Consider the following 111,277-nt stretch of genomic DNA (forward strand, 5'->3'; position numbering starts at 1 on the left):
AAAAAAAAAAGTCAAACTCAGAAGTGTGCTGCCAGCAAGATGGCAGAATAAGAAGTCATCCACTTGTATCCCCCCAAAACAACAAGAATTCTGTTCCCATCAACAGAGAAAAAGCCTCTTTATAGGGGCTGGGGACTGAGGTTGAAGTTTATGAAACCCCAGTGGAGCCCAAGACTTTGAAAAGTCATTTTAAGAGTGCAGGCCCACACCCAGATGGCAGGCCTGCCAATCATGCTCCCGCATTGGAAGTTTGAAAGAGCCTCATTTCCCAAAGGGCTTAGCTACAGCCTTGTATGGCCTTGACCCTGGAACCAAAACTATCTGCCAAAGCCTCCAGGAGGAATCATGATAGTATCTTGGCAAAAGGGCTTGACTGCCCACCAACATTGGTCTCAGCAGTGGACTGGAAAGTTACCCTATAAAAGCTACAGTTCCCTTCAACTGTGGTCACAGCTTGACACTGCTTGCACAAGGCCTAAGAAAGAGCTCTCATGTGTGACACTAGGACAGGCTTGAAAGCCTCTGTCCCACAGAAGGGTCTAAATGGGCTCTATATTTCAGCCCAGGCATTATCTTGCCCAAGCAGAGAATGGCTGGGAGTCACCCATCTGAGCCTCCATAACAGGCTTACTAGGTACCATCTCATTGCAGAGCCTGAAGGAGCCAATCTCAGCTCGAGCCCATTGGTGCCACAGCCGGGGAATTATCTGACCTGTACAAGGAACAGCTGGGAGACATGCCCATCTGAACAACTGGGACAGGCTTGCCAGCATCTCTTCCATAGCAGGTCCTCAAGGGGCCCAGTCTTAGACTCAGCCCCTCTTGCTGCAATGAGGGAATTATCCCAAAGGCACAGGGATCTGCTGGGAAACTCACCCCATCCGAGCCTCTCTGACAGACTTATTAGACTCTGTCTCACAGAAATTCTTGAAGGGGCACAGTCTCAGCTTCAGCTTCTTACTGCCATAGCCAGAAAACTATCACACCTATGCAGGGAACTGCTGGGAAATGCACCTCTTTGAAGTAACAGGACAGGGTTTCTAGCTTCCATCCCATAGCAGATCCTAAAAGGATCAAATGTCAGCTCCAGCCCTTGTCACTGCAGTCAGGTAACTATCCTACCTGTGCAGGGAACTGCTTAGAAATGTGCCCATCTGAGCCACCAGAAGACGCTTGCCATCCTCTTTCCCACAGAAGATTTTTAAAAGGCCCAGTCTCAGCTCCAGCCCTTTTCTGCAACAGCCTGGAAACTATCCTACCTGTGCAGTGAACTGCTGGGAGATGCTCTCATCCAAGACACCAGCACAGGCTTGCCATCCTCTGTCCCACAGTAGGACATGAAGAGGCCTTAGTGCTGCACTAGATCAAGCACTTATGAATCTAGCGACCATGACAAACAGCATTCTCAGAGTTGCTGGATAGACCTCATGTACAAGAACTGTCACAGAGAAATCCAGACTGTGAACACTAAAACAAATACCTATTTCTTCAATGAATAGACATTGATGCACAACCACAAGGATCAAAAACAATCAAAGAAAAATGATGTCATCAAACAAACAAAACAACATACCAGTAATTGGCACTAAAGGGATGGAGACATAAAATCCACCTAACAAGAAAATCAAGAGAACTGTTTTAAGGCCACTAATCAACCAAACAAAAAAATCATAGAGAAGACCCAAACAAACAAAATCAGAATTGAAAAAGGAGACAACAACTGAGACCACAGACATACAAAGAATCATTAGTGACTTTTATGATCAACTATATGACAACAATTTGGAAACCTAAAAGTAATGGATAAATTACCAGACATATAAACCTACCAAGATTGAACCAAGAAAAAAACATAAAACCTCAACAAATTAATAATGAGTAACAAGAGTAAGGTCATAATAAAATTCTCCCTTCAAAGAAAATCCCAGGACCAGATAGATTCACTGATGAATTCTACCAAACATCAAAAGAACAACAAATATGAATTGATTCTACTCAAATCCTTCAAAAAAATTAAACAGCAAGGAATTCTTCCAAACTCCTTCTATCATGCCAGCATTACCCTGACACCAAAACCAGACAAGGACACATGAAAAAAGAAAACTAAAGGCCAGTATTATTGATTAACATATATGCACAATACTCAACAAAATACTAGCAAACCAAATTCATCAACACATTAAAAGATCATTCACCATGATCAAGTGGGATTCCTCCCAGGAATACAAGGATAGTTCAACACATGCAAATCAATAAACATGATACATCACATTAACAGAACCAAGAATTAAATAGACTTAAATAAATGATGAAAAAAATTGATAAAATTCAACAACCTCTTATGATAAATATCCTCAATAAACTGAGTATAGAAGGAACATACCTCAAAATAATAAAGGCCATATGTCGCAAACCCACAGCTAACATTATACTGAACAGGGAAAAATAGAAAGCCTTTCTTCTAAGATCTTGAATGAAACAAGGATGCCCACTTTTACCACTTTTATTCAACGTAATATCCAAAGTCCCAGCCAGAGCAATTAGGCAAGAGAAACAAATAAAGGGCATCCAAATTGGAAAGGAAGAAGTCAAATTCTCTTGTTTGCAGAAGATAACTTTTTTCATAGGAGTTTAATCTTTTCACTGACAAGTAAGCTTTATTATATGTCAAATCAACATTTTAGAGTTCTTTTTTTATTGACACATAATATTTTACATGTTTATTGGGTACGTGTGTTTGTTACATGCATGGAATGAGTAATAATCAAGCCAGGGTAATTTGGGATATCTATCACCATGCATGTATGCATGTTTATCATTTTTAGGTGTTTTATCATTTCTAGTCTTCTAGTTACTTTGCAATATACATAATAGTATTGCTACATATGGTCACCCTAGTCTGCTATCAAACATTAGGATGATTTCTTCAATCTAACTGCATATTTGTATCCATAAACAACCTCTCTTCATCTCCCTTTCCCAGTTCCTGATATCTGTCCTATTCTTGATGTCCATGAGATCAAGTTTTTAGCTCCCACATATGAGTGAGAACATGTGGTATTTATCTTTTTGTGCATCCCTTATGTCACTTATCGTAATGACACCCAGTTCCATCCACGTTGCTGGAAAAGGATTCCACTCTTTTTAAAGGCTGAATAGTGTATGTGTGTATATATGTGTATGGGTATGTGTGCGGATGTGGGTACGTATGGGTGTGGGTGTGGGTGTGTATCCAGACAACAAATAGTGCATATAAACACATACATATGCATGCATGCGTGTGTGTGCACACACACACACACAGCATTTTTCTTGTCCAATCAGCCATTGATGAACACTTAGGTTGATTCCATATCTGTGCTATTGGGAATAGCATTGTGATAAACTTGTGAGTCAAAGGTATCCCTTTGAAGAAATAATTTCTTTTCTTTTGGATAGATACCCTATAGTGGGATTGCTGAATCATGTGGTAGTTCTAGATTTAGTTTTTCTGATAAATATCTATCCTGTTTTCCATAATGGTTGCACTAATTTACATTCCCACCATGTCTAAGAGTACCCTTTCCTCTGCACTCTCACCAGCATCTGGGTGTGCATGTGTGTGTCTGTGCCAGTGTGTGTGTCTGTCTGTCTTTTTAATAATAAACATTCTGTGGTGAGATAATATCTCATTGTGGTTTTGATTTACAATCCCTGATCATTAGTGTTGAGCATTTTTCATATACTGTTGGTCATTTGTATGTCTGCTTTTGAAAAATATTGTCCATTTTTAGTGGGATTGTTTGGTTTTCTACAGTTGAATTGTTATTCTTATATAGAATACATATTAGTCCCCTTCAGATGAGCACTTTGCAAATGTTTTCTCCCATTCAAGTGATTTGCACTTCCCTTATAATAGGTGATGCTGAGCAGATTTTCATATACCTATTAGCCATTTGTATATCTTTTTTTAGGTAAGATTTTATTTATTATGATGGGTGTGCTTGCCTGTTCATAAGTTCATTCCGGTATGGAACACAGGAATATAATGCTACCTGCATAGCTGCTGCACCATTCAGCCCATTTCTTGCCTTTGTTTTTAACTGGGTTAAGATAGAAACCCCTAGTTCACACAAACTAGTTGTTGTGAATGGTAGTAATAACAGGACACTCTTTCTACTTAACAATGGAAAGTCTTCCTTTACCTTAATCCAAAATGCTGATAAACTTAAGGTCTCATAATCATTCTTTAATGTATATGAAGAACTAAGCTGCAATAATTTATTCTCTTCTTCAGGCACCAAGGTTAGCCCAATTATTGATTCAGGGTTTCAAAAAGCAAATGGATATTTTACCCAACTGTTTTCCCTTAATGTTTCAAATTTTTCTTCTGGAAAGAAGTGGTTAAAAGTTTGAGATAGGTCACTTTCAAGATGGCCGAATAGGAACAGCTCCAGTCTACAGCTCCCAGCGAGATCGAAGCAGAAGATGGGTGATTTCTGCATTTCCAACTGAGGTACTTGGTTCATCTCATTGGGACTGGCTGGACAGTGGGTGCAGCCCATGGAGGGTGAGCCAAAGCAGGGCAGGGCATTGCCTCACCTGGGAAGTGCAATGGGTTGGGGGATTTCCCTTTCCTAGCCAAGGGAAGCAAGGAGTGAGTGTACCTGGAGGAATGGTACACTCCTGCCCAAATACTGCACTTTTCCAAGGGTCATCACAACTAGCAGACCAGGAGATTCCCTTCCGAGCCTGACTAGGCAGGTCCCATGCCCACGGAGCCTTGCTCCTTGCTAGCGCAGCAGTCTGAGATCAACCTGGGATGCTGGAGCTTGGCGGGGGGAGGGGCATCCACCACTGCTGAGGCTTGAGTAGGCAGTTCTATGCTCACAGTGTAAACAAAGCAGCAAGGAAGTTCAAACTGGACACAGCCCACTGCAACTCAGCAAGGCCTACTGCCTCTCTAGATTCCACCTCTGGGGGCAGGGCATATCTGAACAAAAGGCAGGAGACAGCTTCCGCAGACTTAAACCTCCCTGCCTAACAGCTCTGAAAAGAGCAGTGGTTCTCACAGCACAGAGTTCGAGCTCCGATAATGGACAGACTGCCTCCTCAAGCGGGTCCCTGACCCCATGATTCTTGATGGGGAGACACCTCCCAGTAGGGGCCGACAGGCACCTCATACAGGCAGGTGCCCCTCTGGGACAAAGCTTCCAGAGAAAGGATCAGGCAGCAATATTTGCTGTTCTGCAGCCTCCGCTGGTAATACCCAGGCAAACAGGGTCTGGAGTGGACCTCCAGCAAACTCCAAAAAAGGATATCCACACCAAAACCCCATCCATAGGTCACCAACCTCAAAGACCAAAGGTAGATAAAAAACACAAAAATGGGGAGAAACCAGAGCAGAAAGGCTGAAAATTCCAAAAACCAAAACACCTCTTCTCCTCCAAAGGCACACAACTCCTCACCAGCAAGGGAACAAAACTGGATGGAGAATGAGTTTGACAAGTTGACAGAAGTAGTCATCAGAAGGTCAGTAATAACAAACTTCTCTGAGCTAAAGGAGCATGTTCTAACCCATTTCAAGGAAACTAAACCTTGAAAAAAGGTTAGACGAATGGCAAACTAGAATAACCAGTGTAGAGAAGAGCTTAAATGGCCTGATGAAGCTGAAAACCACAGTATGAGACCTTTGTGAAGCATACGCAAGCTTCAATAGCTGATTAGATCAAGCAGAAGTAAGGATATCAGTGATTGAAGATCAAATTAATGAAATAAAGTGAGAAGACAAGATTAGAGAAAAAAGGGTGAAAAGAAACAAACAAAGCCTCCAATAAACATGAGACTATATGAAGACCAAATCTATGTTTGATTGGTGTATATGAAAGTGATGGGGAGAATGGGACCAAGTTAGAAAACACTCTTCAGGACATTATCCAGGAGAACTTCCCCAACATAGCAAGGCAGGCCAACATTCAACTTCAGGAAATACAGAGAACACCACAAAGATACTCCTGGAGAAGAGCAACCCCAAGAAATATAATTGTCAGATTCACCAAGGTTGAAATGAAGGAAAAAATGTTAAGGGTAGCCAGAGAGAAAGGTCAGGTTACCCACAAAGGGAAGCCCATCAGACTAACAGCAGATCTCTCAACAGAAACCCTACAAGCCAGAAGAGAGTGGGGGCCAATATTCAACATTCTTAAAGAAAAAAATCTTTAACCCAGAATTTCATATCCATCCAACTAAGCTTCATAAGTGAAGGAGAAATAAAATTCTTTACAGACAAGCAAATGCTGAGAGATTTGATCACCACCAGGCCTGCCTTAAAGAGCTCCTGAAGGAAGCACTAAACATGGAAAGAAACAACCGGTACCAGCCACTGCAAAAACATGCCAAAGTGTAAAGATCATTGATGCTATGAAGGAACTGCATCAACTAATGGGAAAAATAACTAGCTATCGCCGGGTGCGGTGGCTCACGCTTGTAATCCCAGCACTTTGGGAGGCCGAGGCGGGCGGATCACGAGGTCAGGAGATCGAGACCACGGTGAAACCCCGTCTCTACTAAAAATGCAAAAAATTAGCCGGGCGTGGTGGCGGGCGCCTGTGGTCCCAGCTACTCGGAGAGGCTGAGGCAGGAGAATGGCGTGAACCCGGGAGGCGGAGCCTGCAGTGAGCCGAGATTGCGCCACTGCACTCCAGCCTGGGTGACAGAGCGAGACTCCGTCTCAAAAAAAAAAAAAAATAAAAAAAAAAATAACTAGCTATCATCATAATGACAGGATCAAATTTACACATAACAATATTAACCTTAAATGTAAGTGGGCTAAATGCCCCAATAAAAAGACAAAGACTGGCAAATTGGATAAAGAGCCAAGACCCATCAGTGTGCTGTATTCAGAAGACTCATCTCAAGTGCAAAGACACACATAGGCTCAAAATAAAGGGATGGAGAAAGATCTACCAAGCAAATGGAAAGAAAAAAAAAGCAGAGGTTGCAATCCTGGTCTCTGGTAAAACAGACTTTAAACCAACAAAGATCAAAAAAGACAAAGAAGGCCATTTCATAATGGTAAAGGGATAAATTCAACAAGAAGAGCTAACTATCCTAAATATATATGAACCCAACACAGGAGCACCCAGATTCATAAAGCAAGTTCTTAGAGACCTACAAAGAGACTTAGACACCCACACAATAATAATGGGAGATTTTAACACCCCACTGTCAATATTAGACAGATCAATGAAACAGAAAATTAACAAGGATATTCAGGACTTGAACTCAGCTCTGGACCAAGCAGACCTAATAGACATCTACAGAACTCTCCACCCCAAATCAACAGAATATACATTCTTCTCAGCACCACATTGCACTTACTCTAAAATTGACCACATAATTGGAAGTAAAACACTCCTCAGCAAATGTAAAAGAAAAGAAATTATAACAGTCTCTCAGACCACAGTGCAATCAAATTAGAAGTCAGGATTAAGAAACTCACTCAAAACCACACAACTACATGGAAACTGAACAACCAGCTCCTGAGTGATTACTGGATAAATAATGAAATTAAGGCAAAAATAAAGATGTTCTTTGAAACCAATGAGAACAAAGACACAATGTAAAAGAATCTCTGGGACACATTTAAAGCCGTGTGTAGAGGGAAATTTATAGCACTAAATGCCCACAGGAGAAAGCAGGAAACATCTAAAATAGACACCCTAACGTCAAATTTAAAACAACTAGAGAAGCAAGAGCAAACACATTCAAAACCTAGCAGAAGACAAGAAATACCTAAGATCAGAGCAGAACTGAAGGAGATAGAGACACAAAAAACCCTTCAAAAAATCAATGAACCCAGGAGCTGGCTTTTTGAAGAGATCAACAAAATTGATAGACTGCTAGCAAGATTAATAAAGAAGAAAAGAGAGAAGAATCAAATAGATGCAATAAAAAATGATTAAGGGGATATCCTATCGATACCACAGAAATACAACCTACCATCAGAGAATACTATAAACACCTCTATGCAAATAAACTAGAAAATCTAGAAGAAATAGATAAACTCCTGGACACATACACCCTCCCAAGACTAAGCCAGGAAGAAGTGGAATCCCTGAATAGAACAATAACAAGTTCTGAAATTGAGGCAATAATTAATAGCCTACCAACCAAAAAAGTCCAGGACCAGATGGATTCATAGCTGAATTCTATCAGAGGTACAAAGAGGAGCTGATACCATTCCTTCTGAAACTATTCCAATCAATAGAAAGAGAGGGAATCCTCCCTAACTCATTTTATGAGGCCAACATCATCCTGATACCAAAGCCTGGCAGAGACACACACACAAAAAAGAGAATTTTAAGCCAATATCCCTGATGAACATTGATGCAAAAATCCTCAATAAAATAATGGCAAACCGAATCCAGCAGCACATCAAAAAGCTTATCCACCACGATCGAGTTGGCTTCATCCCTGGGATGCAAGGCTGGTTAAAGATATGCAAATCAATAAACATAATCGGTCACATAAACAGAACCAATGACAAAAACCACATGATTATCTCAGTAGATGCAGAAAAGGCCTTCAATAAAATTCAACAGGCTTTCATGCTAAAAACTCTCAATAAACTAAGTATTGATGGAACATATCTCAAAATAATAAGAGCTACTTATGACAAACCCACAGCCAATATCATACTGAATGGGCAAAAGCTGGAAGCATTCCCTTTGAAAACCAGCACAAGACAAGGATGCCCCTCTCTCACCACTCCTATTCAACATAGCATTGGAAGTTCTGGCCAGGGCAATCAGGCAAGAGAAATAAATGAATGGTATTCAAATGGGAAGAGATGAAGTCAGATTTTCTCTGTTTGCAGATGACATGATTGTATATTTAGAAAACCCCATCCTCTCAGCCCAAAATCTCCTTAAGCTGATAAGCAACTTCAGCAAAGTCTCAGGAGACAAAATCAATGTGCAAAAATCACGAGGATTCCTATACACCAATGATAGACAAAGAAAGAGCAAAATCCCCAGTCAAGAGTTTATAGATAAATCTCCCATCTCCCTGGGACAGAGCACCTGGGGGAAGGGGCAGCTGTGGATGCAACTTCAGGAGACTTAAATGTTCCTGCCTGCTGGCTCTGAAGAGAGCAGCAGACCTCCCAGCACAGCACTCACACTCTGCTAATGGACAGACTGCCTCCTTAAATGGGTCCCTGACCCCTGTGATTCCTGATGGGGAGAAACCTCCCAGCAGGGGTCAACAGATACTTCATACAGGAGAGCTCCGGCTGGCATCTGGCAGGTGACCCTCTGAGACAAAGCTTATAGAGGAAGGAGCAGGCAGCAATCTTTGCTGTTCTGCAGCCTCCACTGATGATACTCAGGCAAACAGGGCCTGGAATGGACCCCCAGCAGACCTGCTGAAGAGGGGCCTGACTGTTAGAAGGAAAACTAACAAACAAAAAGCAACAACATCAACATCAACAAAAAGGGTGACCATGCAAAAACTCCAACCAAAGGTCACCAATGGCAAAGACCAAAGGTACATAAATCCATGAAGATGAGGAAAAGCCAGCACAAAAAGGCTGAAAACACCAAAAACCAGAATACCTCTTCTCCTCCAAGGATCACGACTCCTCTCCAGCAAGGGAACAAAACTGGATGGAGAATGAGTTTGATGAATTGACAGAAGGAGGCTTCAGAGGGTGGGTAATAACAAACTCCTCTAAGCTAAATGAGCATGTTCTAACCCAATGCAAGGAAGCTAAGAACCTTGATTAAAAAAAAAATAGGTGCTAACCAAGGGGCAGCTCACAACCGTAATAGACTGCCATTCCTGGGTCTCTTCTGGCCATGGGCCCCGGAGCCGCGAGCGTCAGGCAGGCGCGGTACAGAGCACCAACGACAGTAGCGCCCTCAGCAAGCGTTCCCTGGCCGCGCGCGGCTCCCTCAATGTGACAGAGGAGGAAAGACTAAGAATCACTGAATGACTTACAGATCATCAAACATCTAGCCTACTCAAAAACCACCAAACCACAAAGCAAACAAGAGAGGAAGAAAGGATCAAAGAATATACAAAACAACCAGAAAACAATGATCAAAATGCCAAAAGAATCCATCCCGTTGTCAGCTGCCACTTCTTCTGCACGAAGAAGGAGTCCATGACTTCGGAATATCAGATGGGATAAGGAGATGAGAACAGATTTCAGATCCAGAAAGACCTGGGGTCAAACTGACATAGCCTTTACCTGCCACAGATGACATAATTTTTATGAGACTTGGTATTCTCTTATGCAAGATGGGGAAATAATTATGTGCATCTCACAGATTGCTGTGGGGACTGAGGGAGGCCACACACGCTCTTTGTTCAAATCTTGTCAGCTGTATGCCTTTGCATTGGTTTCTGTAAAATGGAGCTAATGATAGTATCTATTTCACAGAGTTATTTGGATTGTTAAATGAGTTATTTTCTATAAAGTACTTAGAAGAACACTGGGTACATAATAGACCCCCATAAATATTATTCTTATTATGAGTGGTAGCAGCATATCTGAAGTCTCTAACACAGGGTCTGCCACATGTGGGTTGTCAACATATATTACTGTCACCCTACTTCTCCTTTATTTTGGGTAAGGGCTTTTATTTGGGGAAGGTTTTCTTGTTTCTAAAATTACATAGTGCTTAGCACATTGCAGACCTTTTGCTATTTTGCTATGTCTCTACAAAGTGACCTGACTGATTTGGAAAGATGAGTGAGCTCCGATTTTGTTTATGGCACCTGCACCTCATTGAACTCAGTTCATCTGAGTCAGAATCTTCATTAACCCTCAAAGTATTCAAGCATCCCATTTTGCTTTGACTCAGTAACTAACTGTGGTTTTTGCTCTTTGTGGGCTGTTGACAGCAGCCTGGACTTTCACACGAACTATCGAGACGATCTATACCTCTATCAGTGGGGCCACAGGTACTGAATATCTAAAGTTACCTCCCTAAGCTCTGTCAAAATCGCCAAAATGCTCCTCATTAGAGACACAGCATTGGGTTAACATGAAAATGTTGTAGCTGAAGTAGGATAGACAGTGAGGGCTCATGAACACGGCAATTTTTGGCCAAGGTCCTTTCTTAGAGAGAATGACTGTCTCTTGGCCCCTAAATAATGGAACACAGGACAACTCAACTTTGATAGGAAGGAGAGATCCATGTATCCATCAGGAAGGGTGGACTTAGGTGGAACTGAATCACTAGAGGGGGCCATAGGAGCATGAAGGGCCCATTGGCAAAACCAAAGACAGCCAGGGAGGCATCACCAAAGCCAACTTCTGTAGCCCCTCTGCGCCTCAGTTTGGCCCTGTCAGCCATATGAATCACAGGCAGCATTTATTCAATTGGGCTTGGCTGACATGTAGTCATGCATCCCAGTCTCAGCAGAAAATTTGGTTGGTCTTGATCAACTCAAATCCTCTCTCCTCCTGGTTTTGCCCTCTGTGCTACTCTGCTGGCTCCTCAACAGTTTTTATAAATCCTAGGGTTGGATATCTTGGAAAGAGGCCAGAAAAAGCAAAATCAAGAAGGAAAATGAGGCTCCCTGAGTAGGCCCAGATTTGCTGAGTTTCACCATTTCCTTCCATCCCTTCTGACTTTGTGAGTCTGAATGTTAGAAAGTCTACTTGGGCCAGATTTCAGGGTAGGCAGCTGTCTAATATTCAACTCCTTTTCTTTCTTTCTTTCTTTCTTTCTTTCTTAATAAATTTATCTGAAAAGTGCATTAATTAACTTTACAATGATTGGAGATAGGAGTCAGATCATAACTAGCTACCAAAGAGCATAAAATGCCAGAATCAATATTACAGTAAAGATTTAAACTTCGTAACATTTTCATACATAATGCCTTGTACGTACAGTAATTTCTTAGCTAGCTCGGTAGGGAAATATTCTAGTTTGGCCAAGTGAATCTGCTTGTTACATACTAATTCACCAACATTTCAAAGATCAGGCTAAGTCTTCATTGAAAAATGGGACCTCAGCTTTGACTCAATTTTTACCTATATGCAACTATGAATCAAACTTTATCCATCTGGGATTTTCAGTTTGGGATAAAATGGAATAAACTATAAAACCTGAACAGAATGCATAGAGCATCTCTTTGAGGACTCTAAAAAGTAAATAGTGACAGATAGATTGGAAAAAACCAGAATTCAAAATACCACTAAATTGGTGGTGACTTTCATTTTTTAAAAGTTTCTCCAGCCTGGACTCAAGTTAACCTGAAAGATGGAAGCAGCCATCAGCATGGACATAAGGAACACCAGGAGAAGCCCTGTCATCTAGGCTTGAGAACTGAGAAAATGGTTTGTTGGAAGCTGTGGGGGTCCATCCCACAGACCCTGACCCAACAACAGATGAATAACCTACAGTGACACAGATATTATGTTTGTCAGTCTGGCTGAGAATCTGCTCATCTGACAAAGGGCTAATATCCAGAATCTACAATGAACTCAAACAAATTTACAAGAAAAAAACAACCCCATCAAAAAGTGGGCAAAGGACGTGAACAGACACTTCTCAAAAGAAGACATTAATGCAGCCAAAAAACACATGAAGAAATGCTTATCATCACTGTCCATCAGAGAAATGCAAATCAAAACCACAATGAGATACCATCTCACACCAGTTAGAATGGCCATCATTAAAAAGTCAGGAAACAACAGGTGCTGGAGAGGATGTGGAGAAATAGGAACACTCTTACACTGTTGGTGGGACTGTAAACTAGTTCAACCATTGTGGTAGTCAGTGTGGCGATTCCTCAGGGATCTAGAACTAGAAATACCATTTGACCCAGCCATCCCATTACTGGGTATATACCCAAAGGACTATAAATCATGCTACTATAAAGACACATGCTCACGTATGTTTATTGTGGCCCTATTCACAATCATAAAGACTTGGAACCAACCCAAATGTCCAACAACGATAGACTGGGTTAAGAAAATGTGGCACATATACACCATGGAATACTATGCAGCCATAAAAAATGATGAGTTCATGTCTTTTGTAGGGACATGGATGAAACTGGAAATCATCATTCTCAGTAAACTATCGCAAGGACAAAAAACCAAACACCGCATGTTCTCATTCATAGGTGGGAACTGAACAATGAGAACACATGGACACAGGAAGGGGAACATCACACACTGGGGCCTGTTGTGGGGTGGCGGCGGGGGAGGGATAGCATTAGGAGATATACCTAATGCTAAATGACGAGTTAATGGGTGCAGCATACCAACATGGCACATGTATACATATGTAACAAACCTGCACACTGTGCACATGTACCCTAAAACTTAAAGCATAATAATAATAAAATTTAAAAGAAAAAAAATACAAGGGTAATTAACATAGGAATGTAGAGGACTCTATCTAAATCACTTGTTTACTCTTGTGGTCCTAAGACTAACCTTTGTCCATCTGTGGTGCATGATTGCTCTCTACTCCTGGGGGTCCAGCAACAGTAATCACCTTCTAATGGTGTTTACTTGAGACTTTTGTCATTTAATGTGTGCCGAATACATGCCAGGAGGGCCAGGGAGTTGCAACTCATTACAGCACTCTCCTGGGAGTCTGTAAGTGGTCTGGATAATATTCAACTTCTATGTTCTGCTTACATTGATTGAGCTTTGCCCATGGCAGGTACTGGGTGATGGGCTTTCTGAAACCTCACTTTGTTTCATCCCCACAACAGGCCCGAGGATGGCAGGAAGTAAACTGACTTCCCTAAGGTTTCATTGATAGTGTAAGTGGAGGTCCCAGATCTGCCTGACCAAAAGGTCTTGATCGGTCTTTTAAAGTTGCAGATGAGGTTGTTTCCTGGATGTGGGGAGTGAATCTTGGTGAGAAACTGAGGGTTTGAAGAACGTGAAAAAAATTGGAAAAATTGTTGTGGGAGTTGTAATATACTAAAATGAGACACTCAACAATGAAGGCTTGGTTAGAGATGGGGGCAGAGTTTCTGCTCAATAGGAGTGGAGAAATTAGTTGGGCTGAGACTAAAGATTGAGGATTTGTACAGAAACAAGATGTATGGTCTGAATGGCATCCCCCAAAATTTATATGTTGAAGCCCTAACCCTCAACGTGACTATTCAGAGATAGGATCTATAAGAAGGTAATTAAGGTTAAACGAGGTCATAAGGATGCTGCCCTAACACAACAGGACTGGTGTCCAGAAGAAGAAGAGACACGGCCTGGCATGGTGGCTCATGCCTGTAATCCCAGCACTTTGGGAGGTCGAGGCGGGCAGATCACGAGGTCAGGAGTTTGAGACCAGCCTGGCCAGCATGGTGAAACTCTGTCTCTACTAAAGATACAAAAAGTTAGCTGGGTGTGGTGGCATGCACCTGCAATCCCAGCTACTTGGGAGGCTGGGGCAGGAGAATTGCTTGAACCTGGGAAGCAGAGGTTGCAGTGAGCCAAGATCACCCCATGGCACTCCAGCTTGGACAACAAGACCAAAACTCTGTCTCTAAAAAAAAAAAAAAAGAAAAGAGGAGACACTGGAGTTCTTGCTGCACCACGTGACGACACAGGGAGAAGGCAGCAATCTGCAAGCCAGCAAGGGAGTGCTTGCTGGAAATGGAATCAGCTGGCACCTTGATCTTGGACTTGCCAGTTACCCTAAATGTGAGAAATTAATTTCTGCTGTTTAAACCATCCAGTCTGTGCTATTTTGTTATAGAAACCCAAGCAAACTAAGACACATAAAGTCAAGGTGGGTTTTGTAAGCAAAGCAGTCAGGTAATTTTCAAGGAATTGGATGTTCTTTAACTATGCGAGAATGAACAAGACAGAAGTTAACAAAGTAGTGGTTAGAGAGGTCTAGAGAATTTTGAGTGGCTCATGGATTCCAGGTGTGGCTTTACCAGTGAGTAGCTTCAGTGGCACAGTAAGTGGAGTTGAGGAGGACGACGAACTGGGAATTGAGAATGTCAGCTGAATTGGCAACATAGATATACTGAGGTTGCTGAGAATAATGAGAGAAGAGGAAAGTAAGTCAGAAACTAAAGACGTCCCCTCATATTTCTATCATATATTTCGCTAGCTCTAAGAAATGCATCATACATTATTTTCTTCTAGAAAGGGTCTTGTGGAGGAAGCATATAGTGACTTCTTTAATTTTGGGATTCTACACTGCCCATTATTTAGACAACCACAACCAAATGTATTCCTATCCTATAAGATTGCTGTCATTTTCCATATGTCTGAGGGGAACAAAAGGTGGCATTGTTTCAATGACCACTTTGGTGAGTGTACCTAAAGTCTTAGTTAACTACTGATGTTATAAACTAAAAATGTATTGCTTACTCATCTATTATAAGTGAAAGCTGCTCACTAATATCTTGTATTTTTGAGGTTTAGAGTTAATGAATAGGGTATTTTCTTTTTCTTTTTTCCCTCTTACCAGGAACCAAGTGGCCCTTGTCCCCCTTATTATAATTCAACTACGGATTTGTAGTCACTCACTTAAACAGCATGCAGATTTATATTTGTAGTATATTCATAATTATTTTTAAAAATCTATGCATAAATACTAGAAGGAGTTACATAAAAATATTAATAGGGTGGGTGGGGATGGTGAACTATTATGCTTTAGTCTTCTTTAATACTTTTCAGTTTTTGTTTTACCTTTTTTGTAATGGAAATGTGTTATTTTTATGAAAAAGCAAACCAACAACATTATACATAATATATACTGACTATGCAAATAAATAATTTTTTATCCATCCAAAAAAAAAATAGAGGAATTGCTAACTAGAAAAACCAATTTAGAGAAGAACATATGAGCTGATGGAGCTGAAAAACACAGCAAGAAAACTTCAAGAACCATACACAAGTATCAAAAGCCAAATCGATCAAGCAGAAGAAAGGATATAGAGATTGAAGATCAACTTAGTGAAATAAAGTGTGAAGACAGGATTAGAGAAAAAAGAATGAAAAGGAATGAACAAAGCCTCCAAGAAATATGGGACTATGTGAAAAGACCAAATTTACATTTGATTGATGTACCTGAAAGTGATGGAGAGAATGAAACCAAGTTTGAAAACACACTTCAGGATATTATCCAGGAGAACTTCCCCAACCCAGCAAGACAGGCCAACATTCAAATTCAGGAAGTACAGAGAACATCACAAAGACACTCCTCTAGAAGAGCAACCCCAAGACACATAATCATCATATTCACCATGGTTGAAATGAAGGAAAAGATGTTAAGGGCAGCCAGAGAGAAAGGTCAGGTTACCCACAAAGGGAAGCCCATCAGACTAAGAGTGGATCTCTCTGCAGAAGCTCTACAAGCCAGAAGAAGAGAGTGGGGGCCAGTATTCAACATTCCTAAAGAAAAGAGTTTTCAGTCCAGAATTTCATATCCAGCCAAACTAAGCTTCATAAGTGAAGGAGAAATAAAATTCTTTACAGACAAGCAAATGCTGAGGGATTTTGTCACCATCAAGTGTGCCTTAAAGAGCTCCTGAAGGAAGCACTAAATATGGAAAGGAAAAACTGGTACCAGCCACTGCAAAAACAAACCAAAATATAAAGACCATCGACACTATGAAGAAACTGCATCAACTAATGGGGAAAATAACCAGCTAGCATCATAATGACAGGATCAAATTCACACATAACAATATTAACGTTTAGTGGGCTAAATGCCCCAATTAATAGGCACAGACGGGCAAATTGGATGAAGAGTCAAGACTCATCAGTGTGCTGTATTCAGGACACCCATCTCACATGCAAAGACACACATGGGCTCAAAATAAAGTGATGCAGGAATATTTACCAAGCAAATGGAAAGAAAAAAAACAGGGTTTACAAACCTAGTCTCTGACAAAACAGACTTTAAACCAACAAAGATCAAAAAATACAAAGAAGACCATTTCATAATGGTAAAGGGATAATAAATTCAACAAGAAGAGCTAACTATCCTAAATATATATGCACCCAATACAGGAGCACCCAGAGTCATAAAGCAAGTCCTTAGAGACCTACAAAGACACTTAGACTCCCACACAATAATACTGGGAGACTTTAACATCCCACCGTCAATATTAGACAGACCAATGAGACAGAAAATTAACAAGGATATTCAGGACTTGAACTCAGTTCTGGACCAGGCAGGCCTAATAAACAGCTACAGAACTCTCCACCTCAAATCAACAGAATATACATTCTTCTCAGCACCACATAGCACTTATTTTTTAATTGATAAATTAGCAGTTCCAAGATGGCCGAATAGGAACAGCTCCAGTCTACAGCTCCCAGCATGAGCAATGCAGAAGATGGGTGATTTCTGCATTTCCAACTGAGGTACCGGGTTCATCTCACTGGAGCATGTCAGACACTGGGTGCAGGACAGTGGGTGCAGCCCACCGAGTGAGAGCAAAAGCAGGGCGAGGCATCACCTCACCCAGAAAGTGCAAGGGGTAAGGGAATTCCCTTTCCTAGCCAAGGGAAGCTGTGACAGACAACACCTGGAAAATCGGGTCACTCCCACCCTAATACTGCACTTTTCCAATGATCTTAGCAAATGGCACACCAGGAGAGTATATCCTGTGCCTGGCTCAGAGGGTCCCATGCCCACAGAGCCTCACTCATTGCTAGCACAGCAGTCTGAGATCTAACTGCAAGACGGCAGTGAGGCTGGGGGGAGGGGTGCCCACCATTGCTGAGGCTTGAGTAGGTAAACAAAGCAGCCGGGAAGCTCGAACTGTGTGGAGCCCACCGCAGCTCAAGGAGGCCTGCCTGCCTCTGTAGACTCCACCTCTGGGGGCAGGGCATAGCCAAACAAAAGGCAGCAGAAACCTCTGCAGATTTAAATGTCCCTGTCTGACAGCTTTTAAGAGAGTAGTGGTTCTCCCAGCATGGAGTTTGAGATCTGAGAATGGACAGACTGCCTCCTCAAGTGGGTCCTTGAATCCTGAGTAGCCTAACTGGGAGGCACTCCCCAGTAGGGGCAGACTGACACCTCACACAGCCGGGTACCCCTCTGAGATGAAGTTCCAGAGGAATAATCAGGCAGCAACATTTGCTGTTCAGCAATATTCACGGTTCCGCAGCCCCCAATGCTGATACCCAGGCAAACAGAGTCTGGATGGGCCTCTAGCAAACTCCAACAGACTTGCAGCTGAGGGTCCTGACTGTTAGAAGGAACACTAACAAACAGAAAGGACATCCACATGGAAACCCCATCTGTACGTCACCATCACCAAAGACCAAAGGTAGATTAAAACCACAAAGATGGGGAAAAAGCAGAGCAGAAAAGCTGAAAAATCTAAAAATCAGAGCACCTCTCCCCCTCCAAAGGAACACAGCTCCTCACCAGCAACAGAACAAAGCTGGGCAGAAAATGACTTTGATGAGTTGAGAGAAGAAGGCTTCAGATGATCAAACTTCTCCAAGCTAAAGGAGGAAGTTTGATCCCATTGCAAAGAAGCTAAAAACCTTGAAAAAAGATTAGACAAATGGCTAACTAGAGTAAACAGTGTAGAGAAGTCCCTAAATGATGGAGTCCCTGATGGAGCTGAAAACCATGGCACAAGAACTATGTGAGGAATGCACAAGTTCCAGTAACCGATTTGATCAACTGGAATAAAGGGTATCAGTGATTGAAGATCAAATGAATGAAATGAAGTGAGAAGAGAAGTTTAGAGAAAAAAGAGTAAAAGGAAATGAACAAAGCCTCCAAGAAATGTGGGACTATGTGAAAAGACCAAATCTACGTCTGATTGGTGTACCTGAAAGTAATGGGGAGAAAGGAACCAAGCTGGAAAACACTATGCAGGATATTATCCAGGAAAACTTCCCCAACCTAGCAAAGCAGGCCAACATCCAGATTCAGGAAAGACAGAGAATGCCACAAAGATACTCCTCAAGAAGAGCAACTCCAAGACACATAATTGTCAGATTCACCAAAGTTGAAATGAAGGAAAAAATGTTAAAGGCAGCCAGAGAGAAAGGTCGGGTCACCCACAAAGGGAAGCCCATCAGACTAACAGCTGATCTCTCAGCAGAAACTCTACAAGCCAGAAGAGAGTGGGGGCCAATATTCAACATTCTTAAAGAAAAGAATTTTCAACCCAGAATTTCCTATCCAGCCAAACTAAGCTTCATAATTGAAGGAGAAATAAAATCCTTTACAGACAAGCAAATGCTGAGAGATTTTGTCACCATCAGGCCTACCCTACAAGAGTTCCTAAAGGAAGCACAAAATATGGAAAGGAACAACCAGTACCAGCCACTGCAAAAACATGCCAAATTGTAAAGACCATTGATGCTAGGAAGAAACTGCATCAACTAATGAGCAAAATAACCAGCTAATATCATAATGACAGGATCAAATTCACACATAACAATATTAACCTTAAATGTAAATGGGCTAAATGTTCCAACTAAAAGACATAGACTGGCAAATTGGATAGTCAATACCCATCAGTGTGCTGTATTCAGGAGACCCATCTCACGTGCAGAGACACACATAGACTCAAAATAAGGGGATAAAGGAAGATCTACCAAGCAAATGGAAAACAAAAAAGGCAGGGATTGCAATCCTAGTCTCTGATAAAACAGAGTTTAAACCAACAAAGATCAAAAGAGACAAAAAAGGCCATTACATAATGGTAAAGGGATCAATTCAACAAGAAGAGTTAACTATCCTAAATATATATGCACCCAATACAAGAGCACCCAGATTCATAAAGCAAGTCCTTAGAGACTTACAAAGAAACTTAGACTCCCACACAATAATAATGGGAGACTTTAACACCCCACTCTCAACATTAGACAGATCAACGAGACAGAAAGTTAACAAGGATATCCAGGAATTGAACTCAGCTCTGCACCAAGTGGACCTAATAGACATCTACAGAACTCTCCACCTCAAATCAACAGAATATACATTCTTCTCAGCACACATCACACTTATTCCAAAATTGACCACATAGTTGAAACTAAAACACTCTTCAGCAAATGTAAAAGAAGAGAAATTATAACAAACTGTCTCTCAGACCACAGTTCAATCAAACTAGAACTCAGGATTAAGAAACTCACTCAAAACCACTCAACTACATAGAAACTGAACAACCTACTCCTGAGTGACTACTGGGTACATAACAAAATAAAGGCAGAAATAAAAATGTTCTTTGAAATCAATGAGAACAAAGACACAACATACCAGAATCTGGGACACATTTAAAGCAGTGTGTAGAGGGAAATTTATAGCACTAAATGCCCACAGGAGAAAGCAGGAAAGATCTAAAATTGACACCCTAACATCACAATTAAAAGAACTAGAGAAGCAAGGGCAAACACATTCAAAAGTTAGCAGAAGGCAAGAAATAACTAAGATCAGGGCAGAACTGAAGGAGATAGAGACAGAAAAACCCTTCAAAAAATCAATGAATCCAGGAGCTGGTTTTTTTAAAAGATCAACAAAATTGATACACCGCTAGCAAGACCAACAAAGAAGAAAAGAGAGAAGAATCAAATAGACGCAATAAAAAATGATAAAGGGGATATCACCACCAATCCCACAGAAATACAAACTACCATCAGAGAATACTATAAACACCTCTACCCAAATAAACTAGAAAATCTAGAAGAAATGGATAAATTCCTCGACACATACACCCTCCCAAGACTAAACCAGGAAGAAGTTGAATCCCTGAATACACCAATAACAGTCTCTGAAATTGAGGCAATAATTAATAGCCTACCAACCAAAAAAAGTCCAGGACCAGATGAATTCACAGCCGAATTCTACCAGAGGTACAAGGAGGAGCTGATACCACTCCTTCTGAAACTATTCCAATCAAAAGAAAAAGAGGGAATCCTCCCTAATTCATTTTATGAGGCCAACATCATCCTGATACCAAAGCCTGGCAGAGACACACACACACACAAATTTCAGGCCAATATTCTTGATGAACATCCATGTGAAAATCCTCAAAAAAATACTGGCAAACAGAATCCAGCAGCACATTAAAAAGTTTATCCACCACGATCAAGTTGGCTTCATACCTGGGGTGCAAGGCTGCTTCAACATACACAAATCAGTAAATGTAATCCATCACATAAACAAAACTAATGACAAAAACCACATGATTATCTCAATAGATGAAGGCCTCAATAGAAAAGGCCTTCAATAAAATTCAACACCCCTTCATGCTAAAAACACTCAATAAACTTGGTATTGATTAAACACATCTCAAAATAATAAGAGCTATTTGTAACAAACCCACAGCCAATATCATACTGAATGGGCAAAAGCAGGAAGCATTCCCTTTGAAAGCTGACACAAGACAAGGATGCCCTCTCTCACCACTCCTATTATTCAAAATAGTATTGGAAGTTCTGGCCAAGGCAATCAGGCAAGAGAAATAAATAAATGGTACTCAAATAGGAAAAGAGGAAGTCAGATTGTCTGTTTGCAGATGACATGATTGTATATTTAGAAAACCCCATTGTCTCAGCGCAAAAAACTCCTTAAGCTGAAAAACAACTTCAGCAAAGTCTCAGGATACAAAATCAATGTGCAAAAATCACAAGCATTCCTATACACAAATAATAGACAAGCAGAGAGCCAAATCATGGGTGAACTCCCATTCACAATTGCTACAAAGAAAATAAAATACCTAGGAATACAACTTACAAGGGATAAGAAGGACCTCTTCAAGGAGAACTACAAACCATTGCTCAAGGAAATAAGAGAGGACACAACAAATGAAAAAACATTCCATGCTCATGGATGGGAAGAATCAATGTTGTGAAAATGGTCATACTGCCCAAAGTAATTTATAAATTCAATGCTATCTCCATCAAGCTACCATTGACTTCTTTCACAGAATTAGAAAAAACTACTTTAAAGTTCATATGGTACCAAAAAAGAGTCCGTATAACCAAGACAATCCTAAACAAAAAGAATGAAGCTGGAGGCATCACCCTACCTGACTTCAAACTATACTACAAGGCTAAAGTAACCAAAACAACATGGTACTGGTACTGAAACAGATATATAGACCAATGGAACAGAACAGAGGCCTCAGAAATACCACCACACATCTACAACAATCTGATCTTTGACAAACCTGACAGAAACAAGCAATGGGGAAAGGATTCCCTGTTCAATAAATGGTGCTGGGAAAACTGGCTAGCCATATGCAGAAAACAGAAACTGGACCCCTTTACACCTTATACAAAAATGAGCTCAAGATAGATTAAAGATTTAAATGTAAGAACTAAAACCGTAAAAAATCCTAAAAGAAAACCTAGGCAATACCCTTCAGGACATAGGCATGGGCAAAGACTTCATGACTAAAACACCAAAAGCAATTGCAACAAGAGCAAAAATTGACAGTGGGATCTAATTAAACTAAAGAGCTTCTGCACAGCAAAAGAAAGGATCATCAAAGTGAATGGGCAATCTACAGAATGGGAGAAAATTTTTGCAATCTATCCATCTGACAAAGGGCTAATATCCAGAATCTACAAGGAACTTAAACAAATTTACAAGAAAAAAAAAACCTCATCAAAAAGTGGGCAAAAGATATGAACAGGCACTTCACTAAAGAAGACATTTATGTGGCCAACAAACATATGAAAAAAAGCTCATCATCACTGGTCATTAGAGAAATATGAATCAAAACCACAATGAGATACCATCTCATGCCAGTTAGAATGGTGATCATTAAAATGTCAGGAAACAACAGATGCCAGAGAGGATTTGGAGAAATAGGAACACTCTTACACTGTTGGTGGGAGTGTAAATTAGTTCAAACATTGTGGAAGACAGCATGGCAATTCCTCAAGGATCTAGAACCAGAAATACCATTTGACCCAGCTATCCCATTACTGGGTATATACCCAAAGGAATATAAATCATTCTACTATAAAGACACATGTACATGTATGTTTATTGCAGCAATATTCACAATAGCAAAGACTTGGAACCAACTCAAATACCCATCAGTGTTAGACTAGATGAAGAAAATGTGGCATATATACACCATGGAATACTATGCAGTGACAAAAAGAATGAGTTCATGTCCTTTGCAGGGACATGGATGAAGCTGGAAACCGTCATTCTCAGCAAACTAACACGGGGACAGAAAACCAAACACTGCATGTTTTCACTCATAAGTAGGAGTTGAACAATGAGAACATATGGGCATAGGGAAGGGAAAAATCACACACCAGGGCCTGTCAAGGGGTGGGGTACAAAGGGAGGGATAGCATTAGGAGAAATATCTAATGTAGACAACGGGTTGATTGGTGCAGCAAACCACCATGGCACATGTATGCCTATGTAACAAACCTGCACGTTCTGTACATGTATCCCAGAACTTAAAGTATAATAAAAAATAAGTACGTAAATAAATAACAAGTAAATAAATAAGAGTAAAGTATCAATTTGGTGGTGAAGTATAATGATCATAAGTAGAAAAATTCGATTGTGGGAAGGAAGGTGGCCTGTTTTTCTTTCAGTTGCTTGTGGGCGGTAGAGGCGTCCTTCAGCACCTAATTAATACTTTCATTCTGGTTATCATTCTGTATTAGGATGGTCAGTGAGTTTTTTTTTCATTTACTGGCGCATTATAATATTTTTTCAAGTTAAATTTTATCAAAGAAAAAGAAACCAGTCTAAGAACTGATGATTATATTTATGTCAGAAGGGAAATATTTGAAATTATAGAAAATCATATCTCCCAATTGTATTAGAGCTCCTTCAGGACAGGCACACTCATAGCCCCTTGAAAGGAAGCTCTTTCAATAATCTTCCTCTAAGCAACATAGCTATCAATAATTTTGGACAGTCATCTTATATAAAACAAGACCTAATTAATTCATTGAATTAAGTTCCCTGGACCAGGTTCCTAGACCAAGGTAGTGCCTGAAACAAGGATAGATTATTTATCTGTGATCAGGTGATTTACAGGACAAATTGGCATAAAAATCACTATGGAAAGAGGTATCCAACTGTACTCCTTCAGCTGCTCTTGTGAAAATCCAGGCTCATTCCCAAGCAGCAGGCCTCTAAACATGTGAACTAGTCTAGCTCCTATAACTTCCTGTTATATACATTCTGCCTAGTGTTACCCCTTCATCTATCACTTCCATTTATGAATCTTGTAATCTGAGTTGGGAACTAAAACATATGAAAGAGGTTCTAGATTCCTACTTTTACCACTATCAACTCAAGGATCTAATATAATATAAGTCACGTGTTTGACAGCAGCAGTTGTAGAAACTAGTCGCCAACCCAAATTATGTCATTTGAAGGCACCAGGGGCCTTCAATAGGCACATTCAGAGAGCCCCTGAATGGACTTGTACTTTTCATATTATAATCTGTAAAGGGAAATCAGTGGATGCCTTTTCAACAAGAGATTCACATTTCTTTTGTTTGTTCCTCTCCAGTTTTTACAGTCCTCCAATTACTGATGCTATTCCTCTCAAATTTGTTATCTGACATTTGTCCTTGGATGTGGCACTGGTATTTCATTAACAGATACTAGATCCAGGTGAAGATGAGACTGCTCACATGCACTTCCTTAAACACGGCTCTCAAGTACAGTTTCTCTCCATCTGTAAACCTGTGAACTAAACAGATAAGCTTTCCGTCCCCTACACATTACTCAGACAGTGGAGTGATGAGCGTAGTATAACCAACACAGACATTTCTATTCAAAGAGATGTAATGCAAAGTACAGAGAAGTCATTGATCCAGAACAGTTCTGAAACCCAGCTGGGCAAATGTTGCAGGTTCCATGACTAAGACCCATCCATATCTTCCCCAAGAGTTGTTCTATATGACTCCTGGCTACATCCTCCCGGCTCTTTGTTCTGCCTTCTAAGTCATCCTTTCATTTTCATTAAAATTGACATATAGTTGAAGACATGTAGTTTTCTCAGCCTGATTCTTATCAGTAATGTTTGAGGGTCCAATGGTCTATTTTCATTATGTACTGTCTCTGTCCATTTCTGTCCAAACTGGTAGCGTTTCTCCTGATATAATTCTATTAAAAATTTCCTGGGTCTCTTTGAATCTTATTGGAGGGTCTGCTCATTAAATAAAAGACATCTAGAAATCTCCCCAAGTAAGCCCATCTCTTTATTATGCTTCTATCAAGAAACAATGCCCTTAAGCTTCTTAAAAGTGATGTTTTTATTGAAAGAATCTGTGAGTCATAACATCAAAATATTTAGAGAACATTTTGAACTGAGTAATAATCTGGGGCATCATGTAAGATAGCTTTGATGTTTTAACAAAGGTTTTTTTTAATTTATGTGGGTACATAGTAGGTGTATATATTTATGGAGTTCATAAGATGTTTTGATACAGGCATGAAATGTGTTATAATTACATCATGGAGAATGAGGTATTCATCCCCTTAAGCATTTATCCTTTGTGTTACAAGCAATTCAATTGTACTCTTTTAGTTATTTTATGATGTACAATTAACTTATTATTGACTATAGTCTCTCTGTGGGCTATCAAATACTAGGTCTTATTCACTCATCCCATCTTTTGTACTCATTAACTATCCCTACCTCCCCGCAACCCCCATCCTCCCACTACATTTCCCAGCCTCTGGTAACCATCCTTCTGCTCTCTATCTCCATAAGTTCAATTGTTTTGATTTTTAGATCTCACAAATAAGTGGGAACATGTGACGCTTACCTTGCTGCGGCTTATTTCACTTAGCATAATGAACACCAGTTCCATTTAACAATGGATTTTTTTTAACATTCAACTCCCAACTTATTCATGTTTGACATTTCCTTCTTTTCTCTCTTTGCTTGCATTTTACTCTAAGCAGCAATATGAAACCAGGCTGTATTTTTAGCACTCTACCCAGAAATCTCCTTATCAACAACTCCCAGTTCATTAGGCATGTTTTCTGCTTTCCACATACCATATGGAAGAATATTGCTAAACATCTGCCATTCATAACAAGAAGTCCTTTCCTCCAGTTTCCATGTTTTTCACATTGCTTTAAGTCTCACAACTGCCTAAAAATCACATAATGCTTCTAAAAATATTTTCAAGGCTGTTCAAGCTTTATATAACTTTCTCATCAAAATCTTTCTAGTTGCAGACCACTGCCCACTTCCAAAGCCACTTTCATGTGTACAGATATTATTAGGGTAGCACTCTGCTCCTAGTATTAAAAGATGTATGAATTACTTATCACTGCAAAACAAATCATCCCGATACCTAGCCCGTTATACAACAAACATTTACCTTGCACAGTTTCTGAGGGTCTAGCATCCTAAAGCAACTTAACCAGATACCTCTGGTTCAAGGTCTTTTATGATGTTGCAGTCAAGATGTCATCAGGGGTTGAATTTGTCTAAAGGACTGGCCGGTGCTGGAGGATCTGCCTCAAGATGGCTCACTGTCTAGCTGCTGTTGGAAGCAGGCTTCAGTTCCTTGCCACAAAGACCTGTCCTCAGGGAATGTCCTCATGGTATGGCATCTTGCTTTCCTAGGAGTAAATAACCCAAGAGGCAGAGACAACCTGCCTTCTTATGACTGTCTGCAAAGCCACACACCATCACTTCTGTTTTGTTCAGTTACTCAGAAGTGAGTCACCACATCCAGCCCACACTAAGGAGAAGAGAATTAAGCTCTAATTTTTAAAGACAGGATTATTAAACTATAAGTGCATATATTTCTTTTCAAAACCACAAACTGCATCACTGTTCAACTTCTACCTTTGCCCAGTCCTGTGTTCCTTATATGCTTACAAATGTTGGTTCTAAGAGCACCCGAAAAAAAACCTTCCTGCATGTACATTTCTGCCTCAGACTGTCTTTCTCAGGGAACCAACCCAAAGAAACCTATGGCAATGGCTAACAAAACACAGCAATGCTTTGGGCAAAATAGATGGGCTACCAACAAGAGTATTACTATTATATACAATCAAAAGAAGTCAGGAAGGATAATCAACAATTCGAGGGAAGATTGCCCGATAAAAAATTATGGTTTCTTTTTTAATTTCCACATCAGAGCCAGGTCTCAGAACCCAAAACCACTGGATGAAGGAGAAGTTGTGTCCCTAGAAGGAAGACCTCTGAAACTCCAGAGGAATTGCATATTTAAATGATTCCCCCAGAACTTCCCAAAGAAATCTATGCCATTTACTTGCATGAACATGCACTGGAAACATTTTGAGGACTGCTGGGCACAGAGTTCACAGTGACATAAATATTCAGGGACTCAAAGAGTCATCATGCTGCCATTTTAAAGCAGGAGTTTTGGGAGTGATGTAATAGAGTATCACAACCAAAGCCTCAAAGGAGTTATTCCCCTATTCCTTCCTGAATAATGGGATTCACCATACTTGATGACTTGCAGAACACCCACAGGTCCTTGACCTGTGGAATAAGAACTACCAAGGTGGAAAATGTCAAGTGGACACAAGAAAACTGTACCTCACTCCCCCCAAAATAGCAAATCAAAAATAACAGTGTGTTCCTAGTGAATAACAACTTTTCTACCCTTAAAAGCTTAAAGTACACAGGGGTTGTAGTCTCCAGTATGTCTCCATCTAATTGTTTGCAGGGCCAGACTTAAGTCCATTTGAGTCTGGCCCTGAAAATAATTGACTGATTGTCTTAGTCTGTTTAGTGTTGCTATAATAGAATATGTGAGGCTAAGTAATTTATAAAGAGAAGAGGTTTATTTAGCACCCAGTTATGTGGGTTAGGAAGTTCAAGGGTCTTACCATGGCTTCTGGCAAGGGCTTTCATGCAGAGAAGGACAAAGAGGAAATGCACATGTTTGAAGAAACAAAACCCAAGGGGCACACTGACTTTGTAACAACCATCTCAGCTCCAGAGCTCCCCAGAGCTTGGCCTTTGCTGTAACTGCATCACAGTTCAGCTTCTCCCTCTGCCCAATCCTGTTCCTCCACCTTCCCCAGTAAATTTCATGCTCACAAACCTCAGACTCAGAGTCTGTTTCACAGGGAGCCTGGCCAGTAGATTCTGTATAATGTTGGACTGAAATGAAACTATAAAAACTGAAAACCCCAAAACACATATTTCCTATAGAGAAGGGGAAGATCTGTTAACAGGTTCTACCCATGTGTCTCACTATGAAACTCCTTTAAGGAATTCCAGCCATGAATCTAGACAGAAGGACCAGCTGTTGTGCATTAGAGCATATTCTGGGTCCTGTTGGAAGAAAAGGAGCAAGAAACTAAGATTGTGAGGTGTACCATGGTCCTGTGCTGTTTCCATCCACCTGACGCCTTCACTTCCTTCACCACAATGATCACGTGGCTCTGGAGAACTGACCAATCACGTTATTTTGAAGCTTATGTCATGAAGCCCTAAATCCAGCTGTACTGTTTTCTACTCCAGGATTTGATACTCACTTAAACCCGGAAGTTCCTCACTTTGCTTAAGGTATTTTGTTTGCTGTCCCTTGCAACTAAGAGAGTCCTAACACAGGTCTACTTATTAGCCCTGGGAATATCTAGAGAGATTAGACTAATGAAGCCTCTAACAGGTTCACTTCTCATATTTGGAAATAGATCACTAAAGCCACACACACCCTTTTCTTTCTATACTTTTCTTAATATCATACATCTGCCAGGCTCCTTGTGTCAAGAGTCTGGGTGTGTGTTCTTGATGGACAAGTCCTGATGAGCCTTGCCCACACCCGTTCCCAAGCCCAGCCTTGTAGAGCAGTAGTCCTAAGTGTGAGCCCCCAAAACCCTGTTTAATCAATGATCTATAGGCAGTTATCAGAGTGCTGTTCTCCTGTTGCTCTGTGAAGTGACAGGGCTTTGGGGAAGGTGCTCAGGGCTGCAGTGGACCCCTCTCCACAGGGTACAGAGGTATGAAAGAACAGAGTCCTCGGCATCTGCATTTGAGCAAGACACAGAAATTTCTTGTTATATTTCCCTCAGCTGAGATGGTGGTAAAGTTTGCTGCCACTACAGTTGTGTCAGACTGGGCTCCCTGAGACATTAAAGCTGCCCTCTTGATAGGTTTCACTATCCAGGCAAGTTCTGCCACAGCCACAAGGTTGGCACTCTCTGTGCTACATCAACACCAAAAGACTGATTAGCACTGAGGAGTTTCTGAGGTTCCACAGCTTTCTACTTCCTCCCTGGACTGAATTCTCACCCCAGCCCTCATAAAGAAGACACGCCTTCTTGCTTCCACTCTTGCAAGAAGATGTTGAATGTGGGTAATCAAAACTCAGTGTCTATACCCTGCAAAGAACTACCATCCCAAGGGTGCCAACAATCAGTTTTGTAAGTTTATCCTACTCGCTGATATATGCTACTACTCACTTGATAGTGGGATTATATGCAATTGACCCTGCCCCTGCTAGAGAGCCCTGTGGGTGGCATAGCACTTTGCCATGGCCCAAATTGTCTCTATTGTGATGCATCATTTGTCCTTAACTACCCATTTCCTCTGTTTTTCTCTTGGTCTATTGTACATCAGCATTTGATTTTAATTTTCTTATTCTATAAATTTTCACTCAGTTAAAGCACCGCCAAAGCTGGTTGAAGGGGGAGTCTGTTGAAGAGGGCCACAAAGTCTGCAATAGTAGAAATAATGGAGATGAACACATAGCAATGGAGTGAGTGAATGTCCTCATCGAGTTGTTTCTAAAATGTGCAAAACAGTGCCTGGCACAGTGGGAACAATTGAATGTCACCATGGTTGTCCTTATTTTATTCCTATTGACTCTTTGTTGGCAAAGCATGTCAATGAAGGCTTCCAATCTAACAGGTGTCTCTTCAGCTTTCTGCAGAAAGCTATGGACCCTGTTTCAGTCAGAGCTGCTGCATTTATTTTATCCCTTTTTCACATTGGACAGCTCAGTGATACACTCCAGAAGACTGGGTTCTGCTGCAAAAGAAAAGTGTAGCTCTGGAAAATCAGTGGAAGCTACAGTTCCTCATCTTTCCAACACAGAACCTACAGCCAACCCTGACCACAGCTCACGGGTTCAGGCAAAGCTGGGGGCAGCCACCTTTCATCAGGACAAAAAGACAAGAAATCTGTGGCCTCCACTTATTTGTTTTCAAAAGCCATTCTTTTTGAAGCAAAGCTTCTTTTTGAAGTATCAAAAATTAATCATTTACAAAGCATCCCCCATATTTTTATAAACTCAGAAATGTTTTAACGTTGAAGTTGAAATTTAATATTTTTTAAACAAATGTAAAAATTGATCTTTTTATATTTCACCTAGAAAACTGAATAATCTGAATTATCAGGAATATTTTTTCACTTTTATTTTTATTTTAAGTAAAAACTTTGCAATGGAAAACAAAATAGTACATAGAAATATTTTGTAAACTATAAGATAATTTGAAAACACTAATTACATGTTTTTGTTTTTTACTTCAAGTTCTGGGATACATGTGCTGAACATGCAGGTTTGTTACATAGTTATACATGTGCCATGGTGGTTTGCTGCACCTATCAACCCATCATCTAGGTTTTAAGCCCTGCATGAATTAGGTATTTGTCCTAATGCTCCCCCTCCCCTTTCTGCCCACCCCCTGACAGACCCTGGTGTGTGATGTTCCCCTCCCTGTGTCCATGTGTTCTATTGTTCATCTCCCACTTATGAGAACATGTGGTGTTTGGTTTTCTCTTCCTGTGTTAGTTTGCTGAGAATGATGGTTTCCAGCCTCATCTATGTCCCTGCAAAGGACATGAACTCCTTCTTTTTTATGGCTGCATAGGCTTCCATGGTGTATATTTGCCACATTTTCTTTATCCAGTCTAACACTAATGGGCATTTGGGTTGGTTCCAAGTCTTTGCTACTGTGAATAGTGCTGCAATAAACATACATATGCATGTGTCTTTATAATAGAATGATTTATAACCTTTTGGGTAAATACTCAGTAATGGGATTACTGGGTCAAATGGTATTTCTGGTTCTAGATCTTTGAGGAATTGCCACACTGTCTTCCACAGTGGTTGAACTAATTTACACTCCCACCAACAGTGTAAAAGCATTCCTATTTCTCCACATCCTCACCAGCATCTGTTGTTCCCAGACTTTTTAATGACTACCATCCTAACTGGCGTGAGATGGTATCTCACTGTGGTTTTGATTTGTATTTCTCTAATGACCAGTGATGATGAGCTTTTTTTCATATGTTTGTTGGCCACATGAATGTCTTCTTTTGTGAAGTGTCTGTTCATACCCTTCACCCACTTTTTGATGGAGTTTTTTCTTGTAAATGTGTTTAAGTTCCTTGTAGATTCAGGATATTAGCCCTTTGTCAGATGGATAGATGGCAAAAATTTTCTCCCATTCTGTAGGTTGCCTGTTCACTCTGATGACAGTTTCCTTTGCTGTGCAGAAGGTCTTTAATTAGATCCTATTTGTCAATTTCAGAATTTTAGTTTTTTTTGCAATTGCTTTTTGTGTTGTAGTCATTAAGTCTTTGCCCATGCCTATGTCCTGAATGGTATTGCCTAGGTTTTCCTCTAGGGTTTTTATGGTTTTAGGTTTTAAGTCTTTAATCTATCTTGAGTTAATTTTTGTATAAAGTGTAAGGAAGGGGTCCAGCTTCAGTTTTTTGCATATGGCTAGCCAGTTTTCCCAGCACCAATTATTAAATAAGAAGTCCTTTCCCCATTGCTTGTTTTTGCCAGGTTTGCTGAAGATCAGATAGTTGTAGATGTGTGATGTTATTTCTGAGGCCTCTGTTCTGTTCCATTGGTCTATATATCTGTTTTGATACGAGTACCATGCTATTTTGGTTACTGTAGCCTTGTATTATAGCTTGAAGTCAGGTAGTGTGATGCCTTCAGCTTTGTTCTTTTTGCTTAGGATTGTCTTGGCCATGCAGCCTCTTTTTTGGTTCCATATGAAATTTAAAGTAGTTCTTTCTAATTCTGTGAAGAAAGTCAATGGTAGTGTGATGGGAATATCATTGAATCTATAAATTACTTTGGGCAGTATGGCTATTTTCATGATATTGATTCTTCCTATCCATGAGCAGGGAATGTTTTTCCATTTGTTTGTGTCCTCTCTTATTGAGCAGTGGTTTGTAGTTCTCCTTGAAGAGGTCCTTCACATCCTTTTTAAGTTGTATTCCTAGGTATTTTATTTTCTTTGTAGCAATTGTGAATGGGAGTTCACTGATGATTTGCCTCTCTGTTTGTCTATTATTGGTGTATAAGAATGCTTGTGATTTTTGCACATTGATTTTATATCCTGAGACTTTGCTGAAGTTGTTTATCAGCTTAAGAAATTTTGGGACTGAGACAATGGGGTTTTCTAAATATACGATCATGTCATCTGCAAACAGAGACAATTTGACTTCCTCTCTTCCTGTTTAAATACCCTTTATTTCTTTCTCTTGCTTCATTTCCCTGGCCAGAAGTTCCAATACTATATTGAATAGGAGTGGTGAGAAGGGGTGTGTTTGTCTTGTGTCAGTTTTCAAAGGGAATGCTTCCAGCTTTTGCCCATTCAGTACGATATTGGCTGTGGGTTTGTCATAAATAGCTCTTATTATTTTGAGATATGTTCCATCAGTACCTAGTTTATTGAGAGTTTTTAGCGTGAAGGGATGTTGAATTTTATCAAAGGCCTTTTCTGCATCTATTGAGTGTTTGTCATTGATTCTGTTTATGTGATGGATTACATTTATTAATTTGTGTATTTGAACCAGCCTTGCATCCCAGGGATGAAGCCAACTTGATCATGGTAAATAAGCTTTTTGACATACTGCTGGATTTGGTTTGCCAGTATTTTATTGAGGATTTTCGCATCAATGTTCATCAGGGATATTGGCCTGAAATGTTCTTTTTTTGTTGTGTCTCTGCCTGGTTTTGGAATCAGGATGATGCTGGCCTCATAAAATGAGTTAGGGAGGAATCCCTCTTTTTCTATTGTTTAGAATAGTTTCAGAAGGAATGGTACCAGCTCTTCTTTGTACCTCTGGTAGAATTCGGCTGTGGATCCATCTGGTCCTGGGCTTTTTTTGGTTGATAGGCTATTAATTACTGCCCCAATTTCAGAACTTGTTATCAGTCTATTCAGGGATTCAACTTCTTCCTGGTTTAGTCTTTGGAGGGTGTATGTGTCCAGGAATTTATCCATTTTTTCTAGATTTTCTAGTTTATTTGCATAGAGGTGTTTCTAGTATTCTCTGATGGTAGTTTGTATTTCTGTGGGACCAGTGGTGATACCCTGTATGTCAGGCCTCTGAGCCTAGGCTAAGCCATCATATCCCCTGTGACCTGCACGTATACATCCAGATGGCCTGAAGTAACTGAAGAATCACAAAAGAAGTGATATTTAAATGGCCTGTTCCTGCCTTAACTGATGACATTCCACCGCAAAAGAAGTGAAAATGGCCAGTCCTTGCCTTAACTGATGACATTAGCTTGTGAAATTCCTTCTCCTGGCTCAAAAAGCTCCCCCACTGAGCACCTTGTGACCCCCATTCCTGCCCACCAGAGAACCCCCCTTTGACTTTAATTTTCCTTTACCTACCCAAATCTTATAAAACAGCGCCACCCTTATCTCCGTTCGCTGACTCTCTTTTCGGACTCAGCCTGCCTGCACCCAGGTGAAATAAACAGCCTTGTTGTTCACACAAAGCCTGTTTGGTGGTTGCTTCACACGGACGCGCATGAAATTTGGTGTCGTGACTCAGATCAGGGGACCTCCCTTGTGAGATCAATCCCCTGTCCTCCTACTCTTTGCTCTATGAGAAAGATCCACCTACGACCTCAGGTCCTCAGACCAACCAGCCCAAGGAACATCACACCAATTTTAAATCAGGTAAGCGACCTCTTTCTACTCTCTTCTCCAACCTCTCTCACTATCCCTCAACCCCTTTCTCCTTTCAATCTTGGCACCACACTTCACTCTCTCCCTTCTCTTAATTTCAGTTCCTTTCCTTTTCTTGTAGAGACAGGAGACGCATTTTATCCATGGACCCAAAACTCCAGCGCCGGTCACAGACTCAGGAAGACAGCCTTCCCTTGGTGTTTAATCACACCTGGATGCCTGCCTGATTGTTCACCCACATTTCAGAGGTGTCTGACCACACAAGGATGCCTGCCTTGGTCCTTTACTCTTAGTGGCAAATACCGCTTTTCTGGGGGGCAAGAACCCCCTGACCCCTTCTGTGTCTCTACCCCCTCTCCACTTTTCTGGGGGGCAATAACCCCCCAATCCCTTCTCTCCATGTCTCTACCCCTTCTCCACTTTCCTGGGGGGCAAGCACCCCCCACCCCTTCTCTCCATGTCTCTACTCTCTCTTTTCTCTGGGCTTGCCTCCTTCACTATGGCAGGCTTCTACCCTCCATTCCTCCTTCTTCTCCCTTAGCCTGTATTCTCAAGAACTTAAAACTGTCAGGCCTCTGAGCCCAAGCTAAGCCATCATATCCCCTGTGACATGCAAGTACACATCCAGATGGCCAGTTCCTGCCTTAACTTATGATATTCCACCACAAAAGAAGTTAAAATGGCCTGTTCCTGCCTTAACTGATGACATTACCTTGTGAAATTCCTTCTCCTGGCTCATCCTGGCTCAAAAGCTCCCCTGCTGAGCACCTTGTGACCCCCACCCCTGCCAGCCAGAGAATGACCCCCCCACTTTGACTGTAATTTTCCTTTACCTACCCAAATCTTATAAAACTGCCCACTGCTATCTCCCTTCACTGACTCTATTTCAGACTCAGCCCGCCTGCACCCAGGTGAAATAAACAGCCTTGTTGTTCACACAAAGCCTGTTTGGTGGTCTCTTCACATGGACACAAGTGAAAAAACCTCTTCAACTCACACATGACCTAAAACCTAAATGCCTTATTTTGTCCTGCAACACCCCTTGACCCCAACACAAACTCGACAGTGGTTCCAAATAGCCAGAAAATGGCACTTTCAATTTTTGCATCCTACAAAATCTAGATAATTCTTGTCATAAAATGGGCAAACGGTCTGAGGTGCCTGACGTCCAGGCATTCTTTTACACATCGGTCCCTCCCTAGTCTCTGTTCCTAGTGCAACTTGTCCCAAATCTTGCTTCTTTCCCTCCCGCCTGTCCCATCAGTCCCAACCCCAAGCATCACTCAGTCTTTCCAATCTTCCTTTTCTACAGACCCATCTGACCTCTCCCCTCCTCCCCAGGCTGCTCCTCGCCAGGCTGAGCTAGGTCCCAATTCTTCCTCAGCCTCATCTCCCCTGCCCTATAATCCTTTTATCACCTCCCCTCCTCACACCCAGTCTAGCTTACAATTTCATTCTGCGACTAGCCCTCCCTCACCTGCCCAGCAATTTCCTCTTAAAAACGTGGCTGGAGCTAAAGGCATAGTCAAGGTTAATGCTCCTTTTTCTTTATCCCAAATCAGATAGCATTTAGACTGTTTTTCATCAAATATAAAAACCCAGCCCATTTCATGGCTTGTTTGGCAGCAACCCTGAAATGCTTTACAGCCCTAGACCCTAAAAGGTCAAAAGGCCATCTTATTCTCAATATATATCTTATTACCCAATCCACTCCTGACTTTAAATAAAACTACAAAAATTAAATTCTGGCCCTCAAGCCCCACAACAGGACTTAATTAACCTCACCTTCAAGGTGTACAATAATAAAGTAGAGGCAGCTAAGTAGCAATGTATTTCTAAGTTGCAATTCCTTGCCTCCACTGTGGGACAAACCCCAGCCATATCTCCAGCACACAAGAACTCCAAACGCCTGAACCGCAGCTGCCAGGGGTTCCTCCAGAACCTCCTCCCCCAGGAGCTTGGTACAAGTGCCAGACATGTGGCCACTGGGCCAAGGAATGCCCACAGCCTGGGATTCCTCCCAAGCTGTATCCCATCTGTGCAGGATCCCACTGAAAATTGGACTGTTCAACTCACCTGGCAGCCACTTCCAGAGCCCCTGGAACTCTGGCCCAAGGTTCTCTGACTGACTCCTTCCCAGATCTTCTTGGCTTAGCAGCTGAAGACTGACACTATATGATCATCTCAGAAGCCTACATGACCATCACAGACACTCTAGGTAACTCTCACAGTGGAGGGTAAGTCCATCCCCTTCTTAATCAATATGGAGGCTACCCACTCCACATTACCTTCTTTTCAAGGGCCTGTTTCCCTTGCCTCCATAACTGTTGTAGGTATTGACAGCCAGGCTTCTAAACCTCTTAAAGCTCCCCAACTCTGCTGCCAACTTAGACAATACTCTTTTAAGCACTCGTTTTTAATTATCCCCACCTGCCCAGTTCCCTTACTAGGCTGAGATATTTTAACTAAATTATCTGCTTCCCTGACTATTCCTGGGCTACAGCCACACCTCATTGCTGCCTTTTCCCCCAGTTCAAACCTCCTTCACATCCTCCCCTTGTATCTCCCTACCTTAGCCCACAAGTATAGGATACCTCTACTCCCTCCCTGGCAATGGATCATGCACCCCTTACCATCCCATTAAAACCTAATCACCCTTACCCCCTCAACATCAATATCCCATCCCGCAGCACACTTTAAAAGGATTAAAGCCTGTTATCACTCACCTGCTACAGCATGGCCTTTTAAAGCCTATAAACTCTCCTTACAATTCCCCCATTTTACCTGTCCTGAAACCAGACAAGCCTTACAGGTTAGGTCAGGATCTGCACCTTATCAACCAAATTGTTTTGCCTATCCACCCCATGGTGCCAAACCCATATACTCTCCTGTCCTCAAGTCCTCCCTCTACAATCCATTATTGTGTTCTGGATCTCAAACATGCTTTCTTTACCATTCCTTTTCACCCTTCTTCCCAGCCTCTCTTCGCTTTCACTTGGACTGACCCTGACACACATCAGGCTCAGCAAATTACCTGGGCTGTACTGCCACAAGGCTTCACAGACAGCCCCCATTACTTCAGTCAAGCCCAAATTTCTTCCTCATCTGTTACCTATCTTGGCATAATTATCATGAAAACACACATGCTCTCCCTGCCGATCATGTCCGACTAATCTCCCAAACCCCAATCCCTTCTACAAAACAACAACTCCTTTCCTTCCTAGGCATGGTTAGTGCAGTCAGAATTCTTACACAAGAGCCAGGACCACGCCCTGTAGCCTTTCTGTCCAAACAAGTTGACCTTACTGTTTTAGCCTAGCCCTCATGTCTGTGTGCAGCGGCTGCCTCTGCCTTAGTACTTTTAGAGGTCCTCAAAATCACAAACTATGCTCAACTCACTCTCTACAGTTCTCATAACTTCCAAAATCTATTTTCTTCCTCATACCTGATGCATATACTTTCTGCTCCCCAGCTCCTTCAGCTATACTCTTTGTGGAGTCTCCCACAATTACCATTGTTCCTGGCCCAGACTTCAATCTGGCCTCTCACATTATTCCAGATACCACACCTGACCCTCATGACTGTATCTCTCTGATCCACCTGACATTCAACCCATTTCCCCATATTTCCTTCTTCCCTGTTCCTCACCCTGATCACATTTGGTTTATTGATGGTAGTTCCACCAGGCCTAATTGCCACACACCAGCAAAGGCAGGCTATGCTATAGTACAAGCCACCAGCCCACCTCTTAGAATCTCTCATTTCCTTTCCATCGTGGAAATCTATCCTCAAGGAAATAACTTCTCAGTGTTCCATCTGCTATTCTGCTACTCCTCAGGGATTATTCAAGCCCCCTCTCTTCCCTACACATCAAGCTCGGGGATTTGCCACCTCCCAGGACTGGCAACTCTTTACTCCCTCTTAGAGTGGATAGATGATCTTTGCTGGCAGGGGACCCTTCAATACTTTCACCCTGATGAAGTTCTATTCTTTACTTTTATACTCACTCTTATCCTCATTCCCATTCTTATGCCACCCTCTACCTCTCCTCAGCTATCTCCACCACACTATCAACCTTACTCATTCTCTCCTAGCCATTTCTAATCCCTCCCTAGTGAACAACCGCAGGCTTTGCATTTCCCTTTCTTCCAGCGCCTACACCAGCTGTCCTCGCCTTACATGCAGACTAGGCAACATCTCCTGTCTCCCTACACTCTGAACTTCCTTTAACAGCCCTCACCTTTACCCTCCTGAAGAACTCATTTACTTTCTAAACAGGTCCAGCAAGACCTCCCAGACATTTGACATCAGCAACCTGCCCCCCTCCTCCGCACTTACTTAAAAAACCTTTCTCCTTATATCAACTCTACTCCCCCCATATTTAGACCTCTCAAAACACAAACTATTCCTGTGGCCACTCCTTTATGTATCTCTCGGCAAAGACCCACTGGAATTCTCCTAGGTAACCTTTCACCTTCTCAGTGTTCCTTTACTCTTCATCTCCAAAGCCCAACTACGCACATCACTGAAACAACTGGAGACTTCCAGCTCTGTATTACAGACAAGCCCTCTATCAATACTGGCAAACGTAAAAACATTAGCAGTAATTATTGCTTAGGAAGACACTTACCCTGTATTTCACTCCATCCTTGGCTACCTTCCCCTTGCTTGTCAGACTCTCCTCCCAGGCCCTCTTCTTGTTTGCTTATATGCAACCCCGTAAATAACAGTGAAAGGTTGCTTGTAGACACTCAATATTTTCTCATACACCATGAAAATCGAACCTTCCCCTCTACACAGTTACCCCATCAGTCCCCATTACAACCTCTGATGGCTGCCGTCCTAGCTCCATCCCTAGGAGTCTAGGTAAAAGACACCCCTTTCGGCACTCCTTCTCATCTTTTTACTTTGCATCTCCAGTTTTGCCTCGCACAAGGTCTCTTCTTCCTCTGTGGATCCTCTATCTACATGTGCCCACCTGCTAATTGGACAGGCAATGCACACTAGTTTTCCTTACTCCCAAAATTCAATTTGCAAAAGGACTGAATAGTTCCCTGTTCTCCTCATGACACGGACACAACAAAAAAGAGTTATTCCATTAATTCCCTTGTTTGTCGGTTTAAGACTTTCTGCTTCCACTATTGCTCTCAGTACTGGAATAACCTAGGATATCTAATTAAAGAGTGCCTAAGGGGGTTCAGCATAATTACTTGCTTGGTTGGCAAGTTTTTGGGCTCTATCCTTGAGTTTATGTTGTCATACACCAGGCCAGATTGATTTAGGTAAAAACAACACTCTTCACTTAAGAATATACAGTCTTCGTTTTTCAGCAGTGAGTAAGTCAAGGCCTCTGCGGTTTTGGAGGACAACTGAAGCTAAAGAGTCAACTTAGGCCTGGAGGACCGATAAAGTTTGTGATATGTCTATGATAGTAGCAGAGAAGTCATTAGAGAGGCTATGGAAGGTCGTGACAGAGGTTCACTGATTATTTGAAAAGTTTGTGTCTCTGTCTCCTTCAGTTCCACACTGATGTTAGTTTTTTCTTGTCTTCTGCTAGCTCGATCATCCCAGGTCAACATCCCAGGTCAATTCCTGCTGTGCTGGCAGCAGGAATTTGAAGCCAGTGATTCATAGCTTGCTGGGCTCCGTGGGAGTGGGACCTGCTGAGCGAGACTACTTGGCTCCCTGGCTTCAGCCTCCTTTCCAGGTAAGTGAACGGTTCTGACTCGCTGGGGCTCCAGGCACCACCAGGGAATGAAAAAAAAAATTCCTGAAGCTGGCTTGGTGTCTGCCCGAATAGCCGCCCAGTTTTGTGCTTGAAACCCAGGGCCCTGGTGGTGTAGGCTCACCATGGAATCTCCTGGTCTGCAGATTGTGAAAGCTATGGGAAAAGTGTAGTATCTGGGTGGGATAGCACAGTCCCTCATGGCTTCCCTTGGCTTGGAAAGGGAGGCCCCCTGCTCCTTGCACTTCCCGGGTAAGGTGATGCCCCACCTTGCTTATGCTCGCCCTCTATGGGCTGCACCCACTGCCTAACCAGTCGCAATAAGATGAACAGGGTATCTCAATTGGAAATGCAGAAATCACCCACCTTCTGCATAGGTCTCACTGGGAGCTGCAGACTGGAGCTGTTCCTATTCGACCATCTTGCCAGAACCCCCAACAAGAATATTTTTAAAACAAAGTAAATACCAACATACTCCTGGAAAAAAAAAATACACCTTCGCTGTCTGCCAAGAAGCAGCAGCATGGGGTTCACAAATAGTTGGATTCCTAGTAAAGATTCTGCCCAGTTGAAAGTTGGCTTTGAAAATAATGCGACCAGAAACTTTGGGAGAACAGAACTTTAAGTGGCTCAGATAGCCTTCTTAGACTTTGGATTACCATTGATTGTTCTCCTAAAGTGATAAGAAGCTTCTAGAGGAACAGTGTGGAGATCAAAATGGCCTATGATCACCAGAATGCTATGTATCCAGCCCCTATGCCCCTTGTGCTGTGCTTGCCTATGTGGGTTATAAGGACCCAAGTCCTACAGAGTCAGGAATCACGCTTCCCTTTAAAATCTTCCTTCTTTGACAAAGCCCCCCTCCTGCATGACTGCAGGAAATCCAGTTCTTTCCCAAAGTATTCCAGAGGATACCAAAGGTAGCTTACATTTTCAACCAACATGGTGCCTCTCTGGTCTGCTTGTTTCCTATGGACCACCTCTGGTCCTAAGCCTCTTGTCTCCATAGCTACAAACTTTTTGAGTACCACAAACCATACTCCTCCTTTTATTCCCCAAGAACAGCTAATAACAAAGCTTGAAGATAACAAAAGGGGAGTATAAGACAACAACTTAAAGCTGGGAACTTAGACAGCAGCTTCTTTCTGCTCCTGGTGTCACCCAAGGCTCCCTTCTGGCTTTTCCCCTGCCACCTCTGCCCTGCTGCCCCTATGGTGGAGTCCATTCCCTTTTTTTCAGTTGGCATCTCTGGCTGACATGTTCTCCACCCCTAGGCAGCAAAACCAGATTCCTTTATGGCTCTAAAATCTCTACAGAGGTGTTTGTTTCCTGAAGTCATCCTTTCTATCATTAAGCAAAATAACTGGATTGTGCACAGCCCCTGCTGGCTCATGTGTCACTAGTACTGGGCCTCCCTACCATTAAGGAACACAGCACTTTCAAGTTCTCTGATTCTCCATGTGACATGCCCAAGTGAACCAATACCACCACTGCCCCAATCACCCACCCATTCTCAAAAAGTGAAAAATAAGCACACAAACAAGTGACTAATGTTTAACTAATCTCAGAAACATTTGCATTCAGAGTACTTTCCCTTAGAATCTTCTCCTCTCCACTCCATCAGGAGTGGGCATGTGCTTTATTATATCAACAAGACTAAGAAGCCGCACCCAAGTGGTCCCACTCAAAGAAGAGGTTTCTGTTGCTACCTTAAAATGCAGAAACCACTACAGATTAAAAGAGAAACACACACACTTTAAGAAACTCTCCGCTCCTCATCTTCAAAGTGTGGGGTATGCATTCCAGATCTCTCAGCCTGATGGAAAGCTTGGAAGTGGAAGGGACCAATGTCCAGCAAGTGGCCTTTGCCCCATGTCCATTGTGCCTTGTGTCTTCCCAGTCGACTCAGAACTCCTCACACACCGCCCCCAGACTACTGCTTATGGGCTCAGGCAAAGGTGGGAGTAGCCAGGGTTTGGCACTTGGGAGACACTCAAAAATACTTTTTGGACAAACAAGTGAATATTGTCAGGCCTCTGGGCCAAGCTAAGCCATCATATCCCCTGTGACCTGCACGGACACATCCAGATCACAGGTTCCTGCCTTAACTGATGACATTCCACCACAAAAGAAGTGAAAATGGCCTGTTCCTGCCTTAACTGATGACATTGTCTTGTGAAATTCTGGCTCATCCTGGCTCAAAAGCTCCCCCACTGAGTAACTTGTGACCCCCACTCTGCCCAGCAGAGAACAACCCCCCTTTGACTGTAATTTTCCTTTACCTACCCAAATCCTATAAAACGGCCCCACCCCTATCTCCCTTTGCTGACTCTTTTCGGACTCAGCCCGCCTGCACCCAGGTGATTAAAAGCTTGATTGCTCACACAAAGCCTGTTTGGTGGTCTCTTCACACAGACGCGCATGAAATTTGGTGTGGTGACTCAGATCGGGGGGAGGGGACCTCCCTTGGGAGATCAATCCCCTGTCCTCCTGTTCTTTGCTCCATGAGAAAGATCCACCTACGACCTCAGGTCCTCAGACCGACCAGCCCAAGGAACATCTCACCAATTTTAAATCGGGTAAGCGGCCTCTTCTTACTCTCTTCTCCAACCTCTCTCACTGTCCCTCAACCACTTTCTCCTTTCCACTCTTCAATCTCTCCCTTCTCTTAATTTCAATTCCTTTCATTTTCTGGTAGAGACAAAGGAGACATGTTTTATCCGTGGACCCAAAACTCCGGTGCCAGTCACGGACTAGGGAAGGCAGCCTTCCCTTGGTGTTTAATCATTGCAGGGACACCTCTCTGATTATTCACCCAGGTTTCAGAGGTGTCAGACCATGCAGGGACGCCTGCCTTGGTCATTCACCCTTAGCGGCAAGTCCCGCTTTTCTGGGGAAGGGGCAAGTACTCCAACCCCTTCTCTCCATGTCTCTACCCCTTCTCCACCTTTCTGGGGAGGAAGAAATCCCCAACCCCTTCTCCTTCACCCTGAGCGGCAAGTTCCGCTTTTCTAGAGGAGGTGCAATTACGCCAACCTTGTATCTCTGCACCCCAATCTCTTATTTCTGCACCCCAACCTCTTATATCTCTGTGCCCCAATCCTGTATTTCCGCACCCTGACCTCTTATCTCTGCGCATCCCTTATTTCCATGCCCCGACCTCTTATCTCTGCGCCCCAACCCCTTATTTCCATGCCCCAACCCCTTTCCTGCTTTCCTGGAAGGACCCCTGAACCCCTTCCCTCTGTGTCTCTACTCTCTCTTTTCTCTAGGCTTGCTTCCTTCACTATTGGCAACATTCCACCCTCCATTCGTCTTTCTCCCTTAGCCTGTGTCCTCAAAAACTTAAAACCTCTTCAACTCTCAGGTCTCTTAGACCTAAAATCTAAGCGTCTTATTTTCTTCTGCAATGCCACTTGACCCCAATACAAACTCAACAGTAGTTCCAAATAGCCAGAAAATGGCACTTTCAATTTTTCCATCCTAAAAGATCGAAATAATTGTCGTCGTAAAATGGGCAAATGGTCCGAGGTGCCTGACATCCAGGCATTCTTTTACACATAGGTCCCTCTTTAGTCTCTGTTCCCAATGCGATTCATCCCAAATCTTCCTTCTTTCCCTCCCACCATCCCCTCAGTCCCAACTCCAAGCGTCGCTGAGTCTTTCTAATCTTCCTTTTCTACAGACTCATCTGACCTCTCCCCTCCTCTGCAGGCTGCCCCTCGCCAGGCCGAGCTAGGTCCCAATTCTTCCTCAGCCTCCACTCCTCCACCCTATAATCCTTTTATCATCTCCCCTCCTCACACCTGGTCCGGCTTACAGTTTCGTTCCGTGACTAGCCCTCCCCCACCTGCCCAGCAATTTCCTCTTAAAAAGGTGGCTGGAGCTAAAGGCATAGTCAAGGTTAATGCTCCTTTTTCTTTATCCCAAATCAGACAGCATTTAGACTGTTTTTCATCAAATATAAAAATCCAGCCCAGTTCATGACTCCTTTGGCAGCAACCCTGAGACACTTTACAGCCCTAGACCCTAAAAGGTCAAAAGGCCGTCTTATTCTCAAAATACATTTTATTACCCAATCTGCTCCCGACATTAAATAAAACTCCAAAAATTAAATTCTGGCCTTCAAACCCCACAACAGGATTGAATTAACCTTGCCTTCAAGGTGTACAATAATAGAAAAAAGTTGCAATTCCTTGCCTCCACTGTGAGACAAACCCCAGCCACATCTCCAGCACAAAAGAACTTCCAAATGCCTGAACCGCAGTGACCAGGCGTTCCTCCAGAACCTCCTCCCCCAGGAGCTTGCTACAAGTGCCAGAAATCTGGCCACCAGGCCAAGGAATGCCTGCAGCCCAGGATTCCTAAGCCACGTCCCATCTATGCAGGACCCCACTAGAAATTGGACTGTCCAACTCACCTGGCAGCCACTCCCAGAGCCCCTGGAACTGTAGCCCAAGGCTGACTGCTTCCCAGATCTTCTTGGCTTAGCGGCTGAAGACTGACGCTGCCCGATCACCTCGGAAGCCCCGTAGACCATCACGGACGCCGAGCTTCACGTAACTCTCACAGTGGAAAGTAAGTCCGTCCCCTTCTTAATCAATACGGAGGCTACCCACTCCACATTACCTTATTTTCAAGGGCCTGTTTCCCTTGCCTCCATAACTGTTGTAGGTATTGACAGCCAGGCTTCTAAACCTCTTAAAACTCCCCAACTCTAGTGGCAACTTAGACAATACCCTTTTAAGCACTCCTTTTAGTTATCCCCACCTGCCCAGTTCCTTTATTATGCCGAGACACTTTAAATTATCTGCTTCCCTGACTATTCCAGGATTACGGCTATATCTCATTGCTGCCCTTCTTCCCAATCCAAAGCCTCCTTTGTGTCCTCCTCTTGTATTCCCCCACCTTAATCCACAAGTATAAGATACCTCTACTCCCTCCTTGGTGACCGATCATGCATCCCTTACCATCTCATTAAAACCTAATCACCCTTACCCCAATCAATGCCAATATCCCATCCTGCAGTGTGCTTTGAAAGGGTTAAAGCCTGTTATCACTTGCCTGCTACAGCATGGCCTTTTAAAGCCTATAAACTCTCCTTACAATTCCCCCATTTTACCGGTCCTAAAACCAGGCAAGCCTTACAAGTTAGTTCAGGATCTATGCCTTAACCAAATTGTTTTGCCTATCCACCCCGTGGTGCCAAACCCATAGACTCACTCTCCTGTCCTCAATACCTCCCTCCACAATCCATTATTCTGTTCTGGATCTCAAACATGCTTTCTTTACTATTCCTTTGCACCCATCATCTCAGCCTCTCTTCGCTTTCACTTGGACTAACCCTGACACCCATTAGGCTCAGCAAATCACCTGGGCTGTACTGCCGCAAGGCTTCACAGACAGCCCCCATTACTTCAGTCAAGCCCAAATTTCATCCTCATCTGTTACCTATCTCGGCATAATTCTCATAAAAACACATGCTTTCCCTGCTGATCGTGTCCGATTAATCTCCCAAACCTCAATCCCTTACAAAACAACTCCTTTCCTTCCTAGGCATGGTTAGTGCAGTCAGAATTCTTACACAAGAGCCAGGACCATACCCTGTAGCCTTTCTGTGCAAACAACTTGACCTGTTTTAGCCTAGCCATCATGTCTCCGTGCAGCGGCTGCTGCCACCCTAATACTTTTAGAGGCCCTCAAAATCACAAACTATGCTCAATTTACTCTCTACATTTCTCATAACTTCCTCATACCTGATGCATATACTTTCTGCTCCCCAGCTCCTTCAGCTGTACTCACTCTTTGTTAAGTCCCACAGTTACCATTGTTCCTGGCCCGGACTTCAATCCGGCCTCCCACATTATTCCTGATACCACACCTGACCCCCATGACTGTATCTCTCTGATCCACCTGACATTCACCCCATTTCCCCATATTTCCTTCTTTCCTGTTCCTCACCCTGATCACGCTTGATTTATTGATGGCAGTTCCACCAGGCCTAATTGCCACACACCAGCAAAGGCAGCGTATGCTAGCCTGCCTCTTAGAACCTCTCACTTCCTTTCCATCGTGGAAATCTATCCTCAAGGAAATAACTTCTCGGTGTTCCATCTGCTATTCTACTACTCCTCAGGGATTATTCAGGCCCCCTCCCTTCCCTACACATCAAGCTCGAGGATTTGCCCCCACCCAGGACTGGCAGATTAGCTTTACTCAACATGCCCCGAGTCAGATAACTAAAATACCTCTTAGTCTAAGAAGACACTTTCACTGGATAGGTACAGGCCTTTCCTACAGGGTCTGAGAAGGCCACTGCAGTCATTTCTTCCCTTCTGTCAGACATAATTCCTCAGTTTAGCCTTCCCACCTCTATACAGTCTGATAACAGACCAGCCTTTATTACTCAAATCAGCCAAGCAGTTTTTCAGGTTCTTAGTATTCAGTGAAACCTTTATATCCCTTACGGTCCTCCATCTTCAGGAAAAGTAGAACGGACTAAAGATCTTTTAAAAACACACTTCACCAAACTCAGCCACCAACTTTAAAAGGACTGGACAATACTTTTACCACTTTCCCTTCTCAGAAGTCAGACCTGCCCTCAGAATGCTACAAGGTACAGCCCATTTGAGCTGCTGTATAGACGCTCCTTTTTAATAGGCCCCAGTCTCATTCCAGACACCAGACCAACTTAGACTACGCCCCAAAAAAACTTGTCATCCCTACTATCTTCTGTCTAGTCATACTCCTATTCACCGTTCTCAACTACTCATACATGCCCTGCTCTTGTTTACACTGCCGGTTTACACTGTTTCTCCAAGCCATCACAGCTGATATCTCCTGGTGCTATCCCCAAACTGCCACTCTTAACTCTTGAAGTAAATAAATAGTCTTTGCTGGCAGGACTATGCTGAATCTCCTTAGGCACTCTCTAATCAGATGTCCTGAGTCGTCCCAATTCTTAGACTTTTTATACCTGTTTTTCTCCTCTTATTCCATTTAGTTTTTCAATTCATACAAAACTGTATCCAGGCCATCACCAATAATTCTAAATGACAAATGTTCCTTCTAACAACCCCACAATATCACCCCTTACCACAAAATCTTCCTTCAGCTTAATCTCTCCCACTCTAGGTTCCCACGCCGCCCCTAGTCCTGCTCGAAGCAGCCCTGAGAAACATCACCCATTATCTCTCCATACCACCCCCTAAAATTTTCTCTGTCCCAACACTTTACCACTATTTCATTTTATTTTTCTTATTAATATAAGAAGACAGGAATGTCAGGCCTCTGAGCCCAAGCTAAGCCATCATATCCCCTGTGACCTACACGTACACATCCAGATCACAGGTTCCTGCCTTAACTGATGACATTCCACCACAAAAGAAGTGAAAATGGCCTGTTCCTGCCTTAACTGATGACATTGTCTTGTGAAATTCTGGCTCATCCTGGCTCAAAAGCTCCCCCACTGAGTACCTTGTGACCCCCACTCTGCCCAGCAGAGAACAACCCCCCTTTGACTGTAATTTTCCTTTACCTACCCAAATCCTATAAAACGGCCCCACCCCTATCTCCCTTCGCTGACTCTCTTTTCGGACTCAGCCCGCCTGCACCCAGGTGATTAAAAGCTTTATTGCTCACACAAAGCCTGTTTGGTGGTCTCTTCACACGGACGTGCATGAAAAACATGAGCCCTGAAACTTTCTAGAGAGTCTCTGTCCCATTGGGTTCAAGCCAGTAAAAAGCTAGAGAAGTGTCTTTCTGTCCCAAACATAAGCAAGAGATGGATGAGTCCTTTGTGCAGAAGTTACTAAACACTCCTTGGTGTGGAGGAGTTTTTTGTTAATCAAACAACATCCAGTTTGTTTGATGAAAGATGAATATGGTCGATGAGTTCAAAGTCATCTTCAGATTAAAGCATTCACAAAAACATGGCGGGTTAGTTTGCAGCTAAAAGGAATAAATACACTTTATAAAATATGAGTTCCTGGTACTCAGGTTCTGCTTCAAAGGAAGACTCAACCTAGACCATATAATGAACAGAGACTGAAGGAAGAGGTCTTGGGAACTCAACTGATTCTCAGGCAGGGGAGTGTGAGAGGAAATGGGGAAGAGGAACTAGGGATATCAGCTTCATCCTGGTCATGATTCACAGAAATGAGTGCAGAGGGAAGACAAAGTCAGATGCCCAGACTGCAGTAATGGGGAACAGGAGGCCATTGAGTTTAGATTGCTAAGAAAAGGATGGAGGGTAAAAAAATTGAAGAGTTTTGATGAGAGTCTATTTTCTCCAAATAGGAGAAAAGCTTGTGGAGATCCCAACGGACCTTATCTGAAACAGAAACACTTTGAGGGTTCCATCTTGCTCTTTTCCACATTCTTCATATTTTCTAGGTATTTCTGGAGGCATAAGAGCATACTTCTCTAGCTTGTTTGGGTGGCTTCAGCTCCCAGCTGTCACTACAATCCCCAGCCATAATTTCAGAACTTCCATCCTGTCAACTTTCTTCAAAACAGAAAAATAACTCCTTTCTCTCCCTCACTCACACAGTAGAGTTCAATTGATGAAACTTATCAAATTATTTTAAATATTCACCTGAAAACAGTGAGACTAGAAACTTCACATTTTAGGGTAATTATGAGGTAGAAAAGCAAGATAAATTGTCTTATCGATGATACTTTTGATAGAAGATTTTTAAACAATAAGGAATAAAGTTGATGTACAATTTTTAAGAGAAAATATTTCTTGGGATATGTGTTTCTAGATTAAGGTACAGTGGGCCCTGAATAACGAATCTCAGTTTTTCTTAAGGTCCTTGTCCCCTGAGCTACACTGTGGGTCGAAAAGGGCAGGATTATCATAAATAGAAAGAAGCTAGAGGCATTTTAGTTCAATAAAAAGAACATCTGGAAAAAGACATCTTCGTTACTGGAAATATTCAAGCAGAGGTTTCTGGGATGTTTCTGACGGCACTCAAGCATCAGAGACCAAGGTCAGCCTAAGAAACAAGCAAGGTCCCATCCTATAAAGAGTGAAATTAGATCCGTATATGAAATGCCTAGCACAGTGCCTGGCGCATAAGAGATACACACTAGATACCAGATCCTTCCCATCCTGAGAGTCTGTGGGTCTATGCTCGTATATATTGGATGTATTTCTGGAAGGGTAATTGGATACATTGTAGATTCTTCCAGAAGTTCACAATTTTCTTAATCAGAGCCATTGAGAGAAGGCAAGGGAAGGAAGCATGTTCTTTTTGCTTGTGTCAGTAGCTCTTCCTCCAGCTGGAGTTTTCATCACCTTCAGACAGTTATTGGTTTGGGCTTTATGCTATCCACTACAGCTGAAATAACTGCTCCAGCAGCCTTCGCTCCTTCCATCAGGGCGTGCTCTACCTGCAAAGCACATCAGTTCACAGGAAAATCAGTACCAATCCTAGGCTCGCACCCTCCCCTACCTCCACCCCGCCATACCCATTCAGCAACCAGCCTGCCTGGAGTCTATTCCCAAGAGAAGAAGCAGTCTGTGCTATCTTATATTTTCAAAACTCCTAGAGCGACAAGAGACCACGAAAAGCCAAGATTGTTGGAGACAGACAACCCCTTCCTCCCTCTGTGCCATTTGGCCCAGGGTCTGCTCCCAGTGTGGGGCTCAGAGGCAAAGGATCTCATAGCGCCACAGCCACTGAGGCCCTCATTCTGCAAACAGGGGATCCAAGAGCCAGGGAGTGGAACTCACTTGGACAGAGCCATACAGTGAATTCGTGTCCAAACTTAGCTCTTGGGTTCTTGGGCCTCATGACTCCTGGGCCCAAGCTTCTTCAGAGGACTTCTTGTAATGCCCTCAGTCCTTGGGGTCCTCATGTACAAATTCTCATGGGACGGGAGGTTTCTCACACCAGGGCCCACCAAGCCCCTGACACTAGAGCAAAGCCTCACAAGAATGGAGTGCAGGCTGGAGAGGATGCAGAGCAGAGAGGAGGAAGGTGCAGAAAGTAAAGGGCACAGCAGGGAGGCTGCCAATGCTCACTGAGGATGGGCTGGCAACAGCAGAGACCAACATGGGAATGTGAGCCCAATCTGCTTAGACAACAGAAGAAACATAGAAAAAAAAATAGAACAATTATGTTCTTTTAATCCTTAATTTTTTTCATCTCTTTAAAGGGGGATAATAGGCCAGGTGTGGTGGCTCATGCCTGTAATCCCAGACTTTCAGAGGCTGAGGCGGGTGGATCATGAGGTCAAGAAATTGGGACCATCCTGGCCAACATGGTGAAACCCCATCTCTACTAAAAATACAAAAATTAGCTGGGCATGGTGGTGTGCGCCTGTAGTCCCAGCTACTCAGGAGGCTGAGGCAGGAGAACCACTTGAACCTGGGAAGCAGAGAGGTTGCAGTGAGCCGAGATCACGCCATCGCACTCCAGTCTGGGTGACAGAGCGAGACTCTGCCTCAAAAAAAAAGGGGGGGATGGTGATAATAAATACTTTCTCTGCTCATCTCATGGAGTTTTAGTAAGGATTACCTATTAACATGAACAGCCCAAGTGTTTACATATATTTAGGATTCAAAGTTCTTTCACATGCACTGAACTACATGAATTTATTTCTTCTCTATATGGGAGGAAGTGACAGAGCCAAATGCAGTATAGGCCAGGGAGGTAATGTGAGTGAGGCAGGTGTGTGACATACCTACCCCTTATCCCCTGCAAGGCCACAGCATGTCCCTACAGAGTGTCAGCAAGTAGAAATGCCAGCCCAGTGGCCCAATCAATTGTCTGTTTAAAAAAAAAAAAAAAAGCTGAGGGCCAGGCTCAGTGGCTCACGCCTATAATCTAGCACTTTGGGAGGCCGAGGCGGGTGGATCACCTGAGGTCAGGCATTCGAGACCAGCCTGGCCAACATGGCAAAACCCCGTTTCCACTAAAAATACAAAAATTAGCCAGACGTGGTGGTGCACACCTAGTAATCCCAGCTACTTGGGAGACTGAGGCAGAAGAATCGCTTGAACCCAGGAGGCAGGGTTTGCAGTGAGCCGAGATTGCGCTACTGTACTCCAGCTTGGGTGACAGAGCAAAACTCTGTCTCAAAAAAGAGAGAGAGAGAAAGAGAGAGAAGCTGAGAACATCTTTTTATATAAAATTTTATATAAAATTTCTATATTTTTAAACATTGGCAAGTAATTCAAACAAAAATTATGTGTGTGTGTGTGTGTGTGTATCCAAGATGTGGCCCACAAGGTACTAGTTTGCAATTTTAGCAATAGAGTATCTGCTTCTGCTTATCCCTGCTTTGTTAAGGAAGAAATGGTCTTTGGCCAGGCACGGTGGCTCACACCTGTAATCCCAGCACTTTGGGAGGCCGAAGTGGAGGATCACTTGAGCCCAGGAGTTCAAGACCAGCCTGGGCAACATAGCAAAACCACCTCTCTACAAAAAAAATTAAAATTAGCTGGGTGTGGTGATGCACACCTGAAGTCCCAGCTATTCAGGAGGCTAAGGCAGGAGGACTGTCTGAGCCCAGGAGGTTGTGGCGGCAGTGAGCCATGATTACATCATTACACTCCAGCCTAGGTGACAGAGTGAGATCCTGTCTCCAAAGAAAGAGGGGAAAAAAAGAAAAGAAAGAAAAGCTTTCAGAAATATAGTAATTTGACCAAGGATATCCCTTTAGTTAATAGTTGAGCTGGGGCTCCAACTGCTGGTCTTACTATTAGCCCAGTTCCTTTTCTACTCCTCCCTGGGTTAATAAAGGTGAAAATACCTCCTGAACCATAAAGTCCTGCAGAAATAGAAGGCCCTACTAGTATAACGAATAACACAATGAAAGCACTGATTACCATTCTGATCACTAATGAAATGACAAACCCCAAGAAAGCTCTGGAAGAAGCCATCATCAGAGCAAATGGAGTCACACCTGCTGGCTCCGGGGTACGCCGTATCTGAGGCCATTGACAAAGTGCTCACAGTTCCCTTCAATCAGGCTGTACTGCACGATCTTGTTGACCATCTTTTTTGTACGCTGGATGATCTTGTCCACCGGCAGGGGCAGGTACGTCCCATCTAGCTTGTTATTGACCTTCCAGGAGCAGCCATGCAGCACATCCTCCAGACGACTGTATTTCACCACGGCCCGATTGCTAAAGATGGAAGTAATGCTGCCCACCTCAAACTCGTCACCTGGAGACCAAACACAAACAAAGGCTGGGAAATGCAAGGAGTAGCAGAGCAGAGCACAGTCTAAGGCTCTGAGTAAGCTGCTTCCCCTGGAGTCTCATCGGCACCATCAGTAAAAGGGTGGCAGAAGAGGGGGAGTTGGAGTCAAAGAACCGCAGAGAATCAACTTTCCTGAGAAGCCCCTTGCCCTGCGCCTCACTCCCTGCTCTCAACCCACACGTGAGTCTCTTTCTCATTAAACTCTTGGAGCACCTTCCCATGTGGTCCCAGACTGTGTTGCACTGACCTGCCCAAGTCCTAGGATTTGAGTCTCATTTCCTGAGAAGACTTCAGTAATCTTCACAAACATGTAAAGAGCACTCTCTATGTAAGTGTCAGCTCCTGGGTAAAGGGCTATCACATACATGATTATGGTGGTTCCATGTCACGCCTCCCTCTGGGGCTGCCACAGGGGCATAGGGGAAGCCAGCCAAGCAGGGCTCTGAATGGCACCTGCTCCTGCCAGCTTCCACCTACAGCCACTTGACTGTTACCTCTACTCAAATACAGGGATTCTCATTAAGGGTATGTTTGAAAACAGAGTTCCACAACTTTGAAAAAAGAAATGTTTGGAAGCTGCTACATTACCATATTCAGCCCTGAGACGAGGCAGAGACTCAAAGAGGGTCAGGAACCTGCCCAAAGCCGGGTGGGTAGTCATTTAAAGTAGCACTGCTACAACCATGTTGATATGCAAATGTGTATACCCTTCCCTTTATAAGTTGTCCAAGGGCAAGAAATGCTCCATGATCTTTTCTTACAAATTTGAAGAAAATCTGCTGATTTTATAAAAGCTGGCAATAGATAATTCAGCATTTAGGAGCAGAAATGGCAGAATTCATTTTCAGAGAGCAAGATAGGGGTGGGGGAAGACATAACTGATAAGTATGTCTGTGGCTGTACAAGAGGGAAACTCCTGGACTTAGTCTGGAAAGAAGAAATGAATTTCTACATTCTCTGAGTAGGTTCGGAGACAAGAAGTGGGAAGGGTATGAGTGGATGGGGCAGAGAAGAGAGGCAATGAGAAGGGGCTCTGCTCCATGGGAACATCCCAGCATGGTGAGAGACTGGGCCAGAGGAAGAGGACAGGACACAGGGATGACAGCTGAGAACAAGTTAGGACAAAAGGCCTTTGGTATAGTGCCCTTCTGTAATTCAACTTTGAACTGGCAATACCTGCACAGGAGACAGCATTCAAAGTGCATTCAAGGGTATGCAACAGGGTCCGCCCACCCCTTCCTCTCCCAAACCCCAACCCTTATCAGGCCTCATCTCCTGAGATAACCATTGTGACCAGCAGTTCTAGATCCCCAGTTTTAAGTTGTTTCCCATTTTGCTGTAATCTTCCTCTACTATCATCACCTCCTCCCCCATCAAATCTCCACTAAGATTTAATTAACACAAATTGAATCTCAGCCATATGTTAAGCAGCTGTGAGAAATGAAAGGAGGGCTGTATCTACATTTAGGGTGAAACAGCATGGAGCATGTTGGAACAGCAGGGAGACAAGGTGAGGACGAAGGTGCCAAAGGTGATCAAGAAGCCAGATGCAGTGTTTGAGGACTATAGAAAACAAATGACGATCAGAACATGTGAGCATCTGCACCCTCCTTGGGGAATCCTCAGAAAGATGAGGATAGATGCTCAACTGTTGTCAATACAAAATGGAGCTCAAGTTCTAAAATGTGTATATTTAAACAAAGGGGCCTCTAGGAGGTCAGGGAACTTGGGCCACGCTCTTTACACTTGTATCACTCTTAGACCTAGACACTCAGTGGTTTTCGGTGAACAGAGACCAAGCTCTGTCACACAGGAAACAAAGGTCCAGTCATGCTTCAAGGGGTCCCATTGCTAAGGAATGGCAGTAACTGAGGAACACAGTAATTAACTGTGCTTCTATTTACTTTGCTAACTTCAATATCAGTATTCCAATAGACTATTCACTCTTACTCGGGGGAGCCAGATGGACCACGCAATCATCTTCCACGTAGATGGCCCAGTGCTCATAGCCAATTCGAAAAATCTCAATCAGGTCTCCAGGTCTGGGTCTTGGTTTTCCCTATAATGGAAAAATAAAAGATAAATGGCACATGCCCAAGGAACTCCAGAGACCTTGTTTTAGGATCAGGTATAGCTCAGCCTAAAGATGCCCTCAGTGTGGTTCATCACTTCACAGAAACCCAAGCTAAAGAAATTTCTCTTCACACTGAGGACCAAAGAAGTCCCTTCCTCTCCTACCACCACTCACATTACTAAAGCCATCAAGGATACCTGTGCCAGTTATCAATGTATTGCCTCTCAGCTGTGAATGTACCCTCCAATATATACCCTGTGATAGATGACTAAACTTCTTTAAGCATTTCTTCCTTAAAGCAAGTAAGATGTTAAACCTTCTCAGTAGAGGGTGCTGGAGGGACACTGCAAGAGAAAGGGGCTCTCCTGCAGTTTCTGGCTGGGGTGGGCGGGATGATGGTCAGTAGTGTGGGTGTGTGGGCATGTAGTAGAGTTCTACCTCAGACCCAGGATCCTCAAGGCCTCCTGCCCCTGCTGGCACGTTGATTCCCTCTACAGGGCCCCCACATGACCCATCTGAAGCCCAGAGGGTGCCCCCATCCTCACACCCACACCACCAGTTGCTAATAGCCACTTCAGTCCTGCTTGCCCAGCAATTGCAAACTCCTCTCTTATCGTGTGTGTGTGTGTGTGTGTATGTGTGTGTGTGTGTGTGTGTGTGAGAGAGAGAGAGAGAGAGATAGGTAGAGAGAGAATGAGAATATACATGAATAGGTAGGCATTGAGTTGTAAATATGATGAGCATCCGTCTTTTTAAAAAATATTTGACCAGAGCTCCAGGTCTCACCTTCACTGCTGTGTTATCATCTCCTAGAGGCCCAGCTTCTGTGGCCCTGTGACCTGCAGGTCTTTGGAAATCCATAGCTAAGATGTTAGGACCCCCTGGAAGCCTAGAAATGGTATTGCTGTCTCTAAGCCAGACCTGATCACCTACCTGGAGCAAAGAAAAGAGCCCTGGAATATGGAGAGACACAAGATGGTAGCGAAACACCCAGTTATGTGTTCTCATTTCACCCAAGACCTTTGGCCAGAACAGGGTATAAAAGATTCATTCCCAAAAGTGATACTAAAAAGATATGGAAAATGTGAATATGAGAATTTACAATTAAGGAAAGGCTATAAAAGTGTGGGTGAGTGCAAAGTGCACAAAGGAGGTCATAATGGACTTTGTCATTAATGTCATTAATTTGTCAACTACTCAGAGCAAAATATTTTAATATAATACATATGTGAAAGTCTCTAGCAAATTTTCAAATTCAAATAGACATAAGATATGACATACTGGAGAGAAACCTTTCAAATGTAAAGAATATGGCAAATTGGCCAGGTGCGGTGGCTCACACCTGTAATACTAGCACTTTGGGAGGCCAAGGTGGGTCGATCACCTGAGGTCAGGAGTTCAAGACCAGCCTGACCAGCATGGTGAAACCCCATCTCCACTAAAAATACAAAAAAATTAGCCAGGCTTGGTGGAACCTACAGTTCCAGCTATTCAGGAGGCTGAGGCAGGAGAATAGCTTGAACCCGGGAGGTGGAAGTTGCAGTGCGCTGAGATCACGCCATTGCACTTCAGCCTGGGTGACAGAGCAAGACTCCCATCTCAGAAAAAAAGAATGTGGCAAATTATTTCACATGCTTTCACACCTATGATTGAATACGGCAAAGCATTTTAAAGGTCCTCAAACATAAGATAATTCATACCAGAGAGAAACTCTACAAATCTGAAAAATGTGGAAAAGCTTTTAACCACACCTCATACTTTTCTAAACAAAAAATAAAGTATACTGGTGAGAAATTACTAAGAGATACTTTTGCAGATGCAGTAAATGTGAAAAAAATATTTAATCAAACATTAAGTCCATATAAACATCAGAGGATTCACAGTAGAAAGAACTAAGGTACTGACACTTCATACATTACACCAAATCAGAGTGCTGAGTACAGAAAATAATTCAAAGCTAAAACTGTCAGATTTTTTTGCAGATAACTTTAAAAGAAACAGAAGACTTTTTTGAAGAGTTATAATTACAAAGTATTTGTTTTCCCTTGAAAAAATTATAGTTTATTGAAAGCAAATGTAATTAAATTCTCAAATTACTTCATGCTGTTCCTTCATTCCTATTGTTTATGTGAAAACATGTGATCCACTATTGTTACATCAGATCCATGAGAGATTCTTTTTCATTAGGTGGGCATTATTTATGACCTTTTCCATGGAAGAGTAAGGACATTTCAATGTAAGGTGCACGATGAAAATCTCAGTAGAGAGGCTCTTTGTGGTTGACTTATAACATTGTTTGAGTGAAGCAAGAGGTAGGTGTTCAGAGTAATATTCTTCTACATGATAGTGAGACGAAAACATTTTGAATTTTAGTAGTAAATCATTTTACCAATTGTACTTTTATGTAATAAAATGCAGTACATTTTGAAATTCTGATTTAAGATTACAGGTGAACTTAATTTTTTAAACAAAACTGTTTTTTAAAAATATTAATAGGCTGGATAAAGAAAATGTGGAATACTACGCAGCCATAAAAAGGATGAGATCACGTCCTTTGCAGGTACATGGTTGGAGCTGGAAGCCATTATCCTAAGCAAACTAACACAGGAACAGAAAACCAAACACCGCATGTTCTCACTTATAAATGGGAGCGGAATGATGAGAACACATGGACACACAGGAAGGGGAATAACACACATTGGGGCCTGTCGGGGTGGGGGTTGGAGGAGGGAGAGCATCAGGAACAATAGTGAATGGATGCTGGACTTAATACTAAAGTGATGGGTTGATCTGTGTACAAACCACCATAGCACAATTTTACCTATGTAACAAATCTGCACATCCTGCACATGTACCCCAGAACTTAAAAGTTGAAGAAAAAAAAAGGAAAGAAAAAAACAGCCCAAACAGCCATCGATAAGGACCAGTTAAGTAAATAATCCTACATCCACACACACAGAGGCATTAGAGAGAGCAAGTTGAATTTACATGAGCAGCGTAATGCTGCTGAGATTCATGCTTGCTGCAGCATGTGTCAGTTACTCCATTATATGGAGGCACCACATTTTGCTTAACCAACATTGTTCTTTTTCAGTATCACTTTGGCTATCCCAGGTCCTTTGTCCTTCCATGTAAATTTTAGGATCACTTCATCAATGGATATCAAAAAAAATATTTTGACAGGGATTGTGTTTAATCTGTAGACCGATTTGGTGAAGACTGCCACCTTAAGATTGCAGATATTTTGCAATCCACAAACATGGAATTTTTTGTGTGTACTTAAATCTTCAATCTCCCTTACCAATGTTTTGTAGCCTAACATTTTTTTTAAAGTTATTCCTAAGTATTTTTATGCTATGATGAATGGAATTATTTTCTTAATTTCATTTTCAGGTAGTTCACTTGTAATATATAGAAATTCCATTGATTTTTGCACATTAGCCTTATATTCTGCAACTTTGTTGAACATATTTATTAACTCTAATGGTTTTGTGGCCCAGGCATGGTGGCTCATGCCTGTAATCCCAGCACTTTGGGAGGCCAAGGTGGGTGGATCACTTGAGGCAAGGAATTCAAGACCAGCCTGGGCAACATGGTGAAACCCCGTCTCTACTAAAAATAAAAAATAAAAAAAAATTAGCCAGGAGTGGTGGTGCACACCTGTAGTCCCAATTACTTGGGAGACTGAGGCATGAGAATCGCTTGAATCTGGGAGGCAGAGGTGGAAGTGAGCTGAGATCGTGCCACTGCACCACGCACTCCAGCATAGGTGACAGAGCAAGACTCTGTCTCAAAAAAAGAAAAAAATTGTAATAGTTTTGTAAGTACAGGCATGTCTCATTTTATTGTCCTTTGCTTTATTGTGCTTCACAGATACTTCATTTTTTACAGATTAAAGGTTTGTGATAACCGTACGTCAGCTAAGTCAATTGGCACCTTTTTTCAAACAGCATGTGCTCACTTTGTTAGCATTTTTTAGCAATAAAGTATTTTTAATTAAAGAATGTACTTTTTTTTACATGTAATGCTATTGCAAACTTAATAGGCTGCAGAATAATGTAAACATGACTTTTATATGCACTGGGAAACCAACAAATGTGTGCGACTCACTTTCTTGCAATATTCGTTTTATTGTGACGGTCTAGAACCAAACCGACGATATGTCTGAAGTATACCTGTATGTGACTGATTCCTTAGGATTTTCTACATACATTGAGTTTTTCATAGGTGCCCTTTTTCAGGTTGAGGAAACTCCCTTTAATTGAGTTCAAGAGAATTTTTTTTATCATGAATGGCAGATTTTATCAAATGCTTTTTCCAGAGGTATTGAGATGATCATATGATTTTTGTCCTTTACTCTGTTAGCATGTTTCTTTTTGTTTTTTGTTTGTTTGTTTGTTTTGTTTTTCGTGGGGTTTTTTTTGTTGTTTTTTTTTTGTTTTTTTGAGAGGAAGTCTCACTCTGTTGCCCAGGCTGGAGTGCAGTGGCGCGATCTCAGCTCACTGCAACCTCTACCTCCTGGGTTCAAGTGATTCTCATGCCTCAGCCTCCCAAGTAGCTGGGATTGCAGGCATGCGTCACCACTCCTAGGTAAGTTTTTTGGTTTGTTTCATCTTGTTAACCAGGCTGGTCTCAAACTCCTGACTTCAAGTAGTCCGCCTGCCTCTACCTCCCAAAGGGCTAGGATTACAGGCATGCCCCACAGCGCCCAGCCCTGTTATATTACATTAATTGATTTGGAGGTGTTACACCAAACTTGCATTTCTGGGATAAATCTTAGTCACTGTGTATAATCATTTTTATATACATGCTGGATTCCATTTGCTAGCATTTTTCTGAGGGTTTTTACATGTATATTCATAAGAGATATTAGTCTTGTAGTTTTCTTTTTTTGAGATATCTTGGCCTTGGTATCAAGATAATACTGGCCTTACAGAATGAGTTGGGAAGCATTTCTTCCTCTATTTTCAGAAAGAGCTTATGAAAGATTGGTAGTTTTTCTTATTTAAATCCATGGTAGAATTCTTGAGCAAAGCCATCTGGGTATGAGATTTTCTTTGTGAAAAGATTTTTATTTACTAATTCAATTTAGATTTCCTAGTTTTTCTTCAGCCAGTTTTATAATTTGTGTCTTTCTAGGAACTTACCCAATTCATCTCAGTTGTCTAATTTGTTTGCTTAAAGTTTTTCACAGTATTCCCTTTTATGTCTATGAGATTGATAGTGAGCCCCCTCTTACATTCCCAGTTTCAGCAATTTGAGTGCTCTCTCTTTTTTTCTTGGTTAGTGTAGCTAAAAGTTTGTCTATTTTACCCTTTCGAAATACTATCTTTTGGCTTCATTCCTTTTCTTTATTGATTTCTGTTTTCTATTTCATTGATTTCTACTCCAGTCGTTATCATTTTCTTACTTCTGCTTGTTTTGGTTTTAGTTTGCTTTGTTTCCCTAGTTTCTTAAGGCAGGAGCTTAGATTATTGATTTGAGATTTTTTTCCTTTCTAATACAGGCATTTGCAGCCATAAATTTTCTTCTAAGCGCTTCAGCTGCATCTCATAAAATTGATATGTTCTGTTTTCATTTTCACTCAACTCAAAATATTTTCTAACTTCCTTGTTCCTTTTTTGACCACGGGTTATTTAGGTGTATGTTGTTTAATTTCCAAATACTTGTGAATTTCCCAAAATATCACTTGATTATTAATTTCTAATTTAATTTCGTGTGATCAAATAAAATATTTTGCAGGATTTCAATCCCTTCAAATTTACTGAGACTTGCTTTGTGGCCTAGAAGAGGGTCTATCCTGGAAAACATTCATGTGTCCTAGAGAAGAATATGTATTCTGTTGTTGAGTGAAATGTTTTATAAATGTCAGTTAGATAACGTCAGTTAGTTGCTTACATCTTCTATCTGCTCACTGATTTTCTGTCTAGTTGTTCTATCCACTACTGAGAGTGGGGTATTGAAGTCTCCCAACTACTATTTCTGAATTCCCAATTTATCCCTTTATTTCTATCAGTTTTTACTTCATAATTTTGGGGATTATTTTGTTGGATATGTATATGTTTATAGTTGTTATATCTTCCTGATGAATTAACCTTTTGTCATTATAGAATGACCCTATTTTTTTCTAATAATATCTCTTCTCTTAAAGTCTATTTTGTCTGATACTAGTACAACCACCCCTGCTATGGCTACTATTTATATCAACCTATTTGTGACTTTAGATCTAAAGTGTGTCTCTTGTGGATGGCATATAACTGGATCTTGTACTATCAAGTCATATGATCTCTGCCTTTTTTTGGTGTGTTTAATTCATTCACATTTAATGTTACTATTAATAAAGTTGGATTTATGACTATAATTTTGCTGTCAATCTTCTGTACATCACGTCTTTTTTGTTCCTCTGTTCCTCTTTTGCCTTCTTTTTTGTATCAAATACGTATTTTCTAATGATCATTTTACTTCCTCTGATAACTTTTTAATTACATTTTTAATTGTTTTCTTTGTGGTTGCTCTAGGGATTACAATATGCATCTTGACTTATTGCTGTCTACTTCAGATTAATGCTAACTTAATTCCTATAAAATACAGAAACTTAAAATTAGCTCCATTCCTTCTTCCCTCCTTTATGTTATTATTGTCAGATATATTACATCCAAATATGTTATAAACCAAAGACAGTGTTACAAATATTGCTTTATACAAACTTTTGTCTTTTAAATGAGTTCAGAGAAAAAGGAAAATATATACTTATGGTCATTTATATTGACTACATTTTACCATTTCTGGTACTCTCCATTTCTTCCTGTTTAAGATACTTACTGTCTGGTGTCATTGATCTAATACAGCTTCATTTCAGTCCCTCTCCTTTGTGCTATTACTATTATACTTATTATATATTTGCATGTTATAAGACCAAGAATAGGATTTATAACTAGTTTTATTCAATTACCTTTCAAATTTGTCAGCATAAATGATAAAATATATATTTATATTCTTCTATATAATTACCTTTACTGGTGCCTTGTATTTCATGTGGCTTTGAATGCTATCTGGTGTGACTTTCTTTCCACCTGAAGAATTTTCTTTGCAATTTATTTTAAGGCAAGTGTGCTAGCCACAAATTCTCTCATTCTCCATTCATCTGGGACTACCTTTATTTCACCTTCATTTTTGCAAGATATATTACTGGATATAAAATTATTGGTTAACAGGTTTTTTAATATGTCATCCCACTGCCTTCTGGTCTCCATTGTCTCTGATGAAAAGTTGACTATTGTTTTTTATTGTGTGTCTCTTGTATACAACAAGTCTTTTTTTCTCTTGCTGTTTTCAATATTCTCTCTTTGTGTTTGGCTTTCATCTGTTTGAATGATATATCTAGGTATTCACAGAGCTTCTTGGGTGTATAGATAAATGTTTTACATCAAATTTGGAAAGTATTCAGTTATCTCTTATACAGGTATTTTTTCTGCCTTTTTATTGTCTCTCTTTCTGGGACTCCAATTATACATTTGTTGGTTTGCTCAATGGTGTCTCCTTGGCCTCTGAGGCTCTGTTCATTTTTCTTTTTCTTTTTCCTCCTACTCTTCATATTAGATAGTTGCTCTTGATCCATCTTCACGTTTGCTGATTCTTTTTTCTTTTTGGTAACTCAAATTTGCTGTTAAATCACTCTAGTGAATGTTTTATTTTGGCCATTGTATTTTTCAACCCCAGGATTTTCATTTGGTGCTTCTTTATCACTTCTACCTCCTTATTAATATTCTATATTTGATCAGTCATTGTCATTCCACTTTCCTTTAATTCTTTAAACTTGATTTTATTTACTTCTTTAAACATACTCATAATAGCAGTTCAGAAGTATTTGCTACATCCAACATGTAGGCCCACTAGGAAGGAGTCTCTACTGTTTTTGTGTGTATGGGTCACTCTTTCCTGTTTCTTTGCAGGTCTCATAATTTGTTGTTGAAAAACTGGACATTCTAGGTAACATACCATAGCAACTGTGGGTTCCGATCTCCTTCCCCACCCAACCAGGGCTGATGGTTGTTGCTGTTTGCTTGTTTGTTTGTTTAGTGACCCACCTGGACTGATTCTGTGGTGTCTGTTTGTCTCATAGCATGTAAGCACTGAGATATCTACTTAGATTTTTTTTTCTTGTTTTTATTATTTTTTTTTTTAATGTATTTTTTTGAGACAGAGTCTCGCCCTGTCACCCAGGCTGGAGTGCAATGGTGTGATCTCGGCCCACTGCAATCTCCACCTTCCAGGTTCAAATGATTCTCCTGCCTCAGCCTCCTGAGTAGCTGAGATTACAGGTGCCTGCCACCATGCCCAGCTAATTTTTGTATTTTAGTAGAGATACAGTTTCACCATGTTGGCCAGGCTGGTTTCAAACTCCCGACCTCGTGATCTGCCTGCCTCAGCCTCCCAAAGGGCTGGGATTACAGGCGTGAGCCACAGTGCCCGGCTTCTTGTTTTTAAGCCTGGCTTCCTAGATCACCATAGCTTAATGGCCAGAGGTTGAGCCACACCTTGTGCTGGGAAGGCTTCATGTTTTGTCAGTGGATCTCTGTGTGGCTTGGAGAATTCATTCAAAGTTCCAAATTTTTATGAGCCTCTAGTCCATCCTGAATGTGAATGTGTATGCAGCCTTGTGCATACCTTCTAGACCACCAGATACATGTGGCAGCTTTTCAAGACCCTCTTTAGTTGTATCATTACCTGGATTTCCATGTTAAATTTTTGGCTGGCCTGTTGACCTACTTCTTATCCTAACCAGTACGGCAACCTCAAGCTAGCTGCAATTTTGGTCTTCCATGATTGTCACTGAGATAACTATTGTTTTCAACATCCCTGGGCATGGAAGTAAAGTCAGTCACTCTCTGCTGCCACTGCCATTCCTCCCACAAGCCCCACCCACCTGGATAGAACTTCCTTACCACAACCACAGAGCTGGTGGTGAAGGGGCAATGCTAAAACACTACAGACTTCCACTGTTCTTTCTGAAATTCTGAGAACCAGCAGACTTTCTTTTTTTTTTTTTTTTTTTTTTTTTAAAGACAGAGTTTTGCTCTGTTACCCAGGCTGTAGTGCAGTGGCGCGATCTCAGCTCACCACAACCTCCCCCTCCCTGGTTTCAAGGGATTCTCCTGCCTCAGCCACCCAAGTAGCTGGGACTACAGGCTTGCTCCACCACGCCCTGCTAATTTGTTGTATTTTTAGTAGAGATGGGGTTTTACGGTGTTAGCCAGGATGGTCTCAATCTTCTGACCTGCCCGCCTTGGCCTCCCAAAGTGCTGGGATTACAGGCGTGAGCCCACACCCGGCCACGGATGGACTTTCTTAAATTAATCCTTCTCAATTTGTTGTATGCCTTTGGTCAAATTTCCAGTCTTTAAATGACTGTCTTTGGCAATTTTGTCTAGCTTTATAATCGTTTTGGGAAAAGAGGATTTGCTGAGATCTGCACTCAGCCATTCCACAAGTCCTGTCCACTTGCAGGAATGAGTTTTTGTGGGCACAAAGCAAACAGTATACACAACATTTCATGGAAGGAACTGAGGCCGAGAGAGGAAGGGCTTTGTATCAAGTCCCACAGCAAGTCGATGGTCGAGCTAGGACCAGAACCACTCCCTTCCCCTGCCAACAAACTCTTTCTTCTGCCTTAAAGGGAAAATGTAATGGCAGGCACATATCCACTAGAGGGCTCCCCAAACCAGGCTTCTCACCCAGAAAGCAGAATGATACTGCAGAAGACTTCACACTGGACTTCATTTTCTTTTGCCATAAGCCCAGGGAAAGCAATAGGGATATCTCCCACCATAAAACCCGGAAGCTTGAGAAGTATAGTATACAGAAGAGCTTGAGAGCTAAGAGTTGGGAAGACAGCATGTGAGTGATGTAGATGGATACAGAGGAGCAGAAAGCAGCCAAGAGAGTAAGTGAAGAAAGGGAAAGTGGAGGAGAGATCTTTCTTATCCTTCGAAGAAGACCAAAAAGGAAAAATAGCAAATAGTATTTTCTTTGTGATTCAGATAGTAATAAGAATATATTGCTTTAAGCAGATGCCTCTGTCTTCATAAATGGCAAAGGGATCAGAGAACAATGTTTTTAAATGTTCATAAGAAAGTCTGAAGTTTAAATATTCTGAAGCTCATTTTAAAAAGTCAAGTCATGTTCAACATTTGCATGTGCAGATGCAGGTAAACAGTTAAATTGCCTTTAATTTATAATTTAGGTATATACAGATTTTTGATTCATAGATTATCTAATTATTTTTTCCTTTCAGACATAGGTAAATGAGAGAGGAAGAGAAGTTATTTAGCCTAATTTCTTTATGTGAACATATGTGCTAAGCTGAGGCCATTTCTGCTATTATACACACACGACACAGGAAAGCCCATGGGCCCATCCTCACTGTTACAGTAATCCAAGGCCCATTACTATCTAAGTCCTGACACTGGTCAGGAAGAATAACAGAAATGCCCATGGACAAAAGATGAACAAGAAGTGAAGAACAGGTGCCAGAGCTGAAATCAATCCAACTCAGGTATTATTTCTGGCATTGATCAGGGTGAAAGGAATGGCAGTAACAGTAAGACTACGGGACAGGTTTTTCTGAGTCAGTCCAGAGGAAAAGCCAGTTGACACGTTATGTTACTCTTGAACCAACCCCTGATTCCATCTCACTCTACCTGAGCACAGACCCCAATACCTTAGAGTCCTAACCAATGCCTTTCACCCACCATCCACAGTATCTAGTGGAGGGCAGGGCTCTCAGAGTCGGCCAAGCCAGCTGGACGGTCACGTCTGTTCTTCGTAGGAACATGCAGTCTGTTCTTCACCATCCCTCCACCTTGGACACACTTCCTCACCAACCAAATAGCCAGTTACTTCCCACCCAACATGGCTAGGTTATTCCCAATGACAACAAACAAGCAATCAAATCTTTGTTGTTGTTTCCTGGAAAACTGACAGCAAGAAGATAGCCCAATTCATTGTGAGGCCAGTCTAAGCCAGAAGAAAGCTCACAAAACCCAAGTTCTGTTCATCAAGGATGTCAAACAAGCTTTGTGGTACAGAAAACAGAAGGCTCAGGGATTGGAGAAGGAAAGAGGAGGGAATTTTGGAATTTTAGGTTATTTTCTTTTGCATTTTAATACTCTCACCTGCAATATTGCCACTGGATGAGGTAGTAAGGTATAAAATGGGATTCACAGAGACTTAACAGTTATCCACTCTCTTGTTAAATTTCCTCCCACTGTAAATCGATTATATTGAGTATTGATTCTCAGCCTTGGTTACCAATTGAAATCGCCTGTGGAGCTTTAAAAAGTTCAGATTGGTCTGGAGCATAGCCTAGGTGCCAGAGTTTTAAAAGCTCCTTAGGTGAGTTTAAGGTGCAGCCAAGGTTGCGGTTATACTGGGGGCTTCTCTACAGTCCCATCCTTCCCTTTTTCTTTTCTTTAACATCTCTCCAGCATTTCATGAAGTTCTGCTAACTTCATGAGCCACAGAGTAGCTGTCTGTATGCTCCAGAGCTGCCTCCAATCCCAGCTGATGCTGCCACTTTCAATTCTAGGTGAAGATTTTGCTGCCCTGTTTGTCTTTGTGTGATTGGATTAATTCGAAAGCCTTGTCTCCAAGCTCTTTCTTTTATTAATACTTGTTCAGTTCTATTTCCCGTGCAATTTGTATATCTCTAAGTGTGTCTTTCATTTCCATAAGTTGTGCTTATTTTTTATTTATAATATCTATTTTTGTGGAGCATTTTTCATCCATATCCTGTATTGTCTTAAAAAATTTCTTTAAGTTGGTTTTCACCTTTCTCTGGTATCTCCTTGAATAGCTTAATAATCAACCTTCTGGGCTGGGTGCGGTGGCTCACGCCTATAATCCCAGCACTGTGGGAGGCTGAGGCAGGTGGATCACCTGAGGTCAGGCGTTCAAGACCAGCCTGGCCAATATGGCAAAACTCCTCCTCTACTAAAAATACAAAAATTAGCAAGACATGGTGGCACACGCCTGTAATCCCAGCAACTGGGGAGGCTGAGGCAGGAGAATCACTTGAACCTGGGAGATGGAGGTTGCAGTGAGCCAAGATCGTGCCATTGCACTCCAGCCTGGGTGACAGAGCAAGACTCCATCTCAAAAATAATAATAATAATAATCAACCTTCTGAATTCTGTTTGTCCCTTTAGAATAAGTGGTCATTTCAAAGCTCCCTGTACATCTGCACAGGCTGGCAACCCAGCTCTGGCCCTTCTCCTAGAAACAGGCACCCACTTAGAGAAACTCCTCTTTTCTAAGGCCTCCTATCTGACAAAGAAAAAAATAATCATAGCAAAGACTTGGAACAAACCCAAATGTCCAACAGTGAGGGACTGGATTAAGAAAATGTGGCACATATACACCATGGAATACTATGTAGCCATAAAAAATGATGAGTTCATGTCCTTTATAGGGACATGGATGAAGCTGGAAACCATCATTCTCGGCAAACTATCACAAGGACAAAAAACCAAACACCACATGTTCTCACTCATAGATGGGAATTGAACAATGAGAACACATGGATGCAGGAAGGGGAACATCACAGACTGGGGACTCTTGTGGGGTGGGGAGGGGGGAGGGATAGCATTAGGAGACATACCTAATGCTAAGTGACGAGTTAATGGGTGCAGCACACCAACATGGCACATGTACACATATGTCACAAACCTGCACGTTGTGCACATGTACCCTAAAACTTAAAGTATAATTTAAAAAAAAGAAAAAAATAATCAAAAGTATGAACAAAGCCTCCTAGAAATTTTGGATTATCTTAAATGACCAAAACTAAAAATAATTAGTGTTCCTGAGGAAGAAGAGGAATCTAAAAGTTTGGAAAACACATTTGAGGGAATAATTGAGAAAAATTTCCCTGGCCTTACCACAGATCTAGACATCCAAATACAGGAAACTCAACACCTGGGAAATTCATCACAAACAGATCATCATCCAGGCACATAGTCATCACGTTATCTAAAATCAAGACAAAGAAAGAATCTTATGAGCTGTGAGGCAAAAGCGTCAGGTGACCTAGAAAGGAAACCCTAACAGATTAACAGCAGATTTCTCAGCAGAAACCCTACAAAACAGAAGGGATTGGGGTCCTATCTTTAGCCATCTCAAACAAAATAATGGTCAGCCAAGAATTTTGTATCCAGCAAAATTAAGCTTCATAAGTGAAGGAGAAATATATAAAGTCTTTTTCAGACAAAGAAATGCTGACAGAATTCACCACGACTAAGCCAGCACTACAAGAAATGATAAAAGGAGTTCTACATCTTGAAAGAAAACTTGAAAATACACCAAAATAGAACCTCCTTAGATCTCACACAGCCTATAAAATAATAACACAATTTTTAAAAAAAGATATTCAGGCATCAACTAGCACAATGATTAAAACAGCACCTCACATCTCCATACTAAGATTGACTGTAAATGGCCTAAATGCTCCACTTAAAGGATGCAGAATGGCAGAATGGATTAAAATCCACCAACCAAGTATCTGCTGTCTCTAAGAGACTCACCTAATGCATAAGGACTCACATAAACTTAAAAGGGGAGGAAAAAGATATTCCAAGCAAATGGAAACCAAAAGTGAGCTAGAGTAGCTATTCTTATATAAGACAAAACTGACCTTAAAACAACAACAGTTTAAAAAGACCAAGAGGGACATTATGTAATAATACAAAGATCAGTCCGACAGGAAAATATCACAATCCTAAATATATATGCACCTAACACAAGAGCTCCTAAGTTTATAAACCAATTATTACTACACCTAAGAAATGAGATAGATGGCAATACAGTAACAGTATTCCACTGACAGCACTAGACAGGTCATCAAGACAGAATGTCAACAAAGAAACAATGGACTTAAACTATACTCTAGAACAAATAAACTTAACAGATATTTACAGAACATTCCACCCAACAACTGCAAAATATACATTCTTTTCATCAGCACATGGAACATTCTCCAAGATAGACCATTTGACAGGCCACAAAACAAGTTTCAATAAATTCAAGAAAATCAAAAATATATCAAGTACCTGTCAGACCACAGTGGAATAAAATTAGAAATTACCTCTGAAAGGAACCTGCAAAACTATACAAATACAAGGAAATTAAGTCATCTACTCCTCAATGATATTTGGTCAACAATGAAATCAAGACGGAAATTTAAAAATTATTTGAACTGAACAATAATAGTGACACAACTTATCAAAAGCTCAGTGACACAGCAAAAGTGGTGCTAAGAGGAAAGTTAAATGCCTACATCAAAAAAAAAAAAAAATCTAAGGTTACACCTCAAGGAACTAGAGAAACAATAATAAACCAAACCTAAATCAGCAGAGGAAAAGAAATAACCAAGGTCAGAGCAGAAGTAAATGAAATTGAAGCCAAAAACACACACACACACAAATGAAACAAAAAGCTGGTTCTTTGAAAAGATAAACAAAATTGATAGACCGTTAACGAGATTAACCAAGAAAAGAGAAGAGATCCAAATAAATTCAATTAGAAAAGACATGGGAGATATTAAAACTGATACCACAGAAATACAAAAGATCATTCACACACACAAACTAGAAAATCTAGAGGATATGAATAAATTCCTGTAAATATGCAACCCTCTTAGATTAAATCAGGAAGAAATAGAAACTCTGAACAGACGATAACAAGTAGCAAGATTGAAACAGTAATTTTTTAAAATGCCAAAAACAGAAAAAAAAAAAGTCCAGGACCAGACAGATTCACAGCTGAATTCTATCAGGCATTCAAAGCATTGATATCAATCTTACTGAAACTATTCCAAAAGACAGAGAAAGAGGGAATGCTCCCTAAATCCTTATATGAAGCCGGCATCACCTTAATACCAAAACCAGGAAAGGACATAATAAAAAAAGAAAACTACAGACCAATATCCCTGATGAACACAGATGCAAAAATCCTCAACAAAATACTAGTTAACGGAATCAAACAGCATATCAAAAAGATAATCCACTATGATCAAGTGGGTTTTATAGCAGGGATGCAGGGATGGTTTAATATATGCAAGTCAATAAATGTGATATATCACATAAACAGAATTAAAAACAAAAATCACATGATCATCTCAATAGACACAGAAATAGCATTTGACAAGATCCAGCATCACTTTATGATTAAAAATCAGCATAAAAGGGACATACCTCAAGGCAATAAAAGCCATCTATGACAAACCCACAGCCAACATTATACTGATTGGAGAAAAGTTGAAAGCATTCTCCCTGATAACTGGAACAAGACAAGGATGCCCACTTTCACCACATTTATTCGATATAGTGCTAGAAGTCCTAGCCAGAGCAATCAGACAAGAGAAAGAAATAAAGGGCATCCAAATCAGTAAAAAGGAATTCACATTCCTTTTTGTTGTTTGCTGATATGATCAGATACCTAGAAAACCCTAAAGCCTAATCCAAAAATTCCTAGAACTGGTAAATCAATTTAGCAAAGTTTCAGGATACAAAATTATTGTACACAAATCAGTAGCCCTTCTGTACACCAACAATGACCAAGCTGAGAATCAAATCAAGAACTCAACCCCTTCTACAACAGCTGTAAAAAAAATAAAATACTTAGGAATATACCTAACCAAAGACATGAAAGATCTCTACAAGGAAAACAAAACACTGCTGAAAGAAATCACAGATGACACAAACAAATGGAAACCCATCTCATGCTCATGGATGGGTAGAATCAATATTGTGAAAATGACCATACTGCCAAAAGCAATCTACAAATTTAGTGTAATTCCCATCAAAATACCTATTCACAGAACTAGAATAAAACAATCCTAAAATTAGTGTGGAGCCAAAAAAGAGCCCACATAGCCAAAGCAAGACTAAGCAAAAAGAACAAATCTTGAGGCATCACATTACCCGACTTTGAACTATACTGCAAGGCTATAGTTACCAAAACAGCATGGTGCTGGTATAAAAACAGGCATGTAGACCAATGTAACAGAATAGGGAACGCAGAAATAAAGCAAAATACAGCCAACTGTCTTCAACAAAGCAAACAAAAACATAAAGTAGAAAAGGACATCCTATTCAACAAAAAATGCTGGGCTAATTGGCAAGCCACATGTAGAAGAATAAAGCTGGATCCTCAACTCTCAACTTCTACAAAAACCAACTCAAGATGGATCAAAGATTTAAATCTAAGATATGAAACCATAAAAATTCTAGAAGATAACATCAGAAAAACCCTTCTAGACATTGGCTTAGGAAAAGAGTTCATGATCAAGAACCCAAAAGCAAATGCAACATAAACAAAGATAAGATGGGACCTAATTAAACCAAAAAGCTTCTGCACAGCAAAAGAAACAATAAGCAGAGTAAATGGACAACCCACAGAGTGGGAGAGAATATGCACAAACTGCATCCAACAAAGGACTAATATCCAGAATCTGCAAGGAACTCAAGCAAATAAATCAGCAAGGAAAAAAACAAACAATCCCATCAAAAAGTGGGCAAAGGACATGAACAGGCAATTCTCAAAAGAAGATATACAAATGGCCAACAAACATATTTAAAAACTGCTCAACATCACTAATTATCAGAGAAATGCAAATCAAAACCACAATACAATAATACCACCTTACTCCTGCAAGAATGGCCATAACTTAAAAATCAAAACAATAATATGTGTTGGCATAGATGTGGTGAAAAGGGAACACTTTTACACTGCTGGTGGGGATGTAAACTGGTACAATCACTATGGAAAACACTATGGAGACTCCTTAAAGAACTAGAAGTAGAACAACAATTTGATCTAGCAATCCCACTACTGGGTATCTAACCAGAGGAAAAGAAGTCATTGTATGAAAAAGACACTTGCACATGCATGTTTATAGCAGCACAATTCACAGCTGCAAAAATATGGAACCAGCCTAAACGACCATCAAGCAATGAGTGGACAAAGAAAATGTGGTGTATACACACACACACACACACCACGGAATACCACTCAGCCGTAAAAAGGAATGAAACAATGACATTCACAGCCACCTGGATAGAGCTGGAGACCATTATTCTAAGTGAAGTAACTCAGGAATGGAAAACCAAAAAATCATATGTTCTCACTTATAAGCGGGGGCTAGCTATGAGGGCACAAAGGCATAAGAATGATGTAATCAACTTTAGGGACTCAGAAGGGAAGGGTGAGAGTGGGGTGAGGGATAAAAGACTATACATTGGGTATAGTGTACACTGTTCAGGTGATGGATGCACTAAAATCTCAGAAATCATCACTAAGGAACTCTTCCATGCAACCAAACACCACCTGTTCCCCCAAAACTATTGAAATAAAAGTACAAATAAAGATGTATCAAATATGTAAATCTAAAAAATAAAACTATAAAATATCTAGAAGAAAACAGGAAAAAATCTTTGTGACATTGGATTAGGCAAAGGTCTCTTAGATACAACACCAAAGGCACTATTCATAAATAGAGATTTATATGAAATCATATTGTATGACCACTTCTTTGTCGGTCTCCTTCATATAACTATTTTGAGTGACATCCATGTTGTTGCTTTTTATCAATAGTTCATTCCTTTTTATTACTGAGCAGTATTTCATTACATTTCCTTTTTATAAAAGGAAAAGCTGATACATTGGGCTTCATCAAAATTTAAGAACCTGTTCTGAAGAGACAAGCCACAGATGGAGAGAAAATATTATAAAGTATACATCTGATGACGTACTTGTATACAGAACTTCTGAAGAACTCTCAAAACATACAAACCAATAGGAAAAAATGGGCGAAAGATTTGAACACTTCACCAAAGATTATATATATGGATGGCAAATATACGCATGAAAAGACCTGCAACATTATTAGTCATTAGGAAAATGCAAATGAAAGCCACAATGAGATACCTACACATCTATTAAAATAGCTAAAATTTAGAAGATTTTGACCATGCCAAATGCTGATGAACTGAACTCTCATAGACTGCTGGTAGGAATGTAAAATGATACAACCACTGTGGAAAACAGTAAGTTAAGGTTAGAGCTCTTTTAGAATTTGTCTAGCAGGCTTGGAAAGCCCCAAAAGAGAAAAAAAAAATGTTAAGGAAAACAGTAAGTTAAATATACATCTACCACATGACCTAGCCATTTCATTCCTACATATTCACCCAAGAGGAAAAAATATACAGTCTGCACAAAGACTTGTACATAAATGTCCAAGCAGATTTGTGATAGTCAAAAACTAGTAACAACTCAAATGCTCAATCAACAGGTGAACAGATAAACAAGAGTCGTATATCCATGCAATGAAATACTGCTCAGTAATAAAAAGGAATGAACTGTTGATAAAAAGCAACAACATGGATGTCACTCAAAATAGTTATATGGGCTGGGCACAGTGGCTCATGCCTATAATCCCAACACTTTGGGAAGCTGAGGCGGGAAGATCATGAGGTCAGGAGATCGAGACCATCCTGGCTAACACAGTGAAATCCCATCTCTACCAAAAATACAAAAAATTAGCCGGGCATGGTGGCGGGTGCCTGCAGTCCCAGCTACTCAGGAGGCTGAGGCAGGAGAATGGCGTGAACCCAGGAGGCAGAGCTTGCAGTGAGCTGAGATCGCGCCACTGCACTACAGCCTGGGTGACAGAGCGAGACTCCATCTCAAAAAAAAAAAAAAATAGTTATATGAAGGAGACAAAGAAGTGCACATACAATATGATTTCATATAAATCTCTAAAAATGTAAACAAATCTATGGTGACAAAAAGCATATCAGTTGTTGCCTGGGGATGGGAGTGGTATGGGAAGAGAGAGGGATTACAAAAGGCACAAAGAAACTTTTGTAAACGATAGAGATTATTCATTATCTTGATTGTGGTGAAGATTTCACAGGATATATATATAGATGTATCAAACTGTATACTTCACTGGCATATACATATGCCAAATGTATCAAATTGTATATTTTAGATATGTGGAGTTTACTATATGTCAATTACACCTCAATAAAACTGCTTTAAAACAAAGCATAACCAACATCCCAAATCAGTGTATTTATTAGACCGTCTAAACCAAGCTTGTCCAACCCATAGCCCACAGGCCACATACAGCCCAGGACAGCTTTGAATGTGGCCCAACACAAATTTGTAAACTTTATTAAAACATTATGAGATTTTTTGTGGGTTTTTTTTTTTTTTAAGCTCAACAGCTATCGTCAGTGTTAGTGTATTTTATGTGTGGCCCAAGACGTTTCTTCTTCCAATGTGGCCCAGGGAAGCCAAAAGATTAGACACCCCTGGAAACAAAGTAAAATACAGTATGTAGAGAAGTTGCCAGGAGTTTAAAGACAGTCACTTTGAGAATTCTTGTTATACCTACCTCAGCTGCTTGCTTTATTAACTTGCCTTCATTCTCAGGCTTTGGAATTGAACTCCAGTCTGCTTTCTGGCTGGGTGTGGTCTCCAAGCTAACTACAGGCTTCTCCCTAAATGATTTTGCAATCACAGAGTAAACAAATATCACTATTTCGTAATTATTGGAAAATCTGTATTACAGATTTGTGATTTTTAAGATGCCTTTCGGTTTGGAGACTGTAGGGAACATTTCCCCCAAAGTATGCGTCTGTGAACCCATTAGCTTTCATACAAAAGAATTGCTGTTTGCTGGTTTTCTGACAACTGTTCAAATGCTAATGACAGCAAGAAGCAGTTTTGGGGATTTTTATTTTTTAATTTGCTAATAATCTCTTTTTAATGTTTATGAAAGTGATACTTGCACATGGTTTTCTTTTGTTTTTTTTTTTAAGGAACCGGTACATAAGAATTTATGATGAAATGCAAGGAGACCTCCTCCTTTCCCTTCTCATCCCAGCCCTACTACCCAGAAGCAAACCCCTTGAACTCTAGAGCTCTTTCTTCCAATAATTAGCTCCAGATTTCTAAGAAAGCTTGATAAGCCACAACACTGTAACTGCAAGTAATATGAATGAAATCAGTATATTTCTCCCTTGAAACGAAATGTTACAGGAAAGGACAGAAATGAAAGGCAGGAATATGCTTTTAAGCATATTAAATTAAGGTAGGTAGTAGAGTAAAACACTTCGAAGCCAAAAGATCTAGGTTTGAATCCTAGCTCTCATGATTGCTGTCCCACCTTGAGCTAGTAAATGAATGTCTGACCCTCAGCTTGATTATCTTTAAAATAGAGATGAAAATGTGTCTCACAGAGGTCAAGAAGGTGAAAAGAGACAGCACATGTAAACATCTGGTATACCACCAACTCAGAAATGACTTTTTCTTTACCTTTTCCCATGCTTTAAACTCTTCTCCAGAAAAAAATAGTGTATGGGGCAGATGGGACACCCCTCATTTTCAGTATAGCTCCTCTCCAAAATTTCAGCCCCTCGGAATTTTTTAAAGCAGCAACCATCATGTCGTTAATGAAAGTGAATTCAGGAAATCTGCCAAAGGCCAACTCGTTGTTCATTGATTAGTGAGACCAACGACAATACTGTAAGCCTCCTGCTAAAGCCATTCATTTCTCTGGGGTCTAGAGAATGGCCTTGTGGCTAGAAACAGCTGCAAGGCATGCCTGTGGCCAACAGGTCCCAAGCCCAGTACCATCTGTTATCACCCAGGATCACACCAGCCTTCCCCTTGCTGGGTACCGGCTGGCTGGTTCACACAAAAACCACCTCTGGGTTTGTTTTACAGAACTGCATTCCAAGTCAATTCTCCAAAAGACTTCTTCCACCCAAAGACCCCATCCTTACAATCTTCTTACCCTTGCTGGATGCTTCTGCCCTGTTCTAATGTGCCCGGCGGAGGCTGCTTGGCTGGGAGCTGGACCAACGCTGCGGATCCCACGGATTCTTCTAATTCAAGGGGGGAAACGCTATTTAGACCTGTGAAAGGAGAGTTCGAGCAAGCACCTTGACCGCTACGGAGAGTGGGCTCAGAGCTCTAGTCTAGCATCGTGCCTGGCCCCTGGTTAGGCCTCAGAAAATCTTGGGATGAATGGAGAGGGTTGTGGAACTAGGTGCTGGAGCGGGTTCAGTTCCTCTGCCAAAGAAAGACTTTGGAATTCCTGGGGACGGAATCGGGGAGAGGATGAAGAAGGGCGCCTCGCCTCTATCCTAAGCCCGATGGGAGGAACGTCTGCCGATCTAGAGCAGGTCTTAACGCCACCCTCTGGAGCTGCCACCACTGCCTCACCTCCGTATGAGATACAGTAGGAAGGAGGGAGTGGCTGCCTGGCTCGCTTTGATTAGCTTTATAACAAGCGGTCGTTCTGAAATATTCGCTCATGATGGCTAACAGACAACACAATCACCAAATGTCTAAGAAAAGGAGCTTTGAGGGTAACGGCCTGCTGGGACCTGAAGGACAATTGCGGAAAGGGCCCGCATTCTTGGGGCTGACCTGAGTGGGGCACAGTTGAACGTCTGAGCGCAGGCTGCCGGTCCTTGGGCCCGGTACCGGCGGTTCGCGAGGCGGGTTTGGGGCGCGGTGGGGGAATCCTAGCGAGGCGGAGCGCGTACTCCCCCTCGGCGCCCGGACTCAGGCCCATCCCGCCTCTGCGGCCTCGCCGGCCCCCAGGCCTTGCAAGGGACCACGCGCCTGGCGAGTTCCCAGTCGGCGCGGCCCCTGGTCGGCGGAGCCGCGGAATCGTGGGCACTGGGGGCGGCTCGGGGAGGAACTGCGGAGGGGAAGCGCCGCGGGCGGCAAACGGCAGAGGCGCGCGGGGCGGCGACAGTGGCGCGGCCGCAGTGAGCGCGTCCGAGAAAAGAATAAGACGAAACGGGGCGCTTAGAGGCCCGGGAATCTGTGGGTCTTTTAGGGGGAGAGGGGCGAAGGAGGTTATTCGTTTTGGGGAAGATCATGGAAACAGCAAAGGCTCAGAGGTGGTGCCTAAAGTGGCTGGAGAAGCTGAACGGTTTGGAACAGAGGCGTGACATGGAGGGGTAAATGGAGACCAGATTAGGAAGCCTTGGGAGGCACAATCAGGAGTTAAAATCTTGAACAATTCAGAGTTGTTTTATTTTTTTAAAGATATAGAAAATGAAATCTGCACTTACGTAATAGATAACTTATGAAAAAGTACATGGAATACACATGTTGCAGTCTTGCCAATGTACCTTAATGTAGCAGTTTCTCCTTGTCTGGACTAATACCCGGGATTCTTTGTCCTACTCCAAGAAAATTAAGGAATGGGACACAGGGTGAGGTGGGAGGGAAAGTTTAATAAGCGAAAGAAGAAAGCTCTCCACAGTGAGCTGAGTATGCAAGTAGATTGCCCTGTTACAGCTGAATTCAAAAGCTTTTGCAGGAAAACCTCTTATCTCTGTAGTAGTTTGAGTAACTTCTCTTATCAGTAAAGCTGTCTTATCTTATGCAGCTGTGGGTATGTATCTATACAAGCACAAAGCACCGCCTTTTTTGTTTGCATAACTGTGAGTTTGTTTTAGGTAAGCCCCCCTCCTCTCTGTGAAAGTTCCCACCATGTATATGCCTGAAAAGGGGAGGACACTTTCCTGGGATCTCCCTGATTATACAAAGAACAAAAGGCTTCTGTGCTGGACCCTGTCTGCTTATCTGTGTGCAGGTGCAGCCTGAGTTTTTTTACCAGGTTGTTTTATTTTTGCCTGTTGCTGTGACTTTTCAGGCAGGCCGCTTCTGCACTGAGTCTTCCCCAACTGATTTTCTCTTTCCTTCTCCCTCACACGTAGTTAGGAAACATAATATAATTACTACCCATGACAAAACCATCCTACTTAAGAAATGGAACATTCCTAGTACAGATGCTCCCACCTGTGGGTTCCTTCCTTATCCCTTCTCCCTCTGCACGCCCAACTTCTATCCTGACCTTTGTGTCTGTCATACCCTCACTTTTTAAAATAGTTTTTTAAATCGCTTCTCTGTATCCCTAATACATCACTTCGTTTTGCTTCTCTGAAACTTTATAAAGATGGTGCTATGGTCTGGGTGTTTGTGACGCCATAAAATTCATGTGCTGGTATCCTAACCCCCAAAGTGATGGTATCAGGAGATGGGCCCTTTGGTCATGAGTGGGATTCATAAGAGCCCTTATAAAGGAGGTCCTGCAGAGCTACCTAGCCACTTCCACCATGTGAGAACACAGCAGTTGCCATCCACCTAATAACTGAGACCAGTCCCTCGCAAGACAGGAATCTGCTGGTGCCTTGATCTTGGACTTCCCAGCCTCCAGAACTGCGAGAAATAAATTGTTGTTGTTTATAAGCCACCCAGCCGATGGTATTTTGCTACAGCAGCCCAAATGGACTAAGACAAATGGTATCATGCTGTTAAGTTCTCTTCTGCAATTTTCTTCTTTCAAAGTTGTTTCTATAATACATACTGTATAGTCCTGTAATTCATTTTCACTGCAGTAAAATATTCCACTATGTGGCTATACCACAATTTATTGACCTAGTGACAAAGCCACTTGGTGGTGGTTTGTTGGTTTTGTTTTGTTTTGTTTTGTTTTTTTTCAATTTGGGGTTGGAAACAATTGAAAAGAACCCAATTCGTATCCTGGTGTATGCATGCAGACATCCCACAAGGTGTAATACCTAGGAGTATATGCAAATATCCAACTTTACAATAAAACACTAGAACTATTTCCCCAATTGGTGGTCCCAATTTCCCTTCTACCAGCAATGGGTAAGAATTATTAATTTACATCCTCACCAACACTTAGTATTGTCACACTTCTTGATTTTTCCAGGTGAATGAATGTAAAATAGTATTTCACCAGAGTTTTAATTTGCATTTCCCTGATCACTAATAAAGTTGAGACCTTTACATATATTTATCATATTCCCTCTTTTAAAAGTGTCTGTTCATGTCCTTTGCCCATTTTTCTTTGGAGTTGTGCTCTTTTTGATTTGTAGGAGCTCTTTGTATATTCTTGATACTCATCTTTAGTCAGTTATACTTGTTTACACATATTTTCTTGCCATTCATGGCTTGTCTTTTCACTTTCTTCATGGTGTCTTCTGACAAGTAGAATTCATGTCTTTTCTTTTGTGGTCAGCTCCCTATCTTTTCATAAAGTCTTTCTTGCCCTGAATTCAGAAAATATTCTTCTATATTTTCTTTTTTTTTTTTTTTTGGAGATGGAGTCTCGCTCTGTCGCCCAGGCTGGAGTGCAGTGGCACTATCTCGGCTCACTGCAAGCTCCACCTCCCGGGTTCATGCCATTCTCTTGCCTCAGCCTCCTGAGTAGCTGGGGTTACAGATGCCCACCACCATGCCTGGCTAATTTTTTTTTTTTTTTTTTGTATTTTTAGTAGTGACAGCGTTTCACCGTGTTAGCCAGGATGGTCTCCATCTCCTGACCTCGTGATCTGCCTGCCTCGGCTTCCCAAGTACGGGGATTACAGGCATGAGCCACCGTGCCTGGCCAGATATTCTCCTGTATTTTCTTGAAAATGTTTTTAAAGTTTGCCTTTTTCGCTAATCCATTTGGAATTGATTTTTGTATATGTGGGAGGCAGGGATCCAACTTCATTTTTCCTCATATGAATAACTGTTTATCTCAGCATCACTTGTTGATAGTTTCCACTTCCTCATAGATGAAAAAGGCCACCTCTGTCCTACATAATGCTTTGAATAAGCAAGAATACTGCTGACTCTATTCAGTTTCACTGATAAATGTATCTGTCTTTGTGCTATCATGTGGTTTTAATTGCTACATCTTTATGATAAATCTTGATGTACAAATATCTCAAGATCCCTCCTTACTTATTCTTCCTCAGGAACTTCTCAACCATGCTTGAGCTTTTGCCTTTCATTATAAATTGCAAAACTAGTTTGTCAAGTTGCTCAAAATACCCTATTGGCATTTTGCTTGGAATTACAGTAAATCAATAAATCAGCCTGGCAATTTTGGTATCTTTACAAAATTGTTTCTTTCAGTTAATAATGTATTCTATCTCTCTATTTGTTAGGTTTTAAAACCTTTCAATGAATTCTTCTAATATTCTTCATAAATATCTAATCTTAGTATATTGCATTTTTCCCTCTACTTATTTGGAAGTTTACACTGTATTCTTTTACTTATTGCCCTTGAAATTTTAACATGTATGCTTAAGTCTAAAATTAATATCGTAAACAATCCTCTGAAACAATGTAAGGACCTTGGAACACTTTCACTCTAATCTTTCCTGCCCATGCTATTTTAGTCTGCCCCCTTTTTAATCCCCAATTCACATTATTATTACCATTATTATATTAGGCAGACATTCATTTAGATTTGCCTATATGTTTGCCACCACCTTTGCTCATCATTCCTTCTTGCATCACAAACCTGTCTAAGGTCACCTTTCTTCCCAAAATACAGATGGGCCTTGAAGTTCCTATAGTAAAGTTCTATTGGTGATTAACTCCTGGTTCTAATGGTGCTGAGATGAGGACCTCAGTGCTTCCTGTGACACCACGTGGAGGAGCTGAGATGGAGAAGCAGAAGGACTTCTAATTCTGGAAGGGCCTGTTAAATTAAGCTTAGCCTAAACCTGCCTCCTTACGTATTTTAAGTTCAGCTTAAAGGTTTCTCTGTACATAGTGAAATGTAACTTAACTGGATGTGTAAACAGACTATAACCTATTCTTGTGCCAACCACCAAGTTTTAGCCAACTGTTCAAATCATGTTCAAATAAGGCAAAAGCCAACCTGTAACCAATCCAGCTGTTGCTGTACCTCACTTGTTTCTGTATATCACTTTCCTTTTTCTGTCCATAAATCATCTGCGACCATGCAATATCACTGGAGTGTCTCTGAATCTCCTGTGATTTGACAGGTTGCCTGATTCATAAATTGTTCTTTGCTCATTTAAACTCTGTTAAATTTACTTTGTCTTTCTTTTAACATGCCCAAAGGGAGACCCAGGTGCCTCTCTGGCAGTAGGGAGTGAGAGTCCTCAGTGGAAGAGAGTGTTGGAATGAAAGAACTTTGCCTGCACACTGTCTCTATGGAGACCACATATGCAAAGGACCCCAGCACAAGAGCTAGAACTACACAGAGCTGGGGGGAGTCCATGGACTGTCCCACAGCACACTAGAATCTATCACCTCTGTCCCTTCTCCCTGCTCCCAACGGCAGAGGGAGGAAGAGGTGGTGTCTTTGAGGTGGACATAGTAGCTCCTGCCATCCTTCTATTCCATTCTATTCCAGGGTACTGCAGTGGGAGGGAGGGTGCCCAAAGGAGCAAACCGTGCTCCCCACATCCAGGCCCTTAGCCATGCATCTCACCTGCCATTAGTAGGATATGGAATCAAAAGCTTAACATTAACTATGGCTTTGGTTTTGAATTTCTACTTTTTACTATGGACATTTTCACATACATATGAAAGTAAGAAAGAAAAGAAGTATTTTGTTTGAGAAATGCAAGCCTCCTTTAAATTATCAGACCCAGAGAGACACTGGAATGAGAAGCAGTCGTGTCCCACTGCCCCCTTAAGCTTAGTAATGATTTGGAAGCTGCTTGCTATGCAGGCTCCAGACTGAGAACCCACATAGCCTGCCACCCTCTGGATTATACCCATGGAGTCTTTTTTTTGGGGGGGGGGGGGGGGTGGGGGGTATATTCGTCCCTTCAAGGATTTATCCATTGTGTTACAAACAATCCAATTATATTCTTTTAGTTATTTTTCAATGTATAATTAAATTATTGACTATAGTCTCCCAGTTGTGATATCAATACTAGGTCTTATTCATTCTATTTTTTGTACCCATTAACAATCCCTCCTCCCTCCCACCTCCACACTACCCTTCCCAACATCTGGTAAACATCCTTCTACTCTCTATCTCCATGAGTTGAATTGTTTTGATTTTTAAATCCCACCAATAAATGAGAACATGTGATGTTTGTCTCTCTCTGCCCGGCTTATTTCACTTAGCATAATGACCTCCAGTTCCATCCATGTTGTTGCCAATGAGAGGATCTCATTCTTTCTTGTGGCTGAATATTACTCCCTTGTGTATATGTACCACATTTTCTTTATCCATTCATCCACTGATAGACACTTACTTTGCTTCCAAATCTTGGCTATTGTGAACAGTGCTGCAGTAAACACGGGCATGCAGATATCTCTCTGATATACTGACTTCCTTTCTTTTGGGCATATACCTAGCAGTGGGATTGCTGGATCATATGGTGGCTCTATTTTTAATTTTTAGGAACCGCCAAACTATTCTCTATAGTGGTTGTACTAATTTACATCCCCACCAACATTGTACAGCAGTTCCCTTTTCTCCACATCCTCCAGCATTTGTTACTGCCTGTCTTTTGGATAAAAGCCATTTAATTGCCATATCATCGTAATTTTTATTTCCATTTCTCCGATGATCAGTGATGTTGAGCACTTTTTCATTTGCCTGTTTGCCATTTGTACATCTTCTTTTGAGAAAATGTCTATTCAGATCATTTTTCTTTTTAAAAATCAGATTATTCCGCTCAAGCCTGTAATCCCAGCACTTTGGGAGGCTGAGGCGGGCGGATCACGAGGTCAGGAGATCGAGACCATCCTGGCTAACACGGTGAAACCCCGTCTCTACTAAAAACACAAAAAATTAGCCGGGCGTGTTGGTGGGCGCCTGTAGTCCCAGCTACTCGGGAGGCTGAGGCAGGAGAATGGCGTGAACCCAGGAGGTGGAGGTTGCGGTGAGCCGAGATCGTGCCACTGCACTCCAGCCTGGGGTACAGAGAAAGACTCTGTCTCAAAAAAAAAAAAAAAAAAAAAAAAATCAGATTATTAGATTTTTTTTCCTACAGAGTTATTTGAGCTTGTTATATATTCTGGTTATTCATCCCTTGTCAGATAGGTAGTTTGCATATGTTTTCTCCCATTCAATGGGTTGGCTTGACACTTTGTTCATTGTTTCCCTTGCTGTTCAGAAGATTTTAACTTGGTGTGATCCCATTTGTCCATTTTTGCTTTGGTTTTCTATGCTTGTGAGGTATTCCTCAAGAAACTTTTGCCAAGACCAACGTGAAAGTTACCCCAATGTTTTCTTGAAGTAGTTTCATGGTTTGAGGTCTTAGATTGAAGTCTTTAATCCATTTGACTTGGTTTTTATATATGGCAAGAGATAGGCATCAAGTTTCATTCTTCTGCATGTGGATATCCAATTCTCCCAACACCATTTATTGAAGAGATTGTATTTTCCTCCAATATATGTTCTTGGCACCTTTGTCAAAAATGAATTCACTGTGGGTCTATGGATTCATTTCTGAGTTCTGTATTCTGTTCCATTGGTCTATGTATCTTTTTATGGCAGTAGCATGCTGTTTTGGTTACTGTAACTCTGTAGTATAATTTGTAGTCAAATAATGTGATTCCTCCAGTTTTGTTCCTTCTACTTAGGATAACTTTGGCTACTTTTGTGATTCCACATAAATTTTAGGATTTTTTTTTCTATTTCTGTGAAGAATATTACATTGGTATTTTGATAGAGGTTGCACTGAATCTGTAGATTGCTTTGGGTAGTATGGACATTTTAACAATATTGATTCTTCCAATCCATGAACGTGAAATATCTTTCCATTTTTTGTGTGTCCTCTTCAACTTCTTTCATCATTGTTTCACAGTTTCATTGTAGAGATATTTCACTTCTTTGGTTAATTCCTAGGTATTAGATTTTATTTGTGGATATTGTAAATGGGATTACTTTTTAAATTTCTTTTTCAGATTGTTCACTGTTGACACAGAGAAATGCTACTGATCTTTGCATGTTGATTTTGTATCCTGCAACATTACTGAGTTGGTTTATCAGTTCTAATAGTTTTTCAGTGGACTCTTTAGGTTTTTCCAAATATAAGATCATATAATCTACAAACAAGGATAATTTTACTTCTTCCATTCCAGTCTGGATGCCCTTTATTTCCTTCTCTTGTCTAATTGTTCTAACAAGAACTTCCAGTACTATGTTGAATAACAATGGTGACAGTAGGCATCCTTGTCATGTCCCAAATCTTAGAGGAAAGGCTTTCAAATTTTCCCCACTCAGTATGATACTAGCCATGCCAGCTGGTATCTCCCTAGGTCACGTGCCACCCTAATTGATTGGCTGTATACCCAACCTGGCACTAGAAGTTGCCTAGGAATTGCAGTTCTTGTGTCCTAGACTGCCTTTCAAGTTTACCTAGGACCCCAGAGCACTTCACCCCGTGGTGGCTAGGCTTGCCAAGAAACTCAAGTTCTGACCACTGCCTAGGCCTGGTTCAAATGCTCCCTCCATGCCTGGGCACTGGCTGAGCCCAGCATGGCTTTATTCTCTGCTGTGACAGAGCAGCACTGAGTTCCATGTAAAGTCCTCTAGTCACCATGCTCTCCCTCCCCAGAGTGCACAGATTCTCTTCTCTATGGTGCATGGCCACGGCTAGAGGGTGGGGTAGGAGTGGTGTCAGCAATTCAAGACTGTCTCTCTTGCCTTCCTCAATGTCTCTTTCCACAATATGAAGTTAAAACCAGGTACCACAGTTGCTCACCTGATTTTCGGTCCTTGTGATGATGCTTTTCTGTGTGCAGATAGTTGATAAAATCTGGTGTTCCTGTGGTGGGGGGCGGGTGGTACAGGCTTCTGTTCCACATCTCGCTCTGCCCCTTCTCTGTTTTTCATCCAGGACACTAGAATCTTCCCAGTCATCCGGTTCAAGATACTGGAGTCACTCATCCATCCCCTTTCCCTCAACTCCCTTATTCAGCTGGCTGTCAGGTTCTGTCAATTCTTCTTGCCTAGTATTTCTCCTAAATATCCTACCCTCTGTTCCAGAATGACTTGAAACTGACCTCTAGAGAAAGAGGATCCGTAGAAGAGTTTTCTAGTGATCTAGAAGGCTATCAGATAGAAGAGGGAGGCAGAGATATAGACCAAAGTAGGTGAATGTATGCATTAGTCCCTCCTCTAGGCCCTGAGAGTTACACCCATTCAGCAGCAGGGATTGTGAAAGAGGCTGCTGGAACAAAGAAGGGGACAGAGGGGGCCACCTCAAGATCCCTGATCACAAATTGTTTTTCCTAGGCTGTTAATTGATAATTGATTAATAATAGTTATAATTGGGGTATTATAATTAGTAAATTATAATTTTATAATTTTAAATTTTTATATAATTTTAAAATTATAATTTACTAATTGTAATGCCCCAATTATAATCCGTGGCCAGTTAGAAGAAGAGTATGGGACTAGTTTGTGCTTGAGTCACAATTCCAGCTCTACTGGGATAAATTGAGGAGCAGAGGCTGGACAAGAGCCATAAATCATCAGTGGTTATGAAACCACCTTTGCAAATTTATGACGGTGAGAAAATTATGACAGGGAAAGAGATCTGATCCAGCTAACATCCATCTTGCTCTTGACCTCCAAACTGCCCTTGATCATTCCTGAGCTTAGGCCAAGCTAACTTTGGGAGACATTTATGAAAAAGTAAAGTAGAGGTGCCTCTTCAAAGATTTTCCTCCCCATCTAATCAGGAATAAATAGTAACTTCTCTTAGAAGGAAAATTTCAAAGACCTGTGCTAACATTCTTAAATATCTGCTAGCCGTAATAGAGAAATCAATGAACTTTATGTTCTTAGCTCCCACAATTTAGCCTAAATATTTGCCCTGGTATTCTTATACTGGTCCAAGCAAGCATTAGGTTATAGCCTGTTCCTCTTCCTTATTTGAAGGTATTTTTACCTTTCTCAGCATTCCACAAGTTACTTCCTCCTTCCTTTGTTCTCCTCTGCCTTTGCCTCTCTTAAAAAGTTCTAAGTTGCTAGCCAACTGGGAAAAATACAGAATGTGAGGTCCCGTTCCAGCCAATGGGAACCGGACACAGCAGTAGGGTGAACACATCAGGTTATAAATGACCCTGTCTCCTTTGTTCAGTGTACTCTCATGGCAAAACTGCTGGTGAGTGTACCCTTTCTGCAGAAAGTATAAAAATGGCCTTGCTGAGAAAATTAAATTTACCTTCAAGTGCTATTTCATTACGGTACTGGAGAACAAGTATTTCAAACATTTAGTTTATAGTTTAAATGATAATAGCCCTTCCCTAAAACTAACCCACCTTTGTAAAGCTAATGAAAGGCCCCCAGGTTAGGAGGATGAGAGGAGCCAAAATTCTACTAAGGTGTAGAGGTAAACAATTACCAGCCATTATTCCAGAGATCATAAGATTTGCAACGCCCCCAATTACTCCTGCAGATAATATCATGATTGTAGAACCTAAGATTGACAATTTGAGATGTATTTTCAGGTTTTTGCATTTCTGACAATCAACCGATGGCTCCACCTGGAACTGCCAACCCCACCAAGCAGTTGTGGACCCAGAAGCAGACTCCCTGGCCTGCCAAACTATCCGTACAAAACCCTAGCCTCCAACTTTTCAGGGAGACTGATTTGAGTAATAACTCCATTTCCCACGTGGCATGGCTGGCCTCATGTTAATTAAACTCTATTGCAATGCTGTGGTCTCAGTGAATTGGTTTTGTCTGTGCAATGGGCAGGAAGAACCCATGGGGCAGTTACAGTTACATTCATTCATTCCATAAATATATTTGAACACTCTGTGTCAGGCACTTTGCTCAGTACTGAGGGTATAGGAATAAGTCTGCCATCATGAAACATAGTCAGGGAGTAGAGCGAATGCGGAGAAAAATTAAACAGTTCTTCAAATATATAACGATGAGTGATGGTAGGCGCTGTAAGGGAAAAATGGAGTAGGGAGCTGAGCTGGCCATGGAGGATACCAGGTTTGGGGAGAAAGGTGTGAGGACTAAACTCTGATTTTTTTATCTTGTTCAAATTCCTTATCTAAGGGGTCTGGGGAGTCATGCCCTACAAATCATAAATTCTCATCAGATGGGTTTTATTTAACCCTATATATTGTGACTGACTTTCCAACCTAGCTCTGGCATAACATTAGAAGACAAGGAAGAAAATCAAAATATTTTACCCTAAAACATTTGGGAGCTAAGAACATAAAGCACATTGATTTCTCTATTACGGCTAGCAGATATTTAAGAATGTTAGCACAGGTCTTTGCCATATTTTGAAATGACCCTGCAAAGTTGTTCTTTGTGGGGGAAAACTTGCAACTGTAAAGAATCTCTGTTAACGTAGCTAAGTCTTTTTCTTCCAGACGCTCCCAATCTCCTAAAGAGATTAACTAAGATCTGAATAGGAAACATTTGTCATCCATTGTCTCTAAGGGCAGCCACGATCAGACTTCAAAAGAACTTTGGTCTCCACAATCTTTATCTTAATCTGAACTTTCCCTTTCTATGAATTCCAGGTCTTTAGACAAACTCAACCAATTGTCAACCAGAAAATGTTTAAATTCACCTAGAGCCTGGAAGCCCCCTGCCCCTCTCCTTCCTGCTTTGAGTTGTCCCACCTTTCTGGACTAAACAACCTATGTATATCTTTTTTTTTTTTTTTTTGAGACGGATGGAGTTTTGCTCTGTCACCTAGGCTGAAGTGCAGTGGTGTGATCTCAGCTTACTGCAACTTCTGCTTCCTGGGTTCAAGTGATTCTTGTGCCTCAGCCTCCTGAGTAGCTGGGATCACAGGTGTGCACCACTATGCCTGGCTAATTTTTTTGTATTTTTAGTAGAGATGGGAGTTTCACCATGTTGGCCAGGCTGGTCTCAAACTCCTGACCTCAAGTGATCCACCCACTTCGGCCTCCCAAAGTGCCGGGATTACAGGCGTGAGCCACTATGCCCAATCCCAAACCTATGTATTTCTTCAATGTATTTGATTGGTGTCTCTTGCCTCTCTAAAATGTATAAAACCAAGCTGCACCCCAACCACCTTGCACACATGTTCTCAGGACCTCCTGAGGGCTGTCATGGGCCATGGTCACTCATATTTGGCTCAGAATAAATCTCTTCAAATATTTTAGAGTTTGACTCATTTTGTCAACAGGTGGGAACAGATGATCCCCTGCCAGTGTCAGGGTCACCCTAGGCCGTTGGCACTGTGAGGTCATCAGCACTTTCCTGGATTTCTCTCACAAGTTCTCCCTCATTCTGGCTCAGGATGAAAGATTTGCCCTCCCTCACCCCCAAACACTCACAGACACTGAGGCCCTTTCTTACTCTGGAGCAAGCACAAGCTCTTGACAAGCCCAATAAAGTCCCTCCCAGCTATCAAAAAGCAGTTACCTAAAAAGAGAAAGGAAATGCACCATCCTCTTCCTGCTACTGCCTCCCCGGAACAGGCCTCGTCAGCCCCACCTCTGGCTGTGGCAATAGCCTTGGGGTTTCAGGAAGATAACAGCTACAGCTACTCCTCTCTTAGGGGCTGAATTGGGTCCTTCCAAAAAGCCTGTGTTGAAGCCCCAGACCCTTAGAATGTGACTGTATCTGTAGGCAAGGCATTTTAAGAGGTGATTAAGGTAAAATGAGGTCATGTGGTTGGGCCCTAATCCAATATGACTGGAGTCCTCATAAGACGAGAAGATTAAGACACAAACGCAGAGACCTGGGGAAGGTGGCTATCTGCAAGCCAAAGAGAGAGGCCTCAGAAGAAACCAAACCCTCTGACATACTGATCTTGGACTTCTGGCCTGGCCTCCAGAACAGTAAGAAAATAAGTTTCTGTTGTTCAAGCCACCTGGTCTTGAGGGGTTTTGTTTAACCTTACATAATGTGGCTCACTTTCCATACTGACTCTGACATAACATCACATGACAGATAAGAAGGAAATCAAATATTTTACCACCAAATATGTTTCTTTGCCGTATTTTAAAATGGCCCTGCAGAGACATTCTTGTGGGGGGAAATTGCATTTGTAAAAAATATCTGCTAACATTACTAGATCTTTCCCCCTTCCAGGCCCTCCCAAGCCTGAAGAAAATAATTGAGTCTAGCACCTTTTTGGTGTCTGAATGGAAAACATTTGCCATCTATTATCTCTAAGGGTGGCCACCCATGAGGCTTCATCTACATAATGAGAACCCTGGCCTCCACAACCTCTTATCTTGACCCAGACACTCCTTTCTATTGATTCCAGGTCTTTAGATAATAACTCTTTCAACCAATAGCCAATCAGAAAGTCTTGGAGTCCCCCTATGACCTGTAACCCCCACCCTGACTCCCTCTTTGAGTTGTACCTCCTTTCGAACCTGAACCAATCATAAAACCTGGCTGCAGGCCAACCACCTTAGGCACACGTTCTCAGGACCTCTTGGGACTGTGCCTCAGGCCTTGGTCACTCATATTTGGTTCAGAATAAACCTCTTTAAATATTTTACAGAGTTGGACTTTTTTCATCCACAGCAGCCCAAGCAAACTAACGTATACTCCTTCCTCATCTCACCCAGGAAGGAAGTGAGGCTGGATGGGGAAAGTGCACCATAGGCCTCAAGCCACAAGATCTGCACTGGTCCCGGGGTCTGGGACTAGGACCCAGATCTGATTCCAATGCAGAGTCCCATGTCCAGACCCATTCAACTTGTAAACCAAAAGTAAAATTCTAGGCCCCACAACCAACTGAATGGACCCCTCCTCTCAGCCAAAGGCGTTCCAAAGTTAACCTGAAAAACAGTTCAGACTGTGTTGGGAAGTGGGGGTTGGATATGCCTTATTATGCCCTCTCCCCACTTGGGAATTCAGGCACAACTGACCAGCATTAACATTCAAACAAAGATCTGAAGACTGACTAGACAGATAGACTCATTGTGGCAATAAGACACCAAGTTCTATCCTGGCTCTAGTATAGCATCACATGACAGTGGGCCTGAAAGAAATTAAAGTATTTTACCCCAAAATATTAATATACGTATTTGACATATTTTGAAATGGCCCTGCAAACCTCACTCTTGTGGGAGAATCCCCCTCCTTTTCCAAGTCTTTTCCCTGAGCCAGGCATCTTTTTAGGTCTGATAAGAGCTCTGAAGCCTGCTTCCTGGAGGCTTCATCTGCATGATAAAACCTTGGTCTCCACACCCCTTAACTTAACCCAGACACTCCCTTCTATTGAGTCCAGGTCTGTAGGTACTTACTTAACTCTTTCAACCAATAACCAATCAGGAAGTCTTTGAATCCACCTACGACCTGGAAGCCCACCTCTTTGAGTTGTCCCACCTTTCTGGACCAAACCAATGTACATATTACATGTATTGCTTGATGTCTCATGTCTCCCTAAAATGTATAAAACCAAAATATAGCTCAATAACCTTGAGCACACGTTCTCAGGATCTCCTGGGGCTGTGTCACAGGCCATTGGTCACTCATATTTGGCTCAGAATAAATCTCTTCAACTATTTCGGAATTTGACTCTTTTCTTCAACAAACTGGCCCCTCCACCCTTGACTTCCTCTCACTGTGTACACAGAGCACCCTTCCTGAGCACATCTGATTGAATTTCTCCAAATAAGCACCTTCAGTAACCCAGCTCCACCTACTTGGCAACATCTGAACAAACTCAGCTCCACACCCAAAGCCCTTCTAGTTCCATCCTCTGTCAATGCTTCTCAAACTTTAAAGTGCATCAGAATCATCTGGAGGGCCTGTTAAAATGCAGATCCTGGGCCCAGCTTCCAGAGAGTGCTCCTCAGTTGGTCTGGGGTGGGGACTCCAAACTTGCATTTTTAACAAGTTTCCAGGTGAGGCTGATGCTGGTGGCTTGTGGACCACAGCTTAGGTAGCACTGGTTAAGATACCTTATTCCAGGACCCTTCATGCACTCTCCCTCCATCCAGGGAGCTGCTGACTCTGCCCTCAGCACCCCATGCGCTTGAGCCTTTGCCCAGCCTGGTCCTGGTCCAGGAATTGCCTGCTGCCAAGTCTGATGCAATGGGTCAGATCCTGCAACCTCCTAACTCAGGATAAAGTTGAGAGGTTGTGCTGCTTTTTAAAGGGAAAGCCTTATTGGGATTTGAACCAGAACTGGAAGGACTAGTAAAATGCAGATATTTGGGCCCACCCCCAGATACAGGCCTCGCTGTGGGACATGCTGCTATGGTCACTTTCTCCATGTACAGATGAACAAAAGATGGCCCAGACATGGGAAGTGACTTTCCCAAGGGCACACAGCACATTAGACAAGAGGCTGAAGAAGAAGTCAAGTCTCAAGTCTCCTTCCTGTGCAGTTCTGTGCTTCTTGTGCTGTCTTTTCCGAGCTTAAGGGGCTCTGCTTTTTCCCCTTCCCTCATTCTACTTTCTTGTGACCCCAGCTGGGCCCCAGCATTTCCAGCTGATGCTGAAATGGAGCCTCAGTGAGCTGTAAAACTTGGAAAAGGAAGAAGAGTAGAGGAAGGGGCAAGAAAATGAGAGGAACAGAGCCAGGTGTGGTGGCTCACGCCTGTAATCCCAGCACTTGGGAGGCAAAGGTGGGTGGATCACGAGGTCAGGAGATCGAGACCATCCTGGCCAACATGGTGAAACTCAGTCTTTACTAAAAATACAAAAATTAGCCGGGCGTGGTGGCACATGCCTGTAGTCCCAGGGAGGATGAGGCAGGAGAATCGCTTGAACCCAGGAGGCGGAGGCTGCAGTGAGCTGAGATCGCGCCACTGCACTGCAGCCTGGCAACAGAGCAAGACTCCATCTCAAAAAAAAAAAAAAAAGAAAATGAGGGGAAGAGATAAAAACCCTTTGTGGTGAAGGGAGGAAGGAATGGGAAGTCACCCAAGGCTGTCCAGGGAGCTGGGGGTGGGGCTGTTTCTGGAACCTAAACACACGTACCACCTCCCCTTCCTCTGACCCAATGAGGGCTCCAACTGGAAACCACAAACCCTCGTTGGCCCCACAGGAGCCAGCCTCTGGCTTCCCTCTGCGATGACAATATGCTGCAGACCCAGAGTGCATAGTTAGTTGGTTAATGCCAGTCGTCCTCCCCTGGACAGAGTTCTGGTGACAGCTCCCGCCCAGCCAGAGCTCTGCTATATACCGCTGGGAGTGGGGCTGGTGTGGAGCCTGGAGGTCGCCCGCTGCCCTCCCAGGGCTGCTCCAGACAGCATTAAGACCCTGCAGGTCGCAGTTGAGACTAACAGCTGGAGAGCTGCTCCAGGCATTTAGGACCCTGGCTGGGGCAGGTGAGTCAGCCCAGTGGGGGCAGGGCTCCTGGAACGAAGATCTACAGTTGGAGTTGCCCCACTCTCATGTCACCTGGAGAAAAACTGGACCCAATTCCTGACAGCTTCATTCTGCAACCGCCAGTCTTCCACCCGGTGAGTTGTCGCTCTAATGTGGAACCTCCTCGGTCTCTGGGCTCTTCCCTTCCAACTGGGCCCAGACTCCTGAGTGGTGGAGTGGAGAGGACCTCAGTCTTTCTGCTTCTCCCAGCACCTGCCCTGGGTTCTGGAAGGCCCTCCTGAGCTTAGTAAAGTGGCTGACTGCTAATTCCCACTTGGGTGTAAATGACTGCTAGGCTTCCAGGGTCGCTACATTTTGAAAGTGGTGAAGCCTGGAGCCGCAGTGCTCTGCCCCTACTGTAATGGATGCTAGGAGGATGAGGGTGTGGGTAGGATCGTTGGGGGAATGCTGATTACTTAGTAAGGACAGTCTCATCCCCAGCCTGGAAAGAAGGGTCGGGCGGGAATTTCCACTCAGGGATGGCGGTTGGGGGGGGGTTCTGTCTTCCTCCTCCTGCTCGGTGAGTGCCCAAGAGGTTTGCTGAAGCCAGGCAATGATTTACAGAAGGCTGAATTCCCAGCAGACACCCCCTACTAATGAGCATTAATTATCACTTTCCCTTACTTGGCCCTCCCCTCCCATGAGAGCTGCGTCCACTCAGTTAATTACAGGCCTGGAGGGAGCCTGGGAATGGGAAGTGATCAACTGCTGAACCAACCAGCTGAGCTTGCCAGGCTGGCATCCCAAGCCTCCCTCCCGTGCTTCTCAGGTGCCTGAGGAATGGGCAGAAGCAGCTGCCCAGGTTACGGCAGCTCCTTGCTTTAGAGGATGCGAGCTCGCACCTGGAGGGCCATCCCGGTGGGTTTCAGTTTTTTCTAGGTGGTTTGGGTTCCTAAAGGTTGCTGGGAGTTAGAGAGCAACACAGGAAGACCAATCCTGTGATACCACTGGTATGTACCTGCCATCCTGCTCACACTCATTCCAAACACATCTATGCAGAGCCCTCACAGCGTCAGGTGAGGCACTGAGCCTACAGGAGGGGAAGACAAGGCTTCAGTTTTGAGGGGCTTATAAACTCCTAGGGAAAACAGCCAACCAGTCACTCTAAGCCAAGGGCTAAGCCAGCCACATGAGCAAAATGCCCTGGGAGCTCAGGGGAAGAAAGGAATAATCCAGGCACCCAAGTGGATGATGCTTGGAAAAAGAGTCAGGGTGGAAAGAGACAGGAGGAACAGCCCAGAAAAGGCAGGAAGTTGTAAAAGTGTATGACGTATTTTAGGAAGGTCAGGTAACTTCCTTTTTTTTTTTTTTTTTTTTTTTTTTTTGAGACCAAGTCTTGCTTTTTCACCCAGGCTGGAGTACAGTGGCGTGATCTCAGCTCACTGCAACAACCTCCACCTCCCAGGCTCAAGCAATTCTCCTGTCTCAGCCTCCTGAGTAGCTGGGATTAGAGATGCATGCCACCACGCCCAGCTAATTTTTGTATTTTTAGTAGAGATAGGGTTTCACCATGTTGGCCAGGCTGGTCTCGAACTCCTGACCTCAAGTTGATTCACCTGCCTCAGCTTCCCAGAGTGCTGAGATTACACGCATGAGCCACAGAGCCCAGCCCAGGTAACTTCTACATGGGGAAAGGTGAGCCTAGGAAGGCCATTGTTAAGTGTCTCTCCAGAGGTCCATTTCAGAGTTAGCTGTCAGTTCCTAACTTGTCCATTCTTCTTGCCTCCCAGTTCCTAGTCTCCAGCCACCAAACAGTCCTCAGAAAGCCCCAGTACCAGGCTTCTGGGGACCAGGGTGGCATCTAGTGGATGGCAAGCCTCCCTGGGGTCACTGCAGCCTGTTGTGCCCTAGGAGCTGGGGAAAGGCAGCTGGCTGGTGCTGAATTTGGCAAGGGAGCTGAATTTGACTTCTCTGGTGTAATGCGGCTTTGCTGTATGAAGGTCCAGGAAAGGGGATTAGGTGGAAGAAATATTTCAGTGAACACTGATTTTTACCTGTAAGGAATTTTCTGTTTGGGGAGGAAAAGTTGAGTTTTATTCTGCTCCTTTCCTCCCACTCCCCTGACATAGAGGTCCCTAAGCCCTTTCTCCAACCCTGCATGGATGAGTTTCTCTTCCTGTTCAGGTGGTTCCTTATGTCACGACAATTTTTGGAGGCCTGCATGCAGGCAAGATGGTCATGCTGCAAGGAGTGGTCCCTCTAGATGCGCACAGGTAAGGCGTGGGAGGTGGCCCAGGGGGTGCTGGAACTCAGCCCTAGAGGCATCGAGCTGGAGGGCTCCTCCCTGCCACCGGGATCTCTGTGGGTCTCCGGTCAGAACTGCACTTTGAGAGCCTCACCTCCCAGTAGGTTTCAGGTGGACTTCCAGTGTGGCTGCAGCCTGTGTCCCCGGCCAGATATCGCCTTCCACTTCAACCCTCGCTTCCATACCACCAAGCCCCACGTCATCTGCAACACCCTGCATGGTGGACGCTGGCAAAGGGAGGCCCGGTGGCCCCACCTGGCCCTGTGGAGAGGCTCCAGCTTCCTCATCCTCTTTCTCTTTGGGAATGAGGAAGTGAAGGTGAAGGAAGGGATGGGCATTGGGTGGTCTAGAATTTGTGTCCTTGCGCCCTTCCTTCCCTCAGCCAGACTCCCCACGACGCGGTGTTGAGTGACATTGGTAGTGATCAGGTACCAAGAGGACCAAGGAGCTGCCACGCCCTGTTCCAGGCTACCCTGGGCCCACATGGCAGCAAGAAAGCTCCAGAGTGCCTGGCTCCAAAGAGGGCACTGCTGCCATAGTCATGGCAAGCACTTAGAGAGCACCTGCTGTATACCAGGAACTGTTCTAAGCCCTTTAAAGGTATCTGCTCATTGAATCCTCACAGTAACCCCATTAGGTAGGTACCTTCATTATCCCCACCTTATAGCCACAGTGGCAGAGGAGAGGGAGAGAGAACTTGACCTCAAGGTTCAGACCCCTAATGTGAGCTCCTGCCAGAAACATGATGGGATCTTCAGACTTCTCCAGGAGACAGGGCAGCTGGCAGGAGGGGAGCCTCTTGAGCCTCAGTTTCCTCACGTAAATGGAGCGAGGATGACTCTTTGGGCTACTGAGAAAGCACAATGAGGGGCCTCTGTTGGGGTTGAGGGAGCATTGAAGGTGCCTTGGTCTCCAGGCCAGCTCTGCAACCTTTGGAAGATTACTTAAGCCGCCCAAGGCTCTGTAAAATGTACCTACCTCATAGAGTTGATGTGAAGTTAAGTGAGGAAAAATTGAGGAAAAAGTGCTTGGCAATGCCTGGGACGTTGTTATGAACTCAATGAACATTAGCTGCTGATAAGCCAGCCTCTGTCTGTCTCTCCAGGTGAGTGTGAATGGACAGCACTTTCTCCACTTCCGCTACCGGCTCCCACTGTCTCATGTGGACTCGCTGGGCATATTTGGTGACATCCTGGTAGAGGCTGTTGGATTCCTGAACATCAGTGTAAGCTTCCTTGGGACCAAGGCCTGGGCGGTGGCAGCCTCTAATTTCCCCTGACTCCTGGACGGGCCTGGGACCCCTTCCTCCACCCTAGACTGAGAGAGAGGAGACCCTGTGCACCAGTAATGGCCAAGAGGGAGGGAGTCCACTGAGGTTTTGGGTGTGAGTGGACTGAGGCGGAAGAGAAGGTGATGGCGGAAAGGGGGTCCAGGAGCCGCAGGAAGGAGTCTGTACCCAGTGTGGGTCTGGTTAACACTGAGAAGCAATGGCCAGGAATGATTTGGCACACTAGGGCTGAAACGGGCGGCAGCTGGCTTTATCATTCCCACCCGATGGGCTTATCAAAGCCCAGATTTCTGGGGCTTGCCACCACAGATTCTGATTTGGTAAGTCCAAGGTGGGGCCTAGGAATTGGGATGTTCAAAATGCCAGCAAGAAGCTACCACTGACCAGTCAAATGGGAACACGAGGAGCTCTAAGGGCCAAAGCCAGGGCTCTGCCCACCTCCCAGGCATGGGTAGGGGATTGCAGTGGTCCTAAATGCTGCTGATTCTTTTCTCTCTTTCTGAACAGCCATTTGTGGAGGGCAGCAGAGAGTACCCAGTTGGACATGTGAGTCTCTTGGGAGCAAGGTCTGAGCAGCCACACTGGCTGACCCGCCCTTCTGGACTGCTGCTCCCATTACACAAGGCCCAGCTGCCCCTTCCCTCACTGCTGTGGTTGCCATGGACATGGCTGGCTCTGCTTCAGTCTCTGGAGGGCCTGGATTTGTCTCTTCCAGCCCCTCTCCAGGCCCAGCTTGGGAAGATGAAGGGAGGTGGGCTGCATGCAGAGGGGGCAAGACCCCATATTCCTAGCAGGAGAGGCCTTAGTTGAAATGCTCATTTCTCAAACCACCCCTGCAAGGTGGCTGGGGTTGGCCTTGCGGGACAGAAGGGGAGATGAGGCCCGTGTACTGCCCAAGGCCACACAGGGAGTGGATGACAAATCCTCCACCCCGTTCTTCCCTATTATTCCAGAGCTGGAGAAGTTCTGAAGTCCAGAGAATCCCACTGGGGCTCCAATGACTCACCTACTGCTGTGAGAGAGACAAGCCCCAAATATTCCCAATTTGTCAGAATAACAAGAGGTTCCCTTTTCCTGAGCAAACACCACATGGCCTTGTGTCCTCTCCTTCTTTCCCTGACAGCCTTTCCTGCTGATGAGCCCCAGGCTGGTGAGTGAACCTCCCTCCTGTTCCGTCACGGCTGGGGTGAGCGGCTAATGAGCTCTGCCTGGTGGGACATGCCCCCAGCCTCAGGATTTCCCCTTCCTTTATAGAAAATTGCAGGCTGTGGGTGGGCCAGGCAGCTTATGCCCCCAGCCCCACGATTTCTCCTTCCTTTACAGCAAGCTGCAGGCTGTGGGTGGGCTGGGCAGCTTCAGGCTGAAGCTCCAGCTTCATTTTACCTTTTCTCCACTTATTCTGAACATCATCACTTGATACTTCTCTGTGCCAGGCCCAGTGCCAGGCTCTAGGATAGAGGAACAAGCTGGTTCCAGCCGTCCAGTTGCTCACAGGCTGGTGGAGGACAGACCACTAGACGGGCCATTACAGTTAAGGATGCAGTGAAGGGAGAAGGACATGGTGGTCGGGACACAGAGAGGCCAAGCTCAGCCTGGAGGAGCCAGGGAAAGTGGCAGGAACAGAGTACAGGAGGCCAGGTGCTTAACAAATAAGCAGCATGTCCCGGCTGCAGGCCTGGGCAGAACATGCCTGCCCCCGTGCTCCCCTGGCCCCCGGGGGTGGGTGGTCCTCCCCAACACCCCCTGGGAATCAACTTCTCAATACCTCCCTTGTTCCTTCAGGAGGCGCCCTGCTCACATGCTCTTCCCCAGGGTCTCTGGCCTGGGCAGGTCATCATAGTGCGGGGACTGGTCTTGCAAGAACCGAAGCAGTAAGTATCCAGCATCTAAGTGGAGGGGAGGGAGCAGCCTCTCTGTGACAGTCACATGCTATAAAACATCATCTCTTTTAATCTCCTAGCACCACCATTTAATCCCCATTTTACAGATGAGGAAACAGAGAAGCAGCAAGGAGAAGTGGCCCAATTTGGCAGAGCTTATGAAGGTCAGGCTGGGTCTGGGACCAATAGCCCCACTGCTGGGAGCATCATTCCTGCTGGCACATCTAGTCAGGCCTAGCCTCTTATCCCAGGTCCTAGGAAAGGGGCCCCAGGAAAGGCCCTTTGTAGGTGTAGGCTGAGGCCCAGAGCAAACATGTAGCTTCCCATGGTAACACAATGTGTGGTTCAAAAGATACAGCCAGACTGCCCCAGAGAGGAGGGCTGGTATTTGGAAGCCAGGACTTGGAGGGACACAATGACTAAGTGGACACTACCAAACTTCTCCTACATGGTACTTTCAAACCCAGACCTGTGGCTCCAATCCAGTTAGACAAGAGCCACTGGCCGGCCTGCCTTGAGGAAACGCATTAGAGTTTATGACTTCTTTGGGCCAGAATGCCTGGGTTGGCATGTGCTCAGGACACCTACCTGTGCAACCTTAGGGCAGATACTTTTCCCGTCTGTGCCTCTGTTTTCCTGTCTGTAAGAAGGGGATGATAGGCCTGACATGGTGGCTCACACCTGTAATCCCAGCACTTTGGGAGGCCGAGGCGGGTGGATCACGAGGTCAGGAGTTGGAGACCAGCCTGACCAACATGGTGAAATCCTGACTCTACTGAAAATAGAAAAATTAGCTGGGCATGGTGACGCATGCCTGTAATCCCAGCTACTCAGGAGGCTGAGGCAGGAGAATCGCTTGAACCCGGGAGGCAGAGGTTGCAGTGATCCGAGATCGTGCCACTGCACTCCAGCCTGGGCAACAGAGCGAGACTCCATCTCAAAAAAAAAAAAAAAAAAAGATAGAGGGGGTTGATAATAATGCCGACTTTAGGAGTGGTGCTTAGAATAGTGCCTGGCACGTGGTAAGTGTCCACAAATGTGGATACTACTGCAATCATCTCAGTGGAGGCAGGGGAGAGCAGAGTAAGGAAAGCACCCTATGTTCTCCTTGCTTAATTATGTTTCTATTTTTAAGTCACTGACCTCACTAAACCCTTGCCCTGCACACTCCCGATCATGCCTGTGAATTCCGGGACAGTCATGAAGCCCAGCACTCGATGGCCTGGGCCTCCAAAGACAGGCACGACTGAGTTGGATTCCTGGTTTTGTCTCTTATAAACGGTGTGGTTGTGGGCCAGTCACTAAACCTCTCTGAGTCTGAGTTTCCCTACCGGAAAAAGGCGAACGATAATTCCAACCTGCTAGGGAAAATGAAAAGTGCTCAGTGATGGAACGAGCACTTCTTCCCACAAAACTTGGAGGCATGAGACCAGGTTCATACTGTAGCTCAAAGTCACAAGGTTACTAGTGACATTGTCAGCAAGTAACTGCTCTTTCCCAAGGGCCATGAATGCATGTGTCTTCAGAGGCCAGACAGGTCTCATAAATAGTGAGGAACCCAGTTGGGAAGGTGGTGAAGGGAAAGGAGTATTTCCATACACCCAGTCATGCCAGATCTTCTGACTATTTTTAAAGCAAAAATAGAAGCTATCTTTTATACAAATTCTCTCAATTTTTGAATATTATATTAAAGCTGAAGAATACCATGGACCAGACAAAACATTCCTATACACCAGTTCAGCGGAGATCCACCAACATGAAGATTTAGCACAGCACCTGGTACTTAGCGAGGCTGCAACAAATGCAGCTGCTGCTATTTTGTGAAAGCAACTGATGGCTTGAATGGGACAGAGAGAGTAAGAGATGGAGGGCACAGGATTCATCTGCAGTGAAAATCTATCCCTCCTTCTCCACCTCATCCCTTCCCTCCTCCTTATTGAGTGGGAGTGTATGACTGCAGCCTCAAAGAGCTTCAACAGAGCTTCACTGGGCATCTGGTGATTTGTGATTATTCAGTGATCTAGTGGGCATCTAGTGATTCATGATGATCCAGTGATCTGGCGGGCTGAGCTGCATGAAGGTGTGGTAGGGAGACACTGAGGCCTCCTCACCAGGAGTTCACAGGCCAGGGGAAGATAAAGTGTTGTCTGGCAGGACGGGGTAGGGGGAGCCATAGTGGGGCTGGAAGCTACACACAGTCCACTCTCCAGGGTTCCTGCCTTCCAAGCTTCTTCCCAGCATTGGGCCCTGGCCACCTCCTTCCCAAAGTTGGAAACTTATGGGGCCTCCTCCTGTAAGGATCTACCAATAGCCCTTGAAAGGCCTGTCCAGGGCGGCCTTTTCCACTACCTTACCTGCCCTCTGCATCCCATCAGGATGCAGCCTTCTCCAGCATAGCGCTTCAAAGAAGGAGACTTGGGAAGTTCCCAAGACATAAAATAATCTGGGCCGGGCGCAGTGGCTCACAAGTGTAATCCCAGCACTTTGGGAGGCCGAGGCAGGTGGATCATGAGGTCAAGAGGTCGAGACCACCCTGGCCAACATAGTGAAACCCCATCTTTACTAAAAATACAAAAATTAGCTGGGCGGTGGGGGCATGTGTCTGTAGTCCCAGCTACTCTGGAGGCTGAGGCAGGAGAACTGCTTGAACCTGGGAGGAAGAGGTTGCAGTAAGCCAAGATCGCGCCACTGCACTCCAGCTTGGTGACAGAGCGAGACTCTGTCTCAAAAAAATTAAAATAAAATAAAATAAAGAAAAATAATATAATCCATTTGCCCTATTTGAGAGGCAGGTGCCAGATCCCCCCACCCCCAAATCTGGAGTCATGAATCCTAGTTCACATCCTAACCTGAGGCCCTACCACTATTACTAGTAACAGAGAAGTCATTTAACTTCTTGTCCTCGTCACTTAAATGGGCTGACAAACCTCACAGCACAGAATTTGTGAGGATTAAGGAAAAGCAAACTAGCTTCTGTAAAACACCTACTGTGTGCTAGGAATCGCTAGTTTTCACATACATTATCTCCTTTGTTCCTTTTTTTGTGGCTCTATAAGATATTGTATTATATAGCAATATTTTTAAACAATAGGTATCCTCTGAATGCTTATTACGTTCCAGGTGCTGTTCTAAATAAGCATTTTTTTATGTACTCATTTAATTCTTACAACAATACCACAGGCAGGCACAGGGCAGTTATGTTATCTCCACATTACAGATGAGGAAACTGAGGCACAGAGAGATTAAGAGTCTTGCCCAAGGTCACAGGACTAGAAAGTAGCAGAGCCAGGGTTGAATCGGGACTGCCTGACTCTAACCACTATGCTATTTGGAAAACATTTAAGATAATACCTGGCACTTAGTTAGCATTCAATAAATGTTAACTGTAGCTATCATCATCATCATCATCCCCATTTTCAGGAGAAGAAACTGAATCTCAGGCTAGGCAATTTTCACACACTTCCCTCCCATCCCCATCCTCCCATAGTCAGTAGATGGCAACAACTGAATTGAGATGGTCAATATCAAGTTCATCTAGAACTCATGTTCTTTCCACTGTTCTGAGCATTCAGCCATGAGGCTGTCATAGGCCCTCAGTGCTTGTTTCTGGAGGCTGAAGCAGCTCAACCTTCCATCCACTCCCTGACCTCCATCCTTCCCCTGGGGGCTGAGCAGCGGCCTACGGGCAATGGGCGCTGATCCCTTCTCCTTCCTCCTGCTTCCTGCAGTTTTACTGTGAGTCTGAGGGACCAGGCTGCCCATGCTCCTGTGACATTCAGGGCTTCCTTCGCAGACGGAACTCTGGCCTGGATCTCCCGCTGGGGGCAGAAGAAACTGATCTCAGCCCCCTTCCTCTTTTACCCCCAGAGATTCTTTGAGGTGGGTCAGAGCCAAGTGATTACATCCCTTCAGGCTGGAGCACAGAGCTGAAGTCCCATAATGACCTGGGAGACTCTGGGGCAGGTGTGCAGGACAGATGTTATGGGGTGGTAGGCCAGAGCCAGCAGAGCACAGCGAACGTCTGTACAGCGGTCCTCAACGCTCCACTCTGATGCCAGGGATCCCATGGCCAGAAACTCAGCTGGTGCAGGTGGGGACCTAGGCATCAGCTTTAGTAATCATTCCAACGTGCAGAACCACTCCTCTACAGGAAGCAGCCCCAGTTACAGGTGGTGAAACTGAGGCCCAGGGCTGGGACGATCCTTGTCAAAGGCCACAGTGGGCTGGTGACAAGCCGGGCCCCTTGTCCAGTTCTTTTCCAGCACTGTACTGGATGCCCCCTGGGTCCAGTCTTTGTGTCCTCTGAGAGGAAGAGGGTCTCACTGCAGAGAGCGTCAGGCAGACAAGGGACAGTCTGGCTGGAAGCTGCAACCCCCTCATGTCCTCCTTTCCCAGGTGCTGCTCCTGTGCCAGGAGGGAGGGCTGAAGCTGGCTCTCAATGGGCAGGGGCTGGGGGCCACCAGCGTGAACCAGCAGGCCCTGGAGCAGCTGCGGGAGCTCCGGATCAGTGGAAGTGTCCAGCTCTACTGTGTCCACTCCTGAGGACGGTTCCAGGGAAACCCCACCAGAAAACAAGAAGGTCAGCCCACTCCCAGCACCCCACTCTCCTCCCCTCTTAAACTGTCCACCTGACACCGGCACATCAGGCCTGGTTCACCGCTGGGGTCACGAGACTGAGTCTACAGGAGCTTTGGGCCTGAGGGAAGGCACAAGAGTGCAAAGGTTCCTCGAACTCTGCACCTTCCTCCACCAGGAGCCTGGGATTTGGCTCCATCTGCCTTCAGGGCCTGGACTGCACTCACAGAGGCAAGTGTTGTAGACTAACAAAGATACTCCAAAATACAGTGGCTTAAAGAATGTGGTCATTTATCCTTTATTATTTATTTATTTGTGGTCAAATAAATAAATAAGATTACTTATTTATTTGTGGTCAAATAAATAAATAAGATTATTTATTTATTTCATTCTCATTTAGCAATTGTAGAGACAATGGTCCAGGTTAGCGGGGCAGCTCTGCTCCCCGGAGACATTCCGAGTCTGTCCTAGCCATTGTTCCACCACCCCCAGGGCATCATCATTGTCTCTGTGGCCGAAGCTCAGCTGCCACCCTATCTTGGTCTCAGCCACTGAGAAGGCTAGTAATGGCTGTGGACAAGACCCACCTGATCTCATAAGCCCCAGGCCTGGGTCTGACACACACCAGCTACAGTCACATTTCGTCTGCAGGCACTCAGTCTCGGTCACACTGCCTGCAAGGGAGGCGGGAAATGTTCTCCAGTGGGACACATAAGACCAGCCACATAAAATAGAGTAGTCATAGAATAACAGAATAGTTTTATTCTTTTACTATAAAAAACAGGGAGAATGGATTTTGGTGGATAGCCACAGTCTCTGAGACAAGTAGATGCTGTTAATATCCTCATTTTATAACATAGGAAACTGACGCACAGAAAGGCTAATTTGCCAAGATCACACAGTGAGTAAGTCATGGGATTAGAACTCAGGGATTCTGTCTGCAGAATTTGCGGCTCTTAACCATAAACCATTATCTAGTGTACACAGGCACACTAGAGCTTCCAGATAAAGATGGACATCGGAGCTGGAGGCTTGAGAGGAATCAAAGAACCTTGCAAATCGAAAAGTACAGACAAGACAAAGGAAGGACCACCACCAAGGAAAGAGCAAGATTAAAGGAGAAATAATTTAAGAATTATATATAACTGTATATAATATATACCATATCTACATATATATATATATATAGCATAGTATACATTATACAGTAATATATGTGCCGTGGTCTGAATGTTTGTGTCCCCCCAACTAAAATTCATATGTTGAAATCCTAGCACCCAAGGAAACAGTATTTGGAGGTGGGGCCTTTGGGAGGTGATTAGGTCATGAAGGTGGAACCCTCATGAATGGGATTAGTGCCCTTATAAAAGAGACTCCAGGCCGGGTGAGGTGGCTCACGCCTGTAATCCAGCACTTTGGGAGGCCGAGGCAGGCAGATCACCTGAAGTCAGGAGTTCGAGACCAGCCTGGCCAACATGGCAAAACCCCGTTTTTACTAAAAACACAAAAATTAGCTGCACATGGTGGCACACACCTGTAATCCCTGCTACTCAGGAGGCTGAGGCAGGAGAATCGCTCGAACCCAGGAGGCAGAGACTGCAGCAAGCCAACATCATGCTGCTGCACTCCAGCCTGTGTGACAGAGCCAGACTCTGTCTGAAAAAAAAAAATACATATAAATAAAATAAAAGAGACTCCAGAGAGCTCCCTCACCCCTACCACCATGTGAGATTACAGCAAGAAAACAGGCGTTTATGAAATGGGAGACAGACCTTCACCAGAAACAAAATCTGCCAGTGCTTTGCTTTTGAATTTTCCAGCCTCCAGAACTGCCAGCAATAAATTTGTTGTTTATAAGTTACCCAGTCTAAGACATTTTAAGGCTGGACCCTTACCATTCACCATATACAAAAGTTAACACAAGATGGATTAAAGATTTAAAGTAAGACCTTGAACTGTAAGAATCCTAGAAGAAAACCTAGGAAACACCATTCTGGACCCTGACCTTGGAAAAGAATTTGTGACTAAGTCTTCAGAAGCAATCACAACAAAAACAAAAATTGGCAAGTGGGACCTAATTAAAGAGCTTCCGAGCAGCAAAAGAAACTATCCACAGAATAAACAGACACCACACAGAATGAGAGAAAAATAGTATATTCACAAAGTGTGCATCCCACAAAGGTCTAATATCCAGAATCTATAAGGAACTTAACAAGAAAAAACTCCAACAAAAAGTGGACAAAAGGCATGACAGACACGTCTCAAAAGAAGACATACAAGCGGCCAATAAACACATGAAAAAATGCTCATCATCACTAATCGTCAGAGAAATGCAACTCAAAACCACAAAATGATATCATCTCATACCAGTCAGGATGTTTGTTATTAAAAGGTCAAAAAACAGCAGATGCTGGTGAGGCTGCAGAGAAAAAAAAATGCTTATGCACTGTTGGTGGGAATGTACCTTAGTTCAGCCACTGTGAAAAGCAGTTTGGAGATTTCTTAAAGAACTTAAAACAGAACTACCATTCGATCCAGCAATCCCATTACTGGGTATATATCCAAAAGAAAATCATTCTACCAAAAAGACACTTGGACTTGTATGTTCATTGCAGCACTATTCACAATAGCAAAGACATGGAATCAACCTAGGTGCCTGTCAACAGTGGATTGGATGAAGAAAATGTGGTGCATATGCACCATGGAATACTACGCAGCCATAAAAAGAATGAAACTATGTCCTTTGCAGCAACATAGATGCAGCTGGAGGCCATTATCCTTAGTGAATTAACAGAAGAACAGAAAACCAAATGCCATATATTCTCACTTATAAGTAGGAGCTAAACATTGGGTGGTCATGGACAGAAAGATGGCAATAGACTCTGGGGACTACTAGACTGAAGGGAGAAAAGAAGGAGGGAATGGGAGAAAGAGTTGAAAAACCATTGGGTATTATGCTCACTACCTGAGTGATGGGATAATTCACACCCCAAACCTCAGCTTCACACAATATACAAACCTGCACAGGTACTCTCTGAATCTAAAATAAAAGCTGAAATTATTTTTTAAAAGAAGATAAACCTCAATTTCCACAAGTGTTTTATAGGATATTTTTATTAAAACATATTCTGTGTATAGACTTTTAGGGGCACAGGGGAGCTTGCATCTCTACATTGCTTCTTCCCAATCATATATACAGTATATCCCTCAATTTATTTTGGTCATCCTTTATTTCCTTCTGTCACTGGGAAACCGGGTTCTTTCCTTACTTTGTATTGATGGCCAAGAAAGAATATCCAATTGGAAAAAAAGGCAGGCAGGTTTTATTGCTGGTCAGGAATGGAGGAGTGAGCTCTTTTTCTAAAGAACCCCTTCTGAAGGTGATGGAATCCAGGGAACTTTAAGGAATTAGATGTGGGGCGGGGAGGTATGTATGTAAGCATGTACAGGGAGGAACTCCAGATGTGCAGTCGCAGATCATAAACATGCTTCTTCATATGAGGTATGTTCAGAAAATGGCAGCAATTTTCTTCTAGGGATGGGGATTTGATATGGTTTGGCTGTGTCCCCATCCAAATCTCATCTTGAATTCCCACATGCCATGGGAGGGACCTGGTGGGAGATAATTCAATCATGGGGGCAAGCCTTTCCCGGGCTGTTCTCATGATAATGAATAAGTCTCCTGAGATCTGATGGTTTTAAAAAGAGGAGTTCCCCCCCCCCTTTTTTTTAAAGTTTTAAAACTTTCTATTTGCATATTTTTGAAAATTTTGCATTCCAATACTTAAAATCATATGAACAAACAAAATGGCATGCTGATTAAACTGTATTACAGGCTGCATAACACCTTGGGCCAGCTTGGTTTTACTCTAGATTTCATTGTTGTCCCACCCCACTTTTTCCACCCCACTTCTTCCTTCACCAACATGCACGTTCTTTCCTTTTCTGCCAGCCAGAAAGTCGGATGGGAGTGGCAGGCTTGGCCTTCATTGTCAGTAGTTCTTTCATGTGAAAGGGGCAGCGGAGTCATTTAAACTTGATCCAACCTCTATGCATCTTACAAAGTTAAACAGCTAAAATAAGTAAAATAAGAAAGCAATGCTTGTGGAATGTACAGTGCATATTGGCAGCCCATGCCTCATTACAATTCACCGGCTTGCTTCTCCTGTTCAGTCATTTCTTTGGAAGGCGGTGGATTTTCTCTTGCACTTCTGTCTTCTTCAATTTCGACTTATCTCTTTGCCTGCTGCCATCCATGTAAGATGTGACTTGTTCCTCTTTGACTTCCACCGTGATTGTGAGGCTTCCCCAGCCATGTGGAATTATTAGTCCAATTAAACCTCTTTATTTTGTGAATTGCCTAGTCTCAGATATGTCTTTATCGGCATCGTGGCCTAATACAGGACTTTAGCATTATAATGATACGCTAATGATCTGAAGGTAACAAGGCATCACCAGCTCTGGTTTGCTGGGGTCTTGCTCTGAACTTATCTTTCTCCAGTAATTGCCAAAGAGTCCTGAGGCTCCAGTGGCCTCCTGGGCCATCTGAAGTTCTCTTAAGCAAACATACCTGTAGGTAAAATGATTTAAAAACCTATTTAAGAAAGAATAATGAACTTTCTTAGTTATCTACTGTTTAAGAAAATAATGAGCTTTCTCAGCTATGTCTCCAGGGTTGCCCTGGTAACAGAAGACATGTGTTTGGTTTTACCAGGGCCTTGCACAACTTTTATTAGAGTTATACTTAGGCACTTTATAGCTTTGTGTGTGATTTGTAAATGCCATCTTTTTAAAAAATTGTACTTACTTGATACCGGTACAAAAATGCACCTGATTTATGTATATTAATCTTGTTCCTAGCAAACTTACTAAATTCTTTTATTAATGCTTCCTTTATTATATCACATTGGCCAAGAATTCTTGCACACTGTTGAGTAGCAGTGTGGTTAGCAGGCATTCTTGACCTGTTCCTGACCACAGGGAAATGCAATTAAGATTTCACTATTAAATATGATGATTGTCATAGGTTGGGAACAGATACTATTTTTAGGTAAAGAGATTTTTATTTTTTCTTAGTTTGCTAAGATATGTTTTCATTTTTTATGAGTGAGTGTCAAGTCTGTCTTCTGCATTTACTGATATGATCGTATTTTTTCTACTCTGTTAATGAGGTAAATTACATGAGGCTCTCTAATGTCATGCTGTAAGTATCTTTAAATTCCTTAAATTCCTGGAGTAAGTGAATTTTTAATGAATACATTGCTGCATTTCATTTACTGATATTACTGTTTTTGCATTAAGTTCATAAATTAGCTTATAATTTTACTTATCCATCCATCAATACTATCTTAGCCTTAGATTCTGGATTGTCTCTTTTCTGTGCAAGGTCATCAATTGTTTATAGGTACTCTAGGTCTTTATTTAATCCATAGATTCTTTCTCTCTTTTTTTCTTACATTTTATTGTTGGGGATAAAACTGATAACTTTTCCTTATAGAGCTTCCCAGAGTTTGAATTCTGCTGATTAATCCCTAGGGCATTGTTTAAACTACTCCACTGTCTCCTGTACTTCCTTTCATCTAGAGTTTTGATCAGATTCAGTTTCAATTTTTCAGCAAGAAAACCAAAACTACCATCTTATTCCCTAAATGTTTCTTTTTAAATTTTATTTTATTTTATTTATATATATTTTCTTGAGACAGTCTCAACTCTGTCACCCAGGCTGGAGTGCAGTGGCGCAATCTCAGCTCACTGCAGCCTCCACCTCCCAGGTTCAAGCGATTCTTATGCCTCAGCCTCCTGAGTAGCTGGAATTACAGGTGTGCTCCACCACTTCTAGCTAATTTTTGTATTTTTAGTAGAGATGAAGTATCACTATGTTAGCCGGGCTGGTCTCAAACTCCTGACCTCAAGTGATCCACCTGCCTCAGGCTCCAACAGTGCTAAGATTCTAGTCATGAGCCACCATGCCCAGCTAAATATTTCTTTTTTATAGCCTCCTGTTCTTGTTTCCTGAATATATTTTCTCTTATCTCTTCCATGATATAAATTGTAGGGAGCCGAAGGCCCGTGGGACATGACCAACTCAGCATTCCACTGGAGGCTATAAGATCAAACAGCAAACTGTTTATCATGAATGCAGGATGGGAGCAAACTCACGACTGCTCCTGCCGACAGAAGGTTTGCTGAGGGCAATCGCGTCCTGGCACCGAGCATCTTGAGGTTATCTACTGGGACATCTAGGGAATGCAGTCTTGCAAGCCTACTCTGGACCAAGTGGCTGACTCCTTCTTCCATCCCCCTTCTCACTATCTCTTTTGCCTAATAAATACGGAGGGCTGTGTAAAGCTCAGGGCCCTTGTCCACTAGAGGCAAGGTGCCCCCGACCCCTTCTTCAAAATATACTCTTTTGTCTCTTGTCTCTTATTCCCACATTTGCCCCTCTTTCTTCAGTCCCCCTAGGTCCATGCAGGCTACATAGTGGCACACCAAACAGCAACAGAATCGGGTGCTCTACAAGTGGTATCCAAACACAGGGACTTTGAGGATATGAATGAAGAAGATCTGCTGGAGCAGAGGAACTGAAATTGACAAGGCAAATGGGGACCCCGGGTCAAGTCTGCTGGCAGCGGATATAAGGACAGTGTCCTAAAGAGGTACTGGGAGCAGTGCTCTGAAGAAGTACTGAGAACGGGAAGTTTTTGCACTCAGGGTAACATGGGGCAGAATTTGTCTATTGAAGAAAAACATGATGTGCAGTTGCTTAAAGTTTTGTTGAAACAAACTGGTGCTCAGGTTAGTTCTCAGACACTAACTAAGCTGCTGCAGGAGGTTATTATGCATAACCCATGCTTTCCACAGGCAGGCACTCTTGATGTGGAAAACGGGGACAGAAGAGCAGAAGGATTAAAATGGGCTCATCAAAAGGTCTTAAAGTTGATTCTTCTGTTTCCTCCACTTGGAGTTTAATTCGTACTGTACTTCTGCCATTATCTCCTTATTATTCTGCGGGACAGCAGGCTGAATCGAAAAATCTGAAAGAATCTGTTGTCCCACTCACAGCTCCAGCTGAAAATAAAAAAAAACAGGAAAGGAAGGATAAAAACTGGCCTATACCACCTCCTCCAGTTGCAGAAACGTCTGTACTGCCTCCTTCGGTAGCAGAAACAGAAACCCCAATACAAAGAATTTTATGCTTTGCTGCCATAGCTGGAGAGCCCTTAGGAGCTTGTGCTTTTCCTCTTTCCATAAGGCCTGATCCAAATAATCCACAGCAGGTTATTCATGAACACACTGCACTAGAGTTTAAGTTGTTGAAGGAATTAAAAACGAGTGTGGTAAATAATGGCATACAGAGCCCATTCACTTTAGGATTGCTAGAATCTGTGTTTGGTGCTATGCATCTTTTACCCTTTGATGTGAAACACTTGGCATGAACTTGCTTGTCCACTAGTGCATATCTGACATGGAAATTAAATTGGCAAGAAATGTGTGCAGACCAGGCTAAACAGAACCGTGCTGCTGGACACAGAGACATTACAGGGGATATGCTGTTAGGTGATGGCCCTTATTCAGACCTGGAACATCAAATGGCACTCCCAGACGCTGCTTATCAGCAGTGTGCACAGGCCTAAATGTACCTGGGCCACAATTGCTGAAGAGGGAGTCCCAGTACAATCCTTTTTACATATCATGCAAGGGTCACAGGAGCCCTATGTGCAAATTCTTGCAAGATTACAAGAGGTAGTAAAGCGTTAGATTCCTCATACCGCAGCTGCAGAAATGCTAACCTTAACTCTAGATTTTGAGAATGCAAATGCGGATTATAAACATGCGCTGGCAGCAGTGAGGTGTACAAAAAACTTGGGAAATTTTCCCTGAGCTTGTCAGGATGTAGGAATTGAGCTTCATCGCTCTGCAATGTTAGTTCAAGCAATGGCTGATTCAGCAGTTGACAAATCTAAAAGGAGCCAAAGGTCAGACCCTAAAATGGGAAAATGTTATAACTGTGGAAAAACTGGACATTTTAAAAAAGGAATGCCACCAGCTCTCAGGACAGAAAGGACCTTACAATGCAGTGCCCCACCCAGCAGAAAAAATGCCAGGACTTTGTCCTCACTGTAACAAAGGAAATCACTGGGCTAATCAGTTCCACTCAAAATTTCATCAGAACAGCACCCCCCTGTTGGAAAATGAGACAGGGGCCTGGACCCGGGCCCCTCAAACAATGAGGGCATTCCCAGTCCAGACCTCAACCCCGTTTTAGGGATGGGTTCCCAGAGGCACATGAGGAACACCAGGACGTGCAGGATTAGATCTCCCAGTCAGAGAACGGATAATGCTACTTGGGGGAGACAAACCCACCAAGATTCCCACTGGCATTTGGGGACATTTACCAACAGGATATATGGGACTAATTTTAGGCAAAAGCCATCTTAACTTGCAAGGCATCACTGTAGTCCCAGGAGTAATTGACTCCGATTATGAAGGAGAAATTCAAGTTTTTTTAATGTCACAAGATCTTTGGGTTTTTGAACGGGGAGAATATATTGCTCAATTATTGCTTATTCCCTGCAAATCACACCCTTCTCCACAAAAGGAGAAACAAGGAAATAAAGGGTTTAGGAGCACAACTACATGGGAAATCTATCACAACCAATAGCCTCTAATAGACCCACCTGTGTAGTACAAATTAAAGGAAAGAAATGGTATGGGCTTATGGATACAGGAGCTGATGTGTCAGTAATATCTAAAGACAATTGGCCCCCATCCTGGCCCTTGCAGTTAACTTCTACATCCTAGTGGGAGCAGGAACAGCTCAAAGTGTTCAACAGAGCACCGAGATTTTACCTTGTCTTGGTCCGGATGGACAGTCATGTACTTTTCAGCCTTATGTTGCAAATACAGCTATCAATTTATGGGGTTGAGACTTACTTACATCATGGGATATGAGACTTACAAATGAAAAGTTTGATAACCCAGGATTTAAAATGTTGAAGAACATGGGATATCAGAGTGAAAAAGGTTTAGGGAAAATTCTGACAAGGAAACTCTAACCTGATATCAATAACTGGAAAGACAGGTCAAACCCTGCAAGGAGATTCTTCTTTGGATACCCAGCAGTGGCTGACCAGGGAGGCAGGGGCAGAGTTGCAACTTGTGGGGCAGATGCTTCAGCAGCGGCGTGCCTCCCAGCTACAGCCAAAAAAATCTTTGCTTTTACTACCCTCAGACAAAATTTTGCAGTTTTATAAAATCCATTCTTTCATTCTTCCTGTGATTACTCATCACAAGCCTATTCCAGGTGGACAGACTCATTTTACTGATGGCTCTTCCGAAGGTCCTGCCGCTATCTATGGATCTAAACCTACTCAAACAATAATGACCTCTGGGGCTTCAGCTCAATGCTCAGAGCTAATTGCAGTCATTCAGGTTTTACAGCTTCAGATCCTATCAACATTGTCTGTGATTCAGCTTATGTTGTAAATGTAGCCAGTAGCATAGAAACCGCTACAATTAAAAGTACACAAGACCTAGAACTGCTTAATTTATTTTTAAGACTTCAACAAGTTATTCATTCTCATGCAGCTCCTTTTCATATTCCTCATATTCGTTCTCATACATAACTTCCTGGACCATTATCCCTAGGGAATGATAAAGCAGATAAATTGATTGGTTCTGTGTTTCTGCAAGCTCAAGCATCTCACGCACTTCTGCACCAAAATACTTCCACCCTTACTCGCATGTTCCATTTATCTTGCAGCCAAGTTAGGGCTATAATACAAGCCTGTCCTACTTGCCAGCATGTCCCTGGAGCCACACCTGTAGAAGGTGTTTTGGGGTTTCTGTTTCTGCTACCGAAGGAGGCAGTACAGACGTTTCTGCAACTGGAGGAGTTGGTATAGGCCACTTTTTATCCTCCCTCTCCTGTTTTTTATTTTCAATTGGAGCTGTGGGTGAGACAACAGATTCTTTCAGATTTTTAGATTCAGCCTGCTGTCCCACAGAATAATGAGATAATGGCAGAAGTACAGTATGAACTAAACTCCAAGTGGAGAAAACAGAAGAATCAACTTTAAGACCTTTTTGATGAGCCCATTTTAATCCTTCTGCTCTGTCCCAATTTTCCACATCAAGAGTGCCTGCCTGTGGAAAGCATGGGTTATGCATAATAACCTACTGCAGCAGTTTAGTTAGTGTCTGAGAACTAACCTGAGCACCAGTTTGTTTCAACAAAACTTTAAGCAACTGCACATCATGTTTTTCTTCAATAAACA

General features: G+C 42.8%; 2 protein-coding genes and 1 pseudogene across 12 annotated transcripts; 2 read left to right on the forward strand and 1 right to left on the reverse strand.

Annotated features, from left to right (window-relative positions):
• Window positions 1-48,685: 48,685 nt before the first annotated feature.
• PLAAT5 (phospholipase A and acyltransferase 5) lies at window positions 48,686-83,589 on the reverse strand. 8 transcript variants are annotated; one of them, XM_058438835.1, is made up of 6 exons: window positions 83,433-83,589; window positions 74,705-74,795; window positions 73,301-73,406; window positions 53,715-53,829; window positions 51,472-51,734; window positions 48,686-48,951 (listed from the first exon to the last, which is right to left on the reverse strand). In XM_058438835.1, exons 1-6 carry the CDS (start codon window positions 83,533-83,535, stop codon window positions 48,859-48,861), a joined length of 771 nt encoding a protein of 256 aa, XP_058294818.1. In that variant the 5' UTR covers window positions 83,536-83,589; the 3' UTR covers window positions 48,686-48,858. The 8 variants fall into 8 exon arrangements, with proteins under 8 accessions (XP_058294818.1, XP_058294817.1, XP_058294816.1 ...); XM_058438834.1 differs by having other exon boundaries at window positions 74,705-74,825; window positions 83,433-83,560; XM_058438833.1 differs by lacking the exon at window positions 83,433-83,589 and adding an exon at window positions 75,343-75,575 and having other exon boundaries at window positions 74,705-74,792.
• On the forward strand, window positions 71,952-72,000 carry LOC116470027 (U7 small nuclear RNA; annotated as a pseudogene).
• A 7,434-nt stretch (window positions 83,590-91,023) lies between the features above and the next one.
• Window positions 91,024-101,345, forward strand: LGALS12 (galectin 12). Of its 4 annotated transcripts, XM_032151854.2 has the most exons (9): window positions 91,024-91,107; window positions 93,137-93,225; window positions 93,362-93,575; window positions 94,363-94,482; window positions 95,053-95,091; window positions 95,669-95,695; window positions 96,328-96,416; window positions 100,154-100,304; window positions 100,821-100,967. In XM_032151854.2, the coding sequence occupies exons 1-9, from the start codon at window positions 91,039-91,041 to the stop codon at window positions 100,965-100,967; spliced, it is 945 nt and encodes a 314-aa protein (XP_032007745.1). In that variant the 5' UTR covers window positions 91,024-91,038. The 4 variants fall into 4 exon arrangements, with proteins under 4 accessions (XP_032007745.1, XP_032007746.1, XP_058295759.1 ...); XM_032151855.2 differs by lacking the exon at window positions 95,669-95,695; XM_058439776.1 differs by lacking the exon at window positions 91,024-91,107 and having other exon boundaries at window positions 92,572-93,225; window positions 100,821-101,345.
• Window positions 101,346-111,277: the final 9,932 nt, after the last annotated feature.

This window comes from Hylobates moloch, unplaced genomic scaffold, assembly GCF_009828535.3.
Source record: "Hylobates moloch isolate HMO894 unplaced genomic scaffold, HMol_V3 SCAFFOLD_5, whole genome shotgun sequence".
Lineage (NCBI taxonomy): Eukaryota > Metazoa > Chordata > Mammalia > Primates > Hylobatidae > Hylobates > Hylobates moloch.

What these genes read in the sequence shown, in the direction of transcription:
- PLAAT5 (XM_058438831.1), bottom strand. Translation starts at nt 75,490, where the DNA reads ATGGGCCTGAGTCCGGGCGCCGAGGGGGAGTACGCGCTCCGCCTCGCT. An exon ending in GGCAGAAGCATCCAGCAAGG is followed by an intron (nt 73,407 to 74,704) that starts GTAAGAAGATTG and finishes AAAATCATTTAG; the next exon opens with GGAGAAGCCTGTAGTTAGCT. An exon ending in TAATAAAGCAAGCAGCTGAG is followed by an intron (nt 53,830 to 73,300) that starts GTAGGTATAACA and finishes TTTCCATTATAG; the next exon opens with GGAAAACCAAGACCCAGACC.
- LGALS12 (XM_032151854.2), top strand. Translation starts at nt 91,039, where the DNA reads ATGTCACCTGGAGAAAAACTGGACCCAATTCCTGACAGCTTCATTCTG. An exon ending in AACCGCCAGTCTTCCACCCG is followed by an intron (nt 91,108 to 93,136) that starts GTGAGTTGTCGC and finishes CTTCCTGTTCAG; the next exon opens with GTGGTTCCTTATGTCACGAC. An exon ending in TTGGATTCCTGAACATCAGT is followed by an intron (nt 94,483 to 95,052) that starts GTAAGCTTCCTT and finishes CTTTCTGAACAG; the next exon opens with CCATTTGTGGAGGGCAGCAG.